The following is a 140,401-nucleotide window of genomic DNA, read 5'->3' on the forward strand; positions in this document are numbered from 1 at the left end:
GGTCAGACACAAAATAGAAAGCCAGTTCTTGTTGGGCCTTTGTAGTCCCCTGTAAGGATTTTAGCTTTGAACTTGAGTGAGGTGGGAGCCACTGAAGGGTTCTGAGCAGAGGACTGACATGGTCTGACTTACTTTTTGGTGGGGTCACTCTGAATGATGTTTAGAATAGACCGTGGACAGGCAAGCCTGGAGGCGGGAGGCCATCTAGGAGCTCATTTCAGGAATCCCAGCGAGAGACGGTAGTGCCTTGGCGTTAGGAGTAGAGGCGGTAGAAAGGGACAGATCCTGGGTGTCTTTTGAGGCAGAACCAACAGGACTTCTTGGTGGATTGGTATGGAATATGAGAACTGGGAGTTAAGGATGACTGTAGCCTGAGCACTGGAAGGATGGAGTTGCCATCAGCTGAGAGGGGGAAAACTGCGGAACAGCTTTCTGGTGGGGATGGGACAGAAAATCAAGAGTCTGATTTTGGACACAAGTGCGAGGTGTCGATTAAACCACGTGCAGGTTGTGGAGGTATCACATGGGCAGTTGCATATGTGTTTAGAGTTCAGGGGAGGGGTAGGAGCTCGAGATAACAAATTTGAGAGTCATCAGTATACAGATGTTATTTAAAACCACGGGACTGGATGAGATCACCAATGGGATGAATACAGATGGAGGAAGGACTGAGCCTTATCTCTGAGATATTCCAAAGATAGGAAGCCAGAGAAAGGAAGAACCAGAACAGGAATCTGAGAAGTGAAAAAAAAAAAAAAAAAAAAAAAGTAAGGAAGAAGGAAGGCCACAGGAAAGCCCTGGAAGTCAAGTGTATCGTAAAGTGCATCAAACAGGAAGAGATATTCGGGGGAGTCAAATACCGCTGAAAGGTCAAACGAGATGAGGATTGAGAATGGACTCTTGCATTTAAGGTATAAGGAGAGCAGTTCCAGTGAAGTGATAGGAATGAGCACCTGACTGGAGTGGGCTCAAGAGAGAACAGGCATCAGAGACACTATTGGTAACTGTTGAGATGTTTTGCTGCAAAAGGGAGCTGATTTAGTAAAAGATGGGCTTGATCATAGCATACGTATACACTCATAGGAACAAGGGAGTAGGGGAAGAAAATTAATGATGTTGGAAAGGGGAGAAATTATGGCATGAAGACACTGAAAGGAGGGAGTGGCTTTAAAACGGAGCGTGAGCAACCCAACACAGACAAGACGGGGTATATATACGGGTACAGATAGTAATGAGTAGATGATACTGTGGGAATCAGTGGAAGTTCTCCAATTGTTCCCATTTTTTTAAAGAAAAGCTGTTATTTAAGTAATCTCTGCACTCCACGTGGGGCTCAAACTCACGCCCCCAAGATCAAGAGTTGCACACAGTGCCCCACTTCAGTTTTCTTAGTAAAGTAGGAAGCCATCTGTTGACGGAAGTTACCTGTTGACAGAAGTAATTATAGCTCAGTGAAATACAGTATGATTGTCAGGTAGCATTAAATGTGTTCTTAAGGTTCTGATCAGGAATTTATATTATTAGCGAGACCAGCCACCTTAGTTGTTTTCTCCAGCTACATCCAGCTACATAGGTGCAAGTACAGAGCACAGAGACTTAGCCAGGGTTGTGGTTTGGCAAATGAGCACGACAACAAAGTGAGAGGCAAGGACAGTGGGGATATATTCAGGAGAGTGATTGCGACTGACCGTGGAATAGAAGTTGGGTCAGGAAGGAAAGGAGGACATTGGGATGGTGAGGGAGGTGGTAGCTTATGTATTGATGGTCACAGTGACTCCAAATGAATGTAGTCGGCGTATTAGTGGAAATGGGCTGGCAAGATAATAGGTGGTCAGATGGATGCGTGAATTTCAAGCTATGGAGTGGTGGAAAAGATTGGTGATGACATGGGAAAAGGAAGGGAAAGACCTAATCAATGGACTTTAACAGGAACCAAGAGGCCAGTTCGTTGGATCATTTGTGTCAATGTTTTTCAATCATCAGTATGTATCGGAATCACATGGGAGAGCCGATTAGGACAGAGATTGCCAGAGTCCATCCCCAGAATTGCTAGGTAGAGCCTGAGAATTTCTAAGTTTCCTAGTGATGTTGCTGCTGCTGTGTCCAGGGACCATACTCTGAAAACTACTGATCCATGTGTGTGTTTAAACCGTCAATTATTAAGATGGAAGTAGTTTTGTAGTGACAGTGAGCCAGGAGAAAAAAATTGTCAAGAAGCAAAAAAATAGTTTGGCGACTGATAAATTGCAACAATCGGGGATAGCGGATGTGTAATTTGATGAGATTTAAAGCCGGCTTTTATGGGGACGGGTGGGAAATTGAGTGGCTGACGCAAGGGTTGAAAGATTAAGGCAAGGCTACAGACAAGCAGATTGTCCAGGGTCTTACACATCGATATTTTATTGCCAGGAGGTAAGCTGGTTAATTCCCTTCTAAGAGAATTTCCGGTCGAATTGCTACTGTATTTATCTTGAGTGATCACAAGTGTACCAGTTCATGTTATGGTAGAAATAAAAGCTACGCTAATTAGGAAATATTAAGTCCTACGAAGCTAAATATGACCTTACCCAAGATTAGGTAGGATGACCTTTGATGGGACAATAAAGCTTCCAGAGATTGGCAAAACAGGCCTGAGAGCATACAAAGTAATAAGGCCCTGTGAACATACAATGGAGGCGGGTCTACTAGGTAGGTGGTCAGGCGTGGTCAGGGCATAGACCACAACACGGCACCACTACCTGGGCCCAACTTGTGGTGCCACTACGTGTTACTCATGGGATCCTAGCCAAATCATTTCATGTTTCTGCTACTGAATTCCTGTTAAATGGGTCTATCACTGATGCCACTTACCTGGGAGGAAAGTAGAGGGCAAAACGAGTCAGTGCAAGTGCTCTGAAAATGGGAAGCACTATACAATTATGAAATACGAAGAAAGTAATTTGTATGGGGCTGTCCTTAGAAATCAAGGTAGAAGAAACTTAGGTATGGAAAAGATGAGTAGAAAAGAAAGGAGAAACTGTTATCCAAGAAGAACAACGTGACATGTACAGAACAGAGAATTAAGCAGGCAATGCGGACAGTTTCATGTTCAATGTGGTCTTGAAATGAAAGCCTCATAAAAAGGCTGGTATTTATTGACATTTAGGTTCAAGAATTTATTTTTATAAAGTGGTTTCCTTAGAAGTCACACCTTTGAAACACAGTGACTGGGATACATGTAGAGTTGGCTTGAACTTCAGAAACTATAATCTCCCCTCTCCTCATGATGCTGTGTACTAAGAGTATCTGCATCTGGTTTTTTCTTTTTTTTTCAGTTTGAGAGAGAGAGGCAGAGAGCTAGAGCGAGAATCCATGCAGGCACTGTCAGCACAGGGCCTGACACAGGGCTCGATCCCACGAACCTTGAGATCACGACGTGAGCTGAACTCAAGTCAGATGCTTAACCGACTTGAGCCACCCAGGTGCCCCACGAGTATCTGTATTTCTACATATGGAGAGAAGTACAGGACCACCTGTACTCTCACATGTCCCCCATGCATGTTCCTGTCCTAGCCTCTGTTACCTGGAAGTGAAATTGCCTGCTGCTGTTAGACTATACAAACTGAGGACAGAAATTGTGCCTTGTCAAAAGTCTTCAACAGTTCTCCATTCACTGGCCTTGAGACAACCCGATCCTTAGTAAGGCATAAAAGGCACTTCATGATCTGGTCCCCATTCTCTGGTCTTACATGACTACTTCTACCTGGCGATTCAGTCGTACTTCTGTTCTTTCAGACCCTCCAATATGCCAGACTCTTTCCGACTTAATAGCTTTTACACTGGCTGTTCTACCTGCCCAGCGTACCATGTCCCATTCTTGGCTAACTTACTCCTCTGGTTTACTTTTGATAGTAGTTGCTCTGACAGCCTCCCTGGAACCCCCTTCTCAAATCTGCCTTAGACTCTTCCAAGCATACCTCCCGCTTCCCTCATCATAGCACTTCTCACATTACTGTAACTGCACGCTTAATTACCTGTCTCGCCAGACCAGGCACATCATGAAGCAGGTAACGTTCAGTCTCGTTTCCTGATGTTTCTCCCACTTAGCACAGCGCCCCGAGTTAGGAGGTGCGCAGTGAGTATCTGAGGGGTGCTCAAGTTGCCAGTGGCAATCACTGGGCACACACAAATTCGGTGAAAGACGGCCTCGATGGTTCTTTACTGGGAGATAAGGCATGTGGGATTTAGGAGGGCAGAAGGTAACTGGCTGGTGAGGGGAAGGTGCCACTTTAAGGAGCCCACTGCTCTTTTAACCTAAGAAAACTCTATACATGCACTTCTAGCCACCACACATCAGAGGTGCGCTGTACAGCAGACGAGGAAGTTGCAGTGAAGTGAGCAGTCAATGTTTATTTTGAGAACTTTCTGGGGTGACCAGATGGTTGAAAAACATGACACGTCGCCAGTCAACTAAGCCTTGTAGGTTAGTAGTGCTAGCTGCCTCCACACCGTGAAATGTGTGTTTCTGTTAATCTTAATACTCACTGTATGAAATGGAGAAACTCATAAAGATCACCCTTATTGTAGTAGTCAGTGATTCTCAGTCTTTTGCAATGCATATTTTAAGTTACCGAATGCCCTTTGAAGAGGCAGTTTCGGTTTTGACCACCTGTGATCAGTGCAAGAAGCAGTAAGTCAGGCATCGCTTCATTTCAAAAGAGCAGCAGCCTCTGTGTTGACTTTCCTGCCGATCACTTGGGAAAACTGTGCCGTTTACTAAGCTACAGCAGTTTTCTGAATGCGGTGGACAAATGACTGGATACATGTTTAGTGCTGTTAAAGAAGTAATACTATACGGTGAGCCACGATGCTTTTCTAGTATGCAACCACCTTTTGGTTATCCTCAGCTGGTAAAACATGTTTTGCAATGGTTGCAAGACCGTTCTAATGGCCTTAGAAACATACCAATAAGCCATTCAAAGATGGTATGATCCCCAGAGAAGCCAACAACTGGTTAAGTCTCTTTTATATCCTCAATAAAACAGCTCAAGAAGGGGCACCTGGGTGGCTCAGTTGGTTGGGTGTCCGACTTCAGCTCAGGTCACGATCTCACAGCTCCTGAGTTCGAGCCCCATGTCGGGCTCTGTGCTGACAGTTCAGAGCCTGGATCCTGCTTTGGATTCTGCGTCTCCCTCGCTTTCTGCCCTTCTCCCATTCACACTCTTGTCTCTCAAAAATGAATAAACGTTAAAAAAAATAAAAATAAAACAGCTCAAGAAGACAGGCAGATGGCAATCATTTCTATTTATTTCAGGATATAATGTATTATTTAGACCCATGGATGATACTAAATTATAACTATTTATTTATTTAAATGTTTGTTTATTTTTGAGAGAGAGTGAGTGGGGGAGGGGCAAAGGACGAGGGGGGCGGATACAGAACCTGAAGCAGGCTCCAGGCTCTGAGTTGTCAGCACAAAGCCCGACGCGGAGCTTGAACTAGGGAATGGTGAGATCATGACCTGGGCCGAAGTCGGATGCTTAACCAGCTTAGCCACCGAGGCGCCCCTAAATTGTAGCTATTTAAATACCCACAGGGTATCTTATTTTTGCAAAGATAGGGTCTAAAAATCATAAAACTGGAAAAAACAGAATAGATTAATAATATAATACACATCAAAATTAGATTAAAAATGTACATCCTGGCTCTCATTTGCTATGTCCTGCGGTTAAAGACGTTACAAAGATACTCAGAATATCACCAAGTACTCCAGCATTTATAAATACAGGTGTTATCAAAAAATTCTATCTCTGATTTTGGCAAAGAGAAACGATCCAAATTTTGTTCTTTGTATTACTAACACGATTTAACCATATCAGTTTGGCACGTGGTATTACTGTTTTTCCTACTGTAGCAAGTTCTAGTTTTCCCAAGTCTTTCCCTGGAAAGACTTTCCCTATTCTGGAAATAAATTTATCATCCATTTTAAACACTCAATTAGAATGTTAATCTGTTGTTCAAATTATCCTCATAAATGCATACACCAGGTTGGTATGTTCACATAGATCCTTTCCGATTTTAGGCTAAGCAAAAGACATGCACTTAGAGCTGCATTAAAGCAAAAGACAACTCCTCTTATTATCAAGAGAAACTGTGATCCTTCCATGTAGTGTCTGATAGAGAAAACATTGATTTTGATACATTATCTTATTTTATTCAAATACCAGTCTGATCACATATTGTCCAAAAACACTCAAATAACAAACCAAATACAGACAGACAGATGTTAAAGATTGGTCTTCAAACATCATAGCCAATGATGCCACGCTTGCCTATGATCTCGCCGACATAAAACCACATCCACACCTCAGTGGCCACCAAACCATTCAGCAGAGCTTCCTGAAAAAAGCAGCATAAATTTTAATGTACATTTTTTTCTTACATATTTAAAAGTATTCTTTTCCAGGAGTAAGCAACAGAATATAAGGATGCTACTCATTTAGAGGGCGATTTTAGCCCAAGTCAAGAATCATGGATGTTAAATTTTTTCAACTGCTGAGGACACTTGAACTTTCAATTATGTGAGGTAAATAGTCCAGAGCTTATAAATTCTTTCAAAGCGTTCTTTAAAGAGCTGAACTGACTTAACCCTTTCATTATTAGTTTATGAGACACTTTACGAGCCCTAAAACAACCCACATCCTGGAAAGAGCGGACACATTTAGACAGGGCATTCATATGAAAGGATAGGAAGGCAAGTCTCCGAACAGACAATTCTGTCTGGCCAAAGAGAATTTGTTGAGAGCTGAAGAGCTTGGTCTTCCCCTTTATTCATTTATTATCTGGTTTAACTCTTTCCAAATATTCAGTGAATATTCAGCTTCCCAGATCAATGTTGTACTGCCCTGAGAGCAAAACAAGCACGTGACTGGTTCCTAAAAGCAACGCTGCATGCAAGCAACCATGGATCTTGAAGCTCTAGTTGAAAAAAGTACTTTTCCACAACACAACTGGGTCTGTTCCTTTAAGTACCTGGATGCGAATTTTCATTTTCCCCTTCAAAAGAGACCAGAAATATTGGAAGTCTCCTGAAAAATAACGATTTTCCAGGATGTAGATTCTAAAGGCAGCAGTAATTTAGTTATTTAGGTTTTTTTGTATCCTGTGTTTGGCTCAAGCAAGCAAACATAAAATCCAAGCTCCAATTCTTACAGCCTTTAGATTTTATCTGAATGCAATTCAATAACCCTTCATGTTACGGGATGTGCTTGCTAGGTTTTGGTATTTTTATCTTCCATATGAGTGTTAGCCTCCTGATTGTGATATAGTCCAAGAGATCTTTTGGCTACACTGGGAATACTTCCAGGACTACAGATCGAAAAAAAGTATAGAATCAGCAAAGTAAGCCATCCTATTTCAGTATACTAACCAAAACAGGAGAAGGAAAAAAGGTGCCCCGTAAAAATGCTCACTTCTTTGTTATAAGGCTAATAGGAAACGAAGACATAAAATAGCTTGAATTATTTCAACCCAGATGACAAAATTAGAAAGGTAAATATCTTTCGCAGCAGTCAAGAAACAGATTATCTCTCATTATTTAGGTTTCGGCCTCACTGGAAAATACATGTATTAACCAAAACAATCAGAATAATCCCAAGGGAAGACATTTTCTGTTATGCACATACGTTTTCATTTAGCCTATAGTTACCTTAACTGTAAGCTGTTTGAAGCTACCAGTTTGAGCGCTCTTGACTATTTTTTTCAAGCTCTGAATAGCTGTAGGGATCTCAGCAGGGGTTGGAGGAACCAGCTCAACCTTGGCATAGTGCCAAAATGTGGCCAATCGAGGCTTCGAGTAAGTCACAGCAGCTGGAAAACAAAACAAAACAAAACAAAACAAAAAACCAGGATGAACTCACTAGAGACCGAAAGAAGCAGATGTGTGGGCTGGACACAAATATTTATTCATGCATCACATTCATTCACTGCTTGTACCAAATGTGCACCCGGTGTGAAAAGTCAAAGCTGCTCCCTGGTAACAAGAGGCTTTTAAAGATGCAGAACACCTGTGTCACAGGGACGCTCAGTCAGGCAGGAAGCTAGAAACACATTCAATTATGCCACGACTTCGCTAGTGGCCAGCTAGTACTGTTACTTCATTTATGAACGGCAAACCTAGTTAACTGTAAAGTTACTAGAAGCTGGATCCAAAAGCAAGAAAACAGCAGCAACGTAACCATTATTTTCTTGGCAAAGAGAGTAGAAAATTTGAAGGGAACGGGGCAGAAGAGGAGGGAAGGAGCTACACAGAACAGCATCCTTAAGAATAAAACTTGTCACAATGTTGGCCACAAATCCAGATGGAATTATACCAATTAGGGCCCATTTTTGGTATCCTCATCAATATGTGAATTAAATCTTTCTTTAACAAAAGCCCAGCTGCTACTCCTTCAAAACGCCACCAATGACAATAAAACCTACAAGTATTGTTCAGAGTAGCCAAAACTCAAATCTATTACTATGCTGAAATTCCTCAAGGTATTTACGATTTCAGAGAAAAAAAAAATCCATTAATAACCAGGGTAGATGTGAAACTATGGTAGTCATTTCAACGAGAAAGGCATTTTATTAAAAATGTCACAAGACAAATGCTAACAAAAACAGCACAAATGCATGAACATCCATAAAGTGCCCACTATTGACAGATCGATTATCCAAGGTTCTTGGTACTTTTCCTATTATTAGCTTCCTGTATTTGGGTATTTCACTACTCTTAGAATTACTATCTGTATCATCCTTTGTGCTTAGAGCCATGGGTAAATCTTCAAGCAGACACAAAGCTCTAACAGACAATTCTACAAAGAAGATGAGGCCATCAAAGAGTACAAAGTCTTGTGTGATTGTCTTTAAAACTATCCTCAACACACAGATATTTCATCTTTTAAAAAAATTTTTTATGCTTGAGAGAGAAAGGGTGTGAGTGAGCAAAGGGCAGAGAGAGAGGGAGAGAGAATCTCATGCAGACTCCGCACAGTTAGCATGGAGCCCAGAGCCCGGACCATGAGCTCATGAACCGTGCGATCCTGAGCCGAAGTCAGATGCTTAACCGACCGAGCCACCCAGGTGCCCCTCATTCTTTTTTTTTTTTTTTTTAAATCAGTACTCTGTACACAAACACTGTACTTTAGTTGGTAAATTTGTTTTTCAGGGAGTACAGATTAAAAAGTTTGAAACTGCTTTACATATATATAAGGAATAAAACATAAATAAATGATGGGCTCAGTCAGGTAAGTGTCTGACTCTTGATTTCAGCTCTCACAGTTCGTTGGACTGAGCCCCACGTTGGGCTCCACACTGACAGCGTGGAGCCTGCTCGGGGTTCTCTCTCGCCCTCTATCTCAGTGCCTGGATCTTAGTTTCAAAATACCATTGTCCAACAAAAGAAACTAGGGCTCCTTGGATAAATGGCTGATTCTAAGACTGGGGCAGGGAAAATGTAACATGAGGATCTTGTAGTACAAGTCAATGGGACAGAGATGCTAACCCTGAAAGAGTTCTCAATGGCCAACCCTGAAAGAGTTCTGCAACAATTTGCACCAAATTAATAACATACTATTGGAGGCACTAAGTATGAAATAAACGTACAGGAGTCCACACAATAAATGACTGAATAAACAGGGAAGGAGAACAAACCCTTCTCATAAAATTCCACTTAATTATATGTAAATACTCCTTCCTACAGGAGATGGAATCCCTGCTGTTGGCTGCTGCTCCTAGCCCCTGCCATGGGGTAGACTTAGTTACTTGTTCTGGAGAACAGGTTATGGGAAGAGAAAAACAGTAACTTTACAGTGGAGAAATCTAGTAACACTACCTTAACCAAATGATGAAAGTTAATTTCACCAGTGATGGATGTTACATGGGTATCATGTACATCCTGGTATGTGATTAGGGCACTTGTGGCATTCTTTCTCAAAACCCATAGCTCCAGACTAATCCTGAGAAGAATACCAGACAAATCCGGACTGGGGAATTTTATAGGATACCTAGATAGATATCTACATAGACAACGTAAAGACTGTCAAGGTCATGAAAAGTAAGAAAAACTATTAAAGTCTCACATGCCAGAGGAAACTACGGAAATAACAATACAACGTGTAACCTGTACTGGCTCCTGGGACAGAAAGTGATTAATGGAAAAACTGGTACAATCCAAATAAAGTTTCAAGTTTAGCAAATAGGAAAAAAACCTTAGATTCTATGACTTCTCTGGAGAAGTCTGATTATAAAATTACTTACTTTTATAAGCTTCTTTGTATCCTTATGGGAATTAACATAGGTTTTTTGTTTGTTTGTTTTTTTAAAGTAAACTATGCCAAGCACGTGGCTTGAACTCATGGCCCTGAGACCAAGAGTCACATGCTTGACTGACTGAACCACCCAGGCGCCCTTACAGACAGTAATATTTTTTAAGATTTTATTTAATTTTTTAATTTTTTTTAGAGAGCAAGAGTGAGTAGGGGAGAGGGACAGAGAGAGAATCTCCAGCAGGCTCCACTCTCATCATGGAACCTTGATCTCACGGCCCTGGGATCATGACCTGAGCTGAAACCAAAAGTCAGATGCTCAACAACTGAGCCACCCTGGCGCCCCTTAAGATTTTATTTTTAAGTTATCTCTACACCCAACGTGGGGCTTAAACCCACAACTCCCGAGATCAAGAGTGCATGCTCCACCAACTGAGCCAGCCATGACCCCCGATTTTTATTTAATACTTAACATTCACATTTAATACACTGAAGTATATTACAAAGCAAAATATACTTCCATTATCTAACCTCCAGGTCCCAGCTGAGTTCTCTTCTCTGAGTACTTTTGGAAGAATAACTGCTATCTTTCAATTACTCACACTAATAGAGGGAAGAGTTTAGTTCATAATAAAAAAAATTTCTCGTATTACTTTTATTTTTGGATTTTATTTCTAAAATTCGTTTGCAATCGTACCACCTGAAAGATGTGAAAGCCAAGGTTGGGGGGGGGGGGGACAATCCACCTGAAACTTAAAAAATTTTGCTTCAAATCACCCACAAAGTCCAAAAGATGAAGCCACAATCCCCTCTCTTTTCATTTATGTAAAATTGTATGGAACTTTATCACCAACAGTCATCACAACAGTTACTGAGATGATCTTAGTAACACAGGAAACTCAAGTTCTTTGGGAAAATGTGTAAATTAGTAGACTGCGAGGGGCTGTGTAGGAGGAGAGAACCAAGCATTATCGCAAGGCCTTCAAGAACTCATTGTTTGGCTGCTGATGGGAGGAAAGGAAGAAGTTGCATAAAAAGGTACCAATCACAATAACAATGGTTCAAAAACATTACCTTTATTTAAAAAGTTTACCTCGCCTTGGAAATAAAATGAATGGCCTGCTACCCAGCAGACAACTGCAATTATTTCCTGACAGAAGTCACTCCTACTCGGGACTGTCACTGTTCGGGATTGTTCTGAAATACAGCGGCCTACCAGCGAGACTTCAGATTTATCAAATGGGAAAAACTCTTCGAATGTTAAGCTAGATAGTAAAGACTACTGTTTACAGACCTCCCTTTCTATATTTGTTGGAGCGGGGGTACTTGCCCACAAAGTCCAATTCCACCTAACATTTCCATTAAGGAAACATTTCCCAATCCGGCCAGGACAGAAAGCAGTCAACGTCCCAAAGCACACGTATCCCTAAAGATTTATGTAAACTTCCAGATACTCCATGCGAGAACCGGACAACCCGATGCGGCCGAATTTACGGTGCTTTCCCTCGTCTCTGCCCTCCTTTTCCCTCGCTCTGCTGCCAGGGCCATCCCCTCCATATTCCCAACTCCTTGGGATCGAAGGGGGCGTAATGGCGGCAGTGCCGGGCGACTGCAGGCTTCCCGAACACCTCTTCCCTCCGACAGCGTCGTGGTTACAACTCAGGGATACTAGGCCGTGCCGAGAACCCAAGCTGCAGGACAGGCGAAAGGAAGGCTAGAGGAGTCGCAGACCGGCCCCTGCTTCCCACCCCCCACCCCCCAGCCCCGGCCGTCCCGCCCCGGTTCCTGCCGGCCCCTCGAGGTACCACCGCCCGCGTCTTCCTCTCAGGTCCTCCCGTCCTGGCAGCCCGCAGCCGCGCTCACCGTTTACCAGCGCCGGGGCCTTCTCCGCGAGGTTACGGACAAACTGGGCCATGGTTAGAGGATGGAGAGTCCGTCGCCCCGGACGGCCGCTGAATGTCACCCCCCGGAAGGACCCGCCGCAGGACCCCGTTCCGCTTCCCAGGTCAGGCCTCCTCTTGGCGCGCCGGTCCCAGGTATTCAGGTGTCCTGTTATCTTTCCGGAATCTAGCTGGCCAGATTATTTTCTTCAGTCGCAGGGGAGAAAGTGGATATGAAAAGGTGAGGTCAGAGAGCACGTGGAGAGTAGTGGGATTCCGCAGAGAAACAGGCATTTCTTGGGGCAGCCGCTCGCGGAGGCCCGGAAGGCCGGCGAGCGGAGGCCGGGCGCATGCGCCGTGAGCCTCCAGTGCTTAGCGCGGCGCGGATCTGTGGTTTTTTTGCGTGGGGTGTCGTAGGCGCTTTTCTGAGAGAACGTGGGAAGTTAGGGCTGGAAGGCATCTCTAAGGTGTTCCTAGGCCAGCACGATCGTCTTCTAAAGGCAGACAGGGTCCTAAGCCAAATATGGAAAGTTATGGGCAGAGCAAGCGCCACATCACATCACCTGTCATCTGACCCAGTCCTTTGCCTTTCATTAGCTCTTTTCTAACCCCGATCTCCCCCACATCTTGTATCGAGATCTGGGCTCTCCCGGTTCACTGGTGAACCACAAGGAACTGCGCAGATGTGAACCAGAAAACATTGACTGAGGGCCTCCAGTATGCCAGGCACTTGGGAATTTAAAGAAAGCCTGTGTTAGGCAGTGACCCCATTTAAGTCTGAGATTGATAAATGGCCACATAGCTAGTGAGTGGCGGAGTTGGGATCGCAAGAGGTTTCAGTGTAAACAGGCAAGGGGCATCAGTATCCCATGAGTGGTGGTGATCTGGGAAGACTTCCAGAAAAGATTGAATTGGTGTGTAACGGAAGCTCTCTACTACACGGTTGAAATTTTATAGTTTAATATGACCGGAAGCAAAGATTATCATGTAGGGAAGTGGCATTTGATGAGAAAAACATAATGGTATGTACCCTGGAGAAACCTGAGCAGATCTGATTGATGGAACAGAGGTGGAAAGAAAAATTAGGGGTGATATCAAGGAGCCAAGAGCATCATTTCAGTGCCAAAATCAGCTGCCAAATGTTCCAGAGAAATCAAATTAAGGATGAGAAAGTTAATTTACCAATATGGAAATATTAGAGCAGTTTCAGAAAATGAGGATAGAAACCAGAGTGAGTGAATATGGCTATAAAGGAAGAGGAGTCAGAAAGCTAAATAAGGATGTGGAACATAAATAAGGTAGAGAGAAGATGGAGAACTGATACCCGAAGAGACCAGAAATTGGTGGGATTGGCCTTGGAAGCATAGGGTCTTTTCCATGGATGGGATGATGGGAGGGAAATTTGAAAGTGGAAATTCTGAAGTCTTTATCTTCCCAGTAAAGTGAAAAGGCAAGATCTTCAGTGAAGGCTACGTGAGAGGTCGGAGAAACTGGAGGAAAAAGGTTCAAGTTTGAATTTCTGGACACACAGAAGGGTTGCTGGGCACTGTTGGCAACCACAGATTTGTGTTCACACTGCTCTAAAGACTGTCATTTTCCTACAACAGTGGTCTGGAGCTTGGATACTGGAACAGAGGGGAATGACTGGGTTAATCCAGGTTGAGGTCTTACATGGCAGAGGTATAGAAACAAAGGGCAAGACAGGGGACATGGTAGTGAGTGATTAAAATGAAAGACCTGGGGTTTAGGCCTGATAAAGAAAAGTGAAGCCAGAAGTGAACTGATTAGGAAAAAACATGCCCCAAGACTCATCTGGGTAACTCCAGGACCAGAAGCCTGGTAAGGCAGGTCAGCCAGGTGACACACATTTGATAGCACCTTGAACAGAAGTGAAGGTCAGAGTCCTCTAAAATTTCAAGGGGATTTCTGAAACTGCCACTAGCTTTTCATGCCGTAATGAAGGAAGTGATAACAAAGGTTGTAAGTCAGGTGTTCATTTATTAAATACAAGCTTTGAACAAACACCCCCAGGCAAGTTTGACAAGAAGTAACCTTCCTGGAATGTTTCAAAATACAGTTACGTTGATCAAATTTTATTTCAATCAACCTTTTTGTTGTTTTGTTTTATTTTTTTTGTTTATTTGTTTCTAGGTTTTCCTGTGTTGCAGTTAGAGCATGTGCATTATTTCCTCGTATGACATCAACAGTGCAGCGTCAGCCTCTCTGGCTTGTAAAGGCACCCAGTAGACTTCTGCTCTGGGCAATGGCTGCTTAGCAACCAGCATCAAATAAAGTAATGAAGCTTTTGTAGACTGTGATACCAAATAGGAACTGGCACCTTCACCTGCACCGGTAAAAAACTTTTAAAGTCTCTTTGTTTTTACATATCCATTAAAAACTATATATATTAAAAAAAAAACAACCACCAAATAAACCAAGATTGCTTGATAAAACCTACTTAAATAATTTTCCAAGTTTAGTTATTACCCTCTTGGTAAGCAATACTAGAGCTGATAAAGAGTCTTCATTTTCCTATCATACTCCAGCAAAGCCAGCACTTAAAACTAGAGATATCAGAAAGTCTGCTCGAATAGACTTAGAGCTGCTTCTGAGTTTCAGACAACAAAACATCTCCTCAAGCTTCTGAGCGCGTATATACACCACGGTGTATCAAGATGATAATTTTTTAGTCTCGTTTTTGGGATGTTCTTAAATTAAGGAAAGAAAAAGAAAAAAAGGCACAGAGGACACTTGGTTTCCTAACCAACAGTGGCCTTAAGCTAAACACTTGCTTCTGTGATGAGTTTAAAGATACTCAGCAGCATTAATGGTGCCACAGCCATTCATAAAGAGTTTCAGGAAATAAAAAAAAAAAAAAAACAAAAGGCTTGCCAGAAAAGGCTTACAATCTGAAGACCACGGAAGTAGAGTACAGACACAGATACAAGAGGCAGCATAGAGGTTGTTAACTAGAAAGCTGCTGGCAACAGCTGCCTTCTGAGGTTTTGTACCCATTTTTCCTCCAATTTTGTCCTAAAACTGGTCTTTTCTGTGCTTAAAAACAAAACATCCTATTACATTGGGTATGGAAAATAAATGCAAGTAGGTAGAAGCTTATTTTTTTATACACAGTTCATTCGCAGAGCAGGAGGCTAATAAATATGAAATGAAGCTCATCTTAAGAAAATAAACAAATCCTGTTAACCCAAGCCTGAAGGCCCAGGTTGCAGGCTAAGTTAGTGTCTTACATTCTGGCATTTCCAAGAGTCCTAGACTCCTTTTTTTTCATTAGAAGCAACAGCAACAGGCAGCTTTACCTAGTGTGGGATTCCCGCTGATACGAGGTTTTCCAAGTGACCCCATCACAAGCACATCGAGGACTGCTTAGAGCAACTTGTGCTGGAATATCGTACAACTACCATCTTCTCTGAAAGAGGCCACGGTTAAAAATGAAGCAGTGACCCCTGTTTCTAGATCGTATCACTCTGTCACTTATGATATATTCAGGCTTACGGGGATAGCGCTATAGTCCATGGGGGAATGTGCCCCACTTAGCATGGTAAGCTGCACCTTTGAGTAGGGAGCGCGAGCTCAACTTGGACAAGTGGGGCCCATCCGCCTGCTAACTACACAGGGCTAAGTGGATATTTAAATTGGCTGTGGACAAGGTTGTGCTCAAATTCCTACTTTGCTAATTGATGATCTAAGGCTGAGTTAGAAGCAGATCTTGGAAACTGGGTCACAGGCCCAAACAAACGTTAACTATATACATGTTACAGTCTCAGAATTTTGTCTAGAATAAGTGTGTCAGTAAACATGGCCACACACTGCATACATCTTACCATGGAAGAGACAATATAAAGTGGTACTCAGTTTACACTAGACCAATTTAAAAATGTACATGGTGTATATATATACTGAGATATGCTGTTGATGAGTGTCTTAAAATGACATTTTTCATGGTTACCGTATTTGTTCCCTAACTTTTCCACTCAAGCCTAGTCCTTATAGCAACAGTTTTCTTCCTTTTTTCTTTCCCCTCAGAATTTTCTGAATAAAGTGTCAACAATTCACGTCTGTCCTACCAATCCTCCTGAAAATATTATGGGGTATATATAAGTTTTTGGGTAGTGATAACCCCAGGGGCGATTTCATGGGATCTTTTGAGTTACAAGAGAACACAAAATTAAGAACTACCAACAGAAACTGCATCAGATTCCTTTTTGAAAATCTCATCTATTATATTCAAAAGTCTATTTAAACATCAAGGTATCTGCTTTTATGTGAAAGGTTATTCTGTAACATGGCGGGGCCGTAACAAGAAAAGGGCTGACATCCGGGTCATGAAGACTAGTAAATAGCTTGACGACACTGGACTTTCTGGTGGTGTCAGGTGTCACTGAAATATGTGACCCCCATATACTTAAAAGCTGTGTTCACCAAAGGTGTTCGAGCAGTTCTTGGAAGAACAACAGTAAGATGGCAGGAAGTTTTAGTAGCTGAAGTTAATATAACTTAAGGTAGGAAAAGGAAGAAAAAAGAGTAGGAAGAGAGAACAAAGGGTACAATTAGCAATCGTTTCTAAACTTGGTGCTGCTATAATAAACATAATTTCCTGCAAGCCAGGAGAGCATTGTAAAGTTCTTAGGAATAAATCTAAAGTATCATAATTTGAGCAAGAGCAGTTCTCTAATCTAGTAAAAAAAAAAAAAAAGAAAGAAAGAAAAAGAAAAGGAACAGAACCAAAAAAAGAGAGAAACCACAAACAATTGTTTATCTACACTCTGGGATTGGGTTTTTGGTTCGTTTAGTTCACAGTAATTTATTCAAGTTGCTCCTTTTGTTGTTGTTTCCTCTCTGCGAGCCACCGTTGTATTTTTTCTTTTAGTTCTGTGTTTGGCCGGATCTGGTCCATGGTGAGGGGACTACGGTTAAAGGGATCGGTTTGGTCACTGGGACAAAGAGAGAAAGGGAAAGGGGTTATTTCCGCAAGTTCTGACACCCGAAGCCCAAGCCAGACCAGCCGGTGCATCTCCCTGTGGGACTGAAGCTAGACCGCACTGTGACAGAGTCGAGTGCCGACCTGAGGCCAGAAAGAATGAGATGAGAAAGAGTGGTTTTTGGGTGTTCTGCAGACTCTTTAGCTACGTGGTCTCTCTGCTTCTTAACAAACTTTATTTCGACATTGCTGTTCAGACGATCCTTGATTGGATTTCCCTGAGGCAGAGAGCCTGTGCACTCATGTCAGCGTCGTAAAGAGCTGTTTGTAGTTTTAGTGACAGACTCTCGAGACAGTCTAAGATCTTAAGGGATAAAGCCCTGTACATTGATACCTGAGTTAGTTGGCTGATTGCTACACGAGTCAATGCAGATTATGGTTTCCTGACAGGTAAGAGGTTCTAGTATACTTTAAGGGCTGCTAAGTTTTCTGTCTGTATCCTGAGGCCACAACAAAATATAAGTTTCCACTGACGCTTTGGAAAAGACGTACCACCTGGTACAGCATTATGCATATAGTAAATGCTTAATACCAAACATCATGAAGTTGAAAATCCCTTTTTGCGATGTTTAAGCAACAGTATTTCCTTACGTTTGGGTCAACTTCTAGAACTTAATTTCTAAGTAGGAAGAGTCTCTCAGTACCCATTTCTATCTAATGTAGCACGTACGGCCTGCAGGCCTGGTGAACCTCGTGGCCACCATGGCTGAGTACCGTAGCAGCAGCAGCAGATGGGTTAACCCATGTGACGGCTACAGTGTAAAAACCAAGTTAAACAAAACAAACTGGTCGTTTATATTTTTACAACTGAAGTAAAATTAAAACAAGTTTCAGTCGACTCCTACTTCAGGTTGACCTAATTCATAACATACACCGCCAGAGAGGACTTCCTTAAGGAAATTTCTCAACGGAGTGTCTTGTGGTGGAGGTTTCAATCCTTACCAATCAAGCGATACACCTCTACTGAAATGCCTCCCCAGCTCGCCAATAAATCAAGAACGTGGGACACCTACTGGGCGCACAGCTCTCTATTAGGAAACTGCGAAAAGAGGAGAGCAAACAAACGTGCCTCTGTGGCCTGGGGCTGCTCTTTGGGGCCGGCATACCTGAGCAGATGTCTGGCAATGGTGGATCTATCCACAGTGACTCTGGAGGATGGCAGCACCACAGGGTCGGACATGAGCGTGCTCATGATGGGATCCAGGAACTCATCGCAGGCGTCTGCGTACGTCTCCTCTTCCTGTTGCTGGAGGTCTGCTAGAGACTAAGCACAAAACCTGGTAGTTAAGGTGACTTCACAGAGTCGCCGAATTCAAAACGCTGACTATACCTTAATCTTCAAGGGTTACTTTTGGGTGTTCTTTACAGAGACAATGACAATCCTCAGCCTTCTTTTCTACACAAGCCAAGACAGGTATTATAAAAGCGAATTTAACATTCAACCCTAACTCTGAAACTTCAGTTTGCCTCAGCTGCTGGCGGTCATGACTAGAGATGGGTTTAAGTGTTAACAGAAAAAGAAACACATCACATTGGAGATCCTTCTGGCAACAGCCCTACTGTAAATGTCATAATTGAAAAGGGGATGGTGGGAGGAATTATTTACACAGTCGCTCCATCACTCATGCAGTCTATGTATGAAAGGCAGCTTCTGGTTTTAGTTACAAACAGGTATAGGAGGAGTTTAAAGCAGCTTCAACATTTTGATCTCTTCATGACTCTAGTTCCTCAAGAAGCCACCTGGGTAAGCTCTAGGCAAGATGGAACCCAACTCAAAAAGTAGTTCAAGGAAGGGAACACTGATGTCAGTAAGGAAGATTTGCTTTTTTTTTTTTTAAACAGTTTATTTATTTAAAAAAAAATTTTAACGTTTGTTTATTTTTGAGAGAGAGAGAGACAGAGAGAGACAGAGAGAGACAGAGAGAATGTGTAAGCGGTGGAGGGGCAAAGAAAGAGGGAGACACGGAATCCGAAGCAGGCTCTAGACTCCGAGCTGTCAGCATAGAGCCCGAAGCAGGCTCTAGACTCCGAGCTGTCAGCATAGAGCCCGATGTGGGCTCAAACTCATGAACCGTGAGATCATAACCTGAGTTGAAATCAAGAGTCGGAGGGTTAACTGACTGAGCCACCCAGACACCACTCTTTTTTTTTGTTTTTTTAATAAGGAAGGTTTTCTATTAGAGTCGGTGCCATGATTTTTCCCTTCTTTGTAATGCTAATGAAGGTCGATCAAACTTCAACCAGAGGGATTAGCTGAATATAAGACGGTATTTTTATCTATCAAATGTATGACTCTTCCCATATAAGCCAACTACTAAGTACAAATATAATGAACAGAGAAAATCCATAAAAATCAAATGACTAAAAACAACTGATCTTGAATTCTATTCGAAAAAGTTCTGGGTTAATGACATAGATTTTCAAACCTATTGGTAACACTGTGCAGAAAAGTTTTCATAAAAACAGCCTATAAAAATCTGTACATTCTTCTCTTCCAGTAGAAGTTTCTTAAATCGATTTTCTGTTCTTCCCTCTCGTGTTGAAAAGAGAATTAATATGGTAGTGATGATATGGTGATGTGTGGAAGTGCTGAATCACTATATTGTACACCTGAAACTAACACAACATTGTATGTTAACTAACTGGATTTAAAATACAAACTTAAAATAAAAAAAACGTAGTTCTACTTATTCACTGCCTGGCAAGAATCATGTTTGTTTTCTCAAGACAATATCCTTTTTACCCTTTGAAACAGGGTAACCAGAAGAACAGCTGAGTCAACAAAGCGGTTTCTATTGAATACATTAATAAACAAATTCTCCTCCTCACCTTGATTCTCTCTGCTAAGTTGCTGAAAGCCACAATCATATTCCCGGGCTTATTTATTTTCTTCAGGACTCGGACTGTCTGTGCAAAGAGAGTTGGGGAATAGGAACGTCCATCCTTGGGCACGGTGGCACAGAAGTTCTCCTCATCCCTGGAAGGTCAGCATCAGAAAAAAACTGAACATCAGAGGGTAGGTCAACGAAGGAGATAACATCTGGGTCGAGGAACAAGGCTCCCCACCACTTACACGCCATGAATGTTCTTTTGATTATAGAAAAGATTCCTTCTAGTTTTTAGCAAGGAAGTCTATCAAGTATCCTGCAACCTTAAAAGAATACTGCTTTTCCAAACACTGGTTAAAACTAGTAAAGTTTATCTTTGCACAGATAAAGGCAGAATGTTGAAAAATCTGAACAATGTCCCATAGGTCATACGACACTTCATTATTAAAACGACATAAAATTCCTTCATCTAACCAACTGGAAATGAACCATTTTTCTATTCGCACATAATCACCAGTCATTCCATTATCCAAATCCCAAATTAAAACATTAGCATTCCCTCTGGCTTGCCCAATTAAATCTCAGGTACCCAAGATTTAAGTAGATCGTGCAGATATCTGATACGAGCTGCTGGGGTTTGAAGTCAAATTCACTGAAGTCCTTGACTTTCAAGGCCCCCATCTTGGGGCCAACCAGGTGCTGCAGGAAGTAGTTCAACATGGAGATGATGCGCTCAGCCAGGAAAGGATGCACAAAGAGTGATTTGATCTCTAGAAAAAAAGGCAAAGTCTATGAAAACTCAACCCATAAACCATCTTTTATTATGTCTTAGAGTTTCACTTGGAGACCTCTGGGAAATAGTTTTTAAATTATACAAGTAATACATTTTCATTGCAGTTGTGTCAGAGAACTGCGGTGAGCAAAAACAAAATATAAACCTAGCACCCAGAAATAAACACTGTGAACATTTTGCTAATACTTCCTTTTAGCTTTTGTCCATATTTACATACACATTTTTAAAACAAGATGATTATCATGGTGTACATATTCTGTAACTTACTTTTTCAGTTAACTATATCATAACTATCTTACCATTTTAGTAAATGTATGTTCCTGTGTTGTCCAACATGGTAGCCACTGGCCCCATGAGGCTATTTAATTTAAAATTCAGTCTCTCAGTCACACTAACCACACTGCAAGTGTTCAACAGCCACACATGGCTAGTATCTACAGCATTAGTCCAGATTTACAGAGCATTTCCATCAGACAGACTTCTGCAGAATAGCAATGATTTGCACTTCTTTAAAAAAAGTATTTATTTTTTGAGAGACGGAGAGTGAGAGAGCAAGCACGTGCACAAGCCAGGGAGGGTCAGAGAGAGAGGGAGGGAGAGAGATCGCAAGTAGGCTCCGCGCTGTCGGCACAGACAGAGCCCGACGTGGGGCTCGAGCTCATGAACTGTGAGATGGTGACCTGAGCCAAAACCAAAAGTCAGATGCTCCACCAACTAAGCCACCAGGCGCCCCTGCACTCTTTTTAACGACCACATAGTTTTGGAGTGTGCGATTTCACCTTATTCATCTTTATTGCTAGCCATTCTACTATAAGCATTTCACTTATTTGTATTTATTGAAAAAAAGATTTTATTCTTAAGTCATCTCCACACCCAGCATGGGGCTCCACTTCACGGCCCTGACACCAAGTTGCAGCGCTCTGTCGATGGAACCAGCCGGGTGCCCCAGCATTTCACTTATTGATGAATTTCACTGTGTACGTATTTTGTAGACTTACTACTTCCTTACAATGAATTTTTAAGGAATTGCTAGGGCAAAAGACATAAACTCCACAGAAATGTAGAACAAAACATTAACACTTGTCAGGTTTTAAGAAGCCAAACAGCACGATATGGCTTGCTTAGTACTACCGGTTCTGGATCTTATAATTTTAGTCACTGTCAATATTGACACCACTACTGATGAGAGTTTAACTCTTATTTCCTGTCTCTCTTTCATAAATACAAATCCTCCCAGTATATAGTCATTAAGATTATATAAATATCATTCACGGTAGAGTGACAGAGTGTCCTAATGATTACATATATAAAGTAATACATATACAGTTTTTAATAAACTTTTAACAAATTGGCTTATTTTTAGAGTACCAATCACTCAATCTTCCTAAACTCTCCCCAAGAAATGTAAAGCTCTCGATAGGATCATTTCTAGCCCTTCTTTTTTGAACTGCTCCTTCTGGAAGCTCCCATCTGGACTCCTTGCTCTACAGGCCTGCTGTGTGGTGGTCACACAAGCTCCTTTTACCATCATCCTGGGCACTTCTCGTGTCTCTCTTAGGGGATTCCACCTTCCTCCTTCTGGGTTTACTCTCTCACTTTAATGGAGAAGATCTTTTTGTAGCTTCTCAAGAAAGGGTATTCTGGAAGTAAATCTGACACCTTCATATCTAAAAATGTCCTCAGGTTCACCCTCAAACAGAAGTGATAATTTGGCTGGCTACAGAGTTCTAGGCTGCAAAACTATTTTCCATGAGGAGTGTGTGCCAGCTTCCATTGTCGCTGCTATGAAAATCAAAGACATTTCATACTTCAACCATTGACATGACCGGACTTTTCTCTGGGACCCTTTAGGATCTTCTCTTTACCTTGATTTCCTGTCACAATAACACCTTAGTGTGAAAATTTAAAAATTCCTTGTGTTGGGCACATGATGGCTCTTTCAATGTAGAAGCTTTTAGTCTTTGAGAAATTTTGGTATTATTCTTTGATAATTTCCTCCACCCCATTTTTCTCTTTTAAGACTTTCTACATTGATCCTTTATTTTCTTATCCTTTCCATTCTAAGTCTTTCTGTTCTGCTTTCATGGAAGAGCCCCTTAAGTCGATCTTTTAACCATTCTACTGACAGGTAAAAATTACTTGTCACATTTTTAATGTCCAAGAGCTCTTTCTTGTTCTTTAAATAATTCTTTGTTCTTGTTTTATGGATGTTGTATCTTCTCTTATCCCTCTGAGATTATAAAGATTTTTTCTATTTTTAAAAATTTATTTAAAAAAAATTTTTTTAACATTTATTTATTTTTGAGAGACAGAGAGAGACAGAGCATGAGTGGGGGAGGGGCTGAGAGAGAGAAGGAGACACAGAATCCGAAGCAGGCTCCAGGCTCTGAGTTGTCAGCACAGAGCCTGACACGGGGCTCGAACTCACAGACCGTGAGATCACAGCCTGAGCCGAAGTCGGATGCTCAACCGACTGAGCCACCCAGGCGCCCCTAAAGATTTTTTTTTAAAGTTTTCATCAAATATCTATGTTTCATGTTGGAGGATTTCCTCAAATGTCTGGTGATCCCTGGTTATCATTTTACATGTAATCAATATAAAATTATTAATGAAATATTTTACATTAAAAATACTAAGTCTCGAGGTGTTTTATGTATCTCAATTCAGACTAGCCACATTTATTTATTAAAAAACAACTTTTATTCATTTGGCAAGGGGGGGTAGAATCCCAAGCAGTCTCCACGTTGTCAGGGCAGAGCCTGCTGTGGGGCTCAAATTCATGAAACTGTGAGATCATGACTTGCAACGAAATCAAGAGTTGGATGCTCAACTGCCTGAGCCACCCAGGCACCCCCAGACTAGCCCAGTTAAAAATGTCCGATAGCTACATGTGGCAAATGGCTACTGAATTGGGACACTAGCTCTAGAGGGAGTGGAGATAAATGTGGACCTACCACATTTAACCAGAGTTCAAGAATATTCTTCAGGTTAACACACACACACACACACACACACACACACACACTCTCACACCCCCCCCCCCCCCACATATATTTATATGGCTACCTTGTCCTCAAGAAAAATCATACCAACTTATGCTTTCTGGTAGCAGTGTGAGGATGAACATTTCCCATGTCAACAATGGGCATCTTGAAGCTTCTCTAGGGATTCATTTCCCGATGGAGGACACATCACCAGAGTCTGAACTCTTGGTTTCATCTGGGCTGATCCCTCACATGAAGCAGGTCTTGACCACTGGGACTTTTTGGGAAGACAGTGCTTTGTGTCCTTACCTGATGTCAGAAAGGCAAGGGTACCAATTGTTTCATTGGACATGATGTTATGGAAACGTGCCAGCTGTCCAAACATCTGCAGGCCAGCCTCCTTCTCTCGGCGGGCTTCTGGAGTCAGACTGTCCCATTCGCCTCGGTCTTTCTCAATCTGTTGAATCTTTATCTTGCTCAGATACTACAGAAATGAGAGGTGAAACGTATCAGAGACGAAAGTGCATTTGAAGGGAAGACGGTATTTAAGTGGTTCTGCTTAAAATCTAGTTTACTAAGTTGGGAAAACCAGGCACTATGTGAGAAACACGAGCCTTGATTTCTCAGCATAGGGCTGGAGCTCTATATAGATGGAGCTTGGGTCGACTTACGGGTAGTTCTAGTCTGCACAGTATAGCCTGTGAAGTAGGAAGGGGGGTAAATAGTGTGATGTAGGAAACCTAGGCAAAAATAAACAGGCTGAAGTGAAAAAAAGAATGAATCCTTCCTGAAACATGGAAAACAAAACAAAACAAAAAACCAGACTCCAAAACTGCCTATCAAGAAACAAAGCTCTATCAAATATGCAAGCTGTCTGGAAGGAGAAACATAAATATTAAACACTGTCTACTTCTCATTCTTACAGTCCTATGACAATGCCATCTGGTGTCATTCTCTGTGTCACATGGCTCTGGCTTAGAAGGGGCTGTTTCTTACAGGACTTGTTCTTGTTTTCTAAGAAAACCTATCTAAAATCTCAAAGTATGGGCTTATGAAAAAAGCAGGAGCTTTTCACACACATTAAAGACAAGTTACTGGGGTGCTGCTAATCACTATGAGGACCTTGTGTCTGTCCAACAGACTACCTTCACTGTTCACCAGCTTCCTCTCCCTTTGGGTCACTGTCTTATCTATCTGACACCTGTCACAGAGAAGGGAGAGTTTTAACAGGAGCAATAAGCAGCTCCGTAAGGGGTGGGTGAGGATATGATGCACTGAAGTTGCTGACAGGCACCCTGGTGTATACTCTGGGAAACTTATGTTTCAAATACAAAGATTTGGGAGGCCATGGACAGAGGGAGTATTGGTGACTTGGTAGTGTTTATGTGAAAAAACAACCTAAACCAGAGATTTTTTCCGCACCCCCCCCCCCCCCCAAATGGTGGTGCAAAAATCAGGATCTTTTAGGAAAGGGGTAAGAATCATTGCCTGTGTGAGTCACTGTTACTGATGAGATGGGATGGAAGGTGGCTGAAAGTCACTGACCAAACGCAAGGTCCTCTTGATTTCTTTTTGTGGTGCTGGCCTGATGAATCCTGCCAGTGTACCTTAGTTTGGCCTCATCACACTTTCTTCTACCTTCTTTTTGTTTTCGTTTTTAAAGTTTATTTACTTATTTTGAGAAAGAGCGCACATGTATGCATGAGTGGGGGAGGGGCAGAGAGAGGGAGAGTGAGAATCCCAAGCAGGCTCCTTCCTCACTGTCAGTGCAGAGCCCGACTTGGAGGTCCATCCCAAGAATCATGGGATCATGGCCTGAGCCAAAATCAAGAGTTGGACGCTTAACCAACCGAGCTACCCAAGCGCCCCAACACATTCTTTTCCACTCTGCCAAAATATCATCCTAGCTTACGAGGCTTCAATGACCCTTGATCTTGATCTCTAACGGAACAACACCTATCAAGCTCTGCAATGGCAAGGTGGGTGGTACACTACTACTCAGAAATTTTTGGTGTCCAAACTGCTACTAGGGGCATAAGGATTGCTCTATTATAATTTGATGGTAAAAAGTATGTATTGATCATTATTTGATGAATCAGGGGCAGTTAAATACGTTTTAAAAATTATTTATTTATCTATTCTCACCTGTATGGCTTCATCCAGAAGGAAGATGGCATCGTTCATTAGCAGGTTAAGAAAGCGGAGGAAAAGTGGGGGATTCATGGCTTCTAAATTCTTTGAGGCATAGTCAGCCAGATCCTGTAAGTCCCAGCCCAAGACAAAAGCATTTTAGGACTGAACCAAAACTCACTGGGACTTATCTGAAGTAAAACTCTGGATCAATCGGCTTTGGCTTCACTGAAAGCTCTCTCACCTTAATGCTCTCTCGATAGGTATCCGTTCCCCACATATACCTTAGGATAGGATACATGGGACGTCGGTAATTAAACTTCTGTTCAAACTGATGGGGGTCTCCTGGAAAAGGGCAAGAGCAAAAACCCAGCAAAGGTAGTGCTATTAGAGAAAGAGTAAGAGCTTATGTCCACGTGGAGCTATTTTATTTCATTCTGAATGTGTCAAAACTACTGGCAAAATCTGCCCTGGGGAGTTTATAAAGGCCCAGAGTTATAGCCAAGTGTTTACTTATTTCCTTACCGACAGAACAAGAGGGAGACAGATGTAAAGGGTACCTTATGCTGAAAAGGACATGGTCTAAGTTGTAGAATAAAAGCCAGGGGAAACAAAGGCCTCAATATCCAAATGTAGAGTACTTTCAGATTTTGAATGAGGCCTCTGAACTGGCCACTGTGGCAGTGGCAGTGACAACTGTTGCAAAATGGGAAACTAAGTAACGCCCACATTCTTCATGGCTAACATCCAAGCTGTGAAACCAACTGGTAAATCAGGTCAGGGGCTAAAAACCTGATGCTTACACTGTTTTGACCTATCAGAGGAACCACTTGATCTCTGTAGCTTGGGTCATATAATAAAAGAAGAACATGGGATTTGTCGTCAGAACATCTAGGCTCCACTTAATACAAGTCTTTTAACATTTTCAACTTGCAGATTCAGAAATAAAACAGGAATTGTGATACATTCTCTACCAGTGCAAGTGAAGGGCTGAAATGGTTATATGAGTTAAATGCAGTACCTTATTGTGTGACAGTGTATGTATTATGAAGGTTTACATGCACTATGTCAGTCATCACTTCAACCCGTTTTATGGATGAGGAAACTAAGGCTCAGAGGTGAGCAAGTGACAAAACCAAAATCCAAATAGGAAAGGCAGTCAGTACAATGTTAAATGTCTCTTTAAATGTTAGTCATATTTATTACTGAATGGTAGGACATCTCTTTTAAAGGGGGTCTTTTTTTTTTTATTTTTTATTTTTTTTTTAAACGTTTATTTATTTTTGAGACAGAGAGAGACAGAGCATGAACCGGGGAGGGGCAGAGAGAGAGGGAGACACAGAATCGGAAGCAGGCTCCAGGCTCCGAGCTGTCAGCACAGAGCCCGACGCGGGTCTCGAACTCACGGACCGCGAGATCGTGACCTGAGCTGAAGTCGGACGCTTAACCGACTGAGCCACCCAGGCGCCCCTAAAGGGGGTCTTAAATAACTGCTTAACATATACTGTTTACTGAGATGGCGTAGTTTACTCTTGATCTCAGGGTCATGAGTTTGAGGCCGATGTTGGAGACAGAGTTTACTGAAAAACAAGGAAAAAAAAAAAAAGAACCATCCCACTATTCTGCAATTATGAGGCACATAAAAATAAAGACCTAGGTTGTGATCAGACAGCCTGCTTTGTTTGAGCATGATTAAATCAAGCATATAATAAAATTGGTAAGAGCATATGTTTTGATGTGAGACAGAATCAAACTGATTCTACCACGTGGTTGTAAGACACAGACAACTCATCTTCTTGAGCACTCACATCCTTATATGTACAATGAAGACAGTACAGGAAAACTTGCCAGATGGTGACAAATTAATGAGGCAATGTAAAAAAAAAAAAAAAAAAAAAAAAAAAAAAAAAAAAAAAAAGCACTCAGCATCAAGACCGGCACATAGTAGATATTCAATAAATGATGGCGCTTCTCAGTTCTAGGCTGTGTTACCTGTAAACTCAATGTCCACAAAGACCTTGATTAGAGCTTCTGCAAGGTGCGGTGCGTAGGGAAAGTTGCAGAACACACGTTTCCGGTGGAACACACTAGATACCAAGGGGTTTGGGGTCTGGTCCAGGTGAGGCATCACTGCTTCCAATACCTCAGCCAGTTTGGCCCTCAGGTGGGGATTCTTCATCCTGCAAAAAGGGCGGAAAGCAAGATGAGCAGGTAGAGAACTTACCTCTCAAATTCACGGCTATTTCCTCCACATGAGGAGCCAAACACCCTCTATCACTGTTACAGAGAAAAACAAGACTCTGAAGTTTCAAGTCTTGGCAATTTCTGGGGGGGATAATGCAGGGTACATCATTCAACTTTTGAGATAACAGCTTACCAAGTATGAGGATGAGTACTTAAGTTTCTATTTAATATGTACTTGTCTATAATAATCCATTGTTTACTGCCTACTATTCTCTGACAGTTTCACTGAAGATCTTCGGTTTCACTGAAGATTCTCTGACAGTTTCACTGCCTTCCTAAGCTTTCTGAGAAAAAGGTCCGGGATGCAGTTATTCTAGGTTACTGTTATATAACGCACCCCACATGTACCTAATAAACACCTGTTGACTCAGGATTTTATATTAGGTCTGCTCAGCTCAGCAAAGGACTGGCTTCTACCTACTTCTCACTGATGTGGCTCAGGGGACTATGCATCATTTTCTTTGGGTAGAAATCTTTACTTATGTACACAGCTTCCTTTGGCCTAGATACCAAAACAAAACAAAACAAAAAACCCAGAGAAGCAACTCTACAGGTCAGTGAGCATCTCTCTTTGAGAAAGAGGACCAGAAGCTATGAATGAAAAGATGAGATTAGAAAGCATCTACGTATGTTTACTACCCATGCAACTCAGAATTTCAAGGGTAAACTTTGTTATCATACAATTATTAGCTCATTAGAAGCTGCCTGCCACTGGTAAGGTTTCTGGCATTAAGGGAACTATTTTAACCAGGGACTAGCAGTGGAACTCCCATCGGGTATCTTACGTGCAGGTTCAAATTCTCTGTGGGCGAAGTCCTTTGCTTATTGTGCCTCTCAAGGGTGGGATTTGTGGGCTACCCATAAGGATGGCCACGTGATGCATTAATGCTAACACAACTTCTGAAGGCAACCCCTTATGATTCAGGCGCGTGCGTTGCTTGGTTTTGCACCTCTAAACGGTGTCAGAGCCAAGCTCTCAGCCTTTCACCTTTCTATGCTTCCAGTGAAAATGGTGATAAAGTGGAGGACATGTTCCAGGGAATCTGCTGACGTCTCCAAGATGTCATCAGCAAAGCGGCGGAGAAAAATGAGGAAGTCACCCAAGTTATCTGCAAAAAATTCTGAAAGAGAAAATACTCGCTGTAATTAGTGAAACACCTAGCTTTCTGTACTAAGCAATATTGAAATTCCTTCCTTTTGTGCTACCCAGTAAAGGTTAAAAAATCCCAGGAATGGTGGGAATGGAATGGTGACCAGTTCATAAGTATAGAATCTCCTTTAAATCTAAGTCAATTTTTATTTCTATCCTAGTAAATATGAGAATAGCAGAGACACAAAATACTGTTAAACACACCAGTGCAATTTAAGAAACTACACTGATTTACATTCTTTTCCATACTCAAGGTTAACTGTGCATTAAATAACCTTTTATTTATTTATTTAAGGTTATTTATTTATTTATTTAGAGAAAACGAACAAGCTGGGGAAGGACAGTGAGAGGGGGACAGAGGATATGAAGTGGGCTCTATGCCGACAGCAGAGAACCCAATGCGGGGCTCGAACTCAAGAGCCAAGCCGTGAGATCGTGACCTGAGCTGAAGTCGGACACTCAACCGACTGAGCCACCTAGGCGCCCCCACGATCTTTAATAAAGATGAATACATTAGATTAGATGACTATAGTCATCAGTCTCCAGGATGGTCCTCCAATTGTATTGGCTTCCTGGCATTCATGCCCTTGTGTGTCCCCTCCTACACTCTTCTAGGGTAGAAGCATACAGAAGCAATGGTGTATCATTTCTATGGTCAGGTTATAAAAGCCTATAGCTTCCATTTTGGTCACTACCGCTGGAGAAAGCCAGCTGCCACATTACGAACAGTACTCAGGAGAGATCCGTGTGACCTGGAAAGGAGGCAATCGGGGTTTGCCAACAACCACATGACCAGGCTTGTAAGCAGATCCTCCAGTCCTGGTCGAGTCCTCATATTCCTGTGGCCCTGACTGACAGCTTGGCTGCAACCTCCTAAAAGACCCAGAGGCAGAACCACGAGGCCAAGCCACTCCTGGATTCCTGATCCTCAGAAAACTGTGTGAGATAATGTTTGTTTTAAGGTGCTACGTTTTAGGGTGATTGGTTACTCAGCAACAGATAACCGATACAGCGATCAACAACACATAACCTGATCTTCATGGACAATATCGGCCAACTCCTCACCAACAAACATACATACATGATCTCCCTTGTGGGTTAACCAACAGGAGGTGATTTTTTTTTCCCTCTGAAGAATAGCACTGGGCGAGGCATGCAGATACATTTGTATGCTGAACCACAAAAACAACATGAATGCTAAGACTAAACAGCTCTGAAAACCCTGGCTGCACTTAATTCTTTGAAGATTATTTTCTAATACACAAAGAAGTGGGGACACACGGCTGAGGGAAAAGCTGTTAGTTCTCCCATACTTCGACCAGTAGATAGTAGCTACATATTTGTTTCTCCAAAAACAGTGGAAAGGGTATTTTGAGGATTAAACTTCTGAAGTGACCCAGTTAAACTCAGACAGTTATAAATAGGCAGTTCCCGAGGGAGAGCCTGCTTACCTGGCACATAAGCCAAAGAGCTGTAGCCATCTGGCAAAGGAAAAGTTAGCTCTATTGGCTGTGAGCCCTCATTGCCTATGGCCAGTTGAACGAGTAGAACAGCCATGGACACCTGCAAATTCAGACAATTTTGTAGCATCTGTGGCTCGGTCATGGCAGTCTTGGTAGAAAGATAGATGGTCATCAGTCGTTCAAACTGCTCACGAAGGTTGTCAGCAGCAGGGCTAGAACTCTGCTGAGCATCCCGCCAGGCAACCTGCAGCCGATGCAGATTTTGGTTGATTTTTACCATCTGATCATGCAACCTGCCCCCAAGAAAGCAGAAGACACCGGGTCAGGAGCCTCATATAGGACAGCTGAGTACAGACTGTTGGAAAAACAAGTCCTCATTTACTTATTCTAGTATTCTCTTTTAGGATATAGGGCGCTGCAATTGTGATGACACAAAAGGCACTCACAAAAATCGCTGACAGGGCAGGGGTCATATAGCATCGGGAAAATGTTACCCGGTATTTGACATAAATGACGCTAATTACAAATAGCACACTTCAGCTGAAATGCACCGTCCAAAGAATAGCAGCTTGGCCGGACAGGGAGTAGAATGGGCTGTTATCACGTAAAATAACTATGAGACCAAGTACGAAAAGCCTAGCAGGATACTTCGACACTGTACCGTTGCAATGATTCTACTTGGATGTGGTTATATGGACAGTCTTTCTACGGTTAGTTGAGAACTAAAGCTGGTGAAAGAAGCCTCTAGATTAGTAACGACCACATATAAACCGGCAGCCACCTGGGATGCAACCTGAGAACAGCTTCCACGCCTCTGCTTTTCGACATAAAATTATTCTTCACAAAGGGTCAGCCAAATGTTCTCTAATGAAAGGAAGCCCCATAATTCAATGTTATGGATAGCTGTCTCTATGGGTACGGTCCAAAGCCATCTTCTTTGGTCCTACAGAGAGCGTCTAGGGTTAGCTAGCCAACATGGGGGAAACCAGATGACATTCATTCCTGGGTCTGAAGCTAGGTGATTGAACAGGCTGAACACAAGCTGCATTGTTATCTAGTACCTCATTTAAAACGTCAATGACAGGGACAGAAAAACTATCTGATAGAGATATAATCTCATTTTTCTAGAAATCTGCTGAGGTTTAAAACATGCTCTGTGCCCATGTAAGTATCCTGAAAAGACATTAAAAACTGCTATCCTCAGGACCTCTTCCTACCGACTGTGTCATCTTTCTTCCCTTAGTTATACTTGCATTGACAATCAGTTAAACCAGAGGGGTGAAAAGCAGAGAATGACTTGTGGCCAGCCAGAACCAGAACCATTTTTGGAAGTCAGACATTCTAGTTCTTAAATGTTCCCACTTCTAGCATCCTTTTGATCTTTGATCTTTTGTGGTCCTACTCATCTTACTGGAATCCCATACAAACATCTTTAATTTTGTCAATTTTGTCCCTGTATCAGAGAGTAGAGCTTTGTCTTTTTTCCATCAGGAGTAGTAAGTCATGAAAATTCAAGAGCAGGAAGTGGAAAGTTAAAAGAAAACAATTCCACTATCACAGATCACAACAGGAAGACAGCGATTTAAAAAATTTCAAGTTTAGAGAAAAATAGTAGTGCGTCTTTACTTTTTGAGAAGTGTAGCAGGTCAAGAATGAAAAGTAAATTCAGGTTATTTGGATAAAGCCAATTCATGTAAACACAAACGCATACAACTCCCATTCCTATGAGATCCTAATGGGAGCGTGCAGAATAAAGGGAGACTCACTTTCAACCTCCTGGTTATCAATGCCACAAAACAGTTCTTTCTTAATAATATCAGGACAGTTACCTGTGAAATCCCAAGTACAAGGTGTACTCTGTCAGAACAAGGTTCTCCGTCACAAGGTTGTAGTTCTGGGGAAACTTTGGCTCCTGCACAGCTGGGATCAAACAAGTTTCTTTGTCCAAACCTCAAAGAGGGTAAAAGGAACAGTAAATGACTCGGCACGGACTTCTGTCTGGGGTCTCCAGTGTCCCCTTCCTCTAGCTCAACTTCCACACCGCTATCAGTGAGGATTTAAAAAAAAAAAAAATTTTTTTTTTTTTGTGTTTTTGTTAGTAATTTCTTTTAAAAAACAAACATAGAAAACACTGGAGTTTTTCCCAGTGATAGACAGTGGATCATCTGTATGTATTTGTGCTTTTCTGTATTTAAGATTATTTGCTTTTGAGCAGGTATCGCTTTTATAATTAGAAGAGTCACAAAACTGAGAGAGAATACACCAAAATTAGGAGTGATTCGTTTTTTCTTTTTTTTTAAAGAGTGATTCATTTTGAATGACTTATATTTTGATTTCTCTGCATTGTTTTCTCCAAACCGGCCCCAATATTCTCCCGCCCTCGTCTCATTTCCTGCCAATTCCCATATCCCTGCCCCAAATGCCTTTCCCCCCTGTTCTAGACCCACTGAGCTTCCCACTATTCCCCAGCCAGGCCTTTCATAGCTTTGTACCTTCATACTTTAAACCCAACTCATCTTTCCAGACTCGGCCACGAAGACTTCCACCTTCTGTAGAATTTACTACTCACTCCTTCCTCTGTGCTCCCATAGTTAAGCCCTATACCATATTATGATTATCTGTTAATATTATCTGCCTTCTTCTGGAGACTTTGGGTTAAAATACAAAACAGGGATTGTGATTTATTTTTAGAAAGAATGAATCAATCAATACCCAAGGCTGCTAAATTCAGAAGGGTCTCACTAAGGCACAACATCTAAAAGCTACCAGTTTTTTTAAACATCTGTCTTAGTTATACCGGCTCTTCTTTCTGCCTCATCTTGAGAAAGAAGCACCTTTGTGAAAAAGGATAAAAGTGAACGCCTTAGATGTTACTTACACACACACACACACACACACACACACACACACACACACACACAGTCTTGAAAAGCCCAGTGCTCCCCTACCTCTCATATGTACATTTTTAATTTTTCGTTCTTCATCATTCAACTCCTTCAGGGCACAGTAAGTGGGATTAAAGGTGAGGAGCCGAGAGGATCTGGGTTTGCAAAATGGCTGGCACAGCTTCAGGAGAGCAGCACCCAGATTCAGAAAGAAGGCATCCGAGGCATACATTTGGAAGAAGATTTCTGGCATCTGATTGGCCCAAATCTTGGTGCGGCCTGCATTTGCATGCAAACAGTTTCCAAGCCAGGACAAGATACAGTGTTTGGTTTCTGGAGAGAGCTGGAGTAAGTTCTTCAGCATCTGGTAGATCTTTTCATGGAACTGGGCCATGAACTGTTTAACCAGAAAACACAACCACAGAAGATTCCACTTTCACAATCCTCATATTTGTTACTCCCAAACCTTAGCCCCTGGCAATTTCCAAAAATAACCTAATCCTAATCTTTTCCCTCACTCTCCCTGTGCTTTATGCCCTAGTTCTGATTAAAAAAAAAAAAAAGAAAATTGCGGGCACTTATGACAGATTCCCTGAGGAGCCGCCAAACCGCACATCGCATTCATGTAGCTTTAGAGTAGGGGTCAGTAAACTTTGTCTGCAAAGGGCCTGGTGATAAATATTTTTGGCTTTGCAAGCTATATGGTGGGTGTGGCAACTATTGGACCCTACCACTGTGGCATGAAATCAAGCCACAAATACATTTATGAATGGGCACAGCGATGTTCAATAGAACTATTTACTAAAACAGGTAGCAGGTCGGATCTGGCCACTGCAGTAATTTGTCAATCCCTGCCTTAGAGTGCGATGACGGGGGATTTAAACCACCCCTGACTCAACCATTTACTGCCTCATGTTGGCCAGACTTCTACTATAAATTACACTAAGAAGCCATGTGGAAGGAAAGAAAGGGAAAAAAATGGTTTACAAGCTGGAGTTCAGCCCAAGATTTTAGGAGCTAAGGTTGGAAGAAATAGCTTAGTGGTGGGGCACCTGGGTGGCTCAGTCGGTTAAACATCCGACTTCGGCTCAGGTCATGATCTCGCGGTCTGTGGGCTCAAGCCCTGCATCAGGCTCTGTGTTGACAGCTTGGAGCCTGGAGCCTGCTTTGGATTCTGTATCTCCCTCTCTGCCCTTCCCGCCACCCATGCTCTGTCTCTGTCTCTCTCAAAAATAAATAAAATAAAAAAAAGAGCTTAGTGACAACGATGAAGGCAACGAGAGGAGGCGGCTGTGCCACAGAAGAGCAGCAGCTTACTCTTAAACCGCACACAGGTTTCTCCTCTTCCTTCAGCCCATGCTAAAAAGAGGATAATTTCTTTACATGATTACAGTAGAAAGCCAAGCAGATCAATCTGCTTTCCCAAAGAGGCTCAAGCAGCCTTATGTGCATCTGCTTCCCGAGGAAACTCGACTTAATCTAAGATCAGGGCACTGGGATACAGTGGTAAACAGTTCCACCTGATGGATGTTGGCCTCTTGCACTTTGATCTCCTGGGGACTGGAACGAGATGGATTCAGGAAGTAGCCATGATTTTCTACTACACCCGGAGTCTTTAGTAAGCAGGAGACATTGAGGATTACTCCCAGCAAGGTCTTCTGGTACATCTGCCCGTTGCTAGGGTCCTTGGGCTGAATGTATTCTACAAAAACCTATAAAAGAAAACAAGTCCTTATTCATCTGTATGAGGAGATAAAGGTGGTGAGATGACAGGGTCTCAAAGAGTTAAGTCTACACAACGGCCAGTGTATCTTTCTTTTATTTGATAGGGAATATCTGAATGCCCTCACGATAGGGATGCATAAAGTAGTAAACGTCCAGCTCAGATGAATACATACCACTTTTCAGACTTACCTTTGCCATATCTTTCTGCCTAGTGAAATAGAGAAGAATGTCCAGATATGCATAAAACAGGATCTGACAGAGTTCTAGGTCTTTTATTCGGCTCAATAAAATATCAAACACTGGAATCATGACTTCTGGAAATGTTCGAACTTCCTCATCCAATATCAAGGCTTCAATGACCTCTTCCAGAAACTCAGTTACATCTTCAAAATCTAACAGATGACAAATGAGAGAAGAAGTGCACAGCAATTTTTATATGCTTTTACACAGTGGATCTCTACTTTTCTCATACTGCTGATAATTCCACTGGTATTGAACCCCAAAGGTCAAGTTATGAGCTCTCTTCTGGCACCGTAGTGGCTCTGAGGCTTTCTGAAGCAATTAGAGGAATTTTAAATTGTGAAGTCAGGATGCAGAAATGCACAAATCTTGCTTGTGTACTCACGGGCTCCTTGGATGGCTTCCAACATCAAATCTACCAGTTGCTCATGGATGTTCTGGTCAACATAGATCTCTGGGGTGAGGAGAACTGTTCGGGTGTTGGACACAGTGAGGTTCCTGCACTGTACTGCAAAGGGGAGCAGGTTCTCTGGAACTTTGGTAATCTGGAAATAGAATGAAGAAGAGAGGGGAGAGTCTAGCTCTATGACCTGAACAAAGGAGGACACAACAAATAGAATGAAAAAGACAATGTATTCCCAAACAATACTGCTGTCCTGTGGATGCTTGAAAATTCAGGAGAGTTCATCCTTTGGTTTAAGGAATCACCTACCTGCTAGGATTCTAATCCTAGAAGTGACCAAGCTTAGACTACTCTATTATTTATACCTTGGTGGAAATGAATTTATTAGACCTTTTATTTTCCCCCAGACCTTTTCTAAAGGTATGCTTTTTTTTTTTGAATTTTTTAAACGTTTATTCATTCTTGAGAGACGCAGACAGAGCGTGGATGAGGAAGGGCAGAGAGAGAGGGAGACACAGAATCCAAAGCAAGATCCAGGCTCTGAGCTGTCAGCACAGAGCCCGACGTGGGGTTTGAACCCACGAACCGTGAGATCATGACCTAAGCTGAAGTCGGATGCTTAACTGACTGAGCCACCCAGGTGCCCCTAAAGTCATGCTTTTTTAAAATTTTAGGTTTATTTATTTATTTTGAGAGAGACAGAGAGAAAGTACGAGTGGGGTAGGGGCAGAGGGAGATGCGAGAGAGAGAATCCCAAGCAGGATCCACACCCAGTACAGAGCCCAATGTGAGGCTTGATCCCATGACCGTGAGATAATGACCTGAGCTGAAATCAAGAGTCAGTCATTCAACTGAATGAGCCACCTATGTGGTTCAAGGATGTGATTTTTTTTAATGTTTTATTTTTATTTTTATTTTTTTTTTAAATTTTTTTTTCAACGTTGTTTTATTTATTTTTGGGACAGAGAGAGACAGAGCATGAACCGGGGAGGGGCAGAGAGAGAGGGAGACACAGAATCGGAAACAGGCTCCAGGCTCCGAGCCATCAGCCCAGAGCCTGACGCGGGGCTCGAACTCACGGACCGTGAGATCGTGACCTGGCTGAAGTCGGACGCTTAACCGACTGCGCCACCCAGGCGCCCCTAATGTTTTATTTTTGAGAGAGAGAGTGTGAGTGGGGAAGGGGCTGGGGGCGGGGGAGGGAGAGAGAGAGAGAGAGAGAGAGGGAGAGGGAGAGGGAGAGGGAGAGGGAGAGGGAGAGGGAGAGGGAGAGAGAGAGAGAGAGAGAGAGAGAGAGGGAGAGAGAGAGACACACAAGAATCTGAAGCAGGGTCCAGGCTCTCAGCTGTCAGCATAGAGCCCAACATGGGGGATGACCTCACGGACTGTGAGATCATGACCTGAACTGAAGTCAGACACTTAACCAACTGAACCACTCAGGTGCTCCCAACAGTATGATTTTTTAAGAGGTTTGTAAAAAGAACAGGGGATACTGGTTAATTAGGGAAAGGAGTAGACCCCAAGCCACGGAAAGGAGAGACTAAAGTTTTAGACATCAAATAGTGCCTGTAATATCTAGTTTCAGATACAATATGATGTATATAAACTGACATAAAAAGCCAGTGATCCAACTCTCTGGCTTACATGTTGAAGTCAAACCCAAGATGACCACACAGTTCTCGATAGCGAGTATTCCTTTACCTCTTCCTTAGCTCTTTGGAAGCAGGAATAAAGGTAACAAAAAATGTGCCTCTCCCCTGCATCTCGATCAGCAGAGAGATTCAATGTTGTAGAAGAAGTCATGTTAATCAAGTGGTTGCCTGGATCCTGAAGTAATAAGCGAGCGAAGACAGCCTTTAAGAAGAACATATAAACAAAACACTAAGCAACTGCAGAATTCATCTTAAAACATCAATATGAAAAGGTCATCTGGACACAGGTTATTGTGAGAATCACAGGATGTAGAGTGAAGGGGGAATAAAGGACCCCACTTACTACTTTAGAAAATATTATATATGTAAATATAACTGTATATGCTGTTGATCTTTGTTTTAAAACAAAATTTTTTTTTAACATTTATTTTTAAGAGACGGAGACAGAGTGTGAGTGGGGGAGGGGCAGAGATAGAGGGAGACACAGAATCTGAAGCAGGCTCCAGGCTCTGAGCTGTCAGCGCAGAGCCTAACGCGGGGCTCGATCCCACCAACCGTGAGATTGTGACTTGAGCTGAAGTCAGATGCTCAACCGATTGAGCCACCCAGCGCCTCTATGCTGTTGATCTTTGAACAATATGGGTTTGACGTGGATTTTTTTTTATAAATACAGAATGCTATTGTAAATGTATTTTTTTCTCTTGCTTATGATTTTCTTTGTAATATTTTCTTTGCCCTAGCTGACTTTGTTATCGGTGAGGCTTCTGATCAACAGTAGGCTACTAGTTAAGTTTTTGGAGTCATGAGTTACATGCAAATTTTCAACTGCCCCTAACTCCCATGTTGTTCAAGAAGCAACCGTACAGTTATCCTAAACAGAGCTCAAGTGTCTGTCTAGTATAAGCCTGGCACAGAGTAAGCACGAAAACAGATTTGTCGAATGGTGTGGACAATTAGCGATTCAACTTATATACGAAATCTGCTTCTCTGTGTGATTGCTGGCCTCATTCAGACTTACATAAAGGTAATTTAAACACAGAAAGTTAAACTACAAGTTGTGGAGTGTCTTCCCTACCAAACTCTTATTCCTTTAATGTTCATTAGGCACTTATAAGGCAAAACACACTGTTTGATTTTGCAAACGATATAAAGAAGAAAGGCATGGGCCCTGCCCTGGAGAAGTTAAAGATCTGATAGGGGAGATAAGACAGGTCCATAAAAAAGCCACTACACGTGACAGAAGGTGACAATTCCCATCAGAGAGGCATAGATAGATTACTCCAGGAATTCAGAGGAGAGAATAACAACTCCTACTTGGCAAGGCTTCATAAATAAGATGGCATTTTAACTGGGCCTTAAAGAAAGGGTATATCTGGATACGTGGCCCTGGTAAATGAGAAGATTCCAAAAGAGGCACACCACAAACAACGTTAAGAGACGGAGCTAAGCAAAGTCATGGTTGCAGAAAAGTGGCCAATTTTTGCTGAAGGCATCAGAAAAAAACCGTAAGAAGGGTACCTGCTCAACATTGTTCATATCGAGCCAGTCTTGATCTTCCAGGTCCACCGCCATTTCTTCCAAATACACACAACGGCTGGGGATGCCATTCCCACTTTTCAAGCTCGGGTCACCTGGGAAATGGTTTTAATCTGGTAGGTTAAGGATAACGCTTCTGTCTTATACGGACAGCTGATTTTGACAGCATTTCTCTTCAACTCCAAGTAGAGCTCCGGTAATATCAGAATAATCTTGGCACACAAAATAGTAGCTAAAGATTTAAATCTTTTTAAAGAGTCCAAAAGCATGGGCTCTGTTATAAACCTAACATCATGACATTTAAAGAATACATCCCAGACACTGGCACCGATCTTGGGGTTTAACTATAGAGAGGACACAGAAGGAAAACACCGACACCTCTTGAGCTTTCCATCTAAATGTTTAGGTCACCTCGGAAAAGAAAAAGGATTTGGCTGCCATTCCCACTTCCCTTTCAAGGTAGTGAAGACAAGAAGCTACATGGCCCAGTCAGTACCAAAAGGATAATGAAAGCTGCACCTGTGTCTAAATACTATTTTTAGGTCACATCAGAAACTTCACTGAAATATCAATCTTGTGTTCCAGGGAGTGTAGCAGATTTGTTTAAACACCAGATACGATAGATTTCTAAGAGCAAGTTGCCAGCCCAAAGCAGGAAGGGCAGAGTTATGAAAACCGGCTGCAAGTCTGTAATCCATTGTTTGTCTGTTTGTCTTTTGAGAGAGCATGTGTGCACGGGGGAGGGGCAGAGGGAGAGGGAGAGAGAATCTTAAGCAGGCTCCATGCCCAGCGTGTGTGTGTGTGTGTGTGTGTGTGTGTGTGTGTGTGGCATGGGGTGGGGGTGGGGGGCGCGACAGGGATCTCCATCTCACAGCCAGGAGATCGTGACGTGAGCTGAAATCAAGAGTTGGACATTTAACCAACGGAGCCACCCAGGTACCCCTGTAACTCACTGTTGTCCAGAGTAATGAGGAAGATCCTTTGGATCATGTGATTGATGTTGAGTTGCTCACATATTTCCTGCTGTGAACGGAATGAGCGGCTAATCTCAGCCACAGAGTAATCAAATTCATCCAGGCTTTCTGACACACTATTATCCGAGTCATCTGGGGTAGCTGGGAGTTCATCTGCCAGAAAATGTAAGCCATTAACAGTTAAACTCCTCTCCATAGGAGGGAACCAAGTATACTATCAAAAATGATAAAAGTAACAAAGAGGAAGATAATTTCAGATGTGAAACAAGTTAATCATCTAATTAGTAAACATCTCAAGTCAGGCACCATCTTTTTTAAAAACTTGAGATAGAAATGACATGCAACATTATATTAGTTTCAGGCACACAACATAATGATTTGATGTATGTATATATTGCTAAATGATCACCACAGTAAGTCTAGTTAACATCTGTCACCATATAATTAAAAAAACTATTTTCTCTTGTGTTAAGAACCTTTAAGATGTACTCTCTTAGTAACTTGCAAATATGCAATACAGTATTAGGAGCCACAGTCACCATGCTGTTCATTACATCCCCAGGACTTATTTATTTCTAACTGATGTTTGTACCTTTTGATCCCCCGTACCCACCCTGGGCAACCACCAATCTGTTTATCTGAGAGCTTTCTCTCCTTTTTTTTAGATTTCACATATAACTGAGAACACCTGTTTGTTTGTATTTGTCTTTTACCGTCTGACTTATTTCACTTTACACAATGCCCTCAAGGTTTGTCCATGTTGTTGCAAGTGGCAACAAACGTGTGTGTGTGTGTGTGTGTGTGTGTGTGTGTGTGTGTGTGTGTGTATGTATCATATCTTCTTTATCCACACATTCATCAGCGGACACAGGATATTTCCATGTCTTGGCCATTGTAAGCAATGCTGCAATGAACATGGGGGTGCATGTATCTTTTTAAGTTAGTGTTTTCATTTCCTTTGGAGAAATCTCCAGAAGTGGAGTTGCTGGATCATATGGTAGTTCTATTTTTAATTTTTTGAGGAACGTCTATACTGTTTTTCCATAGTGGCTGCACCAATTTACATTCCCACCGACAGCGCACAAGGGTTCCCTTTCCTCCTTTCCTCCACATCCTCACCGACTTGCTATTTTTTGTTTTTTGATTACAGCCATTCTAACAGGTGTGAGGTGATACCTCCCTGTGGTTTTGATTTGCATTTCTTTGACGATGAGTAATGCTGAGCACCTTTTCATGTACTTGCTGGTCATCTGTATGTCTTCCTTGGGAAAATGTCTGTACAGACCTTCTGCCCATTTTTTAATTGGATTATTTGTGTTTTTTTAGCTACTGAGCTGCATCAGGCAACGTCTTAAGTATAGGATTCTGAAATCCCTGGCTGAAATCCTACCACATTTTACACATCAAAAGTTTTATTCTTTCTATTCATTAATTGGTTGCAGTCCCTATTAGGAAAAATGGCAACTATGTTCCCTACAGAATCCTAGTGAACGAAGATTTACCTAATAGATCAACATGCCTTTAATTATTTTAAAGACACGCTTTTTCCTGATTTTAAGAGAACACATATGTTTTAATAATCTATTAATAGCAAAGCATTCCAGATATTTTTTTCTGTTCTGAGATGCTAATGTTTATTGCTAGGATTTTCAGTTACAAAAGAGGAAGGGGTATCATACTATATACACTGCTTTTCAGCTTGCTTTTTAAACTTAATCAGCACCAACACCTTTCTCTGTTAGGTCATTTATAGGCCTACCTCATTCTTTGCAATAGCTCACTGTATTGCATTGTTTGCACACCCTCTGATTTGTGTAGCTACTTCTCAATTGATGAACATTTGGGCTGTTTCCAACTTTTCATGATTTCAAACACTATTGCACCGAATAGTACTCTTTTTGTACACCTGTCTGAGTATTTCTGTAAGGTAAATTTGTAGAAGCAGAATTGCTGAGTTAAAGAGCTTGCACATTTAAAAGTTAACATACACTACCAAATCATTCTCAGAAAGGTTGCTCTCGTTTACAAGCCCATCACAAATTTCAGGGGCGCCTGGGTGGCTCAGTCAGCTGAGGGTCCGACTTTGGCTCAGGTCATGATCTCTTGGTTCATGAGTTTAAGCCCTGCATTGGGCTCACTGCTGTCAGCAAACAGCCTGCCTCAGATCCTCTGTCTCCCCACCCTTCGCCCCTCCACTGCTTTCTCTGAAAAATAAACATTAAAAAATAATAAAAAAAAACTTCACAAATTTCATAGGTAAAAACCTAAATATTATTTTTTTTAAGTTTACTCATTTTGAAGAGAGAGAGAGTGAGAGAGAGCAAGCAGAAGGGCAGAGAGAGAGGAAGACAGAGAATCTCAAGGAGGTTCTGTGCTGTCAGTGCAGAGCCCGACATGGCGTTCGAACTCACAAACCATTAAGATCATGACCCGAGCTAAAATCAAAGGTTGGACACTCAACCGGCTGAGCCACTCGGGTGCCCCTAACCTAATTGTTTTTTTAATGGGCAGTATTCTAATTATTAGTGAGACTGGATTTTTTTTTAAGTTTATTTACTTATTTTGAGAGAGAGAGAGAGAGAGAGAGAGAGAAAGAGAGAAAGCACAAGCAGGGGAGGGACAGAAAGAATCCCAAGCAGGCTCTGTGCTCTCAGCTTGGAGCCCAGCTTAAGGTTTGAACTCACAAACTGTGAGATCACGACCTGAGCTGAAACCAGGAGTTGGATGCTTAACCGACTGAGCCACCTTGGCGCCCCAAGACTGGATTCTTTAAATCATTTGATTATTGTATATAAATTCCTTGTTCAAATCTTTTTTTCCCCCTCTGATTTGTTACTATTTTCTTATTGACTGGATCTCTTTACATCTTTCTAAAGCAGCCTGAATGAGTGCCCCTCAGAAAGGAACTCCTGCCGAAGGAGAAGCAGTGTGGTGCTGCTCGCTGAAGGCCACGCGGAAAAAAAAAAAAATAAGTAAAAGCCACACGAGCCCGCATCTGTTTTTCTCTGCCGACGCAGTGATTATTCTGAAAGTCCAGGGAAAATTCTCAGAATGTAAGAGTTGCTTCGGGTGGTGAGTTTCGCCAACGTGAGGCTCAACATAGGAGGTCAAAGGTTCTGGCACAGCACTAGGTGGTGGCGGAAAACAGGTTAGATCTGGTGGCAAGCTCAGTGTAAACCAACGAAGATGAGGAGGAGCCAAAACAGTAACAGAAGGGCATGCACCTGATCTGTCCCCACTGCTGGTGCCTGCAACCCTCCCGATTCCAGCCAGTTGGGATGTCTGCCGCCAGCCAGAAGGACAAACATTCTGTTGCTCTCCTATATGGCTAAGTTCTCCTCTGAACCCCGAGTGCGACAGGAGCTAAGAACCTATGTAGCAGAACTCCCCTCAACCACACCCTCATAAATCATATTTTCCCATTTCCTTATTTTTCCTATTCCTCACCCCCCCTTTGTCTCCTGCAGTCTCCTAATTCAAGCTTTCTCCTCCTATATCTTGGCATCAGCAAGAGATTTCAGAGACTGAGACCCAGAGCTGCCTCCTTCTATCATGTTAGAAAGTCAGCGTTACATGGATTTCTCCCTAACTTCATCCATCACCCTGTCTACTACTCATCCGTCTTGCCCTTACCTCCCTTTAATTCAGTCCTGATCGGAGCGCAAGGCCACAAGTCAGCTATGCATATGAACACTTTTGAAATAAAATAAAGGGAAAAGACAAACATTTCTCCTTTCCAAACAAAACTATTATTCTTTTTGGAGAGAGAAGGACAGCAACTTCTGGCTTGAAAGACTGTGAATATCCTCAGAAGACTAATTTTGAGAAATATCATCCCAATTCTTCTTGGCTATATGTCTTCGCATAGGAGGAAGCTAGCCTTGACCTTAATTTTGGTCCGAGATGAGGAACACCATTTTTCTGACTAGTGAGATATTATTATTATTATTATTATTTTTAATTATTATTTTCACATGCAGGTTTTCTTAGAAATCTGTTCTAATAGCAGTACGCTATGAAAGTAGCCATTCTACAAAATGGGAGAGGTATTTTGTTTGGGTTGGACTCTGAAGCATTGAGCTTAAGAACAACTTTCATTTATTTGTCTACCAAAAAGCCAAAAGCTTTTAGAATATTCTTCCTTTTACACATCTGCTTTCTATAGCTGCGTATAGTCTGCTTTCCACACCTATGCCTACAACCTCAGCTTCCTATGTTAAAAAGATTTCTTTAAATATCTTTTACTAGGTGATTTTTAAAAGAAACAACTTGACAGCTTTGGAATCACGACTGGCGTCTGTTACTACGGAACCACCTGTTAACTGGTCTCTTTTCATGCAGGGGGAGGATAGGACCCAAAACCAAAACAGATAACAAAAATGAACACCCCCACCCCCAATTTATGGCCTAAACAAACAAAAAATGACTTCTGCCCCAAACCTCAATTCCAATTGCAATTACGGACCCAAAGAAGACTTCATCCGGGAAGACCCCATTCTAGGTCATCTCATCTGCTGCTATTGGCCACTCTACTTACCAGATTGCTGCTTCAGCTGCTCTTTTTGGATTGCTGCAAACTGCTTGGCATCAGCCAGGGAGCCAAAAAGAGCAGCAAAGGGGTTACTTGAGATGTTGTTGTTATTCTCCTGGTCTGTCATTTCACTTTAAAGTATCCTCCATCCAGACCTAGGGGGAGGGGCTGCAGAGAGGACAGGTATCAGACACAGAGGGGCAGGCAGGACAGCCGTAACATAGCCGCAGTCAGGTCTCTCCAAGCGTCTCGAATACAATACGTTTAAAAGGCTTTGGGTGAGACTTTTCCATTCCCGTTCTAAGGTGCAAGTCGTTTTTAGCAAAATGGTTACAAAGCCACCGACTGGACAAGTTGGCCTGATCTGGGGGCAGCTAAAACCAGAAAGCTTTAAAAATAAAAATGTTCAGCTGGAATACATTTATCTGTTGACGTATTTCTATTTGCCGTACCTTTAAAGAATAGGTTAAGTAGAAAGAATTACTAAAGTCAACGGGGGAACCCATCTACTCATTGTGATGCGGCACCGAGTGAAAAATAATATGACAAGAGCTACACATTTCCCATAAATCTCTAGGCCAGCCAATGAGTTCCCATTCACCATGAACGTAAGATGGCGCTCGCTCAGGCTTCTAGGACTTAGAGCTGGAAGCGGGAATTCCTCAGCTACAAATAAACAAACAGCAAGCCTTCACCAGAGATGGAAGGGCAAACCAGGACAGGAACCTGATCGGAAGCGTGCTGTGGGTTTTCAGTATGCATTAGGCAATTTATCTCTACTCCTAGGCTTACAACAATTGATATTTCTTCTGCTAAAAACGAAATGGTCTTTGCTTATTTCTATATTTAACTTTCACGATCTGATTTTTTCATACCCCCGCAGACACACACACGTCCCTAATGTGTAACAGGAAATAGATACATACCTGGAAGGCATTTAGTGGAGCTGACTGAGCCTGCATTTGCACCCTTCTGACTACAGGTCCTCATTCAAGTGCCAAGGGGACTCAGTGGCACAGTGGGAGGAGCAGAGCACCCTGAAAGGCTTTCTCCCCTCTCTGAAATTTTAAGGCCACGGCATAGAAACACAACCCTGAAAAGGGTGGGAAGAGACAAAGGGTAGGACTATTCTGCCCACAAGGATGTGGACTGCTAAGAGGACAGAGGCCTCAAAAGGAGTGGGGATGGGGTATGAAAGAAGGAGAAAAAAAACCTGGCCTATCTTTAATCTACTGATGTTAAGACTCCTTATAGAATCATATTAACAAAAGCCAATGTGAGTTGGAAAAGTTACCCTTATTATCGGGTGGAAGAGAGATTTTAACACTTGACAATCCTGCGCCACCTCCGCCAGCTGCTTCACGCTCCTCTGTCCTGTTTTCTACATAAGAGCTAATGGCTAATTATCTGTAATGACTTAGGCACGCAGTCTAGACTCCTCTCAGCATGGTTCTGGGCTTTAATGCTCCAGGAACTGAACTGTTAGATGTTGCTCTATGTATTTTATTTTATTTATTTTTTTTTTTTAATTTTTTTTTTTTTCAACATGTTTTATTTATTTTTGGGACAGAGAGAGACAGAGCATGAACGGGGGAGGGGCAGAGAGAGAGGGAGACACAGAATCAGAAACAGGCTCCAGGCTCCGAGCCATCAGCCCAGAGCCCGACGCGGGGCTCGAACTCACAGACCGCGAGATCGTGACCTGGCTGAAGTCGGACGCTTAACCGACTGCGCCACCCAGGCGCCCCTATGTATTTTATTTTTTGTTATGTACGGTTTAGTTAAGCTTAACAATCAAAAATAAAGATAGCACATTTAGTGCTAGAATTCACAACAATCCTTGAGAGGACTTTCCCCTCATTTAACCACTGCATAGGCTTAACTGTTACCCCTAATTCAAGTTAAGACATTGATTGTCTATTGTTAGCTGACCGCCACTCTGCCTCTATCCTAAGGTACCCTAAAGTCCGGAGGAATGCAAAAAGTGTAATGACCTCTTGTTATTTTCTGTCTTCAAAACATCATCCTCTTTTTTCAACGTGACACCCCACATTCTTCCTTTGGGGATCCATCCCATTCCCAGCCCATGTGTTCAGAAGATGGTCTCACACATTAGCTTTAGGAATGGGCATATGAATCTGGCCTGGCCAAAAAGAGTGCAGCGTATTCTGGCCAAAGTGACTGAGGGATGGGCACAAGACCCTAACAAGGCCTATCAGAATCAATGAACATCCAGCTTTAGGCCTTTGGCTGAAATGTACAGAAAAAGGAACTCTTTTTTCCTGCTTGGATTGTTAGGGGGTATGATATAATCCTGGAATTGTGATCTTTCCATTATCTAGAAAAGCCTTAGCCCAAAACTAAGTAACCTATAGGAAAAGAGTTGAGAGATGGAAAGGAAAAGTCTTTCAGTGTGTGTGTGTGTGTGTGTGTGTGTGTGTGTGTGTGTGTGTGTAAATATATAACATATGTTATATAACATATAACATATAATATATAATATATAATATATAGTATATATATACACACATATATACAAATATATATAAAAGCCAATTCAAAGGGGTTTAAAAAAATTTTTTTTAATGTTTATTTTTGAGAGAGAGAGAGAGAGACATACAGAATGTGAGCCGGGAGGGGCAGAAGGAGAGGGAGGCACACAATCCGAAGCAGGCTCCAGGCTCTGAGCTGTCAGCACAGAGCCCGAAGTGGGCTCGAACTCACGAGCTGTTGAGATCATGACCTGAGCCGAAGTTGGACGCTTAACCGACTGAACCACCCAGGCGCCCCTCCAGGGGGTTTTTAAACACACAACTGAGGAGCGCCAGGCTGGCTCCGTCAGTAGAGAACGCAACTCCTGATCTCAGGGTTCTAAGTTTGAGCCCCACATTGGGTATAGAGATTACTTAAAAATACGATCTTATTAAAGAAAACCCCCACAATTGAGAAGAGTTTAGTTTAATACAAAGGAGATGATGCATCATCTGCACCATGTTTGTAGAAAGGAAGTTGAAAGCTAGGAATACAGAACATATGAAAAGATAGGATCCTAAGACTATCAAGACAAATGAACAGGGTTTATGATAATAAATGGCATTATTTCCTCCTTTCTCAATAGTATACTGTCATATTATAAAAAGAAGCTAGCTTCCCATTACATTTTATCTATATTAATAGGATTTATAACTTTCTATGCTGTATTCCTAATGCAAATCTCCTACCCTGCTAGACAGGAAGCAATTTGAGTACATTTTCATGTCTGATTAGTTTTTCTTCCGTGTCTGGCATTATATATCACCATCACAAAATCCCACATACATATTTATTAAATGATTTAACCTTACATGTAATTACTCCTGACCTTGTAATCAATAGCAGCACCCATGATCCTACAAGGGCTTTGCTATGTGTCTTGGGTCACAGTAGGAGCTCAAACTTCCGGGCCAGACACTTGTGGCTCTTTGGTATCTCAGCATGTGTAGGGTACAGACGGAAATAAATCTCTTGTCATCTCCGCTATATGTCTTTTTGAAGAACAAAAGCTTTTGCCTGTCCTCACTAAGTTCATCTTTTTCATATGAACTTCAACTCTGTGCACAAGCTACTGTCGTAGTCAAATGGCAAATACTGTGTAACCACTTACAGAAAAGTTTCATAGGAAAAGGGAGGAATGATCACTTGATGGGAGTCTTTGTGGAGATGATCAATGGTCTCACAAATGTTAAGAGCACCTAGATATCACCCACTCCAAAAGATCTGATAAAATGGAACCCTGATATTTTGTTTTAATATTCAATGGCACGGATTATTTATAATCTTCTGTTTTCAACTGCCATACAGAGATACAGCACCATCCTGTTGGTGACACCACCAACCTTTAAGAGCTTTTGGATTTGATTCCTTTTTTTTTTTTTAATGTTTATTTATTTATTTTTGAGACACAGAGAGAACACAAGCAGGGCAGGGGCAGACAGAGAGGAAGACACAGAATCCAAAGCAGGCTCCAGACTCTGAGCTGTCAGCACAGAACCCGAGGTGGGGCTTGAACCCACGAACTGAGATCATAACCTGAGCAGCCGTCGGACGCTCAACTGACTGAGCCACCCAGGTGCCCCGGATTTGATTCCTTTTCAATATTTCCTACTTAAAAACACAATTCACTCAGATAATACTCCCTGCAAAGGTCTACATCTATAATAGCTACTTATTTCCAGTCCTACAAAAATCCTTTCATCCCCACCTCCATTCAATCTTTTGTTTATGAACCGTACTGCTAATCCCTAAGGACCAATGTCAGCTCTTAAAAAGGTGAGCACACAAATGTTTTAACATCAGACTTAGTAATGCTTTTAAACAGAAATATGTAGAATACTTCATAAAATTGGATTGGCAAAATCAAGCTCTACTAAACCATACTCAGTAAGGTCTCTGTCCTGGTGAGTAATACATACATTAAACCAAAAAAGAATTAAAATGTTTTCACTGTCATATGTTCCACGCCCAAATCCTTTCAGGTCCTGATAATGTGGCAAGAGATCCTAACAACATTTCAGCAAGTTAGAAGGATCTCATCAAGTTAAAAAGCCGACAGCATTCTTTCCTGGGTCCCATTTTATCTCAGGAGGACTCCCATGTGAGACCAAAACAGTGAGACTAAACACATCCTTGTTCTGGGAGTGAAAAACTGATCCCAAAGAGAAGGCCCATCAAATATAAGCTCCCGAGCTGTGGTTACGCAATCTCATTAGTGTCTTCTACACCCTTTTACTGAGGGAGAACGAAGCAGAGCGCCAGGAGAGTTCTGAGTAGTGAACTGATCAGGTGGCTGAAGAAATGTCACCATCTTGCCATATGTATTCAGCTGGCTTGATTACTGCGTCCCGTGCTTAATATTACCTTCTCTGGTATCTGGCTATTTGCTGTCTACGCTTTACATGTCATCCCTCCAGGTTCCATAAGGGATTCGCGGCAAGGAAGGAGACCCACCCACTCGGCGCTCATTCCAGAGGAAGGAAGTCAAAGATAACGCATGGCCAGTATTCTGGGCTTTTCCTGGAAGGGAATGGCAAAGGAGGGGAGAGATGCCAGAAGCTGGGGGCACTGTAAAGGGTTCCCAAATCAGACAGAGTCGAAGTTCATGAAGGAGAGGGTCAAGGGTCAGGAAAGCACAGGAGAAGGAATTTGGAGGCAAAAGTGCAGAGGCCCGGAGCGGCATTCAACTAGGAGAAAAATATCCCATCGCAGACTCAACGACCCCCTCCCCTGAAGCTATTTCCTCTCTTACCAGAGCCTGAAAGGCCAGCAGCGACGACACGACAGAAGTCTTAGCGGCCGAAGGGTTCCCACTTCCGACTCAGCACGACAACCGGAGCTTACATCACGACCAGGCGCCAGGCCTTGCGGAATCTCATCCGGGCGCCGGAAACAGGGTGTGCCGCCCAGCTCGGGGAACTGGCGCGCAAATACCTCGACGGCGCATGCGCCAGCCTGGTGGGCGGGGCGGAAGTGCCTCTGGGCTCCTGGGGGGCGGGGCCGGGTTGGAGGAGGGGCTGAGAAAGACTGCAGTGGGGAGGTGGGGTGTCCGCGGGGCCGCCTGGAGCTTGGTGAAATATGAGTGTCGTGCCTTTTTGAAGCAGCTTCCGTTGCTCTTCATAGATTATTATTATCTATGAGGAAACAACAGCAGCAATAATAACAATAATAATAACAAAATTTTGAGCTCTTATTAGGTGTCAGGCAGTGTGCTAAGATACGGTAGCTTTGGATTTTATTTTTCTTGCTGTAAAGTGTCAATATGCATGCTACAAGGTTACTTTGAGGTACACAAAGGCTGTGAAAGCAGCATACTTTTCAAGAGTGCAAGTGAAAAGACAATTCATAGCATGAAACACAATATTTGTAAATCATATATCCGACAAAGGATTCACATCCAAAGTATATAAAGAACTTATACAACTCAACAACAAAACCCCCACACAATGTGATTCAAAAATGGGCAATGGACTTCAGTCGACATTTCTCCGAGGAGGATATACAAATGGCCAATAAGCACACGAAAAGATGCTCAATGTCGCTAATTAGGGAAATGCAAATTGAAACTGCAATGAAATAACACCTCACATTCTTTAGGAAGAAGCCTATTACCAAAATAAATAAATAAATAAATAAATAAATAAATAAATAAATAAAAGAAAGGAAAGAAAAAGAAAAAGAGGAAAATATGTGCTGTTGTCGAGAAAAATAGGAACCCTTGAGCGTTGCTGATGGGAATGTAAAATAGTGCAGCACTTTGGGGAAATTTTTGGTGGTTCCTCAAATGGTTAAACATAGAATTACCATATGATGCAATAAATTCCACTTCTGGGTGTAAACCTCAAAGAATTGAAGGCAGAGACTCAAACAAGTACTTGTACACCAATGTTCGTAGCAAAATTATTCATACTAGCCAAAAGGTGGAAACAACCCAAAATGTCCAGGGACGAATGAATGAATAAACAAAATGTGGTATATACCTACAATTGACTGTTATGCAGCCTTAAAAAGTCTGAAATTCTAATACATGCTGTAACATGGATAAACTTTGAAAACATTGTTATGTGAAATCAGCCAGAGACAAGAGGGCAAATATTGTGTAATTCCATTTATATGTGGTACCTAGCATAGACAAATTCATAGACATAGAAAAGTAGAATAGAGGTTATTAGGAGCTGGGGGGAAGGGAAGAATGGGGAATTATTGTTTAATGGGTACAGAGGTTGAGATGATGAAAAGTCCTTGAAATGGAGGGAGGTGATGGTTGCACAACACGTAAATGTACTTGTCTGGTGAGATTGGAGTGGGGACACCACTTAAAATCAACAGGCACAAGATGGGTCATTCAAAAAATAGTCCCGGGGGGCACCTGGGTGGCTCAGTTGGTTAGGGGTCCACTTCTTGGTTTCTGCTCAGGTCATGATCTCATGTTCATAGGTTCAAGACCCTCGTTGGGCTCTGCGGTGACAGTGAAGAGCCTGCTTGGGATTCTCCCTCTCTCTCTGCCCCTCCCCGTCTCATGCTGAATCTGTCTCTCTCAAAATAAATAAATAAACTTAAAAAAAAATATAGTTCTGGAATAACTGGATAGCTATACAGTTTAAAAGTTAGTCAATATATTTGGCCTTTGCGTTAAAATTAATTCAAGATGGATCAAAGATTTAAATGTATAAAATGACACCATAGAAATGCAGGTGGAATTCATAGGAAAAAATTCTTAAAAGAATAATCTTAAAATGGGGAAGACCTTTCTAAATAGGAAAGAGCCTAGAGTGCTTGAGCTGCAGGAACTGGGTCCAGCCCTCGAGGGACCTGTGCCCTGACCCTCCCCAGTGGCCTTCTTTGTATCAGCTGTTTCTGCTGCTGCAGTAGATACTTTCAGGTGCAACTTCCTGCAAGGTGGGGCACCCATCTCAGGCAGGTTTTGTGCACCCCACTGACTACTCCACAGGGCCCTCGCTGCCGGTGGCCTCAGGATGAAAGCGGAGACTCCTGTGAACAGCACAATGAGTACTGAGCAAGCCCGCAAGATGGTGAAACAGCTGAAGAGTGAAGCCACCTTGTGCCGGATAAAGGTGTTCAAGGCAGCAGCAGACTTGATGGCTTACTGTGATGCCCACTCCTGCGAGGATCCCCTCATCACCCCTGTGCCCACTTTGGAGAACCTCTTCTGGGAGAAGAGGTTCTTCTGTGCCCTCCTTTGAATTGCTCTGTCCCCCCCCACCACAAGCTCTTCACCTTTCCCTCTCCTAGGCCCTTCCTTAGGTCAGTAATTGTTGTGAGCCCCCGAGGGTCCCTGCATCCCATCCCTAGCCCTTGTCCAACCCTGTGAGGTATTCTGAAGCTCTCTGTCACCTATCTGTCGACCCCATTTTGTCGCCCACTGCAGCTGAGCTTAAGTACCCCCTGACTGGGGGAGGCCCCTTTAGCTCCATCCCCAGAAGGGCCGTCAGACTCTGCCAGCATCCTGCTGGCTTCTCTCTGTGACTGGTCAGACAATGGAGAGAGGGATAGCCCGGGTCAGTGCTCTCAGTCTCACCTGGAGCTATGAGAAGGGTAAAACCATTTAAAGAATAAAGTCATCCAGACTCTCAAAAAAAAAAAAAAAAAAAAAAAAAAAGGAAACAACCTAGAAGCCATAAAAGACCAATGAATTCTACTCTATGCAGATATTTGTAAAATGTGCACAGAAAACCAATCATCATCAAGTCAAAGAACAAATACCAAAGTTGGAAAAATATTTGCAACTAATATCACAGACAAAAGGTCTAGTTTCCCACATATGTAAAGAGCTGTTGCAAGTCAATAAGAAAAAGAGAAAAAGATACGAGCCTATATATCATGAGAGGGAAAAACTCGTGGCTCTCATTTTTTATAAGAAGAATGTAAATTAAAACTACACTGAGATGCTATATTTAACTTATCAGATTGGCAAAGCTCAAAAAGTATGGAGTAAAAGACACTCTCAATTATTATTATTAGGAGTATATACTGGTCCAACCTCCATTAAGTGCAATTTGGCAATATTTAATAAAATTGCAAGTGCAGACACATTACAGTATCCAAAGTTCATTTATTTGTATTTGTTACAAATAGTCTTAAGCATGTTCAAATGTCACAACTAAAACTATGGAAATTTTAACTGTAAAAAGAAGACATAGAAGAAATCTTTGTGATCTTGGGTTTGGCAAAGAGTTCTTAGACATGATACCAAAAGCACAATCCATAAGAGAAAAAATGGATAAAATGGACTTCATCAAAATTAAAATTTCTTTGTGCTTCAAAAGTCACCATGAAGAGAATGAGAAGGCAAGCCGAAGACGGGTAGATGTATTTCCAAATAATGTCTTGTAATAAAAGACTTGTATTCAAAATATATAAGAACTCTTTCAATTCAACAGTGAGACAAAAAAAAAACTAAAAAAAAAAAAAAGATTTGAATAGACATTTCACGAAAGATGTAAGAAAGGCTAATAAGCATGTGAAAAGATGTTCAACATCATTAGTCATTAGGGAAATGCAAATTAAAGGTCCAGTAAATACCATTTTATACCTACGAGAATGGCTATACTAAAAAAATATATAGTAACAAATATTGGTGAGGATGTGGAGAAACAGAAACCCTCACCCATTGCTAGCTAGTGGGAATGTAAAATGGTACAGGGAGGTTCTTAAAAAGCTAAACAGAGATTTACCATACAACCTAGCAATTCTTCACACCCATGAATCAACCCGAGAAAAATGAAGACACCCACACAAAGATTAACATGAGAATGTCCAGAGCAGTTTGTATAATTCCATTTATGTGAAATGTCCAGAAAAGGCAAATCTGATGAGACAGAAAAGATAATAGTCATCGCCTGGGGCTGAGGGTGGGAACAGGGAATGACTGGAAACAGCACAAGGAATCTGAAGAAGGCAATGAAAATGTTCTACAACTGGTTTATGGTGATGAGGGTACAATTGAGTAAATTCTCTAACACGGAGAACAGGAGAAATTGCTTAAAATGAGTGAATTTTATGGCATGTAAACTATACCTCAATACAATTATTTTTTTTAGATGACACTTATATAATGTTAGTCATTACAGCATCGTAAGAACAAAATATTGGAAGCAACTTAAATGCCCATCAGCAGAGCATTGGTTAAATAAAATATAGCGTATCTGTACAACGTGGCTGCATTAAAAAAAAAGTTCCTTTACTTATTGATATGAAATAATCTTAAGGTTATTTTTTTAAAAAGTTTATTTATCTATTTTGAGAGAGAGAGAGAGAGGTTGGGGCAGAGAGAGAGAGAGAGAGAGAGAGAGAGAGAATCCCAAGCAGGCTTCACGCTGTCAGCACAGAGCCCAACGTGGGGCTTGAACTCATGAACCATGAGATCATAACCTGAGCTGAGATGAAAAGTCAGATGCTCAACTGACTGAGCCACCCAGCTGCATCAATCTTAGGGTGTTATTAGGTGAAAGTGCAAGATGGAGATAGTATGATACCATTGGTGTGAAAAATAGGGAAAGGGAGAATAATATGTACTTAAGAGCTTGCTTGTGTATGCCTAGAATACTCTGATTTATAACACCTTATATGAAACTAGTATGTTGTTTTGTCTCTGGAGAGGACAGCTGAATGGCTGGGGATGGAGGTGGAGGGAGACCTTTCATTGCATATTTAAACCAAGTAAATTATGACACATACAAAAAGTAAACAAAAATTAAAACTTTAAAAAATAATATTCAAATAGAGGGGGTTATTAGATCTTTTCAATGTTCTTTTACAGAAAAACTACCTTCCAATAGGTGGCGCTCCTGCAACACCGTACATATTATTTTCCTTTAATTTTGTTTTATTTTGAGAAAAATCCAAATTTGTTCTGACGGCCTTTCTTCTCCATTTGTCGCCTTTGGGAAACTTGAATCTAGATTTAGGGCTGAAATTCTCTCAGCTAGGAGTGCTCCAAAACGTATTGCTATGTTCCTGAGACCTATCCAGAAGGGAGGACACCTGGATTGAAAAAAGAAAAATTGGGGTGGGTTCAGAAAACCAAATAATGCTTGGGTCTTGTTTTCCTGATAGACACTTTTCCTGCTTGATTGAATCAGAACTTCTGATTGATTGATTGGTTGATTGAAAGTTAATAGAGGTCAGTGGTTCTTAACAAAAGGTGATTTTGCCCTGGAGGAGACATTTGAAATATCTGGAGATTAAAAAAAAAAAAAAAGAAAAAAAGTAAGGTTTATTTATTTTTGAGAGAGAGGGCAAGCGAGCAGGGGAGGGGCAGAAAGAGAGGGGAGACACAGAATCCAAAGCGGGCTCCAGGCTCTGAGCTGTCAACACAGAGTTGGAAGCTTAACCGACTGAGCCACCCAGACGTCCCTATCTGGAGATATTTTTGATTGTTACGGCTGGGGGCACCACTGGCATCTGGCAGATAGAGGGCAGGGATGTTGCTAAAAACCCTACAATGCACAGAGCAGTCCCGCACCACCGAGAATTATCAGTCACCCACTCTCCCCTAAGCTTTAGAGTTGGTTGGGGAAAGGAGACAGACTTGGCAGCAGTTGGAAGGGCAGGTAAAGGAAAGGTAATTTCTTAGAATTGGTATAGAAGAACACACCTACTTTGAGTCCTGAGTTCAATTTTTCCTCAACTGTTTTCCTTGAAGGTGGCTGTAATGGTCATTTTCCCGATCCTTGAGGGGCTAAAAAGGACAGCACGGTCATAAACTCATCCTCCCTCCCCCTCTCTGAATTAATCTGATGCATATTTATTGAGTGCTTTTTCATGTGCAAGCCTTTGGAGTGGGTGCTTCCCTGTCCAGGGGGTGGAGAGAGGACAAGGGGGAAGGGAGGCTCTGTATACAGTTTCTTTGTGTGTCCCTCTCAGTGTGTCCTTCAACTTTTTCTCACTAGATCCTGACCTCAGTCTCTTTCAACCCTTCTTTTTCTTTCATCCATTCTACTCAAAGGGTAACTATGTAATCATCTGGTATGCCCTAAGTAGTTCCTTATCTGTACGGTATCTTCCAAATAACTTGTCCCCCCCCCCCCCCCTCCAAATTTTACCCCGAATTGTAGCAATGTCTCTTTCACTCCCCCTTCCCTTACCTGGTAGAGCTGGTCATTGGACAACAGAGTCTGCTTGTCCGAAGCTGCACAAAAAATAAACAAAACACTCAAAGTAGAGTGGCTAACAAATTGGGTTCTATTCACACACTAGAGTACTAGCTAGCAGTAAGAATTAGTGAAATACATCTTCATACGAGAATACAGATACATCTCACAAGCATGTTTTTGAGTGAAAGAAACACACACACGAGTATCTGCTGTATGAGTCCACTGACATAAGGAGTGAAAACAGGCAAAATTAATCAATGCTGTTAGAAGTCAGGATAGTGCTCACTTTGAGGGCTAGGGAGAGGCCGGAATTGACCACAGAGGGGACTTCTAGGGTGTTGGTAATATTCTCGGTCTTAAACTGGGTGTTGGATTCATGAGTGTGTTTGCTTTGTTTAGCCGTATGCTTGTCACTCATGCATTTTTCTATGTGTAGGTTTTACGACAGCGAAGAGTTTTTTAAAAACACGGAGGAAAATCAGAGGGAGGTGGATCTTGTGACGGGCACGCGTGCTGTGAAAAAGCGGTGTCCTTTTCACCCAACTGTGCGCGTCCACAACGCATGCCTACCTCGTCTCTTCTATTGGGTCTATGTCGGTAGGAAGGAAACTGAGGGTCCTAGGTGGCCCCGTCCCTCATTCAAGAACCTTCTTCTTACCTCTTGACTGGCGAACTCCATCCTGTCTAGCAATGAAGTAGACCCCAACAGCAAGGAACAAAATGCTGATGATCTCAGCGAAGACAAAGCCGGATACGGTGGCTCCGCTTAGTTCAATGCAGTTCTGACACACTGTGGGGAAAGGGAGGGACAAGGTCCTTCAGGGTGTGAAAGGGGTTCTTCTGCATCTTTTTCTCTTGCCTACAAGTGATAATGCCTATATTTAGGGTAGCAGACTCCTCTGTGCATGGTATGGAAAGGAATTGCCTGGGAGGACACCTGCGCTAAGAATGCAATACTTCTTGATGTCCTTCTGTGGCCCAGGTGTCCTGGGGAAGCAAGCCCATGTAGTCTTACCACCAGGAACTATAGGAAATAGAAGGAAGATCAGATCTTCTTCTCCGTGGTCAACTGCCTTCTACATTTGATTGCCGCTCACCTTATAATCTCCTCTGTCTCCCCTAGCTACACCAACTCAGTTTATAGCAGCAAAAGCCGACTGCTCCAATCCGTGGGGGTCCATCCAAAATCAAACCATCCTTTATAGGACCGGTTATGCTTTTCCAAGAAGATTGGGGGAACTGTGTTGTTATATTCAAAAAGGGGCAAGCTGAGATTAAGAGAGCCAGAACGGTTTCGTGTCTATTTCCATACTCGCCCACCCGGGGCAGGAGGCCCGCCAGAACAGCAAGTACTGATTAATTGTACGACAAACAAACCGAAGGGGATTACATACTTCTGAAATACACTTGGAGTGTTCTTGAGCGGTTCTTGGATCCTTGACACCAATATATCCCTTGAGGGTCCTTGATACTGCTTCCCAGATTCTGTATATTTTTATTCTTTTTGTGGGACTTTATTTCCTTCCCATCTTTAAACCATTTGACATCTTTGTCTGGTGACTCACAAGTCAGAAGTACCGAACCATCTTCTCGATCGCTGTTTACTCTTACCACAGGAATTTCTGAAAAGGGAAAAAGCCATGGTCTGTTAAGGATCTCTCCTCTGGAATTCTCCCTGCCCTGGGGTATCAGGACCAGACCATCACAGCAGTGCTTCTCAAACTTTAATGTGCGCATGGATCACATGGGGATCTAGTGAGAATTTCAGGTTCCATTTAGTAGTTCTGGGAAGGGATTGCAATGTGGCATCTCCCAGGTGATGCTAATGCTGTTGGTTCGTGAGTCTCACTTTGAATAGGCCGTAGCTGCTAGTGTCCCGTTTCTACTCCAAGAACTAGAGAATGAATTGCTTAGCTACAGGAAAACTGCCTGTTCATGACTGGCCACTCATCTGGAAGGCAACGAGAGATTTGCTATTTATCATTCATCATCCTATCCCTTCCATCAGTCACTCCTGTAGGACCACTATGGTAGGAACCATATTTCTATGAGATTTGAGGATAGAAAGAAGCCATGCACCCTACCTTGTTTTGACTGGGCCAGAGTACCTGTAGAGATAGAAGACAGAGAGCGGGTTAGCTGGGCATAGAGTCATTCAGATGCCCTGAGGTAGCATTTCCATCGTCATTTGAGGCCAAGATAGAGAGAGATCCTAATCTACGGGAGTGGACGGTATTTATACTTATTTCATTGAAGTGTAGCCTAAATCATCAAATTGAATTCAGGGTGCTGTATAATAATGTGTCTGGTGTTTGTCCTGGATTCCTGGGAGGGAGTTTCTAAAGCCTTGGAATTTCATGAGCGATAGGATTGTCTGTTATTCTTCGTGGGCTTTTGGACCATATATGAGTTTATGCTAATGAGATGACTCAGGATGGGGCTGGTCAAGAACCATGTAATCTAGGACTTTGAGCCCTGGAAGGGAAGGGGCCTGGAGATTGAGTTCCGTCACATGGCCAATTATTCAATCAATTATACCTATGTCATGAAACCCCAATAAAAACTCAGTGCACAGGCACCTGGGTGGCTCAGTCAGTTGAACGTCTGACTCTTGATTTCAGGGTGGGTCATGATCCCAGGGTCGTGAGATTGAGCCTCATGTTAGGCTCTGTGCCAAGCAGGGAGCCTGCTTGAGACTCTCTCTCTCTCCCTCTGCCCCTCTCCCATGCTCACATGCTCTCTCTGTCTCAAATAAACAAAATGAAAAAAAAAAACAAAACCAACAACAACCAAGAACCTCAGTGGAACTTCCTCGTTGGTAAACACAATGTATTAGGAGGGTGATGTACTCTGATTCCACAGGGAGAAAGCACAGAAGCTCTGTGTTCAGGGCCCTCTCAGACTTTACTTTATGTGCTTCTTCATGGAAAATCCTGATTTTATTTTTTTATACTAAAACTGTAATAGTAAATGCGGCACTTTCCCGAGTTCCGTGCGTTGTTCTAACATATTATCAAATCTGGGAACCCTCCAGATTTGTACCCTGTGCGTCAGAAGTGTAGGTGGTATGGGAACCTCTGAACTTGTGCCTGGAATTTAAAATGAAGGCAGTCTTGTTGGGGACAGTGCCCTTAACCTGTGGAGTCTGATATTAACTCTGGATGGTTAGCATCAGAACGGTACTGCAATATTCATAAGGGTATTGCCTGTGTAGTCTGGAATGCTCTGCTTTTTTTTAGCAGCTAAAGTTCTGGCCAAACGTGGGCTTACACCAACTAAAGCCCCCGCTTTTAAAAAGTTTTTTTAAATGTTTGTTTATTTTTGAGACAGAGAGAGACAGAGCATGACTGGAGGAGGGTCAGAGAGAGGGAGACGCAGAATCTGAAGCAGGCTCCAGGCTCTGAGCTGTCAGCACAGAGCCCGATGCGGGGCTTGAACTCATGGACCGTGAGATCATGACCTGAGCTGAAGTCGACGCTTAACCAACTGAGCCACCCAGGCGCCCCTACCAACTAAAGACCTTTTTAAAGAAATGTTTATTTATTTATTTTGAGAGAGTGAGAGAGAGTGTGAGCAGGGGAGGGGCAGAGAGAGGGAGAGAGAGAGAGAGGGTCCCAAGCAAGCTCCGTACTAATAGCATGGAGCCCAACCTGGGGGTCAATCCCACGAACTGTGAGATCATGATCTGAGATGAAATCAAGAGACCCTTAACTGACTGAGCCACCCAGCCACCCCTACACTAAGTAAAGACTTTTTAAAGTACGTACTTCTAGAATCCTCAGCCTTGGTGATCCGTTTTTTTGTAGAAACCCTGGATGCCGTAGGGGAGGTAGGTCTTCAATAGCCCTCAAATCTGTCTCAAAACTCAGGGTAGTAGAGTTGTATGGTGGATGTACTACAGAGCACTGACACGGGAATTCAACTCAAATGAGTTTAATCCAAACATGAACTAAGCACTGTTATGTACCTGGCATGATTAACCAGGGTGGAAAAAAAAAGACTGTAATACAAGAACTAACTTGCTGCTTCCAAAGCGTTTACAATGAAGTAGAAAAAATAAATATGTATGGAATTAATACAATAGAATTTGTCAATTATCTTTAGTACTTCCATGAGTGCATATGAAAGTGGGGCAGAAGCTATTGATTTTGCCCAAGAGTGAGGGACAGGGAAACCTTAACAGAGAAGGTGATGTTTGGCTGGGCCTCAAAGAATGATTAGGAATTCACCGGACAGAGAAGAGCATTCTGGGAAGAAAGAATAGACGAGCAAAGACACGGGTTGGAAAAGGACAGAGAGGTAGTGCGTCTAGATGTAGAGCGTGTGATGGGGACAGATAGGGCAGAAGTGAAGTATGATGGGAAAAAAAGGTATGATGGAAACGGTTGGAAGGAGTCAGCTGTTTTAGAACTTCTAGCAGGACTGAACGGATTACTAATAGTACCTAGTACAGTATGTGGAACATGGTCAGAGCTTTACATTTGTTGAATGAATGCATGCATGACTGGATGATTGAATTAAAAAAAAAAAAAAAGAAAAGCAAGACAAACCGTTAAGAAGATTTCTTGCTAGCCTTTCTTCCTGACCACCTGGTCACCATGGGAGGGACAAAGAGGTCCCTCATTCTAACTCAGATTTTATAGGAGAGAGGGTCCACCTGCTTGCTGACATCTTTTAATTTTGCTTCTCTGAGTCTTACTCCTTTTTAGGATTTGAGAGCTCATGTAGCTACATTTCCTAGGTTGACTAGTGAGCCAACAGAGCCCCAGAAAGGAGGCATTGTCCAAGTTCACACAGCTCACTGGTGGCTTGTCTTCTTCAAGTCCCCCGCTCAGCCATCACCCAGCTTGGTTTCAGCAAGTGGCATTGCCTTCCACTTAGTTCACTGAGAATGTAGATGCCGTAACGACCTTCTGTGGCTTCCTTTCCATCTACATGCCTACCCATGACTAAAGCCATCTTCCTTTCTCTTCGTCTCAGATGGTAAGGTTGTCTTCTCTGCATCCTTGAGCCCACTCTTGACTCCATCCTTCCAACATCAACTCCAGGACCTTGGTCTACTATCGTTTCCTTCAGCCTAGAAACGTGCTCAGATTTCTCTCTCACTCAAAAATAGTTCATCTTAGACCCTATTTCCTTTTCTACTTACCACTTAAACTGTCCTCATCCAAACATCTTTAAAGAATAGTCTGGGGGTGCCTGGGTGGCTCAGTCAGTTAAGCATCCAACTTCAGCTCAGGTCATGATCTCACAGTCTGTGAGTTCGAGCCCTGCATTGGGCTCTGTGCTGACAGCTCAGAGCCTGGAGCCCGTTTCAGATTCTGTGTCCCGCTCTCTCTCTCTGCCCCTCCCCTGCTCATGCTCTGTCTCTCTCTGTCTCAAAAATAAGTAAAAACATTAAAATAAATAAATAAATAAACAACTGAAAATTCTTGAAAAAAAAAAAAAAAGAATAGTTTGCATTTGGTGCACTTTATCACCTGCCCTGTATCTTCTACATGTTTCCATTCAGTTTCCACTCATACTACCCCACTGAAACTGTTATAAATCAGGCATGGCCCTCCTTTATTTTGCCAGATTCCACAGATTTAAACTTTTAAATATATTCTATCAGCAGACCTTTCTATAATATTTCATACTCTTGGTGATTCTTTCCTCCTAGAAGCTCTGTCCTCCTTTGGTTTTCGATGGTATTGCACTCATCTGGTTATTCCAGCCCTGTGATCATCCTCTTCTCTCTTCTTCGAGATGTTTTTCTCTAATGACCCTTTAAAGGTTAATATCTTCTCGGTTCCATCCTCACTCCTCTTCTTTGGGGATCTCACATTGTACTTGTGTGATTTCAACAACTTTTGTGGTTTTAGCCTCCCCCCGGTATGTGGAGAACCATCTCTAGTCCAGATTCCAGGCATTGACCCAGTTCGTCTACTTCCTGTTGTTTATTTCCAACTGCATATGCATACAGACACCCTTTACTGCACATTACATTCAATCTGGTGACACTGAAGCTTCTCTCTCCAGTTAGACTATAAGCTCACTAGGGCAGAGGTTTTTATTCATCCTTATACCCTTCTAGCCTGTTATGTAACAGGATCTCACTCATATTTGTTGACCAGTTGACCAGCTGACCAACCGAGTGAGCAAATGCCTTATCGGTCTGTCTGCTCCTCACTCCAGCTCTGCGTTAAGGAACACATACTTTTTCTCTTCAGGTTCCTGCCCTGTGCCCTTTGGGGCTACATTCGACCTAAGATGGCGACATCCGGGTCCTCTCTCTAGCCTGTAAAGTCCTCTGTTTTCACTTCTGAAGAGACAGGGACCCCATGTCTCTCAAGGGACACTGCTTCTCTCTGGCAAAGAACAGTAAGAGGCTTCATTTTTGCCCTTCCTTCTCAGAATTCTGATGTGATGGCTCTGGTAGGCTTGAGGTTAGAGATCCCAATATTGTTTCCCCCCTGGTGATGATCTCTTCCCCTGAGCCTTCCTCCAGGCGGCCAGAACCCCTTACCTTGAAGAAGAGTGACGGCCAGGATGAGGCCAGCCAGCTGCTTCCCCTGCTCCATGCCAGTCTCTGTCTTGTCCCTGCAGAAGCACTAAGCAACCCCTAGCAGCCAGCTGACCTGTTGAGCAGCTAGTCTGGCTCCGCCCAGCATCCTTCAGGCTGGGGCCCCTGAGAGAAAGCCCTGAATCTGAGCCTCCACCCTCTCCTTGAAATGCGGGCAGAAGGGGGGCCTCAGCAGGGCTGCAGGTGCAGATGTATTTTGCTCTTCTGTTAAGGAGTGGAGGATGGGAGGTGGCAAGAGGAAGAGGGAGAGAGTGCTGGATCCCCATTGCAGGGACAGCTTGCACAAGAAAACCCCTTGGGTTCTGGGTAGGAGATGGCCTGGGCCCCTCACTTCGTGAGAGAGGTAAACATCTCTGCCCCAACCTGTTGCTAGGATCTCAGCCGGTTGCTTGTTGCTAGCTGCCGTTGCCAGAATTAAGGAATTTAGGTGGGGACACTCGTGCTCAGGGCTGGAGATCTGAACACGAGCCCGTCTCAGTCCAGGCGCTTGCTCAGGAATTTTTCACTGCTCTTTTGAGACAAGATCATCAACAAAGTGCCTGCCTGGAAGAGAATAGGAAGAATAATTGCGAGAGGACAGGCCATATATTTCCAAGGGCCAGAGCCTGAACAGAGCTTCCAGGATGTTAAGGTTTGTCTCCCTCAGCAGGTCGGTCAGTGAGTCAACAAACACGTACAGAGATCTCGTGACGTGCCGGACATGAGCCAGGTATTGGAGATACAGAAGGGAACAACCAAACCCACGCTATCTCTGCCCTCGGGTAAATTATAGTCCAACTCCGGCAGTGTAGAGAGTTTGGACCCCCATAGGCCTCAGGGGGAAAAAGTCCACCTGTCTCCTGGGGAGGCTCACTCTGCCTGTGCGTCAATCATATTGTTTTTAATAGTTACTTCTTATTGAGCAAATATGATGTGTCAGGCACGATGCAAACTTTTTGTCCAAATCATTATTGTGATACTGGGGTAATCAGGCTCTGAAAAATTCCCTGACTGGCCCAGGCCCTGTGGGTGGGCAGTATAGGAGCCAGGATTCCAATGTCTGGCTGAGGGCGGTGGGGGTGGTTGGTGGGGTTCCAAAGCCCAGCGTCCTACTGGTGGGAAGTTACTTAGTCTGGTATCCCAGGCTGCTCGAGGAGGACCTTGGGCAAGGTCCCAAGAAAGCCCAGCAGTGGGAGGAACCTTCTGGGATGGCTTATGGGATGGGGCTTACAGCTTTTCTCCAGTGTTTTGAGAGCTGGCTGTTTTCAGGTGGTGAGTGAATGCAGTTATTCTGTCGACAGAAATTCTGCAATTATCGTTTTTCACCAGTGACGCAGGAAAGAACATTCTAAATCTCCTTTTACTTCCTGGAGGTCTAGACAACCTTTTTCATAGTCTCTACTCTCCCTCCCACCTCACCCCCAAGCTCACTGCTTGCAGAAAGAGCAATTCGCACCTGCTTCTTTCCTACCCCACCCCCAGTCTACCCCTACCCTGACAGTTTCCCATCACCAACGGCAGAGAGCAGAGAAATAGGCGTTTTCTAGTTCCTCCCCCACCCCTTTACTTTTTCCGGGTACCCGTGAGTCGGTTGGGGGAGGGCATCCTCTCTCACCCTGGCCGCTCATTCTGAGACCCGGGGCTGTCTGCTGAATGAATTCTGCCGGAAAATGGAACACTCCAGTTTTCTGGCCGGCCTGACACTGTCTGTCCTTCTCTCCCAAGGTAAGGCTTCTCCAGGTGGTGGGGGCATCTTGGGGAAGGGACGTTGGAGAACGTCCCTCCCTTGGAGAGGGACATTACCACCTGGAGGGAGCTCCACTTGAAAGTCCTCAATGCTAGCTTCAAATCACAAGGCAGAGCTGTCAGGGGAGCAGGGCTGGGATACAGCCCAGGGCTTGGGTTTGGGAGACAGGCTCTTGGCTTTGACGGACTCTAGGTAGGCATGCATGTTGCCCTTGAATGTCTTTTTAAAGGCCTTAGGCCAGAGATCTCTGCAGGAAATGTTGTGGTCTGCAGGGGTCTGAGCCTGGGCTGGTAAGGGAGCACTATTCCTTCCAGGGCAGAGGGTCTCTGGGGTCTAGGGCTCTTACTCATTTGGCCATCATTTGTCACCACCAAGAGCCATGCATGACCCAGCATTCAGGGGAAAGTTAAAGAGAAAGTTAGCTTTAGGTTGAACAGGAAGGAGGGCAGATTTAGGGAGGTAGGCTCATCAACTCATTTGTTTGCCTGGTTTTAAAACCGATAGTCCCTTGTTCCAGAAACCGTCTCAGCCTCAGGCAAACTGGGACTAACGCTTTGGGACATCCAGGATTTCCACTGGAAACAGGTTCCCCGTGGGAGACACGACTGACTGTAGGATGTGAAGCATCTGACGTGCCTGTATCTCCCTGAGCGAGTGTACACGCATGTATCATCCTGGCCTGCTTGAGAGGCATGAGAAACAGCTCTTTTGGGGGATTTTCTTGAGGATGCTCTTGTATTCAAACGGGTACCTGAATATGAAGTTCAGGGAAAAATCTGGATTCCACTTTCCCCGGGGATTGGAGATACAGATTCTAGGGTCTCTGTGGGCTGTGGACATGCTCTCAGTCAAAGCAATTCAGGGGATCTAGAAAGACGCTGTACATACACCTCCAGCCTCTAAACTCCCTACAAGACTTGACTTGCATGGAGCCCCACGAATGAATTTGATAAAACTGTTTTTCTGTTCCCCTCCCCCTCAGCAAGGGTAGGAAACCTAAAAATCTTTACATGGCATTTGCCCTGGGTCTCCTTCTGGATCACTGGGCTGGTAATTCATACTAGCTTCTCCCCTCCCCCAGGTGGACTTCTACTTGTCCCCTATTTGTTCCTTGTAATTCTAGAAGTTTTGTTGGGGAACAAATGTAGACATCTTCAGCTGAGGAACGCTCTTCTGCCTTTCATGTTTCTCGGATGCTTCCGCAGCCTACGCTCCCCTCTGACTTCCTTTTATTTATTTATTTTTAATGTTTATCTATTTTTGAGAGAGTGTGACTGGGGGAGGTGTGGGGGCGGTGGACAGAGGGTCTGAAGCAGGCTCTGCGCGGACAGCAGAGAGCCAGGCAGGGCTCGAACTCCCGAACTGTGCGATCATGACCTGAGCCAAAATCAAAGGCTCAACCAGCTGAACCACCCAGGTGCCCCGAAAGTGGTCCTTTTTAAGTATAAGCCTCAGCAGAATCAGGCCTCTGCTGGAGATCAAACAGCTGACTCGAATCATGGTATTTCCACCCCCCCCCCCCCCCAAGTGAGTCCCTACAAGATATCCGTGGAGGAACTGGAGGACAAGGTGTTGCTGAGTTGTAACACCAGCATCATATGGATGGAGGGAACGATGGGAACGCTATTTCGCAACGATACAAATCTGGACCTGGGAAAACGCATCCTGGACCCACGAGGAGTGTATACGTGCAAGAGGCCAGACGAACAAGACAAGATACCTTACACGCAAGTATATTATCGAAGTATGTGCCTTCTGGACCCTTGGGGTTGAAATGGGTGGGACCTCTGGCTATGAGAACTTCAGAGCCAGAGGGGACTATAGTGGACCAATCTGTTCTCCCAACAAACTGGGGTCACTCTTGTAATGGTATAAGCCAGGCTTTGGAGCCCTCGGAGTGAGAAAGAGCTTAGCTGGTGGAAAAACAAAACAAAACAAAACAGTAGGGGCTTGTGACTCGAGCAGTAGAGGTTTCGTCGGGAGAAAGGTTTGGCCCACCGCCTTGTTTACATTCCTACAAAGCTGACATTACTTCTTGGCTCTTCTCAGGGATTTCTGGGGATAAAGGGCACAGGTGGATGTAGCCAGGGCATCAGCAGGCCTTTCTCCAAGGGTCTTACTGACGTTTGGGTCTTGGTGTGAGAGATCCCGGGGCCGCCCTAGGGAGGCAGAGATGCTTCCCTGGTCTTGAAGGCTCCCCTTCCCCCTCAGTGTGTCAGAACTGTGTGGAACTGGACTCAGGCACCCTGGCCGGCATCATCATCACGGACATAATCGCCACTCTTCTCCTCGCTTTGGGGGTCTATTGCTTTGCGGGATATGAGACCGGAAGGCTCTCTAAGGGTAAGTGGACGGGACAAAGTGTGTGTGCACGCTTATGTCGTGGGTGTGAGTGTGCCCCTGCGAAGCATGGGGCTGGCAGTGGGTTGTGTCTCACCTGGGAGCCGCTCTTGCAATCTCCCAGTGACTCCTAAACCTGGTTCTGGGAAGACCTGTGCCCATCTCGCTCACGCGGACTTCTGAGGATGCCACCAGCTGCGGTCGTCCTGCAGGGTGCGTGGGGTTTCACTGTCCCATCCTCCTAGGCCCCTGATGACTCTTTTTCCCTGGTTCTTCTAGCCGCTGACACTCAAGCTCTCCTGGGAAATGACCAGCTCTATCAGGTGAGCCCTGAGGGGGAGGAGCCATGAATGGGGGGTGGGGGGCACGGGAGGGGACATGAATGGAGGTGAATGGATGAAGGGTCCTGGTGGGGAACTCATCAGAGCGGATGTGGGGGCTGGAAAACTCAGGCAGGAGTTCTCATCTCTGGGGTCTGCTGGGGTCCTCTCTGGGAGAATCCTGACTCTGCCTGCCTCATTGTTCCCCCTTCTCACCTCCTAGCCCCTGCGAGATCGGAATGATGCTCAGTACAGTCATCTTGGTGAAAACTGGCCTCGGAAGAAGTGAACCGGAGACCGGTGGCTTATAGGAGTATCAGCTACATCGACTGCACCTCCTTTCCTTGTTCAGCCAATAAAGATGTCTTCTCTCCCTCAGCAGGTGCCTGGACTTTTCAAGACTGCCGGGCAAGGCACGGGAGTTGTCCTGCCTCAGTTGGGCCCTTGCCCTCCCTGGCCACCTGTGTCCTTCCTTCACTGCTTCCATTCCTCTGCCCCAGACGGACCGTGTGACGGGCACTCTCCCACCCCCATCTGGCCCACTGGTGCTTGCTGCCCGGTGGGCTCCCTGGGTGCAGGGCTCCATCACACTGCCTCGGCTACTTGTTGCCTCCGGCCCCCTAGTGCAACCCCTTAAAGGCTTTGGCTTTCTCACCACAGCCGAGGGCGGGCTGCTATGTTTAGAGACCCAGCCACACAGAAGTTTCCATGACATCGTAAGCAGAGGAGGTGGGAACATCAAGGGCCCAGGAGACCGTTTCTTATCAAGATGTGGAGGGCGTGTGTGGCAAAGTCCCACTTCTGCCAAGGGGCTGGCCCTGGCTTTATGGCCCCTGTGGAGTGGTAGCCACCGGCTGCGAGGAGGTTTCTACGTAGGTCTGCTCAGGACCCTTTCTTTCCTCCTGTATAGAAGATACCATTCACCTTCCTCTTCTCAGAACCTGTCCCCGTCCCACCCCTGCCTTCTGCATCACAAAGTAACATCAGAAGCTCATCAGCAATCCAAATACGTTATTCCTCTTCAACCACCCGGAAAGCTGGAATTTGAGAGCGGACAGGGGCCAGGGATGTTTTCAATACATGTCATCTTCAGCTAGTGGTTAGTGGTGAGCCTGAGAGATTCTGAAACCTTGGGAGCCTGAGAGATTTATTAAAAGTATAGACGCTCGATGGGGCGCCTGGGTGGCTCCGTCGGTTGAGCGTCCGACTTCGACTCAGGTCATGGTCTCACGGTCTGTCGGTTCGAGCCCGGCGTCGGGCTCTGTGGTGACAGCTCGGAGCCTGGAGCCTGCTTCCGATCCTGCGTCTTCCTCTCTCTCTGCCTCTTCCCCACTCTCACTTTGTCTCACTCTGTCTTTCAAAAATAAATAAATGTAAAAAAAAAAAAAATAGACACTCGGGCCCCCCTCTCGGAACGTGGCCCCCAGGTGATTCTGAAGCACCTCCAGTACAGAGAGTCTCTAGAGGAAGAGCTGAGGCCACTGACTCTTTTGAGGCCCTTATGCTCATTCCTGTCCACCATAAGGGCAACCCTTCCCTTTTGTTCTCTGAGTTAGAGTAATTGGAAGGACTTCAGGACAATTTAATAAGAGTGGGAGTTCCCCAGACCAGGGTTTCCAAAGGAGGAAAGAATTAACAACCACACAGCCAGGGATCTGTATGATTCTGCCCACTATCTTCTCGAGCTATACGCGGATGTTAATTCTGTTAGCGACAGAAGTTAGCGACAGAATGAACTTGTAATTTACACATTGAACTTGTGAACTTGTAATTTACACATGCTTGGATCATGGTTACAGTTTATTTCTACCGTTTCTATCCCTACTACCGTAGTCCTCTGAAACCTGCCTCCTGCTTTCACATTGGGTTCCCTCCGCCTTGGGCAACTTAACCATGGCTTCTACAGCACCAAGGCTTGTACCCTTCCCATGCCCTGCACACTTCTCTTGTATTCCTCGTATGCTCTTACATCCCCCTATACCTCTCTCCAGTCCTCAACATTGGGTGCGCTTGGGACTCCTCTGCACTTTGGAATCTCCAAAGATTCTGATTATCTTGGGCTAAGGCATCAGGACTTTAAAAACGGCTTAAGGTGATTTCAGTGTGAAGCCACGGTTGACAAACCTGCCCTCCACCTGAGCCCTCCTGGAAACTTGTGTCCCTTTGCTTCTCTTTTTGGTGCTTTGAAAAAATAGCTTTACTGAGGTAAACCGACATGAAAAACCTGCATGTATTTAAAGCGTAAAGTTTGATATTTTGACATATGTATGCACTTGTGATACAACACCACAGGCGAGGTAATGAACATATCCAACAACGTGAACAGTTTCCTTGTGCCCCTTTGCATGCAATCCCTCCCTCCTTTCTCTCCTTATCCCTCCACCCTCCAGGCAACCGCTGATCTGCTTTCTGTCATTATAGATTAGGTTTTGTTTTTTGAGATTTATATAGGAGTGTAATAATGTAACATGTACCCTTTTTTGGTCTGGCTTCTTACACTTGAGCATAATTATTTTGAAATTCATACATCTTGGTGCATCAATCAATAGTTTACTGCTTTTTACTGTCCAGTAGTATTCCATTGTATGGATATACCACAGCCTGTTCACCCATTCACTTGCTGATAGTCTTTTGGGTTATTTCCTGGTTTGGGCTATTACAAATAAAGCTACGATGACCAGTCACCATAGAAGTTATTGTGTGGTCTATATGATTTTATTTCCTTTTAAAAAAAATTTTAATGTTCATTTATTTCTGAGAGAGAGAGAGAGAGAATGAGAGAGAGACAAAGTGAATGGGGGAGGGATAGAGAGAGAGGGAGAATCTGAAGCAGGCTCCAGGCTCTGAGCTGTCAGCACAGAGCCCGATGTGGGGCTCAGACCCACAAATTATGAGATCATGACCTGAGCCAAAGTCAGACGCTTAACCGACTGAGCCACCCAGGCACCCCTCATACGCTTCTATTTCTGTTGGACAAATACTCAAGAGTGGAATGGCTGAGATGCAACTTTTTTTTTTAAGTTTACTTATTTACTTTGCACGTGGGAACAAGTAGGAGAGGGGCAGAGAGAGACAGAGAATCCCAAACAGGATCTGCACTGTCCGTGTGGAGCCCCACGTGGAGCTCAAACTCATGAACCATGAGACTATGACCTGAGCCAAAGTTCGACCCTTAACCCACTGAGCCACCTCTGAGATGCAACTTTGAAAGAAAGTAATCTGGCTATTCTAGGTCCTCTGTAGTCCCATGTGAATTACCTTCTCAGTTACTACAGAACACCTGCTGGGGTTTTGATCTGGATCATGTTGAATTTACAGATCAACTTGGGGAGAATTGACTTCTTAATGATACTGACTCTTCCAATACACAAACACGTCTTTTGTCAGATTTACCCCCTAAGTATTTTATATTTTTTGATGCTATTGTATATGGCACTTTTAAAATCTCAATTTCCAATTGTTCACTGATAGAATCTAGAAATACAGTTGTTTTCGTATACTGTTCCTGTACCCTGAAAACTTCCTAAGATCACGTATTAATTCTAGTAACTTCTTTTTTTTTTTTTTTTTTGTAAAGTTCATCAGAATTTCCACACAGATGTTCGTGGTGTTTGTGAATAAGGACCGTTTAACTATTCAATTTCTAAACTGGATGTATTTTACTTCTGTTTCTTGGCCTATTGGCGTTGGCTACCTCAAGTGCCGTGTTGAATAGACGCGGAGTGAGGACATTCTTGCCTTATGTGTGATTTTAGGGGGAACATTGTCTTTCATCATTAAGTATGATATTGGCCATAGGTTGGTTGGTTGGTTTATTTTTTGAATTTATGTATTTTATTTTTTAGTAATCTCTACATCCAGCATGGGGCTCAAGCTCATGACCCCGAGATCAAGAGTCGCATGCTCCACCAACTGAGCCAGCCAGGCTCCCCTCTTCTTTTTATATATTATTAGATTAAATTTGTTAAAACTTAGTGAATAATTCTTGCATCTATTCAAAGGGGATATTGGTCTGCTGGCTTTTTTTGTTTTTCTTGTAGTGTCTTTGCCTGGTTTTGATATCAGCGTTTGGCATTAAGTTTCTCCAGAGAAACAGAGCCAACAGGATGTGTATGTAGGAGATGGAACAGAGAGAAGGAACAGAGGGAAGAGAGAAGAGACAGAGAGGGGGATTTATTTTAAGGAATTGGCTCATTTGATTGCGAAGGTTGGCAAGTCCAAAGCTGGCAGTAAACCAGGAGGCTGGGGACCCAGGGAAGAGTTGATGTTGCAGCTTGAGTCCAAAGGCAGTCTGGAGATGACAACTTCTCTCTTCCTCAGGGGACCTCAGTCTGCTTTTTCTGTAAGACCTTCAACTGATTGGATGAGGCTCACCCACCCACACTATGAAGGATAACCAGCTTTACTCAGAATCTGCTGATTTAAATATAAATCCCCCCATATACCTTCACCACAATATCCAGGTCTGTTTGACCAAATATCTGAGCCAGGTTGACACATAAAATTAACATGGATGAGTTTGGTCTCCATAGAGTGAGCCGTAAGTATTCCCTCTTCAATTTTCTGGAAGAGTTTGTATAGAATTGGTATTATTTTTTCCTTCAATGTTTGGTAGATTTCACTATGAAGTCTTCTTGGTCTGGAGTTTTCTTTGTGGAGAGTTTTTTTTTTTTTCTTTTTTTAATGTTTGTTTGTTTTGAGGCACACACACACACACACACACACACACAAACACATCATGAGCCAGGGAGGGGCAGAGAGAGAGGGAGAGAGACAAAGAATCCCAAGCAGGCTCCATGCTTGGCATGGAGCCTGAAGTGGGGCTCGATCTCATAATTATGAGATCATGAGCTGAGCCGAAATCAAGAGTCGGATGCTCAACTGATTTAGCCACCCAGGTGCCCCTGTGGAAAGGTTTTTCACTATATAAGTTCAACGTATTTAATAGCTAACAGCTTACTTACCAGGTTACCTGTTTCATCGTCAGTGAGTGGAGTGCCTTCTGCTCTGTCTTCAAGCTCTACCCATCCTTCCCTTCAAGGCCCAGGCGAGGCCTCTTCTCTGTGTTGCTCTCTCCCTACCACGGCAGCTCTCCCGGCTTCTCCCGGGAACACTGTCCGCAGCCCTCACGGCCGCTTAATCTCATTTGTTTTTCTGTTGGTGTTCAACCTTCTGCATTCTTGGCCACCCTTCTATGATCGCAAGCTCCTTGAAGGCAAAAACTGTTTGTTTGCACCCCCTTAGCGCTCAGCACAGTGCTGGTCTGCCACACGAGTGGTGAGAAAAGCAGTCGCTGAAGAAGTACCTAAAGGATTAAATACAGAGCTTTTAAGCCGGGAAAATGGCGAGCACTTTTCTATGGTCACAGCCGGCACACGGGGCTGCTCAGAACGTTGGAGTTGGACAGTCCCGGCTGCTGATTCCAGCGCTGTCCCTCACTAGCCGTGCAACTTCAGTAAATAACCTCTCCGAGTCCCCTGACCCCATCAGGGCAACCTCTGTCTTATCTGCCTCGTTGGGTTGTCGAAAGGATTAAAAATGAGATTACGCGTGGAAGGCGCTAAGGGCGATTTCTAGAGCATAGTCAATGTTCACCAGACATGGGCTACTATCGCTTGGATCACCCCGAGCCATACCTCCCTGTGTCCGTCATCAAGGGACACAAGGGCCAGGTTGCTGATCAGCAGCTAGGCATGGTCAGCATCACAGAGTCTCCTGGTGAGCCTGCGTGTTGAGCGTGCAGAGGCAAAGAACCGTCGCTTTAACAGGGACCGACACATAACATGGTCCCAACGAGCCGGCCGAGGCTGAGTGTGCACGCCATGTGGCAGGCTGCTAACCGCGAATGGCCTTTTCGGTCACGGCCACACGCAGAAATAGCCCTGTGGTGAGCAGGGAGGTTTCTGAGCGCAGAGAGGGAGAAGGGGGCCCGCTGGGGCTTGTCACAGCTCCAGCCTCCGCCGGGTGTAGACGGAGCGCTGGGCGCTGGGTCAGGGCGAGGCCTCCCACTGGGCCCCCCAGCCCACATCCTGCTGAGACAAACCACAGCAGCTGCCTTCTGGCTGCTGGCTCAAAAGGTGAAGGGAGGGGTGCCTGCTTGCTCCCCAGCACATCCTTCCCCGTGGGCCGGGCTCAGCCCTGGCTTCCTCTCCCAGGCAGCTTGTGGAAATCGGGGTCCCCAGCCCCTTACACCTCACGCTGCCCATCCGCCGCTTTCTCCTGCCTTTGAAGGCTGATGCTTCTGTCCCTCCGTTTTCTGAACTGGCCACTCCAATCGGGGCCCATCAGCCACTCTCTGCCATCCTTGATGTTTTTCTCCAAGAGGAGTTAGTCAGGGGACTCTCTTTTCCCTTCTTTCCCGTTCTCTTGTTTATTTCTTCCCTAACGCCCTCTCCAAAGACAGGGTCAGATGATGCCCCCACCCGCATGCATTTGAGATCATAGCTGGGAATTTAGTCAAAGGGAGGGAGGACCTGAGGAAACAAGGCAGCCTCGGAGGGCCTCCCAGAAAAGAGGGACGGAAACTCTTTCAGCCAAATACACTTTATTTCTTTTCTCTCTCAGCTGACAGGGAGCCTAGCGCATTCGCGCAGATGCAAATGACCATCCAGGGGCCTGTGGGGAAGACGTGGGGGAGGGCCCAGAGGGCTGGTTCGGGGCCAGGGTCTGCGAACGGGGCAGGACCTCTGCCAAAGTTACCCGGTCCATCCCCACAAAGGGTCACCGAAGACAGAGCTGGGAAAATGGAAAGGTAGATGGAATAGTTAGGGATGGGGGCAACTTCTGTGCAGGAAAGGGGGGAAGCGAAGGGAGAAGGGGGCTCTCCTGCAGGGTAGGAAGGAACTGGTGATGGTGGGGGTGGGAATAACAGAAATAAATACCCAGACGAGGGGCCGTCCAGGTGGGGGGGGTGGGTAGCCATGATGTTTCACAATAGTGAATAGTGCCTGTGCTATTCTAGGACTGAGCGCCAACAGAGAAGGCAGGATGGAAGGAGCTGGCGAGAAGGCTGCAGGGTGTGAGCTCTCCAGAAGGCAGAGGAGCCGTTCTCTTCTGGGGTCCAAGATTTACTCAGGGTACAGGGAACAGCAGGCCCCGAAGAAGCCAGACCTGGGCCTGTGGGAGGCAGCGTCCTCAAGAGCCGTCAGATGCCTCTCTGATTCAGGCCAGAATACAGATCCTGCTGGCCTTTCCGGATGGGCTGGGGGTGGAATAGAGAGGTGGTAGTCAGCAGGGTGGCAGGAGGTAGTTCCTCAGAAAGAAGGGCCTCTGAAGATCTAGCTTTAGTGCAATGGAGAGACTCTTAGACTAGGAGTCAGGAGGCAGGCTCAAGTTCTCACCTGGACCAGGCACCCACTCGTAACAGACTTGCCGCCTTCCGTAAACCTCACCTTTCCCATCTCGAAAATGGGACTCTAAAGACCCACCTCTCAGGGCATTTGTCGGAATTCAGTGAAGTCACTCACGCATACGACAGCGAATATAGCACATGCTTGGCTGCTGCTCGATAAATAAATATTTGTCGAGCTTGCCCAGGTGTGCTATTCCAAATATTTAGCAATTGGTGGTGCGCACACCCACCCACCGGTCGGAACGGTCCTGCTGGGGGTCTGCCGCGCCAGACATTAATTCTCTAGCTGTCTGATGGGGAGGCAGTCTGGTGGGGGAGAGGCTGCGAGGTCTGGCGGTACGTGGGTTGGGGCAGGGTGGGCAGGAAGCTTGGGGCTGTTGACCAGCGAAGTACTTTGATATTTCAACAACGGGTGTGACGGTACCGGTGCGCGCAGGTGGGACATCAGTCCCGATTGTGTCACGTTAGAACGTGCGGGTGTGGTCTCCCCTGTGCTAACGAATCAGCCACAGAAATAGGAGCGCTGTTTCCCTCCCCAGGCCATGGTTGTAGAAGCCACACAGCCTTGGAAATGGCCCTGTTCCATCACGAAGGAGGCACAGGCGGGCACAAGGCGGGTTGTCCTGGAGCTCTGAGTGAGGGGCTTCGAAGGGTCTGGAGGGCAAGCTAGACGGTCCCACCTGTCCCCTTCTCCCCTAGAAAGCTCCCCCCACCCCGTCCCTTGTTACCTCGTAGTCTGGATTGGGCACAGGTGGTGGTTTCTCCTTGTTTTGTCCTGCAGGGGAGGGGGTGGGGGAAGGATTAGTTTCTAGAGGGAACACCCATCTCGTGGCAACGAGACCCAGATCTGTTCTCTCGTCTCTGTCTCCTCTTTTTCCATCTTGGCCGTTCTTTCTCTTGCTTCCTTTCATCCCATCTCTAACGACCCCCACACTCTCTATCATTTTATGACTTTCCTCAGCTCAAAGTCCTTTCATGTTTCCTTTCCTACGGGTAAGGGAAAGGAGAAGGCGGGCGCCAGTATCCCAAAGTCTCTGTCCCCACAGACTGGGAGGGGAATCTGGTTACTCCAGAACACTCAGGCATTTGGGGAAGCCATCCCGTTAATAAGCTTTTTGTACTTTTCTAGGACGGGAAAGAGAAGTGATCTGAGATGTGAACCCCTCCGTCCAGATGCTGGCCACACGGTGAATGTTCTATAGGAGCTGTCTTGACCTGGCTGTGGACTTGCCACCCCGGCTGGACTTTCCCTTCGGTGGGACTCTTTTCCGACTGAAGCCCGCGGTCTTACCCCTGGGCCTGCCGCCTGCACCTGGTCCTCGCATCATGGTCACAGAACTGGCCTTTTTATTCTTGCTCCAATAATATACCAGCAGCAGCAACCCCAGAGTGATACAGACATCAGCCACGATGGTCGCGGCCACTGCCATCAGATCCACCTCCATGCAGTTCTGACACACTGTGGGGGACAGGGGGAGGGGGAGAAGAAGAGAAATCACCGGGAAAAGAAGACACAGAACAGTAGACCCCAGCAAGGAACCCATAAAGGCGATTTTCCCTTTCTTACTCTCACGCTTGCCGTGGCCGGAGCGGGACCCTCCAAAGTTTGTAACAACAAGCAAAGGGGGACGGTTATGGATAGAGGCCTTGGAGTCAGACAGTCCTGGGTTCAAGTCCCAGCTCCGCGCAACTTACTAGCTGTGAGGATCGTGAGAAGTGTTTTCAACTCTCAAAGGCTCTGTTTCCTTTTGTATAAAATGGGAATAAAATAGTACTTAACTCGTATTGTTGTTGCGAGGGCTAGATGAAAAAAAAGTTCCTGGCAAGTGTTTGGTATACAGCCCTTGGAGCTTAACAAGCGCTCAGAAAATGTTAGCTGTTGGGGCGCCTGGGTGGCTCAGTCGGTTAAGCGGCCGACTTCGGCTCAGGTCATGATCTCATGGTCCGTGAGTTCGAGCCCCGCGTCGGGCTCTGTGCTGACAGCTCGGAGCCTGGAGCCTGTTTCGGATTCTGTGTCTCCCTCTCTCTGACCCTCCCCTGTTCATGCTCTGTCTCTCCCTCTCTCAAAAATAAATAAAAAAAAAAGTTAAAAAAAAATTAAAAAAAAAAAAAGAAAATGTTAGCTGTTATTACTATGCCCTAGTTTATGACGCTTTATTATTCGTGTATTTATTTATAAGTGTTTACTTATTTTTAAGAAAGAGAGAGAGAGAGAGGGAGCATGAATGGGGGAGGGGCCGAGAAAGAGAGAGAGAGAGAGAGAGAGAGAGAAAGAGAGAGAATCCCAAGCAGGCTCTGAGCTGTCAGTGCCGATCCTGACTTGGGGCTCGATCTCACAAACCATGAGATCATGCCACGAGCCGAAATCAAGAATCGGGCGCTTAACCGACTGAGCCACCCAAGTGCCCCGACACTTTTTTGTAGCGGCTTTGCGAATCTTTCTGAAGAATTTATCTCTGGATAAAGCATCAGCGGAACCCATATCTATGAGCCATAATTCTGGATTCAATAGAATGCAAACGATGCAATCCTGTCTCTTGGGAAGTTGTTGTTTTAGATCTAATGCTGAGTTCACCCAGATGACCCCACATTGGTGTTTAATCTAGATTTCAGAAAACGCTGACACTGTGTGGCCCCTAAGAGTCTCAGATTGAGTGTAAGAGGAACACAAAGATGCCAGGGGACTGTGAGTTGAGTTAGGGGAAATAATTGAGAACACCCTCTTGAAGTGGTCCTTTCTAATGGTCCTATATTACCTCTTGCTTTCAGGTAGAGATAGTTCTTCTCTAGCGTGTTGCTTGTATAGCAGGCATAATAACCACTGTCTTCCATTTCTGAAAAACCATCCAGAAATAGCTGTTCTCCATATTCATTGGGCAAGAGGCCACCATTTCTTTCCCATTTTATTGATTCACTTCCCAAATCCTCAGGGCATGTCAGCACCACCGTGGTTCCAGAAATGGAGACTTTATACCCTGGGAAACGGGAGAGGAGAGAAGGGAAATCGGAGGGAGAAACCAGTAAGATTTTGGCAAAGGCAAATTAGTCACAAAGAACCAACCTGATACAGAAGGTCATTTGTCACCCAGGCCTTGGGTTTTCTTGTCAAAGGGGATGTCTGCTGGCTACAGGGCGTGAAAGAGGGAATCCGAAGGCAAAGGGGAACTGGACAACCTTTTTTTTTTTTTTGTAGTTTTTTTAGTGTTTATTTTTGGGGGAGAGAGAGAGAGACAGACAGAAAAGGGGAGGATGGAAGTAAAGGAAAGTCTAGAAAAAAGTCCCTTTGGGAATATTTCCAAAACGGGAGTTGGAGATGTGATACTGGAAGGACCTGAGTTCTTGGGGTTAATCTCTCCCGACCAATTCCTTCTCCTCTAGCCACCCACCGGCACCCTGAGGGCACCCATGAAAGACAGCTGAACTTACGTGCGGAGGCAGATGTCTGTGGAGGTGGCTCTTCACCAGAACATGAGAAAAAGAAAGCACAGTAAGAAAATAACCTTGGCTTAAGTTTCAGTTGTAGACACAGATTTTCAAGTGGGGCTAGAAACTATCCCCCCAGAACCGCCAAAGAAGGCCCATCCTTTAGTGAGCCCCAAGCCTTGAAGGTAAGTCGTGTACTCGGTGCACCAAGTATGCTCCTAGACGTAGCTCAGATGCATCAGATTGAGGTTATACCGGCACGCGTTTCTAAATGCAGATCCACGGGAGTGCGGGAAGTCTTAAAACCCTAAAGGTGAACAATTCTCAGTCTTCAAGCTCGTTCTCCTGCATTGGCGCGAACCATATTCTGGTTAGACACGAAAGGGTCTTCTCAGAGATAAAGACCTTCACTCGTCGTCAGGAGATCTCTGAGCCACTGATCCTTGGGCTTACCTATTTTTCATCATTCAGAAGTTCTCTCTTATGATGAACAGAATCCCTCATAGGAGATCAAACAGCTTTCTTATTCTCTACCACTTTCCTGTTGTTGCCTTTAAATTGTGTAAAGGACTGTACTCCTTTTAAGGGAATGGTTCCTCCCGTAAAAGGTGGCTTTGTTTTGAACTATCTCCTGAGTATAATCAACTCTCAGTTATTTTTTGTTAGAGGGAGGCAGTATTGGTGTGGACAACGAAGAGCCGCTAGTATATATAATTTGGGGCCCAGGCACATTCCCCACAGCAGGCCATGTTGTCCTGGGAGGTGGGGCTGGGGCGCCTCTTTGTTTTCTGGAAGGTTTGTGGCCGGGACACAGGGCGGCACTAGGTTATGCTGAAGCCTGGATGTGGCAGCTGGAAGAGAGGAGAGGTGCTCAGAGACCGCTTTTTCTCTGTTGGGGGCTTTCTGCTATAGTAGGCTGTTAGGGACAGGGCGTTGGACTGAATCAGAAGCCCCGTGTTTGAATCTCAGATCTGCTTTAGGCTGTGTGACCCAGGGCAAGTCATTGAACTTCTCTGAGCCTCAGTGTATTCATCTGTGAAATGGAGATAAAACACCAACCTCACAGGGTATTTGTGAGTGGTTAATGGATTATGAGGGTGAAAATGAATGGCATATAGCAGATGCTTAAGAAAAATGTTAGTTACTTTCTTCCTTTCCTTCTTGGGGTCCTGCTACAATGGAGAACAGGACTGAGTTCTGACCCAGTTGCTCAGGCAGCTCTCTGGCTGAGATCATGTGGGATGTAAACAAGTCATTCTCCAGATTTGTCTATCTGCTAATAGTTGGGATTTGAGTATAATGACGTAGATAGTTGATACTATTTGGACTTAGAAATAATTTTTCAAAACTATTTCTTAGAAATGTTGTATAAACTAGAAATCATACGTAAAATAATTTAAAAGTAAATAGACATTTCACTCTGCTTGGTGTTTGTTTGAAAAAGAAATGTAAAGGGGCGCCTGGGTGGCTCAGTCGGTTAAGCACCTGACTTTGGCTCAGGGCGTGATCTCACGGTTCTTGAGTTCGAGCCCTATGTCGGGCTCTGTGCGGGCAGCTCGGAGCCTGGAGCCTGCTTTGGAATCTGTGATTCCCTCTCTGCCCCTCCCTGCCTCGTGCTCTGTCTTTCTCTCTCTCAAAAATAAATAGACATTATCTGCTGGCTCTCAGGCTATCTGCCCTACTTAAAAGTCTACAGTTCTAAACTAATTCTAGATACACATTTTTTTTTCATGTTTGTTTATTTTTGAGAGAGAGACAGAGACAGAGCATGAGAAGGGGAGGGGCAGAGACAGAGGGAGACACAGAATCCAAAGCAGGCTCCAGGCTCTGAGCTGTCAGCACAGAGCCCGATGCGAGGCTCAAACCCACGACCCATGAGATCATGACCTGAGCCGAAGTCGGACACTTAACTGACTGAACCACCCGGGAGCCCCTAGATACACAATGATTAAATAAAGGTATTTGGATTCCATTCCTTCTACCCCCTTTTCCCAAAACCAAACCAAAACCAAAACCAAAACCAAAACCAAAACCAAAAACAAAAACACCGAGCCTCATTTCTCTTATTTATTGTGGGCCTGACAGAAACATTCTTAAGAAATCTGGGGGACAACCTGTGGTTTATTTTATGCTAAGTGTAACCTCTATTGATTTAAAAATAGGACATATGTTTATACACTGGAGTTGAAATAGAAACTTTAATGCAGATTAGCATAAGAAATTTTACAAATTCTCTCTGGAGAAACCAACTCTAAAACTAGTTTCAGAGGTGAATAGTGTTCTATTTCAACTCCTTTTACCTCTCTAGTTTGTAGTTTTTATTGGTTCAGTTTAAATAACTTTGCAGGGCCCTACAAATTAAGAATCCATACAAAGTATATATATTAGAGGGAAACTAATCTTACTGCTCAGCAGTATGTTATACAGTGAATATTTGTGTTTTGGAATTTAAAAATTATGTAAGGTGGTAGTATCATGAACGGTTTATAAATGTGTGCTGACTTGCCTATTTTAAGGGATCTTATCCACCACCAGGTCAGAAAAATGTATTTTTAATTTTTTTTTTTAACATTTATTTATTTTTGAGACAGAGAGAGACAGAGCATGAACAGGGGAGGGGCAGAGAGAGAGGGAGACACAGAATCAGAAGCAGGCTCCAGGCTCCGGGCCATCGGCCCAGAGCCCGACGCGGGGCTTGAACTCACAGACCACAAGATCGTGACCTGAGCTGAAGTCGGACGCTCAACCGACTGAGCCACCCAGGCGCCCCAATTTTTTTTAATTAAAAAAAAAAATTTTTTTTTAAATTTGAGAGGCCTTTTGAGGGGCGCCTGGGGGGCTCAGTCTGTGAAACGTCCGACCTCGGCTCAGGTCAGGATCTCACGGTTCGTGGGTTCGGGCCCCGCGTGGGGCTCTGTGCTGACAGCTCGGAGCCTGGAGCCTGCTTTGGATTCTGTCTCCCTCTCTCTCTGCTCTTCCCCTGTTCACTGTCTCTCCCTCTCTCTCAAAAATTAATAAACATTAAAAAAAAATTAAAATGCCTTTTGAACATTTTTAAGCCATGGATTTAAACAGCCACATAAAATAAATTACCACGTTTAAACAAGAAATAAACATTAAAAAATATAAAAAAATGAATTTGTGATTTATACAGAAACTCCCAGTGGCTTCTATCCACACTTCCCAGAGAATGTATGCTCAGGGATCTGTGACAGTTAGCAACAAACGCAGGCCCATCCCCGATAGATCCTACCGGTAGACCATTGTTGTTTTTCGTCTAGTAGTTCTCATTATTAATATGATTGTCCTCAATACCTTTTTGTCTCACGTTTGAAAAGAGGTCGTGTAGAGTGAAAATCCTCTTACCTGAAGGGTCGTCGTTGTCTGAAAAGGAAATGATAAGCAATTGTTAGCTACCCTTGTATCAGCTACCAAGAACAGACCCTGTTCCCCTGGGTTAGGACCTTCTGGTACTAATGTAACACTGTGTGTCAACTCTACTCAAACAAAAAGAAAAGAAAAAGAAAAGGAAAAAGAAATGCATCCTTGGACTGCGTCAACAGGTCAGTCATGTTGATGACTGGTGAAATGATTATGGACAAGTTTATATTCATCTTTCAAATTCTCTATTGGAGCACCTGAATGGCTCAGTCGGTTAAGCGTCCGACTTCGGCTCAGGTCATGATCTCACAGTCCGTGAGCTTGAGCCCCGCGTCGGGCTCTGTGCTGACAGCATGGAGCCTGGAGCCTGCTTCGGATTCTGTGTCTCCCTCTCTCTCTGCCCTTCCCCCGCTCACACTCCGTCTCTGTCTCTCTCTCTCTCTCAAAAATAAACATTAAAAAAAAAATTCTCTATGGTATTAAAATGTAATTTTCCAGATTGAAAGAAAGAAAGAAAGAAAGAAAGAGAACAGTGGATCTCCAAATTCTTCATGGCTGTATAGGAAAAGTTGTTTTGGGCCCTACCTCCTACATTAAACAACTGATGGCGATTTACAAAAATAGATCCTAAGTAGTCATTTTGCAATAGCAAGTCATTACATCATACACCTTAAACTTACATTGTGCTATACGTCAATTATATCTCAATAAAGCTGGGGAAGAAAATGAAGCTCTGCATTGCGCATAAATCGATGAGAAAGAAAATCAACTGTAAATGGCAACGGCATGCAGAAGAGATTAGTTATCCCGAAGCATGTCAGTGCTTTCGACGTGCTCCATCTGTCAAGAAGGTAACGTTAGGGGCGCCTGCGTGGCTCACTCCATTAAGCGTCCAACTCTGGCTCAGGTCATGATCTCACGGTTCGTGAGTTCCAGCCCCGCGTCGGGCTCTGGGCCGACGGCTCAGAGCCTGGAGCCTGCCTTGGATGCTGTGTCTCCCTCTCTCTCTGCCCCTCCCCTGCTCATGCTGTCTGTCTGTCTCTCTCTCAAAAATAAACATTGAAAAATTAAAAAGAAATAAGGTAACATTAAAGCATGCTGCATGGGAAAAAAAGAAAGACAGTGTTCTAAAAATATTACAAAAGAGGCAGTGTCACGGAATGTAGACGGGCGCAGTGGCCTCCTTTTAACCCAAAATTGCTTCACGGCAGCTCGGAGGAGCTGATTGAACAGAAAGGCTTCCGATATTGGGACATTCCTGACTCTACCGCTGTGATTGGGAAATAAGTCCCGGCCAGGCGTGCTCACACGCGTGTGCACACAGGAACGCACATGCACACACACATTCAGAGCATTTGGACACGTGACTCTAAACCTGCACCCAGAGGCTTATTCGCCGCATGCCCGTGTATACGTTCCTATCCTCTACAAGATTCCACATCAAATATGAAGTGCAAACAAATGAAAACTTTCAGCACTTTCAACCTGAACAGTTCCAAGTTTTTTCTTTCAAATAGTTACCATTGGGGCGCCTGGGTGGCTCAGTCCGTTAAAACGTTGATTTCAGCTCAGGTCATGATCTCACAGTTCGTGGGTTCGAGCCCCACGTTGGGCTCTGTGCTGACAGCTTGGAGCCTGGAGCCTGCTTTGGATTCTGCGTGTGTGCCTCTCTCCCTGCCCCTCCCCCGCTTGTGCTCTGTCTCTCTCTGTCTCTGTCTCTCAAAAATAAATAAATGTTAAAAAAATTAAAAAAAAAATAACTAAAACTCATTTTTCCTGGGATCTCTGTTCCTTTCCTCTTGCTGTAACTACCTCTGGACTGACCAGATAGTAAAAACTCCTTTAATAGGTCTCTGTGGAAGCTCTGGGGGGGGGGGGGGGGGGGGAGGGGGGCTGAGAAATGAGGGGGTGGGGGTGGGGTCTAGCAAAAACTCCACTCATAAAAACAAAAAGACTGCTGGGCTGATTGCATAACAAGGAAAGAAAGCATATTCTTACCTTCCTGCCCCCAAGCGCCAACTAGAAAACAAATAAGGAAAAAAAAAAAAAAAAGAGTTAGTCAATGTTGTGGGTGCCTGAAATTCCAAGCAGAACGAGTAATGTGGTCTAGTTTGGCCATGTCGGAACCACCCCTGGACCAGAGTCATACCTGTACCCCAGATAAGTGACATGAACTGCTGGGTACGGACCAGTGTCCAGTTCCTGGCCCATTGGGACGAAACAAAGCGAAGAAGCATCTAGCGTTACACATGAACACTCAATATTTGACCAAGAGTTAGAAAAAGTTGAGACTCCTTTTCAGGCCACCAGGGAAATGGCAAACGAATTTTGCAGCCTAGCCTCCGTTTTTGAAAATCGGACTGTGGAAGAAAAACAAGCTTTTGTTTAGGTACGCGCGTTGAGATTCTCGTTCCGTCTCTGGCTCCCGCTTGTCTGATGGTTCAGTTTTTCCATCTGTTTTCTGCTCGAGCCAGAGATGGAGATATTTGAAACTACAATTACTCCTCCGTTAGAGCCTGTGTGTTGAAGAGCCTGGTCACACTTCCACTGGGCTCCTCACTCAGCAATAACCTGGATTCATTACGATGACCAGCTTCCCTCGTGTTGTCTTTAAGTTCTCCGTATACCCGGGCCTCCCTTTTTTATTTTTTTTACCAACAGCATCGAGTGAGACCCCTCCACCCACCCAGAGCCGACTGGGCACATTTTCGTGATGCCAGATCTTTAGGGATGCCCGGGACTTTGATACTTCATCTCGCTCTCTTTCCATCCCCCCCCACCCCCCACCCCAGAAAGCATCGTTTATATTATAAGCCTTGAAGAAAATGCCTGACCTCTCCTTGCAGGAGTCACGTCCTGCCCCTTGACACTCAAAATGTGTTCCTGGGACCGGCAGCAGACTTATAAACGCAAGAGCTTCCTCGAAAGGCAGAATGGCGATCCCCACTCTGGTCCTACTGGAGCAGGAGCTCCAGAATCCCAGGTGATTTGTGTGAGCGTTCAAGCCTGAGAAACTCACAGTGAAGCAGGAAGCAGAGACACCATGGCTGTGGCTCTGAGATAGGAGCCCCAGCTCTGATAGCATTTTCTAGGCCTCTGAACTAAAGCCGTCGTGAACCATTTTGCATCACGTAGCCTTGCAGGGCACAGGCCTTCCAGACAGACAGTCCTGGCTTCCCGGGTCAGCTTTAGCACCGACTAGCTGTGCGGTTTTCAACAAAGTTATGTAACATCTCTGCACACCAGTTTCTTCATCTACAAAACAGGGGATGTAACCTTCGCCTTCCAAGATGAAGCTAAGAATTAAATTAGTTGATGCATGTAAAAAAGTTTTCTTTAGCCAGTCTCTGGCACTTAATAAATGGCAACTTTTTTTTTTTTTTTTAAATCTTATCTCCTATGAGATGTGGAATTGCTCTCGGTCGTTTACCTGCCTATATTCTCCCTTGCTTCAAAAAGGACTCAATTAATCGAAAGTTCTTAGTCACCTGAAAAGGACAGAAAATTATGAGGTATGTTTTGTCTCAGAGACCAACCTTGCTGTAACCACCCCCCCCCCCCCCCCACCACGGTTCGGGTTCAGCTCTCTGCTCTTCTCATCTCTTTTGTGTTAGTTCTTAAAGGCTGGGTAGTTCACTGACGAACAAGCCTGTCCTTGGAGGCAGAGAGACTTCTTTGTTTTCAATAGCTACGATCCCAAATGTTCCCTGAGTGGTGGCCCATGCGTCCGTCCCATATCTCGTTCGTCAGCCTGCCGTCTTGGATCCCCAGCCTAACATAGCACAAATAGTTCCTTATACCTTCTGGTAAATGAGGCTCCCTTGGTACCACTGGGCATCACCAAGGGAGGCTGTGGGCCTTCCCACAGCCTGGAGAAGGTACGACCCTTTCTCATTTCATCCTACTTACCTGACAGGAGACAGAGTCCCAGAACTCTCCAGAGGCTTCCCGATGGCATCATTCTCTCACCGGATGGACCCTGAATTCTACCTAAGATGGTGGAGGCTGGTGGCTCAGCACTTCTGAAAAAGAAACCAGAGGACTTGTTCAACCCCCCTGCTGCAGGTGAGGACCCTGAGGCCATTGTTCCCAATGCCGGGATGATACAGGGGGCCTTGTTAGGGGGAGACTCACCATTTTCTGAAGCAGGCACCCAAGGCTGGGAGGGGAGGCGAGTGACAACCCCACACAGGAAGTGTGCAGGGGCCTCTGGGCCTGCGGGGTTCTACGTCACTTGGAAACGTTCGAGGCAGAGGCGGCCACCTGGGTTGGCTGGGGAGACATGGGCCCCATATCTTCATCTTCCCATAGCACAAGCAAGAGCACTCTGGCAAAACCTGGGGGTGAAATAAAAAATACCTGCAATTTAACTGCCCGGGGCCTTGTCCCGCATTGGGACCCCCCCTTCTCAAATGCCCCCTCTCCCCAAATAAGCTGTGACAAGGAAGAAAGCGCTTAAAAAAAAAAAAAAAAGGATTTAAAGTAATCTCTACCCCCAACATGGGGCTTGAACTTACAACCCTGAGATCAGAAGTTGCATGCTCCACCCACTCAGCCAGCCAGGTGCCGCCCCCCTTGCTTTCTTTATGGTGTGTCTGCCATGGAACAGCAAAGGTGCAGACGTCTTATTGACAAAACCTGGCTTGGAACTACAAATTGGCTTAAAACCGTTTTTGGTGGTTTTTTTTTTTTTGGCCCATGATAGTGACAAAAATACTTTATTTTTTTAAATGTTTATTTATTGATTTTGAGAGAGATAAAGAGAGAGGGAGGGGCAGAGAGAGAAGGAAGAGAGAGAATCCCAAGAGGACCCCGCACTGTGGGTGCGGGGCCTGACGCGAAGCTCGATCCCACACACTGTGAGATCATGACCTGAGTCGAAATCAAGAGTTGGACGCTTCACCAACTGAGCCACTCTGGTGCCCCTACAAAAATATTTAAAAACACAACATTCAGTGTTGGGAAGGGTCCAGGGTGAGAGTCTCAAAATCTGCTGCTGCCAGATTGATACAGCCTTTATTTTTAAGCTTGCATAAATCAAATGCTCATTTTATGCCGGGCACTGTGCTCGGGGCTTTGCCAACACATCTCATCTAATGCCCAAAACAACCCTCCAAGGTAGGTTTTACTTTTATCCCCTTCTTATACTTGAGCACACCGCGGCTCGGACGGGTTACCTAACCTGTTGAAGAGTACAGAGCTGGGACTCTACAAAACATGTTGGCAAAACTCACTTTGCAAATATATAATATCTATTAGGCTGTAGTTATGTGCCGGGTCCTGGTAATGACAGCTGTAACAGTCCTTGTGCATGTTAAGTGGACGATTTCGGGAGACTGATACTAAGAGAGAGGATATACTGGTGCCCTGGGGATGATGGGGGGGGGGAGGCTAATACAGTTTGGGGGGCAGCGACGGTGTCCCTGAGGACGTGACATCCAAGCAGAAATCCGATGGGCCCGGTAAGAGTGAACCAGGCGGAGGGGAGGACGGGTTAAGGTATTCCTCCAGACGGAGCAGGCATGTTTGAAGCTCGGGTTAGGAAGAATGGCCCATGTGAGAATCTAGAAGTCCAGAAGGAGAGTCAGAAGTTGTCAAGAAATGAGGTAGGACAACTCAGCAGGGACCACACGGGGAGGGATTTAGGAACCATGTTAAAAATTCTTAAGGATTATTCTAAGTGCAATGGGAAACAGTTGAAAGGTTTAAATCAAAGAGCAACAGTATGAAATTCTTAGAACCTGTTTTTTTTTTTTAAGCTTATTTGTTTATTTTGAGAGAGAGAGAGAGAGAGAGAGAGAGAGAGAGAGAGAGTGCACGAGTGGGGAAGGGGCAGAGAGAGAGGGAGAGAGAGAATCCCAAGCAGGCTCTGCACGGTCAGCACAGAGCCCAACACAGGGGATCGAACTCACGAGCTGTGACATCATGACCTGAGCCAAAACAGAGAGTCGGTGGCTTAACCGACTGAGCCATCCAGGTGCCCTGATGGTGTCAACTTCTTTAAAAAAGCTTAGGGGCGCACGGCTGACTCGGTCAGTGGAAGGAACATGCGACTCTTGATCTCTGGGTTGTGGGTTCGAGTCCCACGTTGGGTGTAGAGATTACTTAAAAATAAAAATCTTGGGGCGCCTGGGTGGCTCAGTTGGATGAGTCCGACTTCGGCTCAGGTCATGATCTCGCGGTTCGTGAGTTCGAGCTCCGCGTCGGGCTCTGGGCTGACAGCTCGGAGCCTGGATCCTACTTCCGATTCTGTGTATCCCTCTCTCTCTCTCTGCCCCTGTCCCGCTTGTACTCTGTCTCTCTCTCTCAAAAATAAATAAAAACATTAAAAAAAAATCTTTGGGGCACCTGGGTGGCTCAATCAGTTAAGCGAACGACTCCTGATCTCAGCTCAGGTCTTGATCTTGGGGTTGTGAGTTCTGGCCCTGCACCAGGCTCCATGCTGGGTGTTGAGCCTACTTAAAAACAAACAAACAACCGAAAAAAAGAACAACTTAAAGAAAAGTTGAAGTGAAAAAAGGTTTTAATGACAGAATTAATACATGCACATGTTACAAAGAACGAAGGGCACAGAAGGGTACATAACGACAGCCTCCTACCCCACCTCGCCTCAGCCCTATTCCTCTCCCTAGAGAAAACCGCTTTTAACTTTGTGAACTGTTTCCTTCTCGTGGTTACCTTCTTATCTCTGAACATGCACCGTCATCATTGGGGTTCTCTGGGAAGCAAACTCTGAGATGGAGACTTGTGTGCGGGAGGCCCAGTGAGGGGGCACAGGAAGAAGGGGCACTAAGTCACGGTAGCAACAGAGAGCTCGGCCAATCCCACAGGGAGTTCTCAGGCTGGGACGACCTCTCCGGACGGTCCCGAATTGAGGCACCAGGCCCATCATCTAGTCTTGGATGCGAACTCTTTCTAGAAAGGGGGTAAGAACTTGGCCAAGGTGGCTGCTCCTGCTGAGGACAATGCCCTGCCCGTGGAGAGGCTCAGCCGAGGGCCCTCAGGGGACACAACGCCAGCAGCTGGGGGGATGAGCAGTCCTCAAGGGGGAGCCTGGGCAGCACCACATGGCACAACACAGTTCACCCCTTGCTGTGTAATAATTTCACCCTATCCTTAAACAACCATTTCAGGACTCTGCTTGATCTCTTTTCCCGGAGAAGCTTATAAATGGCAAGTTAGTGGGACAAATTGCGGTCCCACTGTACCGCAGTTCTGGGGCCCCATCTGGTAGTCATCTCCCTCCTTTGTTACCCGTATTCTGGATTGCTCCCAGCCTCGGCTAGCACTTCTGCTAACCCACGGGAAGACTTAGCTTGAGGAGTCTGAGCCCCAAGAGTCTGGTCGCCTGGCCTTTTCAGGCAGTGAACCCCTCCATTTTGTATGTATTCTCCTGTTCCCTGCAGCCTTGATTCCTCCTGATGATAAAGAGAGATTCCTTCTGCTGGGAGAGTGAATCATTTTTTTTTTTTTTTTTTAAAGTAAGCTCTATGCCCAATGTGGGGCTTGAACTCACAACCCTGAGATCAAGAGTCACATGCTCTACTGACTGATCCAGCCAGGCGCTCCAAGAGAATCTTTTTATTTATTTATTTATTTATTTATTTATTTATTTATTTATTGCTTCCCAGTCTCTTGGCCATGGTAGGGAACAGGTATAGCTTAGTTTAATGGAAATCTTGCTGGGTACCATGATGGAAGCATCCTGCTTCTGGAAACCATGGCCTCTAGAAACTCAGAGTCTAGAGTTATGGGGACAGGAAGCACGAATTCCCTGAATGGTTCACTGGGAGTAATGGTAAGCACGAATACTCTTATTTCCAACCCTTAGTTCCCGGATGCATGGATTCTACCTCCTGGGGACAAAGTACCAATGGATCCTATGGTCACGTGTCCATATACCTTTGTTATAAAGTAGGTCCCATGCGGGGCGCCTGGGTGGCTCAGTCGGTTAGGCGTCCGGCTTCAGCTCAGGTCATGATCTCATGATCCGTGAGTTCAAGCCCCCCGCATCGGGCTCTGTGTTGACAGCTCAGAGCCTGGAGCCTGCTTCCAGTTCTGTGTCTCCCTCTCTCTCTGCCCCTCTCCCACTCATGCTCTGTCTCTCTTTCTCTCAAAAATGAATAAACGTTACAAAAATTAAAAAAATAAATAAATCAAGTAGGTCCCATGGTCCCTAGTGATGCTACGCAGGATCTGATGCTGATGGATCCGCCAGTACGCGAACTCGTGGATGGTGAGCTTTGCAGGCAAGAAAGTCAAATCCACGCCCAGAACGTGTACCCACTCGTATGAAATGAATCAAGTCCTTTCCAGGTTTCATCTGGAGGGGATCCAATGTAATTAACTGGCCAAGAAGGGACTCCTTGGTTTCCTCTAGGGAGGGTACCACATAGGAGGCTCAGCATTGGACTGTTTCAGCAGCAACAAAATCTACACCAGCCTTGGTGGGAGCCCACACTGTTGTACCTAAGTACAGCCTTTACCGCTGCTGCCATAGCTACGTTTATAACCCCCAACGTTGCTGTTTTGGGATGGCCAAGGGCAGAGGCCAAGGGCAGAGGCCAAGGGTTAGCCAAGGCTAGCCAAGAGGCTAGCCGGACAAGTCATTTTCTTCTACTTTGTGTGGTAGTGCCTCTTCCATGATGGATGTTCTCTGGTGGGTGTTATACGACACAAAGACCTTCACATTTTATGATTCCGTGGGTCCATATCCACGTGTCTTACTCCCTTGCCCCCAAGCTTCTAATCTTACTCGTTCTTGTCCCCTGACCAATAAATTAAGCCACTATTCACTGTCCACGAATCTCTATATATTCTAATAACAGGCCACTTCTCTCTCCACATGAAGTGGGTGACCACGGACAGTGCCAGAAGTTCTGTCCTTTGGGAGGATTTCCCCTCACTACTGTCTCTCAAGGCCCACTTCTGAGTGGGCATTCAGGGCTGTAACTGTTCATTTCGGCTTGCATCCCCATGCCGAGCTGACATCCGCCCTACCCTATTGTCCCTCGTTTATCTATCTCCCTTGCGCCATTGGAATTCCACAGTACGGAGATGGCCCGAAATCCTCAACCTCCTCCCACAATGCTTTTCTCCATACTGCCTATCTTGCAGAAAGCTTGGCTCTTCTCCTTCCCTCCTCAGGACACTTCTTTTCTTGCTCTGTCTCCAAATGCTATAGGACAAGAATAAAAAGTCTGACTCCTCGCTCTTCATGATCTCTTCCAGCCCATTGTATTTCCACCCTCCTGCACAAACCCCTTGCGGAGATGCTGTTGGTGTCTATGCCACATCCCCCTAGCCCATGTGTGACTTCAGTGGCAGCTCTGTGGTCACTTCTGATGCACACTGATGTGGTGTCCCCTCAAAAGCCTGTGCAGGCAGGCGTGAGCCTGAATGAGCAGGAAAGAGTAGGGGCTTGCTGCCCCCAGAGGCAGCCCTGATCTAATGGGAGAGGACACGGTGGACCCCGTCCCCAGCCTTCTATCAGTCAGAAGATTGATTCATTTCTGAAATGCATTCTACTTGGTTCCTCAGAAGGTCTCCTAAGAGACTTTGAATTGCAGGTGACTAGAGCAGTAACTAGCTTACTAAAACACTCTTCATCTGGTCTTTTTTTCTTTTTTAATTTTTTGATGTTTATTTTTTAGAGAGAATGAGCAAGAGAGAGAGAGAGGGAGACAGTGGAGGAGAGACAGAGAGAGAAAGAGACACAGAATCCGACGCAGGCTCCAGGCTCTGAGCTGTCAGCACAGAGCCCGATGCGGGGCTTGAACTCACGAACCGTGAGATCATGACCTGAGCCGAAGTCGAACGCTTAACCGACTGAGCCACCCAGGCGCCCCTGATCTCCCCTTTCTCGTTTACTGTCCCTGCAACCTCATTTTGGCTTGGTAGGATCAATTCCCTAATAAACCGCAAGTGTCTAAGTCCTGCCTCTGGCTTTCTCCCCCTCCTCTTTCGAGGGTTTGCCAACCTACCTCTCCAGCATTCCTTCCCGTTCGCTAGTGACTTATACACCAGGTTGGCACTTTTTTCTCTGCCCTCAATATTTGAGTAAAACCCGATAAGCCATCCTTCCTACTCTGGCTTCACGTATCCTTGACTTCCTCAGTTTCTACGGCCTTTATCCCCACTCCGCCTCAGGTAATTGCGAAGACACGCTGACTTTGTCATCACCGGTATCTCTCCGCATCTGAAATCTCAAACTTTCGAGCTTTTTATTTTTTCTTTGTGCTGTCTGCAAAACATCCCGTTGGCCAGAGTACTGTTATCTATTTGACCAATCCTCTACTGGTAGTCGTTTGGGTTTTACCCACCTTTTGTTGTTGCAATGCTGCAACAAAATTCACATACACCTATCGCTTTCAGCAAGTATATCTGTAGGATAAGCTCCAAGAGGAGAGATTGCTGGACCAAAGGCTATGTGCAGCTAAATTTTGGCAGATATTTTCAAAATTGCCCTCCCCAAAAGGGCTACCAATTTATACTCAATCAGTGTATCAATGTTGTTTTTCAACATGTCTTTGTGAATGCTGGGAGTTTTTCTCCCTTAAAAATTTTATTTGTATTTTAAAAATGGATGTATATTTTCATCTAAATAACACAGCTGTCATATTCGCACTGCAAGGCTTATAACAAAAACCAATAATCTCCTGCCTGCCTCTTCCACCCCTTAAACCATTTGGAGTTGATTTTTTTTTTAATGCTTATTTATTTATTTTTGACAGAGAGAGGGAGAGAGAGAGCGAGAGAGCGAGAGCACAATAAGGGGAGGGGCAGAGAGAGAGAGAGAGAGAGGGAGACACAGAATCCAAAGCAGGCTCTGGGCTTCGCGCTCTCAGCACGCAGCCCGACGTGGGGTTCGAACTCATGGACTGTGAGATCATGACCTAAGCCAAAGTTGGTCACTTAGCTGACTGAGCTACCCAGGTGACCCTGGAGTTGATTTTTGGATCTGATACCACTAGAAATCCAATTTCATTTTTTCCCGTATGGCATTTTCCCAACATCCATACTGTTGTCTTCTCTTCCCCCAATCTTCTGAAGCACCACTTGCATTATATATCAAAGCTTCATATGCATAAAGGTCTAACTAATGGCCTCTGCATTGTTCCATCTCTAGTCAGTACCACACCATCTCAATTTTTACAGCTTTGTAATAAAGTTTGATATCTGATAGAGTAAGTTCTGTACCCTCATCTTTCTTTTTGGAAGTGTCTTGGCTATTCCTGGCCTCCTACTTCCCCATACAAATGCTAGAATCATCTTCACAATTTCATTCAAAGCTGCCGAGGGGCTCCCGGGGGGCTCAGTCAGTCGAGTGTCTGACTTCAGCTCAGGTCATGATCTCGCGGTTCAGGGGTTCAGGCCCAGCGCCAGGCTCTGTGCTGACAGTGCAGAGACCGCTTGGGGTTCTCTCTCTCTCTGACTCCTCCCCGCCCCCGCCTCCCTCCCTCCCTTCTCAAAAATAAATAAATGTAAAAAGAAAACTGCTGAGATTTTGTTAGGAAATGGAATAAACTTAATTTGGGGAGAATTAATATCTTTATGATGTTAAGTCTTTGGTTACATGAACATGATATAGCTTTGGTAAAGTAAAAAAATCATGTCATCTGCAAACAAGTACAGCTTTATTTCCTCTTTTTCGTTCTGTAAGCCTCTAATTTCTTACTCGTGTCGTACAGTTCTATGTAGGGCCTCTGACGCGACAGTAAATAAAAGTGAGGACATCAGGCCATCTTTTCAATTCTTAATTTAGGAATGAATCTCCTATTTCCCCACTTAGGATAATATTTGCTGTAAGATTTTAATAGATCCTCTTTATCGGGTTAAGGAACACCCTATGGTTTCGATTTACAAAAAGAGTTTTTAATCCTGAATAGGCAAGGAAGGGACTTTATCCAATGCTTTCCCTGCTTCTATTGAGATGTTCCTATGGTTTTTCTCTTAATCTGTTTTTGTGGTCAATTTCATTTATAGATTTTCTAATATTAAACTTTGTTGTATAACTATTTGGTAGTGGTGATTTTTTCTTCCTGTCTTCACCTGGTGAGATTCGTTTTGCCAATATTTTTTTAAAATTTTTAAAAGTTTAAAACAATTTTTGAGACAGAGAGAGACAGAGCATGAGCAGGGGAGGGGCAGAGAGAGGAGGAGACACAGAATCTGAAGCAGGCTCCAGGCTCTGAGCTGCCAGCACAGAGCCCGACGCGGGGCTCGAACTCACGGAGTGTGAGATCATGACCTGAGCTGAAGTCAGACGCCTAACCGACTGAGCCACCCACGCGCCCCTCGATTTGCTAATATTTTGTGTAGGATTTTTGTTTCTGTTTTCATGAGTGAAATAAGCTTGATATTTCTATGTTATGTCTTTATCTGATGCATCAGGTTATGCTAGCCTCAAAGAATGCATTGAATAGTATCTTATTTCTTCAGTATTCTAGAAGAATTCAGCTTTTTCTGGCATGTTAATTTGTTTAGCACTCATTCACTTATCGTTCAACTTCTAAAGTTTTGTTCCGTTTCCTATGTGCTGCTGTCTTCTTATTCTCCTAGTCTTTTATGCGCATATGCCATTTAGCAGGGTTTCAGACGTTGAAGATCAGTGTTTGTTCTGTTTTTCACGTTTCACCCCAAATCTGGTATCTCTCTTTCCTTTCTCATTTATGCATTTATCTGTAAAGTTTGACTACCTGAGGGTTGATTATATTAAAGAGTAGGTTCAGGTCTGAGCCTGTATGTTTAACTTTAAATTATTCATTTTAATAGATGACCTAAGAAGCCTTTATGTACCATAAGACGGTATATAATTCAAAAGATACTTTACCAACCCAGGAGCAATGCACTCTCTCAGTACGCAGACCGTAGCTTCGAGTACTATTTCCCACTAAAAGTAACCCAGAATCCTTGGAGAATTATGGATGATTTCAGTTCTGGGGCAAGAAGTGTACGAGATCAGCCTGGAACATCTTGTCACGGGTCAGAAGGATTAGCATGTGAGAAATTACCGTGATGCTTTGATAGCCCTTTACCATACTATATAACAAGTGATTCCAGAGATCACAGAACAGTATGGCTCATAGGCAAAATTAAGATCCTTGGGTCATTTGGCTTATTAAATCAAGGAAAAATATTTAGTGAAAAGCCGTGGAAAAGAGGTGGGGAAGGTTCATCCCCCTAGGATAGGGTGCACATCAGTGGCAGAAGGACCTGAATCCTGTGTTCTATGGTGTTCATAAATCCTATCTTACTCTGCTGCACCAGCCTGTTACAGGGACTGGAGTTGTGGGTGAGCAAGGGGCCTCAGCAGATTGATGGTGACCGAGCCCCAAATGCTCTCGCCCTTGATGGGGATCAGGACCCGCTACCCCAACTATGACACCTTGGCATAGCGAACGCTTTGAGCTGAAGGGATCTGAGAAAATGGCAAAGGCAAGATCACTCTGATCTTTCCCGGTCCTTCTCCCCTGAGACAGACCATAAATTCCTTGTAAGGGGTGCCTTCCCTGTGCCTGCAGGAAAGGAGTACCCTTATCTCAGCCTCAAGAGGAATCCGAACAAACAGTCCTTGCTAAGGTTCCGCTCTGTTTACTACAATTACCTCATGCTCCTCTACTTACCTTTCCTTGACAAGCGTCCACTCTTCATCCAACGTTGCGTCGAATACTCAGGTCTGTCTTGGAGTTTTCATTTCCTGGCGAAGGCTCCTGTGCCACGTAAAACTCATAGTAAATGAACTTGCAGGATTTTCTCCTGTCATTCTGTCTTTGTCAGTTCGGGGAGAAGAAAGCTTTTCCTCTCCTGCACTCTGTTGTGGGAATGCAAGGGCAAGAATTCCAGGCAATAGCTGGAGCTTGCAAATTACCACGACGGGAGCTGCGGGTTTTATCTGTAAACCTCAGGCAGAGGACGCAGTGACAGGATAGGTGTCACAAAGAGATAGCCGAGGTAAGACCTTATACATGTTGAGTGTCTCACACACATTTGGAGTTTTGTGTGGCTAGTGAATATCCAGTGCCGAGTTAGCTTGACCATCTCTTCCCAGATCAGCAGACATCTGTTTTACTCGTCAAGGTCTAACTTGTTTCACAAGCCACTTGCTTCCACACTTAATTTCATCTGTCGTCTTTGTTTGTTTCCTTCTCTTATTTTCTATAGCAGACTTGAATATTCTTTTTTTTTTTTCATGTTTATTTATCTTTGAGAGAGAGGGAGGGAGGGAGCAGGGGAGGGGCAGAGAGAGAGGGAGACAGAGGATCCGAAGCAGGCTCTGTGCTGACAGCAGAGAGAGACCATGGTGGGGCTTGAACCCATGAACCGTGAGATCAGGACCTGAGCCGAAGTCGGATACTTAGTTGACTGAAACACCCAGTTGCCCCACATATTCTTTTTTTTTTTTTGAGTTTATTTATTTATTTTGAGAGAGAGAGAGAGACAGAGAGAGAGAGAGAGGCTGAGAGAGAGGGAGAGAGAAAGAATCTCAACCAGGCTCTGTGCTGTCTGTGCCGAGCCCTACTCGGTGCTCAAACTCACGAACTGGGAGATCATGACCTGAGTTGAAATCAAGAGTGCGATGCTCAACCGACTGAGCCCCCCCGGGTGCCCCAGACTTGAATATTCTTAATATTCTTAAATAATACAACAAACACATATTACAAGGATTCAGGAGCCAATTTGAAGAGGGTCCCACTGCTCAAAGATGGGAAAATGTGAGAATCCATAAGGATAATAATTATAATGTGTGAACTGCATCAAACATGTTTAATGACATGAGTTTGTAATGACACTACAAATAAACACAAACAAAGATAAATCTTTAACTGGTAACCATTGGATGATATCAGTGAACTAACTCATTATGCTCAAATCGGGTCTTTCCTATATGAACTATCCCACTGGGCAACTATTTAGTACATGAGGAAGTTTCTTTTCCTAGCCAGTAAATGAAACAGGAATGATAGAATTAGAATATTGCCATTTTGCAATACCAAATGAATGAATAGATCCAAGCACTGGGCATCAAAGGCTGTTACTATCGCAAAAAAAGACAACCACCCGTTATGTACCTCTTGAAGGAAGAACACAACCCCACAGGACAGGTAGTCTTGGATACAAAAAGTCCACTGTGACTCTGAATGAGCCCCAGTGTAGTTAAGGTCATCGGCTGTTGGGTGTGGCCAGCATCAGCTTGCTGATAACTTGTTAGAAATGCAAATTTTCAGGATTGCATCAGACCAGAGTCAGACACTCTGAAGGTGGGGCCCAGCAATCTGTTTCAACAAGCCATTCAGAGGATTCTGATACCTTTGGGAAGGACTGAGACTCACTGCTTTAAACACAATACCAATTTATAGGAAATACCAAGGAACCTATTACACAACATGATGGTGATTGCAGGCAAAAAAAATCCAGACTGTGGAAAACGTTATCAGACAAATGACCCAGTTTCTTTACATTTAAATCATAAGAAAATAGAAAAGAGATGAAGGGCAACCTATGTTTTAAAAGAGACTTTGGGGGGGGGGGGTGCCCCGGTGGCTCAGTCGGATAAGGTCATGAGTTCGAGCCCCGCATTAGGCTGTCTGCTGTCAGCACAGAGCCTGCTTTGGATCCTCTTTCCCCCACCGCCTCTTACCCTGCCCCCCTCACTTGCACTCTCTCTCTCAAAAATAAATAAACACTAAAAAATGTAAAAAAAAAAAAAAAAAAAAAAAAAAGAAAAAGACTTGGGGAACATACAGACCAATGGCAAATTTTGTATCTGATTTGGATAATTCAAATAAACAGACTGAATTTTCAAATAACGTTTATGAGATAATTGGAAACTTTAACATTGGATATTTCATATTTAGGAAATGTTAATTCTTTTTAGGCATGATGATGGTTTTGAAGCTACATTTATTGGTGAAATGATGTCTTCAATTTGTTCAAAATAATATTGGATGGGTGGGTGAAGGTAAAAATGGAAAAAGGTTGACCATGGGTTGACGGTAAGTGGGCTTTTTTGTTATTTTGTTTTACTATTTACTATTTGTTATACTATTTTGTCTAATTTTGCATATGTTTGAAAATCGTCATCGTTAAAGCTTAAGGAAAGAACTGCCTTTGCCTTTGGGGGTCTTTGTGGGAACCCATGGGAAGAATTTTGGGTTTAGATACAGAATCCCCAGAATGAGTCCTAGTTCTAGCCCATTTATTTTGTAGCAGGAGTGAGGTGGGTAGCTGGGTAAATCGCTTCATATCTGTTATCCTCATTTTCTTCATCTGTAAAATAAAGTGGTGAGAATTACATGATGTGTTCAAATGCTTTGCACAAAGCTTTGCAAAAGTTCTAGTATCCACAGACTGAGTTCAATGAAGCCAGATATGGCATCTTCTTTTTAGAAAAAAAATTTTTTTTTATGTCTTTATTTTGAGAGAGGGGCAGAGCACGAGCGTGGGAGGGGCAGAGAGAGAGGGAGACATAGAATCCAAAGCAGGCTCCAGGCTCTGAGCTGTCAGCACAGAGCCCAACACGGGGCTCGAACTCAGGAGCCCTGAGATCATGACCTGAGCCGAAGTCGTATGCTCAGCTGACTGAGCCACCTAGGCGCCCCCGGCATCTTCTAATATATATATATATATATATATATATTTTTTTTTTTTTTTTTTTTTTCAGCAGTGTTGATCATATAACAGGTGCTTTGTAAGTGTTTAGCTTCAGTATTCTTATTCAATCAAGTCATTATTTATTAAATGAATGATAAATAGGTACATTCCCAATTCTAGGTTCCAGACACCTAGAGCATTCATTTAATATTTTTTTGTCATTCATTCAATAATTAAGACTTTTAATGAATGAATGGAAAGTAGGCGAGACCTTCTGACAATTATTGAATATGTTACATTATACACATCCAAGTAGAACCTGTTATATATGTTACAGATTATATTTGCTCCTCTTATTTCATGACGGCTCCTCGGCAGGAAACAGTGAGAAGTTCTTGTGCAGTGTAGATTTTTCAGTCCTGGAGAGGATCTTCGTGAAAACAGGCCAAGTTCAAGCGGAGACTGGTTTCAGGGCTTCACTCTTGCAACTTCCTTGGGTTCCACCAGAGGGAGCTCCATACCGCTTAGCTTTACTGAGACTCTTCTGAGACACATTTGCATTCACTCGTTGAGCAAATGTGTATTGAGTGTCCACTATGCGCCTAGCAGTTTTCCCTGCGGAGGACTCTGCCCTCCAGGGACTCAAGTCTAAAGTGGAGACAGACATGTAAACAAGTAACGATGGCACAGTCTAGCGAGGGCTATAATAAAAGCGTGTCGCAAGGTGTTAAGGGGATTATTAACTCCGGCGGCAGGGGGCCAGGACGTCTTCGTAGACTGGGAGCTGAAGTTTGAAAGGCAAGAGTTTATCAGGTGGACAGAGTAGACAATGGTTTATCAGGTAGGACATAGCTTATACAGATACACGTGGGGAAATAAGAAGAAGCATGTGATGAGTTCGGAATGGCTAAGAATTAAGGTTCCGGGAGGCTGGAGAAAGCGGAAAAGGGGCTGGATAGTTGGCAGGGGCCAGATCATCAAAGGCCTTAATCTGTGAAAAGAGAAGAGCCACTTAGTGTGTGTATCAACTCAATAGCTATATGAGGGATCTTAAACTGTAGGAGAGATTATACCCTTCTCATACTTGTGCACAAAATAGTTGTTTAGTTTTTTGTGGGTTTTTGTTGCGGTGGTGGTTGTTTTAAGATTTTACTTGTAAGTAAGCTCTACACCCAACGTGGGGTTCGGACTTACAACCCCCAGATCAAGAGTCACATGTTCCACGGGCTGAGCCAGCCAGGTGCCCCTAGTTTTTTGTTTTTTAGAGGGTCCTCAGGGACCATGTACACACTTCACAAGGTCAACGTTCTCATGATTTCATAATCGATGCCTGGTTTGGTGCTCACTTTCTCTCACGTTCTTAGGATTTGGTTTTTGTGACTGAAATGTGTCCAAAAATCAAACACCCTCTCAAAAACCAGGGAGATTTGCCACTATCAAGGATTTAAAAAAATAAATCAATAAAAAATCGTGGTTCAGCCTTCTGAGGCAATTCCTAAAGACTCATTCTAGAAATGTCTGGGAGGATGTCAGCAGCATTAGAGTAAAAAGCTTGCGGGGCGCCTGGGTGGCTCAGTCGGTTGAGTGGCCGACTTCAGCTCAGGTCATGATCTCACAGTCCGTGAGTTCGAGCCCCACGTTGGGCTCTGTGCTGACAGCTCAGAGCTTGGAGCCTGTTTCAGATTCTGTGTCTCCCTCTCTCTGACCCTCCCCTGTTCATGCTCTGTCTCTCCCTGTCTCAAAAATAAATAAAACGTTAAAAAAAATTAAAAAAAAAAAGCTTGTGCTGAAGGTGACAGTTTTAATTAATTAGGTAGTTAAATTTACTTACAAAATGGAAGTACAGTTGATACCCAAGGCCAAGGTGACAGCTTTAAACCATAATTTTTGCTCTGCCTTTAAAAGAAAGACATTTCCTCCGGTTACCTACTAGTGTGGCCCAGCAGGCATCGACCCTTGGGCCTACGACACCGGAAGAGACAGAAAACGGCAACGGTGCGGAAGTCTCCCTGAGTTTTCCCAGTACTGAAGCTGGGGGGGGGGGTACCCCCACCGAGAGGGGCGCCGGGCCTGTCCTCTCTTGCTCTGACTCACCTGAGGAGACTCACATCCTGTTTGCCTGGGCAAGCGGCTGGCTGCCCCTTCCACCCAGAAACACTGAGCAGACAAGTCCAACCTGCTGGTTCCCTTCAAGGCCTCAGGCCTCAGTGGGAGTGGAGGGGAGGCCGGAGAGGCTAAAATGCCTTAGCCAACTCAGCGCCTTTGCTCAGCATTCCGCAGATCCCTGATGGACACCAGCCGCCCTGAGGCCGGGAGCACCTTCTTAGTGACAGAACAGCCTGACTCTTCTGAGTTAAGACCGAGTTCGAAGGATGAAGCCCTTTAAATCAGCACGGTAGACTTTTAGAATGTAAAGGGCTGGAAGGATTCTTGGAAGTCACCTGGTCCACTCCCTTCCTTTTATAAATGTGGAAACCGAGGACCTGAGAGTTTAAAATAGGGTGACCCCACCTGCCGGTGTCCCTGGGGCAGTCCCGGTGTCTGTTTTTTGGGTGTGAGTATCAATAATGCTGCTTACACTCTCTGAGGTGTCCCAGTTTGGACAATAAATTGTATGGGCACCCACACCCTGACTTAAAAGAAAAGCAAGGCTATGAATAGGTGGGGAGCAGTGGAGAAGGAAGGTTAGAGGGAGGAGACAGTATGAAAAAGGGATAAAGGCACACCTGGCTGGCTCAGTTGGTGGAGGCTGTGATTCTTTTTTTTTTTTTCTTCCAATTTTTAAATCATTATTATTATTATTTTTAATCTTTATTTATTTTTTTTTTAATTTTTTTTTTCAACGTTTTTTATTTATTTTTGGGACAGAGAGAGACAGAGCATGAACGGGGGAGGGGCAGAGAGAGAGGGAGACACAGAATCGGAAACAGGCTCCAGGCTCCGAGCCATCAGCCCAGAGCCTGACGCGGGGCTCGAACTCACGGACCGCGAGATCGTGTAATCTTTATTTCTGAGAGAGAGAGAGCATGAGCAGGGGAGGGGAAGTGAGAGAGGGAGACAGAGAATCTAAGGCAGGCACCAGGCTCTGAGCTGACGGCACAGAGCCCGACGTGGGGCTTGAACTCATGGACAGTGAGATCATGGCCTGAGCCGAAGTCGGAGTCTCAAACGACTGAGCCACCCAGACGCCCCTTTAAAAAAATTTTTTTTTAAAAAAAAGTTCCTAGGGGCGCCTGGGTGGCGCAGTCGGTTAAGCGTCCGACTTCAGCCAGGTCACGATCTCGCGGTCCGTGAGTTTGAGCCCCGCGTCAGGCTCTGGGCTGATGGCTCGGAGCCTGTTTCCGATTCTGTGTCTCCCTCTCTCTCTGCCCCTCCCCCGTTCATGCTCTGTCTCTCTCTGTCCCAAAAATAAATAAAAAACGTTGAAAAAAAAAAATAAAAAAAAAAAAAGTTCCTACTTTGGGTGTTGTATGGAAACCAATTTGACAATAAACTTCATCTATTGAAAAAAAAAGTTCTTATTTATTTATTTTGGAGAGAGAGACAGAAAAAGCAGGGTGGGGGGACAGAGAAAGAATTCCAAGCAGGCTCTGCACTGTCAGCACAGAGCCTGACTCCTGTCATTGCTCAAAACTCTTTATTTTCCAGGGCACCTGGCTGGCTCAGTTGGTTAAGCATCTGACTTCAGCTCAGGTCATGATCTCACAGTCCGTGAGTTCAATCCCCTCGTTGGGCTCTGCGCTGACAGCTGAGAGCCTGGAGCCTGCTTCAGATTCTGTGTCTCCCTCTCTCTCTGTCCCTCCCCCGCTTGTACTCTGTCCCTTGAAAATAAATAAATGTTAAAAAAAAAAAAAAAAAAAAAAAAAGAATACCAAAGAAACAAACTAGGGGAAAAAACTCAAAATTGTAGTAGCTTCTTTTTTTTAAGGTATTCTTTTTTTTTTTTCAAGTTTATTTATTTATTTTGAGAGAGACAGAGACAGCACAAGTCAGGGAGAGGCAGAGAGAGACGGAGACAGAATCCCAAGCAGGCTCTGCACCGTCGGCACAGAGCCCCGTGCAGGGTTCGAACTCATGAAACCATGAGATCACGACCTGAGCCCAAACCGAGAGTTGGATGCTTAACTGACTGAACCACCCAGGCACCCAGGTAGTGGCTTTTTGGTGAAAGAGCAACCTGACCTTAGTTTTGCCAGGAAGAAAGAATTTTTACTCAAAACTTAGGCTTTCACCATTATCCTTAAAAGAACTCACTTCTGCTAAGCCAAGATCAGTTTACTCACTCACTAATGTTTACAGAACACCTACTCTGTGTTAAAGTACTGTGATCAGTGAGCTGGGGCACTTCTTTTCAAGAGGCTGGTAAATTTTTAATGACCGTGTGTTTCAATGAACGATTACAAATATTTTATGAGAATGTCACATCTGGCTTATGGTTTGGAATTCTCTTTGCTCCGTAGTACCTTCATTAAAATGTAAGGTCATTGCTGTAGAGACTTTTTTTAAAAGAAATGTTTATTTTGAGAGAGAGAGAGAGAGCAGGTAGAGGGGCAGAAAGAGAGGGAGAGAGAGAGGGAGAAAGAGAATTCCAAGCAGGCTCCTTGCCATCAATCTGGAGCTCGACTTGAGCTGAGATCAAGAGTCAGATGCTTAACTGACTGAGCCACCCAGGAGCCCCTCAGCGTAAAAAGTTAAGACACATATTGAGAGGGGCACCTGAGTGGCTACATCGGTTAAGTGTCCAACTGTTGATCTGAGGGTTGTGAGTTCAAGCCCTGCATTGGGCTCTATGCCAGGCATGGAGCCTACTTCAAACAAACAACATAGTAAGGATAATTAAACAAAACGATGCGACAGTATGAGGCCTGCCTTTCTCACGGCGACAAAGTGGCTGGAGTTGGGGAGCAGATGTGTCTGCGAATGGCCGTGTGTTCTTTCTTGTTCGCCACAGTCCCCACTCACTCCTTATCGTCTCATTCTTGGCCAGCTTCACACATTTGTTGCCTTGCCTACACCTGGGTCTGGGTCAACGCATGGCTTTCCCACTTTGTTCAGGTGTGTGCTCTTTCGAGGTTGAATTTCCTCAATCCAGTTCATTCTGGAGATTCTTCCCGGATTTTGGCATTAGCCTGATCCGTTTGCCTGAGTTGCCACAGGGCACACCGTTGTACTGTTGCTGGGTGGGGCCCTGTGACGATTTGCTCGCTGGATGCCATGTAAAACCAGAATCCCACCGTCGGGGCGCCTGGGCGGCTCAGTCAGTTAGGCATCCGACTTCGGCTCAGGTCATGATCTCGCGGTCGGTGAGTTCGAGCCCAGGCTCGAACTGAGCTCAGAGCCTGGAGCCTGGAGCCTGCAGCCTGCTTCGGATTCTGCGTCTCCCTCTCTCTCTGCCCCTCCCCCACTCACGCTCTGTCTCTCTGTGCCTCAGAAATAAATACATATTAAAAAAAAATAATAATAAAATAAAAACCCTGAGAAGTACTGTGGCTATAAACGAAACCAAGAAAACCGTTTAATTTTGTTTCACCTAGTGTTTCCCCTCGCGCATAGAATTTTCTTTTCGGTCAGTACCTACTAACACCCGGCGGAGTGGTGTTTGTCTGAATGATCATCGAGGGCATCTTAGTGGCAGTGACAGAGCTCCACGATGCCTCGCCGTTCTAAGAGTTGGACTCCTGATCCTGCGCTCTCCTCCTGACTCCCGTATCCATCTTTCCGCTTGATTGGTTGCGGACGCCGTGCTTCTCTGGCCTGTGATACTATCTTAAACCTAGTGTGTCTGCAACCCCCCTGCCCCCTCCCCCCCAGCAGACACTTGCTAAAAATAGCGACGAAGGAGAGGTGGGCTTACGGTATATCCAGGGCCCAGGGCAGAACACTGCTGACGTTGCGGCCAGGGGAGAACAGACCTGCTGATTCAGATTTCAAGTCAGGACTTGCTGCACGTTTCTCTGGGAAGCCTCCACTTGCAGTCACGCTGTAAACAGGCTGATTGCAAGTTCAGCTTTCTTCCAAGAAGGGTAGGTCTGTTTTCAAAGGTGTAAGTGCGCTGTCTCAGTGATGTTTATGGAGCCAAATATTTGCAGGTGTTGGAAAAAGGGAAGCTTTTTCCCACTCTGCCTGGCAGAGTGTGGCTCATGTGGAGACTCCGTCTTTTAATTAACCAGCAGATTATTCTCCACCCTTTTAATGTTAGAATTCGGCGGGCGCTTGAGGCAAACACTTTTGATGACCTATGCTTAAATCCTTAAGTGGATGTAAAATGTCTATTACGTTTAGAAAAAGTCAAGTCTCCTTAGCATTACTGACAAGTAAGTCCTTATTGCCTGTCTCTTTTACTCATATTTAAAATTTCCATTATGGGGGCACCTGGCTGGCTCAGTCAGTGGAGCACTCTTCATCTCAGGGTTGTGAGTTCGAGCTCCACGCTGGGTGTAGCGCTGGGTGTAGCGATCGCTAAAAAATAGAATAGAATAGTATAGAATAGAACTTCCATTACTTATTAGAATTTCCTCTTACATTATCTGAATTTAACTGAGAACCCTTGTAATACAATGCAGAGAAAAGAATCCCACCTTCCAAAGCTCCTTTCCTGCTGTCCTGCTCTTACATCCTAAACTTGCTTTGTAGAAGAGGGACCACAGGGTTTGGAATTAAAGCCCAGCTACACCGTCTCCCAGCTATGTGATCTTGGGCAAGGTACTAAATCTTCCAGACTCATTTTCTCATCCGTGAAATGGGCATATTAACAAATTACTCTCTAAGGTTGCGGTCAGATGTAAAGATACGAAAAGTTATGTAACAAACGATGGTTATTATTACTGTGCTCCAGCATTCTGCTTGATGCTGAACTTGAAGTTCCTATACAGGCCGTGCTGTCTTAAAACTAATGACGAGACCTTGGCCCAGAAGGCCCTGCCCTTTCGTCAAGTGGATGCCAGGGATGTTTAACCTTTTCGGAGCTGGCTTCCCCAGTGCTCCCAGGTAGGGTTTGTCCCTAGTCCTGTGCTAATGCTGTACCCAGCATGTACTTTACCATTGCCTATCACTCCATAGAGTGACTGTTTGTTAAAAGCCTGATCACTCCTTGAGAGCTAAGATATTATCTTTTCTTTAACCTTGGAATTCCCGAGGACAGCATTGGACTCCTGTCATTGCTCAAAACTCTTTATTTTCCAGGGCACCTGGCTGGCTCAGTTGGTTAAGCATCTGACTTCAGCTCAGGTCATGATCTCACAGTTTGTGAGTTCAAGCCCCGCTTTGGGCTCTGTGCTGACAGCTCAGAGCCTGGAGCCTGCTTCAGATTCTGTGTCTCCCTTTCTCTCTGCCCCTCCCATGCTCACGCTCTGTCTCTCTCTCAAAAGTAAATAAACATTAAAAAAATAATTAAAAAAACTATTAATTATTATTTAATTAAAAAAACTATTTAATTAAAAAATATCAATGAGTAATAGGGTACGGAAGGACCAAAATGATGATCTTTTGGCATAATCCAAACCTCATTATAGACACAATTTCTAAGTGTTTTCCCATCAAATCTTTTCTTTTAGGAGAGACACTGAGAAGAGGATGCCTAATGTTTGCTTCATTTACTTTTGCTTCAAAAGTCTTCCAAGGGCATCTGGGTGGCTCTGCCAGTTAAGCGTCTGACTCTTGGTTTTGGCTCAGGTCATGGTCTCATTGTTCATGAGTTGGAGCTCTGCGTTGGGCTCTGTGCTCACAGTGCAGAGCCTGCTCGGGATTCTCTCTCTGTCTCTCTCTCTCTCTCAATAAATAAACTTAAAAGGATAAGCATAAAAAAACAAAAGTCTTAGAGAACAGTAGAGGTGGTAATGGTGTGGAGGGAAGGGAGGCCACTACATGTCAAAGAGTGGCCTGTCTTTACGGCCAAGGTTGACTGTAGACATGTTTGGTAAATTCTAACGAGGAAGGGAGATTAGTATCATAGAGAGACTTCCAGTTGGCTCTGGAGAGGGCTTGGGAGTTAAGCCTGGCTCTGGATTCTGGTCACATCATTGGATAGGAAACCCTGGGTGTGTACCTGACCTCTGAGTCTCAGACTTGGGCGAATTCCCTCTCTCGTTCCTGTCACCACCTATGGCAGACCTCCTCCTCTGTCTTTCAGACATCTGCTCCCCCATCTCCTGTCTCATTCTGGAACTTTCTTTCCTATGAAGTGCATAAAGGAGAAGCTATCAGGGGAGAACTCCCTCAGGAGGGGAGAGAACTTTATAAACACACACACACAGACGAAATCTCCTTCAGCTTGTGTTCCCGACCCTTTTCCCTTCAGAGTGAGCCTGATCTGTGCCCATCCTGGGGTTCCCCTTATCTAGGTTGACCATGTAAATTATTTTACAAACTGTAACACTGACATCGGAGTGGGAAAGGGGTACTATTAATCATTATGGCAGGACAACAGCTATAAATCAGGATGCTCTTGAGCACCCAGAACATTCTTTTTTTTGTTGTTAACGTTTTATTTATTTTTGAGGGGGAGGAGGGGCAGAGAGTGGGAGACACAGAACCTGAAGCAGGCTCCAGGCTCCAAGCTGTCCGCATAGAGCCTGACATGGGGCTCGAACTCACGGAATGCAAGATCATGACCTGAAGTCAGAGGCTCAACCGACTGAACCACCCAGGCGCCTCTTGAGTGATCTTTTTAATACACAAATCTGATCAGGTCACTTTTTAAGTTTTCAATGTCTCTCTACTATCTTCAAGATAAAGTCCAAACACTTTAACCCTTATCAAGAGCTTTTAGGGTCTGGCTTCTGATTAGATTTTCAGCCTCACCTCTGGTTAATCATTCTTCTTCTTTTTTTTTTTTTTTAACGTTTATTTATTTTTGAGACAGAGAGAGACAGAGCATGAACAGGGGAGGGTCAGAGAGAGAGGGAGACACAGAATCTGAAACAGGCTCCAGGCTCTGAGCTGTCAGCACAGAGCCCGATGCGGGGCTCGAACTCACAGACCTCGAGATCATGACCTGAGCCGAAGTCGGACGCCCAACTGACTGAGCCACCCAGGCGCCCCAATCATTCTTCTTTTTTACCCTTTTCTCTCTACCTACCATAGGGTTCAATAGGTACTAGAATGAATGTATCTCTGTGAGTCTCAATTTCCTCTATAAAATCTCACAATTACGGAGATCAGAAATAATATACGTAACATGTCTACCACAGAACTTGGTACGCAGTAGGCACTTAAAAAAAAAAGATTTTAGGGGCGCCTGGGTGGCTCGGTAGGTTAAGCAGCCGACTTCGGCTCAGGTCATGATCTAACGGTCTGTGAGTTCGAGCCCCGCGTCGGGCTCTGTGCTGACAGCTCAGAGCCTGGAGCCTGTTTCAGATTCTGTGTCTCCCTCTCTCTGACCCTGCCCCATTCATGCTCTGTCTCTCCCATCTCAACAAAAAAAAAAAACGTTAAAAAAAAAAAAAAAAAAAGATTTTATTTGGGGGCGCCTGGGTGGCTCAGTCGGTTGGGCGTCCAACTTTGGCTCAGGTCGTGATCCTACGGTTCGTGGGTTCGGGCCCCACATCGGGCTCTGGGCTGACAGCTCAGAGCCTGGACCCTGCTTTGGATTCTGTCCCCCTCTGTCTCTCTGAACCTCCCCCCTCACACTGTGTCTCTCTATCTCTTGAAAATAAATAAATGTTTTTTAAAAAAGATTTAACTTTTTAAAATTTTTTTACTGTTTATTTTTGAGAGAGACAGAGAGAGACAGAGCATGAGTGGGCGGAGGGCAGAGAGAGAGGGAGATACAGAATACGAAGCAGGCTCCAGTCTCTGAGCTGTCGGCACAGAGCCCAACGCAGGCCCTGAACCCACAAGCCGTGAGACCATGATGTGAGCCAAAGTTGGACCCCCAACCAACTGAGCCACCCAGGTGCCCCAAAAGACTTTATTTTTAAGTAATCTCTATACCCAACGTGGGGCTCAAACTCACAACCCTAAGATCAAGAGTGCCACTGCCTGAGCCAGTCCGGCACCCCAAGTAGGCGCTTGAAAAATGGAAATGTTTTTTTAATGGTAATTTTTATCTGTTAAAAGCTACCCGTATTCTAAGGAATGATGTCTCTACTAGAATACTATAAAATTATGAATCTCCAACACTTTATAAACATTTACTTAATGTGAAGGAAACTTGGCGAAAGAGGGAATAAATTTTGCCAACATCTTATTATGAAAATTTTCAAACACGCAGAGAAGTTGGGAGAATCTTACAGTGAATATCTGTTTACCCCACCTAGGTTCTTTGAGCAACATTTTACTATACATTTTATCACACATCCGCTCGTTTCTCGTCCACCCTTTACCCATCCATCCAGCAATGCATCTTACTTTACTTTTCTGGTGCATTTTATTTTATTTTTATTATTATCATTATTCTTTTAGAGACAGAGAGAGAGAGAGAGAGAGAGCATGCAGACAGGGGAGAGAGGCAGGGGGAAAGAGAGAATCTCAAGCAGGTTCCATGCTCAGCGTGGAGCCTGACACAGGGCTCAATATCATGACCCTGGGATCATGACTTGCACCAAAACCGAGGTCCAGACGCTCAACCGACTGAGCCACCCAGATGCCTCTGATGCATTTAAAAATGAAATTGCAGGGGCGCCTGAGTGGCTCAGTCGGTTAAGCGTCCGACTTCAGCTCAGGTCGCGATCTCGCGGTCCGCGAGTTCGAGCCCCGCGTCGGGCTCTGGGCTGATGGCTCGGAGCCTGGAGCCTGCTTCCGATTCTGTGTCTCCTTCTCTCTCTGCCCCTCCCCCGTTCATGCTGTGTCTCTCTCTGTCTCAAAAATAAACGTTAAAAAAAAAAAAAAAATAAAAAAAAAAAAAAAATGAAATTGCAGACATCAGGACACAGCCCCCTACGCACCTCAGCATTAATGAGAGTCCGATATTCATTAATCATTCTTTTTAAAAAAAATATTAAAATAAAATTTTCATACAATGAAACACACAAAACGTTCAATGTGTACCTTTCAAAGAGGTTTTTCAGGGGTGCCTGGCTGGCTCAGTCGTCAGAGCACGTGACTCTTGATCTCAGGGTTGTGGGTTCAAGATCCACGTTGGGTGTGGAGATGACTTAAATGAATTAAAAAAAAATTTTTTTTTAACTCAAAGATTTTTTTTCAAAAGCACAAGCCTGTGTAACCCAAATTGCTATCAAGATGGAGAACATTAATATCCTGTAGAAATTTCCCTCATGTCCCTCCTGCCAACTCCTGTCCTCACTTTCTCAAGGGCAAACACTGTCAGGATTTTTTCCACCAAAGATTAGTTTTGCCTGTAATAGAACTTCATATAAATCGAACCAAAGAGTACATACTGCTTTACATCTGACTAATTTTGTTCAACATAGTATTTTTGAGATGCCCTCATGTGGTTGAACATCTCAGAAGTTTGCTCCTATTTTTTTTGCTGAGTAGTATCCCATTGGACGAGTATTCTACAAAGTACCCATTTTTTTCTGCTGATGGACTGCTGGGCTGTTTCCATCTTGGGAGTATTATGACTAAAACTTCTACAAATATTCTCATACAAGTCTTTTTGTGGATATATAACTTCATTTCTCTTGGATAAATACCTAGGAGTGGAAATGCTGAGGTGGTTAGCTTTATATGATTATTAAAAATTTTTTTAATGTTCATTTTTGAGAGGGAGAAACAGTACGAGCAGGGGCAGGGGAGGGGCAGAGACAGAAGAAGAGACACAGAACTCGAAGTGGGGTCCGGGCTCCGTGCTGTCTGTGCACAGCCCGACATGGGGCTTGAACTCATGAACTGTGAGATCATGACCAGAGCCAAAGTCAGATGCTTAACTGACTGAGCCACCTAGGCACCCTGAAACATGACCTTGTAAGAAACTCTCAGACTTTTTCCCAAAGTGGTCATGGGAGCACTTTTCAAAACCTTAACTAAGTACAATCACAACCAACCAAACTTACTGAGTGTTTTCTATGGGCACCAAGCACAGAGCTGTATTTAAATGCAGTGTTTTATCTGATTCTTACACCAAGCCTGTGGGGCAGATATTACTATTCTCATTTTACATAAGGGACTATCGAGGCACAGAGAATTAAATAACTACCCAGGTCTCCTCACAGCTAGCGAGTGGCCAAGGGTGGATTTGGATCAAAGCAAAGCAGGTGAGATTCCAGCCCCTGCCTCCTGCCTCCTAGTATATAGCAGCCAAAAAAAAAAAAAAAAAAAAAGAAAAAGAAAGAAAGAAAGAAAAAAAGAAGTTGCTGTGTTTTCTCTCAGGAAATGAATTAATTTCCTAAGAATGAAAATTGGTCATGGTAACCAGAAGATACTATCTTCATCAGTAAGCAGGATATATATATATATATATATATATATATATATATATATATTTTTTTTTTTTTTTTTTTTTTTTTTAGTAAGCAGGATATAAATGTAAATTCTCACCCGTTATTTCGATGTAGTACCTTTGGTGAACAGGGAGGTTCTTCAGTTATCTTGCAAGACACCCATCTCTCCAGCCCTGTGCAAATCCATCTAGCTGCTCTTTAGAGTAAGGGAAGGGTTAAACTTCAGAGTCTCTTCTCTGGGCCAGTTAATAAGAGCCTGATGCCCCTCCTCTATAATTAAGAAAGGAGCCCCGGGCTTTACTGGGGAGGTATACAAGCCGCAGTGAGGAGGGAGATTCGAGAGCCAGAGAGCGAGAGTGTTCCCTCCCATGGTTTTTCTAAGCTATTAGAGCTCAGTCTCAGATCCAGACTTGCTTTGGAGTATCTCCAGGGAAGGCAAGGCCAGGAGGACCAAAGTGAACACACCTCCTCTTTTGGACTAAGAGCTCAACTCTCATCTAGGACTCTGACATTCTGACCTCCCTCTCTCATCTGTGAAAAGCTCACCAGAAGTTTAAAAAAAGAAAAGAAAAGAAAAAGAAAGAAAGGAGCTATAGAGGGGCACTGTTGTTGGGAGGGGTGGCTGGGAGTCCCTGAGTCGTCTGAAAATGGGTATGAAGTTTGTACTTTTCAAATTCTGGCCAGGGGACCTCTGAGAAAGCTGTTTGAGTATGTGGTGGTTGAGGTTCCAAGGCTTTCCCTCATTATGATTATTATTTTTTAACGTTTATTTTTGAGAGGGGAGGGGAGCCAGCATGCAGGGGAGGGGCAGAGAGACAGGGAGAGAGAGAAACCCATATTGTCAGCGCAGAGCCCAGCGCAGGTCTCGATCCCACAGACTGTGAGATCAGGACCTGAGCCAGAGTCAAGAGTCAGACACTTAACTAACTGAACCACCCAGGCGTCCCTCCCTCATTACTTTTTTTTGGTCCGGTAAATACCAAAGTCATTCCGCTGTTTTTGGATCACGTATCAGCCACTTCCAAATGGTGTATTTGTCAGGATCAAGTCCATACTCCTTAAAATGCAGAATGAGGACCCTCAACATCTGGACCCAGCCTCTCTCTCCAGCCTCCTGGCCAGCCACCCCCCCCCCCCCCCCCCCCCCGTTTATTTCAAAGGAGCGGCTTTGTTTCTCCTCTCTCTCTCTAATTCCTATTTGTCCTCTAAGGACCCATCGCAAAAGTCACAAATATGGTAATTATTTGTTAACATAAGACTCCACCTCCCAATCTTCTTTGGACTCTGATTCCCCCCACCCCCACCCCAGGCAGAAATATCTTATTCTACTTTATATGGCTTGCCCAGCATATAACAAAAATTAAATAAAATCTTTCCTAATAAGAAAACATATGGGCAGAAGCTTTTGAGTAAACAGACCTTTATCTGAACCAGCCGAGGAGCGAAATCATTTGTTTCCCTTGCTTTGAATGCTAATTTCATCTTGTGGTGAAAAAGACAGTTTGTCTTGAATGTTAAGATGACAATTTTTACAAATTTCAATACAAGCCAGTTGTCCTTTATGTCTTTTGGGCCCCCGCTGTGAGTTTCCAACTGGCCGGTGGGTTTCTAGGTATCCATTAATGGGGTGCCTGGGTGGCTCAGTCGGTTAGGCATCCAGCTCTTGGTTTCAGTTCAGGTCGTGATCTCGTGGTTTGTGGGTTCGAGCCCTACATCGGGCTCTGTGCTGACAGCGCGGAGCCTGCTTGGGATTCTCTCTCTCCCTCTCTCTCTCTGCCTCTCTCTCTACCCTCCTCCACTTGTGCTATCTCTGTCTCTCTCCAACTAAATAAATAAACTTAAAAAAAATTTTAAAATATTTTTGAGGGGTGCCTGGGTGTCTCAGTGGTACTTTGGCTTCGGTCATGAGCTCACGGTTCATGAGTGTGAACCCCACTTCGGGCTCTGTGCTGACAGTGTGAGCCTGCTTGAGGTTCTCTCTCTCTCTCTCTCTCTCTCTCTCTGCCCCTTCCCTACTCTCACTCTCTCTCAAAATAAATAAACTTTTTTAAAAAAGGAATATTTAAAAGGAAATGTGTGGGGGGTGGGGACAGATGAAATGCTTCGAAAACTAGAGTATGCCATCAATTTTATTTTTATTTATTTATTTATTTATTTATTTATTTTTAAAAATTTTTTTTCAACATTTTTTATTTATTTTTGGGACAGAGAGAGACAGAGCATGAACGGGGGAGGGGCAGAGAGAGAGGGAGATACAGAATCGGAAACAGGCTCCAGGCTCCGAGCCATCAGCCCAGAGCCTGACGCGGGGCTCGAACTCACGGACCGCGAGATCGTAACCTGGCTGAAGTCGGACGCTTAACCGACTGCGCCACCCAGGCGCCCCATATGCCATCAATTTTAATGATAATCAGGATTTTTCTCTGGAACAGTTTAGGGAAAAAAGTGATAGCTCTGAAACTTCATTTTTTCGTTTTAATCTTCACCTTCCTTTTCTCTTGTTCGCCGAGACACTAAGTGCACCGGAGGCCTTATCTAGATGCCTCCGGTTTTGATCAAAGTCCTGCCTACCGCCACCCTGGGGACCCTCGGGGGCAAATGTCCTTTTTATTCAGTGTTTTCTCTACTGAAGGAGTCCAGCCTTTGGTCTCCTCCCTCCCCTCCCAGGGAGGGGAACTGGATGACTCTGGAGCCACGCCTGCTAACTGGAAGGAATTGGGCGTCGCTGGGCACAAAGCCAGGAACTCAACCCTGCTGAAGAATGGGATCTGGGCAGCTGCCATCCTTCAGAGCACGGCCGGCGGCCAGCACCCAGGGCGTCTGGCTACCTGGGGGAGAGATTCTTCTCCTGACAACAGGCAGTTTGTTCAGTGCTGCCTGCCCTGATTCCTCTCCTGCTGCTTTTCTCTGTGTCCTTGAGCTCTCTGGTAACTCTACCTCTCACCAAATTTTGCAATTTGTTCTAGACTTCACGACCTCAGGCTCTACTTCCCTTTCCTTTAGAGCTGCATTTCTCTGCAAGCTGAAGGCTAACAAAGCGGATAAGTTATTCTAACTCCTTTTCTTTGGGGCTCTTGGAGCTGAAACTCCGCAGACCTACATGCCGGGGAGCCTCTATTTTATCCTACCACCATTAAAAAAATTTTTTTTTTTTAAATGTTTATTTATCTTTGAGAGAGAAACAGAACATGAGCAGGGGACAGGCAGAGAGGTAGACACGGAAGCTGAAGCAGGTTCCAGGCTCTGAGCTGTCAACACAGAGCCTGACGCGGGGCTCGAACTCACAAACCGTGAGATCATGACCTGAGCCAAAGTTGGATGCGCAACTGACGGAGCCACCCAGGCGCCCCAATCCCATCACCACTTTGAAGATTCCCCCAGCATTCTGATTTTAGGTTCATCTCTGGTCTAGAAGCCGACATAGGAGCCACTTGATTTTCAGGAACACTCATCACGATAAAATACTCATGTTAGGAAACACTTCATTTTGGTTAGCCCCTGGGTTTCTCAGTTCTTTCTCTTCTTTTTTTTTTTTTTATTTTTTTATTTAAAAAAATGTTTATTTAGGGGCACCTTAGTTGGTTAAGTGTCCGACTTCTGCTCAGGTCATGATCTCAGAGTTTGTGGGTTCAAGTTCTGCATCGGGCTCTGTGCTGACAGCTCGGAACCTGAAGCCTGCTTTGGATTCTGTGTCTCCCTCTCTCTCTCTCCCTCCCCTGCTCACACTTTGTCTGTCTCTGTCTCTGAAAAATAAATAAACGTTAAAAAATTGAAAACTGTTTATTATTATTCATTGAAAGAGAGAGGACATGGGCATGGGAGAGGGGCAGAGAGAGAGGAAGAGAGAATCCCAAGCAGGCTCCACACTCAGTACAGAGTTTATCATGGGGCTTGATCTCAAGAGATCATCAAGAAATCAAGAGATGGCTGCTTAACTGACTGAGCCACCCAGGCGCCCCCAACAACTGCGTTTTGTTGTTTACCTTTTTTTTTTTTGCCCCATGATCATGACATCTTTCTCCTGCTGCTTTGCTTTTCTTTTTGGCTTTTCTTTTTCACTTCTGCAATCTGCCTCTCCCTCGGTGGAATTTTCTCTTTTCCTCCCTCTTTATGAAGTTTTCTCTTTTTTCCCTTTCCTAGTCAGCCTGCCCCTTCCTTCCTTTTCTGGCAACTTCTCTGTTTCAGGGTTTAACTAGACGTTATGAATCACTCCAGTTTCTAGGTTGCTAATCCAGGGAATCCGGGCAATTTGTTTCTGTTCAGGGTTAGACTCCTGTCAAGCTTGCTTCTTAACTTCATGTGGAATCTTCCTTCTCTTCTGCTGTTTCGCCATGCTGCTTCATTAATCTGTAACAATTACCCACCCTCTTTCCAGACAAAGAGGCACCTTTACTCATTTAAATTCCTCAACTCTTCAGATTTCAGACAGATGGCTGCCCTCAAAATGGCAGGTGAAATCTGAGGCACAAAAATGTTATTTTTCTTTCAAAGATTATTTATTTATTTTGAGAGAGAGACAGAAAGAATCCCAAGCAGCCTCCCTGCCCAGTGCCGAGCCCCACGCGGGGCTCGATCTCACAACCACAAGATCACAACCTGACCTGGTATAAAGTCGGATGCTTAACTGAGCCACCCAGACCCTGCCAAAAAAGTTATTATGGAAACCTCTTCCGCGAGAGTCCTCTGGGTCTGCTGGTCCACGTCGGGTATAATTTTGCAGAAAGAGCGTTAGACTTGAGAGCCAGAAAAGTTTTGATGTTCCTACCTATTGTCTGTGCAAATTTGGGCAAATCACTTACCTTCCCTGGGCTCTCTGGAAAAATGAGAACACTTCATGGGAATATTGTGGAGATGAAGAAAGAAGCAGAAAAGTACCTGCAAACTGGACCGAGATGGTAAGTGAGCAGGGACGGTGTTCTGCTTCTTTAAATTCTTCCAAGTGAAGGGGTCATTAAAACACTGACATTTGTTCGGTCAGTTTCTCCCCCGCCCCCGCCCCGCCCCCCCTCCCCGGGTCTCAGGGAAAGCTACAAGCTGGAAAAGGTGCAGAGATCCTTGTGGTAACATTTGGCTCAAATGTCTACGCTGTAGGACTTTTTGTCTGGAGAGGGTCTTAAGGAATTCTGATTGGAGTTCTGTGAATCCAGTCCAGGACAAAGCGGCCCCAGGGAGGTGCTTTGGGAAGGGCGATCACTGCAAGGTGGTTGCAACAGTTCACTTCGCAGGCGAGCAGGAAGCCTGATTAGAAAAAACCGTGTGTGTGTGTGTGTGTGTGTGTGTGTGTGTGTGCGCGCGCGCGCGCGTGCCAAACCCAAAGCAGCCTGGGACGTTTCAGGCTGGCACCACCTCCTCTGGCTGTCTCTGAGGCCATCCAGAGGCCAGAGCCCAGGCCGATTAACTGCAAAGTCAAGAGAGGACCGCAGAGTTTGGAACTGTGTGCGGACCGCTTGCAGCGCAGAGGGCGGGAGGGAGGAAAGGGAGGAGGGCGTAGGGAGCTGAGGCCCCACCTTTCATTCCAGCAAAGTGCAGCGGCGGAGCAGGGATGAGTCACAGGCACTGGAGCTCAGGTTCCCATAGGTGAGGGACTGGCTCTCTTCTCTCTGGGTGCCAGTTCTTACTGGAGCGGCCTTGGCAGGGTGTTGGAGCCCTCGGTCTGCCCGGTCTGGTCTCTGGGGCCAGGGCTGGGTTCCCTCATGTATGGCAAGAGCACTTGGCGTGCTGGGCTGCTTCTCCTTGGCGTGCAGCTCACAGGTAAGGGCTGCGGGGAGGGGTGAGGGTGGGGGGGGGGGGTCCCTCGCCATTTCCTCCTTCATGGCCGACCCTGCAAGGTGGTCGCAAGAGTGTTGCTTGGAAGCCTGAGCCACGGTTGCCGTTCACTTTAGGTTTTGACTTTGCTGAAACCGAAGTTGGTGGGTTGTTTTTGGAGAACTGATTTTGGACAAACAGGTTTAGGTGTGTTTGGGCTGCTAGTGATTCAGGCACAGAGAGGGCTTTCTAATCTCAGGTTACAAACCATTTTTTTTTCCTTTTTTTTTTTTTTTTTTTTTTTTTTTTTTGTGGCCACTCTCAACCTCCCACTGCAGGCAGGATCAGGCGCTTGGATTTCTGTGTGTCTTGTCTGGGACTCTCAGCAGCCCTGGGAAAGCTGAGAAACTTAAGGAGAGAGACCCACGGTGATTTTGAAACTGCCCCAATATGCACATTCTAAATGTAAATATCCTGGTTAAAAAAAAAAAAGCTCCACGTGGTGTAAAGGTTCCAGGGGTGCAGACAAACAGAAGCTGTCCGGGCTTAATTAATTTCAATTTCTGCAGAAGATTGGGGACAGTATGAAATCAAGGACCCTTTCTGGACAACTTGCCTTCTAGGGGACCATTATACACACAATACATAATGCTTCATCTGAATACATGTCTAATCCATGCTACGATTAGTTTTGATTTTTGTTCGTTTGTGCTTTCAATTGTATCTGCCGACGACGTTTGTAGTTGGTTCCAACAGTGTGGGAGCGGGGACCGTGAGGCTAGGGTATCGCACTATGGAGAAAGTTGAGAGCACCGAGAAGGCTCGCCATGTGGTATTCTGAGTCACGGTTGCACGTAAGTGGGAGCATGCAGACTCAGGATGGAGTAAGTTTGAGATCTGGGACATTGACTTCTTTACAGGACTCACTCAGACATTTATTTTGGCCGCGTCGGCAGAAATTCTCTTAATCTGCATCTTCCTTTCTCCTTTTCTCTCTGGTAGCCCTTTGGCCTATAGCAGCTGTGGAAATTTACACCTCCCAAGTGCTGGAGGCTGTCAACGGGACAGATGTTCGGTTAAAATGCACTTTCTCCAGCTTTGCCCCCGTGGGTGATGCTCTAACAGTGACCTGGAACTTCCGTCCTCGAGATGGGGGCCCCGAGCAGTTTGTAAGTAGATTATTGTCATAGGCCCGGGGACCCCTGGTTGGGGAGACAAGCTGGTCCATTTCTCCTTGCCCTGCCTGTGTTTTTTTCTCAGCAATAAGCACAGGGTAAAGCTGAGACACGATTCTTGGCAGAGAATGACTGGCAGAGTTGAGAGGTCCATCAAGGGGAAAGCAAGAGGTTCTTGGAAGAGAGCTGCATATGGGGCAGTGAGGCTGGCTCCCCTTTCTCAGCCTCCGTGCCCCGGCACTGAATAGTAAGACTTTTGGCCGCTTCTGCCTTGTAGGTATTCTACTACCATGTGGATCCCTTCAAACCCATGAGTGGGCGTTTCAAGGATCGAGTGGTCTGGGACGGGAACCCTGAGCGGTACGACGTCTCCATCATCCTCTGGAAGCTGCAGTTTGACGACAATGGGACATACACCTGCCAGGTGAAGAACCCACCTGACGTTGATGGGCTGATAGGGGAGATTCGGCTGAGCGTCGTGCACACTGGTAGGTCACACAGGGGAAAAGGGTTTTGGGAAGCTTGAGAGCTTATAGAAAGGAGAGGGGTAGTCTTTTGTGACGGCTGAAAGAGTAGCGAGAAGGGCTAGCCCTTCGGGTCTGGAATCTACAGAGGGAGACTGAAGAGTCCTGGGGTAAAAAGAGAAAGGCTTTGTTTGTCTGTGGAAAGAAACAGAAAGTTAAGCAAGCAGACTGCGGAATCTGTTACAGAAGTGGCATTGAGATTGTAAAAGGGAGAGGAAGCAGTTCTCTGATAAAAGGCTAACAGTAGATCTGTTCATTCACTCGCTTATTCACAGGATGCTTACCGAGTACCTACTCTGTGCCAGGCACTGTCCTGTGCTTGGCCCGTACTATCTCACTTAATCCTTACACCCTAGGCTGCGGATGCCAGTGATGGTGATGATCATTTATTGAGTGCCTCCCACGTGTCAGGGGCTTTGCATATGTTATTTAATCTTTATATATCGCATCAGTTTCTTGTGCTCTTAGTGCCCCACATTTTACTAATGAGGAAGTTGAGGTTCATAGAGGTTAAGTCGTTTGTCTGAATTCATGGAGCTGAGGGAATGGAATCATTTGGAACTCAAACCCAAGCATCTTTGGCTCCAAAACTGTACCCTAGACTAATGCATTGTAGTGCTTGCAATCTTATAAAGGAAAACCCGGAGCACTGGGTGTTGTAGGGAAGCCAATTTGACAATAAATTATATTAAAAAAATAAAATAAAAAGAAGGGAAAAAAATAAAAAGGAAAACCCGGAAGCTGTGCAGATAAGACCATAAAACTTAGGAGTTGTAAATCTGGGCTTGAATCACTGCTATCATTTACCAGTTGGCAATAAATCTTTTTTTCCTTTCCTTACAGTGAGAATAATCTAGCGAGGCTTATGGTGAAGGAAAAATGAGACAATGAATGTAAAAATTCCCCAAACTCTGAATTGCACCAAAAAAACTTTTTTTTTTTTTGCACTGAAAATTATAATAACTACCGTACAGTGAGTGTTTATTATGTGTGGGCACAGCATGGAACCAATTGATACGAATGTCTTTTTTAAATAAGAATTCAATAAATGAATATTGTTGTCTCTGTTTGATACATTGAGGAAACTGAGGCTCAAAGAAGTTAATTACCCCAAATCACATAGCTAGTAAATTGTGGAGCTGGCATTTTCACCCAGCTGTCTCTGGCGGGTGCTCTTAACTAACACATGATATTACTACCTGTAGAGTAGTAGGATTTCCTCCTTTCATTCCTAGTGTCATCCTTCAGGGCTCCATCAGTAGGGCTGCGTGACCTTGGAGAAGTCGGTTGAGTACCAACAGACGTAATGGAATGTCTTTGGACCTCAGTTTCTGAATTCATCTGCGTGTAACCTGCACGAACAGGTTGGACAAGAACACATGTTCTTAAACGTGTTGTGGTCACTACCCTGAGAACCTAATGAAAGTCGTGGCTCTGCTTCCCACAAAAGTGTACACATACACACACTATGACACAGAGTTTGTGGGCTTGTGGCCCGGCTCTCTTCCCATCCTCTGTCACAGACTCCAGGCTGGGAACTTCTGGGCTAGACATTTTCTAAAGTCCTTCCTGGCTCTGAGGGTTTATTGAAGTTTTAGTCAGAAATCAGGGCACCTGGGTGGCTCAGTGGGTTTAAGTGTCTGCCTTCAGCTCAGGTCGTGATCTCACGGTTTGTGAGTTCGAGCCCCGCGTCTGGGTCCGTGCTGACAGCTCAGAGCCTGGGGCCTGCTTCGGATTCTGTGTCTCCCTTTCTCTCTGCCCCTCCCCTGCTTGCACTCTGTCTCAAAAATAAATAAACATTAAAAAATTAAAAGGCAGGAGACCCAGGCTTCACAGATTCTGCCTGGTGTTAGGGACCTTTCCCACTGGGTTCCCTCTTGCATCATTTTATCTACTGGACTATAGTTACAGATTTACTTGCCTGTCTTCCCAGTGGGTATGAGTTCCTTGAAGGTAACGTCTTTTTTGGCTTTGTATTTCCGTTGCAATGTCTGAACATAGTAGGCCCTTAATAAATCTGAATAAATGACCGGATGAATGCCAGAGGTGAGAGGGAATCGAGGAGAAACAGTTTGGACGCTGGGTTTGGCTAGGTCAGCAATAACCTTACCCTACTGGGTGGTTTACTGGCTCTGTGGTTCTCAGAATCTTAGCATCAGAATCACCTGGAGGACAGGTTAAAACAGATTGCTGGGCCCCACCTACAATTCAGGAGGTTGAGGTGGCCCTGATGATTTGCATTTCAAAGTTCTGCAGAGTGCTGCTATTACTTGTGGGACCATAGTTTGAGAACCACGAGAGCAGCCTTCATAGCTTCCTTACTGCTGCTAGAGTTCACAAGATCATATGGTAGGAGAAAGGAAGATTCCATTTAATGCTGAAACTACATCCCTCTTATATCGTTAGGTTTCATCGTATTCTTTCTCTTTTGAGAATCATGACATCCTCTTTTTGTCCTTACAGTACGCTTCTCTGAGATCTACTTCCTGGCTCTGGCCATTGGCTCTGCCTGTGCCCTCATGGTCATAATAGTAATCGTGGTGGTCCTCGTCCAGCATTTCCGGAAAAAGCGATGGGCCGAAAGAGCTCATAAAGTGGTGGAGATAAAATTGTAAGGCTGGGCAGTTCTGGGCAGTCTTCCTCTAACCCTCTTCTATCGTGACTCTTGGTATTTTACACTTGGGCAGAATGATTGTTGAACAGATGTTTTTCCCTCCGAGTGAATCTTATAAAAGAATTCAGATTCACAGGATGGAGAAAGTAGGGTGTGATCTGGTAACTTCACAAAAGCTTTTTTTTTTTTTTTTTTTAAAAGTTTTTTATTTATTTTTGGGACAGAGAGAGACAGAGCACGAACGGGGGAGGGGCAGAGAGAGAGGGAGACACAGAATCGGAAACAGGCTCCAGGCTCCGAGCCATCAGCCCAGAGCCTGACGCAGGGCTCGAACTCACGGACCGCGAGATCGTGACCTGGCTGAAGTCGGTCGCTTAACCGACTGTGCCACCCAGGCGCCCCCACAAAAGCTTTCTTAATTGTATAGAAGATTTCATTAGAGGCTTTCTTTATTATGGAGGATTTGACATTGTCAAAATCTGCTTATGTGAAGCTCTTCTAGGATATTCCTTACTTAAAAAAATTTTTTTTAACATTTATTCATTTTTGAGAGACAGAGCACAAGCAAGGGAGGGGCAGAGGGAGAGGGAGACACAGAATCTGAAGCAGGCTCCAGGCTCTGAGCTGTCATCACAGAGCCCGACGCGGGGCTCGAACCCACAGACTGTGAGATCACGACCTGAGCCGAAGTCAGACGCTTAACTGACTGAGCTGCCCAGGCGCCCCTGCTATTCCTTACTTTTTAATGTAAAGTGTATATTTGTAAAATCTGCTGGGCAGGCAGCAGGGGCATCGTAAGTCAGTGCCTAGGAGAGTCAGCCATGCTGATATAAGGTGCTCAAAAAATATATATTTTTTGAGATGAAATTTACCTATCATAAAAATTTGTCTTTTTAATGTTCACCAAGTTACATAACCATCACCACTAATTCCAGAATTTTCGTCACCCCTGAAGGAACTCCATACGTTTTAGCCATCACTATTTTCCACTTCTACCTGCCCCTGACAACTACTGATCTGCTTTCTGTCTCCATGGATTTGCCTATTGTTCGAAGGCAAGGAGAATGTAAAGTGCCCCCCCCCCCACCCCGCCCCGAGACTGAGAAGGCACTTTGAAACTGGAAGAGATACAGAATACGCAGAGTTCTATGTTAAGTGACTTCCTGCCAGGGAGGATCAGGAGGACCGCCATCTGGACAGCTGCGCAGCCAGTCTCCTCAGAAGCCCTGCGTTTTAGCTTACTGGCTTTAAAGGAGCTGGACATGCGGGGGAGTGTTTGCATATACGTGACTGGTGGCTAATGTCTAGCAGACCTTATGGCACTATCCATGCGTTTGCAGAAAACTATGTTATCTGCACTGGTATCTTAATGGGCCCATTGAAATCCAGAACAGATTCCCTGGACATTCTGGTTTTAGAAGGTGAGCCTAGAGTTTATACATTAACCTTTTACATCTTATACATTACTCTAGAACATGTATCCCTGACGAGGTCATCAAGCAGACAACAGCAAGATGCTAGGGCAAAGATGGAGGCAGTATGGCCAGCATTCCTACACCTATTCTGGACATTTCGTATAAATGGAGAATCATCCGATGTGGCCTTTTATGTCTGCTTCTTGACTCAGTATAATATTTTCAAAGTTCGTCCACGTATGGCACTTCGTTCCTTTTTATGGCTGTGTCATATTCCATTGCACGTATATACCACAGTTTGCTTATCCATTCATTCGATGGACATTTAGATTTTCTCTACTCTTTGGCCGACACGACTAATGGTGCTATGAATATTTATTTATAAATTTTTGTGTAGGCATGTTTTCAGTTTTCGTGGGTATATTATACCTAGGAGTGGAATTGCTGGAATGTATGGTTACTCTGTTAACCTTTTTGAAGCGTTGCCAGACTGTTTTACAAAACAGTTACACCATTGTATATTTCCACCAGCAACATTCCAATTTGTCCATATCCTTGACAACCCTTGTTATTGTTTGGCCTTTTGATGATAGCCAGCGGATGGATGGGTGTGGAGTGTTATCTCCCTGAGGTTTGGATTTGCATTTTCTTAATGACTAATGATGTTGAGCATCTTGCCATGTGTTTATTGGCCATTTGTATATCTTATTTGGAGATCTATCTATTCAAATATCTTGCCCATTTAAAATTGGGTTATTTGTCCTTTGTGGGTTGCCCTTTCACTTTCTTTTTCATGTCCTCTGGAGCACAGAACTTTTTAGTTTTGATGAAGTATAATTTATCTATTTTTTTCTTGTGTTGCTTCTGCTATTGGATATAGCAGAAGCTATATATTCTTAGATATAGATTCATATCTAAGAATCTGGTGCCGGGGTGCCAGGATTAAGTGTTAAGCATCTGAGTTTGGCTCAGGTCATGATCTCAGTGTTCGTGAGTTCGAGCCCCGCGTCGGGCTCTGTGCTGACAGCTCAGAGCCTGGACCCTGTTTCAGATTCTGTGTCTCCTCTTTCTGTCATCCCCCAACTCGCACTCTGTGTTTCTCTTTCTCAAAAATAAAAATAAACATTAAAAAAAAAAAAAAAAAAAGAATCCATTGCCTAATCCAAAGTCATGAAAGTTCATGTTTTCTTCTAAGAGCTTTACAGTTTTAACTCTTACAGTAGGTCTTTGGTTCATGTCGAGTTAATTTTTGCACATGGAGTGAAGTGGGAGTCCAAATTCATCCTTTTGCAGTTGAAGTACTTGAGTTGTCCCAGCACCATCTCTTTTTTTCCCTCAAGTAATATTTACTGGAGTAAAATGGAATTGATTTGAAGAAGCTCAATGAGCCCAACCCTGAGGTTAGGGCTTGAATAGAATATAAGCAATAAAGATGACTTCTAGGTCAACATAAAACTTTGTATTTTCTGAATAAGGAATGGAATTAGAGGCAGCATACTAATGATAAACTAAGGTTTATTCAAGTTCCCAAATTGTATTTCCCTCCAAAAATATTCTGAAACATGTCAAAGTTCAGATACCCAGGGTCATGTGGAAGCATGTGCATTTTTAGACGGCACTAGTGGTAACTTTGGATCTATTCCCAGATGCATATAATTCTACCCAAAACATGGGAGAAAATACATCAACCGCAGCTTTGTAAGATTTGCCTCCCTTGCCTTTTTTTTTTTTTTTTTTTTAGCCTCCCTTGCTTGTTAACATTAGTTTCTGCTTCTTTGTTACAGAAAAGAAGAGGAAAGGCTCAACCAAGATAAAAAGGTCTCTGTTTATTTAGAAGACGCAGACTGACATTCTTAGATGGTGAGGTTCATAAATGAGTTGATTTCTTTCCTTAGCTTCCTTGTCTGGCCCATCTCTAATGTGGATCCTCCAGATTTTAGGACTGTTAGGTATTTTCTACGTGACGTTAGAGGAGCTGGGTCAGGGAGATGAAAGTCTTCTATTAGTGTTATGGATGGCTTCCCCTTTCAGTATGTTTTGTGCAAAGGATGAGGGAGTTAGACCCTACTGCCGTTGAAGATGGAAAATTCTAAGATTATCTGAGGCTTTGTGGTTATGTTTACCATGACCACGAATAATAAATTAACTTTCAACATGTAAATAAATCTTTATTTTTTATTTATTAAGTTTTTTTCACGTTTATTTATTTTTGAGAGAGATAGAGAGAGAGAGAGAGAGAGAGAGAGCGAGCGAGTGAGCATGAGCGGGGGAGGGGCAGAGAGAGGGAGAGACACAGAATCCGAAGCAGGCTCCAGACTCTGAGCTGTCAGCACAGAGCCCGACATTGGGCTTAAACTGTTGAACCGTGAGATCATGACCTGAGCCAAAGTTGGATGCTTAACCAACTGAGCCACCCAGGAACTCTGACATGGCCTGACATTTTAGCAGGAGAACTTTTATACTATTTGGAATTGATTTCAACTCCTTTCATCTAGTTATTGGGAATAGGAATCCCATTTTAGTAGCGTGTAATTTTATTTTACCAGTTTTCAGGCTTATTATGCTTAAAAAATACGATGACTTATTTTTCATATGATCGGAATTTTTTTCTATTCTCTGAAATAGGCCTGCTATTATTATTTTCAAAAAGAGTCATATTTTTGTAGCCTAAAGTCTCAGTGAAAAGTCTCAAGGACTTATAAAATCGAATATGGAGAAAAATGATTCTATTGTAAACCCAGAAGAACAAATTTGGTATCAGAGAGATTTTACCAAGGGCTATTGTCTTTTAAAAACCAAGCAGATTCTTGGGGCACCTGGGTGGCTCAGGTCATGATCTCACAGTTCATGAGTTCAAACCCCACGTTGGGCTGTGTGCTGACAGCTCAGAGCCTGGAGCCTGCTTTGGATTCTGTGTCTCCCTCTCTTTGCCTCTTCCCCATTCACGCTCTGTCTCTCTCTCAAAAATAAACAAACATTAAAAATAAAATAAACAAAGACAAAAAAACCAAGAAGATTCTCTAGCAAGTCTGGGTCATGGAAAATGAAGATGGAGATGAAAAGAAACTTTTAAAAACGTTTATTTATTTTGAGAGAGAGAGAGGGGGAGAGGGGCAGAGTGAGAGAGAGGAAGAGAGAGAGAGAATCCCAAGCAGGCTCTGTGCTGACAGCGGGCAGCTCAAACCCATGAACTCAACCCATGGGCTCTAACCCATGAACTGTGAGATCATGACCTGAGCCGAAGTCAGATGCTTAACTAACTGAGCCACCCAAGCACGCTGAGATGAGAAGAAATTTTAAGGAACTCACATGATCAAGTGCATTGTTACGGCATGTCCTGACTGGATGGATACTAGTTTGAACAAAGTAGTTGTAAAAAGATTAGGAGGGGGACAATTGGGAGTCTTGAATATGAAAATGTGAATATGGATAATATTAGGGAATTACTGTTAATTTTATTAGGTATAATAAAGGTATTGTGGTTATAGAGGAAAATGTTCCTATTTTAAATATGTATTTATATATATTATATATAAATTTATATATACATGTTATATATAAATTTATTTTCCCTATATTTGTTTTTTTATTATATATAAATAAATACATATATACATTTGTTATATGTAAATTTATATATGTATTTATATATAATAAAGTACCAAATAAATATTGGGAAAATAAGGCAAAAAATGCTTTAAAATTAGGTGACAGGTGAATTCTATACACTGTCTTTTCTATTCTTCTGTGTGCTTGATTTTTTTTATATAAAAGAGGGGGAGGGGCAGAGAGAGAGAGAGAGAAGGCATGCATGTGTGTGATCGAGCTATAGATCATCTGATTGTCTGTGCAAGGCAGAAGCTATGAATTAAGGACACTGAGAGCTATGTAGTTAAGGAACGGGAAACATCTTCTAAAAGTTGAATTAGAAGGAGAACAAGTACGTTTAAGAATAGTTCCCTTCAGGGGCGCCTGGGTGGCTCAGTCGGTTGGGCGTCCGACTTCGGCTCAGGTCATGATCTCGCGGTCCGTGAGTTCGAGCCCCGCGTGGGGCTCTGTGCTGACAGCTCAGAGCCTGGAGCCTGTTTCAGATTCTGTGTCTCCCTCTCTCTGACCCTCCCCCGTTCATGCTCTGTCTCTCTCTGTCTCAAAAATAAATAAACGTTAAAAAAAATTAAAAAAAAAAAAAAAAAAAAGAATAGTTTCCTTCACAGTGGAGAGCACATTCGATAAAATAGATGTAATTCGGAATTCCATGTTACCTCTATGCACTCTTCCCACGTGAATAATCCATTTAAACTTCTGTATTTCAGGAAGCTGAAGATTCCCAAGAACAAGCACCCTAGGATAAGCTGAAGTTAATGGAAGCTTTTCTTTGGCTTTACCAGTTGTGACTTGTCTTCCAACCAGCCCTGCAGTACATAACCACCCAGAGAAGCAACGTCTCTCTGGAGCCAGCATAGGCCCAGGGCCCTCTTGAGCTGATACCGGGAGACTCACACACAGCCCATCACTACGGTTTTATTTAATTTCAGAGTGCAAATACTTTTCAAATGCTCGTGAGCTTTTTATACTGAGAAACTACATTTTTGCCCTTGAACACTCCTTGGGGATTATTAATTGTATGCACGCCCATTGGTGTCAAATGAGATGAAAGCCATCTTGTCTGTCATGACATTTCCTTTAACGTATTAGTTTCTTCAGAGCAGCACTCTTGCTACTAAGGTTAATGTGTTTACTTTTTCCTTCTCAGTCTCAACTAAAAGATGAGCCAATTCTCTCAGCCGTTTTTGATCAATTAACAGGAAACCCTAAATCCCGTTCTTCAACAGTTTGATTTTTATGGCTCTCCTTGAGTATGGGACACATCTTGTTTTATTGAATTTCTTTCAGTATCCCAGATGATTGTTTGTTTTGGTTGATCCCACATTTATAATTAGCACAAATCTAAATCACAGAGTAGCTAGAAGAGTTTATGTAAATGCTTATGGATTGACAAATGCCACCTCAGGATGAATCACTTGTCACCTTTTTTCCCTGTGTTCCGAAAAAACAACCAACAGAGCAAGTCTTCCGTGAGCAGTGGATACTGTTCAGCTTACTGTTCAGTTGTGACAACAGAGCAAAATCTGTGCTCTTTTGCAGACTGGAATCATCAAGCAGTTACACAGAAGGTTCTGGAATAGTATGACTAAAAATTTAGGGCTGGTGAAAAAAATCAAGCCTAAGTGATGATAATTTTGTACAGTGTTATATAAAGCTCTGAGAACTGGATGAGATTTTTTTTCCCCCCTTTCCTTTCCTTTTCTTTATATTATTTTTGCTTTAATTTGCTTGTTTTGAGGGAGGGAGGATTTGGTATGGGGCAAAGAAATACCAAAACTAACAATATGAAACCAACTGTATTCTTTCTTCCCTTATACTAGTAGAGACAGCAAACTTTATAAGTAGGCTATGGAAAGAAGAGTGCTTTTTCAAAAGTGTTTAACCTCCCAGTGTCTTTCCAAACTTAAGTTATGGCAGCATTTATTAAAAAAATAGAAAACATCTGAAAGTTTAGTTGCCCCCACCCCCGCCCCATCTTTATAGCCTAATAACTTCAGTTTTCACTGACTGGGCCAAAGATGTTCTTTCTTTTAACAAACTGGAATTTTCAAATAGGTTATCTGTATTTAAATATGCTGAACTTTGACTAGTCTTTTTAGAAAAATTGGTACAATATTCATATGAACCTTGATTCTGCATTCATTCTCTACCTATCTCATTTTGCCTTTTACACGAAAAAAGTAAAATTTTAACACTCAATTTGGAAACTAAAAGTTACATTAAAATATTTATTATTATTATTATTTGAGAGAGGGTACAAGCTAGCGGGGGAGGAGCAGAGAGGGGAGACAGGATTCGAAGCAGGGCCCACGCTGTCAGTGCAGCATGATGTGGGGCCTGAACTTAGGAACTATGAGATCATGACCTGAGCTGAAGTCAGATGCTTAAGCGACTGAGCCACCCAGGTGCCTCCAAACTAAAAGTTGGCTTTCAGGTCTATATTACTTTTAAATTACATTTTCTACTTTTCTCCATAATTCAACCTTTGAAAATAACAATATTTTTTCAAACAGATGGCCTGAATGGTGTCCCAAAAGTGTAATGAAGTAGTTAAAACCTCATGGAAAATCTTTTCAGCAAAACTTGTAGCTTGTGTCTTGGCTAAATATTCAGGGGTTAATATGGCCCTATTGTTCAGTATCTTTTTCCTAAAGAGAACTTTTGTATGGTAATTTATTTTTTATTGTGCCTAAACACATATGTAAATAACCTTTAGTAGTAAAGAATTATCAATTGTATAATTTGCTTACATACAAATCTAAAAAGTTTACATAGCAAGTACTCAAAAACACATGGTTATGTACTTTATCATTACTAAGAAGTTTTCTTAGAGCCTGGAAGTCAATAATGGGTGAAATTAGTTTATACTGGATAAATAAATGTTTATACTGGATAAAGAATTCTACATTGCTTCGGATAACTGGGAATTGGGCACAACAAACTACTTAGTCTGGGTACTCTTTCTTAGGAAGGGTATCATGTTCTGTTTGGTATTCTAACATCACGTTTTTAATAGAGAAAACCACTAGCTTTCACATCTAGTAACGAAATGGGAACTGAAAAATGTAAAGTTATTAAGCCTTCCCAAAAGCTGAAACGTGGACTTTTGTTCTTCTCTTGATTTCATTAAACACGCAGATTCCAGGAGAATAGGTTGACCAACAATTGTAGCACGGTACCATCCCGTCTCTTAGAAGAATGTGACACCATCGCATAGCTTCCAGCACGGTGAAAACATTACTTTCTCACTTTTCCCACCCAAAGATACATAAATCTAGCTCCTTTCCCCCTCTATTACATGTTGTACTGATTTCATCATCGCCACTGTGAACGGCAGTTTAATAAACACCCAATTTACATAGGCACTTAGCTGGCTGCTGAACAGCAACACACAAAAACCCAGGCACTAAAGACACTTGAGCTACACATTTATCATGAAGGCCTAATACATATTTATTGACTGATGCTGTACGATCTCCTAGATCTCTCCTAACCAAAACTCTAGAAACCTATTTAAAGACCTCTGGAAGAGAGTCGCAGAATCGAGACTATTTAGTACTGCAGAATCCCACACAAATAAATTGTAATTTTTCCAAAGTCGGTGGCTTACTTCACCGTCAAGCAACAGGGAGTAATTAATTCTTACTCGAAACTTAAAAGAATCGCTTGTCGGGGCAAGTTTCAGGTGTGGCCCTGGAAAGATGCCACGTTCCTATGGCAACCTCGAATCGCCATTTGAAGCGTTCTCGCGACCTCCCGCCCTGACGTCACTTCCGGTATCACCTGTGTGGTTACCGGGAGCTGTAAACAAGGTGTGCAAGCATCCAGAGAGCTGTCGGGATGCAGCAGAGCGGAGCGGGTGGAGGCCGTGGCTGCGCTCTGCTCCCACTGCTGGGCGTCCTGCTCTTCCAGGGTGAGTGCGCCGGCTGGTTCCCCCAACTTCCGGCCGAGGGGGTTAGGGAAGATGGTCGGTTTTCCGGTTCCGGTGTGGGGGGGGTCTCAGGAAAGCCCCCACATGGCTTCTAGCAATGCAGGAAATGTGAGGGTGTGGGGAGGCTGCTCTCTTCCAGTATTCGCCACCCACTGAGCAGCCTGTCAGTGCTTTTCCTGAGCGCTGGGGACGACGGACCCTTTGCGTGACTCGCTTTGTATTGTGGTGCTGGCACGACTTGCTAGAACCACGGAGGGCTCTGGCTTCGGGGGCACCCCGTCCTATCCTGTGATGACTTATCAGCGGTTGACCCTGCTGTGGTTTTGTGGGCTGCGTGCCCTGATTAGGATGGGGCAGTTCTAGTGCTCAGTAGTTTGGCTCAGTAACTGTTGGTACGTTTGTTTTTTTGTAGGTGGTTGTCAGGGACTAGGAAGTAAAATGGGTATTGGTCACAGAAGGGATGTGCTGTGATTTCGTTAACGCTGGAGAGGCATTTGGTTGAGGAAAAGCCACTGCTGGAGCATTTTAACGACATTTTTAAACTACAAGAAAGGGCATACCTTTTCTGTTAACATTTTAATCTATTAACCAATATCAGAAGTGCAGTATTCACGCTATGGCGCGTTCTAAGGATTTGGATACATTTTGCTTTGATGCAATTTTCAAATTGCATAAATTTCAGCCCGACCTAATTGCCTTCGTTTTAGGGTGCCATTATGTCCTGCATTTGTGTGTGTGTGTGTGTGTGTGTGTGTGTGTGTGTGTGTGTGTGTCTTCTCAGGAAGTCGTATGTTAATAGATCAGAGTGAATTGTTAATTTCATAAAATTTCCCTGTGGTTAAGAGGGAATTTCTGAAGGGGGGCTTTAACATAAAGACATCAGTTGTTCTAAATCTTAGCATGTAAGGCCAGGAAGTTTTTATTTATTTGATGACTAATATCCAGATTGCCAGCACACTCCTTGGTCCCTCCCAGCTCTCTGTGTCATCACAGGTGTCCAGTTTTTCAGCTAAATTATTTTGCAATATAATATGTAGACTGACCTACTGTAATCCTAGTTTCATCTCTCCCCATCCCCCAGATATTCCAAAGTTGTCCTATTGTGAAAAAAAAAATCTAGAAATGATGAGTGGTTTCGTAAACTTGATGTCATTTCACATAGAAAAGCATCCATCAATTATAGCAGACCAAATAATTCAAACTTAAAAGTTTGTGACCTGTGTGTAGTTGAATTGATTTATCTTTGTCTTTTATTTTATTTTTTAATGTTTATTTATTTACTTTTGAGAGAGAGAGAAAGCAGGGGATGGGCAGAGAGAGAGAAAGAGAGACAGAGAATCCCAAGCAGTCTCTGCCCTGTTAGCCCAGAGCCCCGGGAACCCCTGAACACTGAGATCATGACCTGAGCTGAAACCAAGAGTCAGATGCTTAACTGACAGAGCCATCCAGGTGTCCCTGTCTTTTGTTTTTAGAGCTGACTTTGGCTCAGGCCATGATCTCTTGGTTTGGTTCGTGGGTTTGAGCCCCCGTGTGGGGGCTCCACATGGGGCCTGCTTGGGATTCTCTCTCTCTTCCTCTCTGCCCCTCCACGCTCTGTCTCTCGCTGTCTCTCAAAATAAATAAGCTCAACATAGCTTTATTCAGATAGAATTCACATGCCATACAATGTACCCATTTAAAAGGTCCAACTGAGTGTTTTTTAGGGTGTTCACAGACTTGTGCAATCACCACCATAATCAACTTTAGAATGTTTTCATCACCCCAAAGAGAAACTCCATATGCATTAAGTCACTCCCCATTCCTCCCTTCCCCCGCCCCGGGGCAGACACCAATCTACTTTCTATTGCTATGATTTGCCTAATTGCTATGATTTGCCTATTCTGGACATCTCACATAAATAGAATCATACAATATATATTCCTTTGTGGCTAGGTTTTTTCACTTAGCATGTTTTCAAAGTTCACCCATTTTTTGGAATCTGTTTCACACCAGTGTTTATCTGCTTTTCCCCTTCAAAGATAGGACCCATTAAATGATTAGCTTGTTTGAATTCTCCAATTTGTAAACATAGTCCCGTTATATCAGTTGTCAAGTACATGGAAACGATAGTTTAGGCAGCCTAGGGTTCTTACACTTTTCTCCATATAAGTGTGCACTTTTATGAAACAAACGTTGACAGCTTTGTATTCTGGGAAATTGTGTAAAACTTGGAGTTTTGTTTTGTCATATTCTTTTCTTTCCTTCTGTGCATAAAATTACATATGTTTCAGTGTGATATTCTTGTTTTCCTCCCAGATTAAAAAAAAAACTTGTTAATGGTTATATTTCTATTGTTGGCTATTTTGACTTGGCAAGAATGCTTTTTTACTCAGGAGAAAATATAAATATCCCTAAATACATTGGGTTTAGGATGAAAATTTCTGAATGAATGTAACAGTGGATTAGTTATTTTATTTTATTTATTTATTTATTTATTTATTTATTTATTTATTTATTTTTTGGGTAGAGTAGACAAATTATTTTACATCTATTGATTGTAACATACTTTTAATTTTTAGAAACTAAATTTTTAGAAACTAATTTTTAGAAACGAAACATACCTGGGTAACTGGCACCTAAGTCAGGGTTTAAAGTGTCACTGGTACTCCAGAAGCCTTCCTTATACTTCCTTCCAGTCATTATCCCTTCTCCCTGAAAGGGAGAGACAGGTACATTAGTTTAGTTCATCCATGGATCTTACTTTTCTCTATATACTTAAGACCCACTTATCCAATTTTTAGATTTCAGTAAAGTGACTTTACATATTGATAACTTTGTGGTGAAATCATGCTAATGAACACGGAGTTAAGATATATTAACAAGAAATTGGTTGTTAGGTAGACTTCTTAATGGGGTACTTACTCTAATTCAGTAACCAAAACTTGCCCAGAACTTGTAGGTTTTATGCTTGTTTGGCAAGAATTTTTGTTTCATAAAAAGGAAACTCTGTTGGTTTGGTTCAGTTGAATATTACTGAGCATCCACAGTGCCCTAGCTTCTGTTTTGATGAGCTCAGCCTCTATTGGAGAAGACAGACAAGCCAATAGATAATTTTAGAATCTGGTATTAAGAGAGAAATATGCAAGAAACTGTGGGAGCACAGAAGAGATGCCCTTAATCAGCCATGAGGGTACAGGGAAGACTTCCTGGATGTGCCACCGAAGTTCAATCTCGAAAGAAGTTGAGGGGCACCTGGGTGGCTCAGTGGGTTAAGCATCCGACTTTGGCTCAGGTCATGATCTCATGGTTCCTGAGTTTGAGCCCTCTGTGCTGTCAGTGCGGAGCCTGCTTCTGATCCTTTGTCCGCACTCCCCCTCCCCCGCTTCCCTGCCCCTCCCCTGATGATTCATTCTCTCTCTCTCTCTCTCTCTCTCTCTCTCTCTCTCCCTCCCTCCCTCCCCCCAGCCCCAAATAAATAAACTTAAAAAAAGAAGGAGGAGGAGAAGGAGAAGTAGTAGTTAGAGATAGGGAGTAAGTAAATTCCAGACAGAGAGAGGAACATGAATAAGGCATAGAGTCTTTAAATAACTTTCCAGCAAATTTTTTGAGACGTATACTTTGATTGGGTTAACTGAAATCACATGTGGAGTGTGTGTGTGTGTGTGTGTGTGTGTGTGACACAATCAGTGTGGAGGGTTGGCTGGAGGGCTGGAGGGACATTAAGGAGATTCTGGCTTATAACTGTAACTCACATATTTCTTCTTTGCTCTAAACCAGGGCCGGCAAACTTTTGTAAAAGGATAGAGGATAAATATTTGAGGCTTTGTGGGCCATAGGTCTCTGTTGCAACTGCTCACCTCGGCTTGAGTAGCGCAAAAGCAGCCCTAGACAATATCTAAATGAATAAATGTGGCTGTGTTCTAATAAAACTTTATTTACAAAGAGTCATCGTACATTAGATTTGGCCAGTGGGCCATAGTTTGCTGACCCTTACCCTACACCAACTGTCCACTGACATTATCTCTTGGCTATCTCAAAGGCCCATTAAACTTATCCGAAATCAAGCTAACGCTTTCTCCCCTTCCCTTCTCTAGTCTTTCCTGTGTCAGTGAATGGTATCACCAAGTCAGAAACCTGGGAACCGTCCTTGATACTCTGTTTCCCTAACATTCCACAACCAGTCTGCCACCAATCCTTACTGATTTTACTTTGTAAGTATGGTCTTCCTGGGTCTTTCCATGTCCACTACCACCAACTTAGTTCAAGCTTTATTTTTCACTTGGCTATTGGAGTAGTTTTCTAAGTAATCTTAGATTTACTCTTGACTCCTCCTCAGTGTCTTCCCTAGAGTGATCTTTTAAAAATGAAAACCTCATCATGTCTTTTTTCACTCAGTCCCACATTTAACTGTTTTCCTTGGCTTCCCACTACTCTGAGAATAAGGACCCAAATCTTTAAGGTTCTGTATGACCTGCTTACCACCCATCCACATCTCCCTTTCTCTCATGCTGTTTGCCTTCCTTTCGGTTCCTTGGCTGCCTGTGCTCCTACTTGGCACAGGACCTTTGCATATGTTGTATTCTCTACCGGGAATGCTCTCCCTCTCCTCACTTTGTCACCCTTCCTTCAGAGCTCAACTCAAAAAGCAACTTTTTCGGGGAAGCTTTCATTAACCACTCCCTGCTCCCCTACTGTAATAGGTGCATTTCTGCTACTCTCTTGGTCTTTGCTTCAGAGTACTTGCCAGGTTTTGTAATTACACGTTTGTCTTTATGATTGATTTGATTGATAATGTTGAACTTTTGATGTATTTTAAGCTCCAAAATAGGGAGCATATTTATTTTGCTCATGTTTAATTCCAGGCTCAGAGGGTGGCACACAAATGGATGCTCAATTACTATATGTTTGAAGAATGAGTGAGTGAATAAGTGTATTGTCAAGAAAGCCTTGGGATGGAGAAGGTCTAGGAGCAAGCAGTCACTGCTTTAGAGAGATCCAATAAAATCAGGATAGAAGGACACCTATTGGGGTTTTTCCAGTTTTAGGACATGATGCTCTTTACCAGAAATGGTAGTGGAGTCTGGATTGTGCTATAGGGGTCCAGAAGTGAATGGGAAGGGGGGAAATGGAGATGCCAGGTGTATACTGCTCTTTCACAAACTTGGCTTAGAAACGAAAGAGAGGGCAGTAGCTGGTAACACATAGTATCATGGGGTTAAGGGAAGATCATTATTATCTTGTTTTTTTTTTTTTTTTAAACGTTTTTTATTTATTTTTGAGACAGAGAGAGACAGAGCATGAATGGGGGAGGGGCAGAGAGAGAAGGAGACACAGAATCGGAAGCAGGCTCCAGGCTCTGAGCCGTCAGCCCAGAGCCCGATGCGGGGCTCGAACTCACGGACTGCGAGATCATGACCTGAGCTGAAGTCGGACGCTTAACCGACTGAGCCACCCAGACGCCCCCATTATTATCTTGTTTTATTGTTATTTGTCTACCCATTTTTAAGGATGGGAGAGACTTCTCTGTGTTGAAACAAAGAGGCTGAGGGGGGAGAGGGCCCTCTGGAAAGGAAGAGGTTGAAGATAGTAGAGAGAGAGGGTTTTTCTGCTGAAGCAGGGCTTGGAGGGGAGGGCTCCAAGGCAGGACCAAAGAGGATGGCCTTGCATAGGAAAAGGGATACCACACCCTTTGAGACTGAAAGTATGGGTGGGTGTAGCTGCAGGAAAATCCGTGGCTGGGCAGTTTGTAAAGCCTCACATTTCTTGAAAAAAGTAAGAGGAAACGTTTTCTTCTGAGAAAGAGGGATTTGGAGGTTGCATAGAGGATGGTGAAAATGGCAAAGGTTTGAGGAATCCGAAAGAGCTGCTGATCAAGGCTGCTTCGTTAAGGGCTCAGCTATGGGTGGAATCCATGAATTTCTCATGGTAACTATCTGTGCAGTTGTGTCATTTTTCTCCTTTACCGCACACCAGCCACAGCCGAGGAGGTCATCTCGGGCTGAGCTTTTCCTGAACGGGTGCACTGGAAAGAGAAGGGTGTAGAGGACTTAAGCCTGTTGGAAATACCGTAAAAAAGGGGGAGCGGAAGAGACCGCGTGACTAATGAGCACACTTGGTTCCTATACTAGAATTTCTGGTGACCTGTCCACCTCTTTCTCTCAGTCTGCGTCTGCTCCCTTGCCTCTGAATTTTTGCCTTCAAGGTGCTCACGAACAGGGGAAATAGTCTTTATAAATTGAAGGCAATCAGCAGTATATGTACCTGAGGAGCATTACGTATTATTTGTTATGAAAACAGTGAAGAAAGAGCAGTCAACTGCACCCAGAGGAATCTGGGAAGGCATCACAGAGGGGGCCGCTATTTGGACAGGGTCTTGAAGGTGCGTGAGCACCGTGGGGGAGGCACACGCAGGCAGGATTGGTAGGAATGGGGAGAGCCTTCCAGATAATGCCACATTCGAAGAGAGGCACAGTGGCGTGAAAGGACCTCGTAAATTTGGGAAATGGTGGCTATCCTGGGCGTGGTGGAGGGGATGGACGGGATGGGTAAGTGGGTGGAGTAGCAGAAGTTTGGGGCCAGGCTGTTCACTGTTTGGATTTTATTCTACGGCTCAAGGAGGAATTATTGAAAGTTTTTGAATGTTTGTGGTGTTCATTTAATAACAACGGCTAACATTTATTGAAAGATTCTATTTCAGACGCTATGCTAAGCATTTTTGTGTTATCTTATTTAATCTCACTAGATCCTAGCAGTGATCCAAGGAAGTAGGCCTTGTCGCTCTTCCGTTTACCAAGTGAGGAGACTGAAGCTCGAGTAGGTTAGGCAACTGTGATCCAAATCTTCCAGCTAGAAAGTAGCTGGGCTAGAACGGAGGTCCAGGCCTATCTAATTCTAAATCTGTGCTTTCAAATCTCTCGACTGTACTTACGTCTTAGGATAAAGGAGTAGTATGGGGAGAGTGTAGATTATCCATCCATTTTCAGCTCCCAGTTAAAAAAAAAATTCTTTTTTACACTTATTTATTTTTGAGAGACAAAGGGAGACAGAGCGCGAGTGGGGGAGGGGCAGGGAGAGAGGGAGACACAGAATCCGAAGCAGGCTCCAGGCTCGGAGCTGTCAGCCCAGAGCCCGACGCGGGGCTCGAACCCGCGGACCGTGAGATCATGACCTGAGCCGAGGTTGGATGCTCAACTGACTGAGGTGCCCCTCCAGCTCCCAGCTTTTGAGCTTGTTCTTGAGTAATGAGTAAGGTGGATCGGGAGTGAGGGCCTAGGAGAGAGTAGGGGCTGAGGGATGAAGGCTTTTGGGGCAGAGGAACATCATTTGCAAAGTCATAGAAGGAACGACAGATCTAGCATGGCAAAGCCAGAGTGGATGCGATGGAGGAAACAGAAGTAAATCCTTATCTTTGAGATGGGTCAGATCTCATTCGAGTTGTGAGCTCAGCCTTGGTCTCCTCCTTTTAAGAGGAATGCGCACAGACTAGATTATCTTGAGAAGAGCAAGAAAAATCATTCAAAGCAGACAGAGGTGAAGGCGTTGATGACTCATAGCTGGGGCAGGGTTGAGAGAGTGTAGGCAGGACTGAAGAGGTGGCCATCATAAGGTTGAAGCCATCTAACATGCACTGGGGTAGGCAGGCTTTCCAGTGTTACACCTATTTTCACTCATTTATTCCTCACAGTGACCTACTGAGGCCAGTGCTGTTGTTCTCATGCCCACCAGGGTGAGAAACTGAAGACTAACGTAACTTGCTAAGACCACAGGGCCAGCAAGTAATTCAGCTGGGGTTTGCCTCGACCGGAGGAGGGCCTGCTGGTTTTCAGATTGGTGTGTGGGTTTGCGCTCTTCTGAAACCTTGCTGCTCTGTTCGCCTTTGGCCTGCCGAAAGAATCATGGCTTGTTGCAGTGGAGAAGGAAGCAGTGAAAACAAAGTGCGGGTGACTTTCCTAAAAAATGACTCCCTGGTGGAAGATAAACTTCTCCTCTGCGTTCTCTGAACGCGGAGGGGATTGGTCAGAGGAAAGCGGAAGCTCTTCCTGGGGGAACTGGGATGCCAGATTTGGATATCTGAGCCAGTTTTGGCAAGAGTTCAATCTCTGGAGGGTTTAGAAACGATATCTTTTTTTACATTTTACAATCTTGGTTTTTTTTTTTTTTTTTAAATGTTTATTCATTCTTGAGGGTCAGAGAGAGACTGAAGGCGAACGGGGGAGGGGCAGAGAGAGAGGGAGACACAGACTCCGAAGCAGGCTCCAGGCTCTGAGCTGTCGGCACAGAGCCCAACACGGGGGGCTCCAACTCATGAAGAGTGAGATCATGACCTGAGCCCAAGTCAGACGCTTACCCGACTGAGCCATCCAGGTGCCCTTTTATTTTTACATTTCAGAATGCATTAAATTGTTCTGTTTTCTTCCCCCATGATTTACGTTTAATGGATGTGGGATTCATTAACCAGAGGGAAGAATAAAATACAACCAGATCGAACCTTGGAGCAGCTTTCTAAAATTCTTTGAAACAAAATGCCCTATTCTTGTTTCCTGTTCTCATTTTGCTGGTGGTTGAGACAGCGGTAGCTTTGGGTTACAACTGTGCTGTACTTGGGGATAAGTCCCTTCGACCACAACAGCTGCCATAATTCCTGGCGGGGAGTGGGGGTGGGGCGGATGTGTGTGTGTCGAGGGGGAGTGAGTGGCGTTGCCTTTCAGCTGCTGTGGGCAGACCTACTTGTTTGTACTTCATTTGACCACAGTCTGTCTTTGGAAAGATGCTGGTGTTTTAGATTTTTTAGGTTTTAGATGGTGTTTAGGTTTCAGATTTTTACCCAAGCATTCGTGCTGTGACTGAATATCGTAAACTGACAAAAACACTCTCCTTGGTTAACGCAGATATCTGCTCCTTGTCCTTTTGGGCCTGCCTGACAAGATATTTGTTACTCCGAGAGCCCTGAAAATGATAGTGTCTGCGCACTGTTCACTCACATCTGTATATCCCGCCCAGCTGCATACCTTTTAAATGTTTGGGCTTTGCTCTGATTAGGTGTTTACATCGCCCTTTCCTTGGAGATTAAAGCGGATGCGCATGTCCGGGGTTATGTTGGAGAGAAGATCAAGTTGAAATGCACCTTCAGGTCAACTTCATCTATCACTGACAAACTCACCATAGACTGGACGTACCGAGCCCCCAGCAGCAGTCGTACTGAATCCGTGAGTATTTCCTCTTGAGGAAACTTCTTTGAGTCTTCTGTGGCCCACAGCTCTGGAGTCCTTTTACTCCAAGTCCCAGGCCCCCCTTAGACCTTCTCATCTTAGAATCAAAGATAAGCTTCTGTCCTATATGGCATCCATTTGGTCACATACGGCTTTTTTTTTTATGGGAGGATTTTGTAAATACGCTATATAGGAAAAAAAAATTGCCAGAAACTCAGAGGAAATGTGGTTCACTTTTGTTTCCCGTTTGTTGTTTCTTTTTGCATGTTTTCCTAGCTTATTTTCAGATTCCAAGTACTACCACGAGTATCTCCAGGACTGCTGGCTAGAAAAAATTCTATCGGTCCCAGTCATAGACATCCTGTCTCATAAAGCTGCTCATTTCCTGTGGCATGAGGCTGTCTCCATGGGTGTATCTGTTTGCGTATCTGTACTCAGTAGATTTATCTTGGCACCGTGTCCTAGCATGTAAACATCTGCACTGATTTATATAGTTCCCTTCAGAGGGGATGGTGGCACCTCGTGTTGATGACAGATGCTGTTGGTGACAGATGGCCTTGCAACGTTAGAAGCAATATACTTTATACACACATATAACACACATTTATGGCCCAGATCCCATTGTTGATGTCTAATTGGAGATTGCAGTGCTATTAAAAAACCCTTTCTCTTTATGCTTCCAGCAGCATCCTTTGTTCAGGATAGATGCTATATTGAGGATGTAAATGTCATAGCTGTATTTTCGAAAGTATCCCTAGTTTGTTTATACTGCGTTCTTCCCTGGGAAACTTTCTCTTTGATCTTAACATATAAGGTTTGGGTTTTGCTTTAGGACCCATTATTGAGAGCCACAGAGCTTGGAAGCAGGTAGGGGGCTGCAGTGAAGGAAGCTATTCCTGGTCTCTCTTCCTTAAAACAGTTCCTTTTGTTTTGAGTTATCAGAAAACTATAGCTGGCCTTATTTGGCTCTGCCTCCTTGGCCAAAAGCAGGACAGGGCAAGCAGTGGGAATCTTCTTGGGTCAGAAACCTTCAGTGCAAATAGCAGTTCTCATATGGTGCTGTTTTTTTCTGGGAGACTGATTAGAAAGCCAGCAAGCTCACCTGCATTGGAATCAGCGGACCTTTATTTATTGATTAAAAACGCTTATTTATTTATTTGAGAGAGACAAAGTGCTAGTGGGGGAGGGGCAGAGAGGGAGGGAGACACAGAATCCGAAGCAGGCTCCGGGCTCTGAGCTGTCGGCACAGAGCCCGACGCGGGGCTGGAACTCACGAACCGTGAGATCCTGACCTGAGTCGAAGTCAGCCGCTCAAACGACTGAGCCACCGGGCGCCCCTTGAAATCAGTGGACTTTTAAAGCCCCGTTGCCTGATGTCGCAGTCCAGGCCAAGTCAGTCAGGATTCTGTTTGAGTAATCGGTTAGCGAGTATTAGAGAGTCACCAGTTTAACGTGGAACTTACAGGTTGGGTTAATCTCAGAGATACACAGCAGGATTTGTTTTGTCAGTGAGGAGCTTCAAGCCCTTTTACAGAGATGCTGATGATCAGTGGTCGGCATTCTTCACCTCCCTCTTTGTTTGTTTGTTTTCAACATTTGATTTTTAAGTAATCTCTACACCCAAAGTGGGGCTCGAGATCAAGAGTCGCTGATCCACCGACCGAGCCAGCCGGGTGCTCCCTCCCTCCCTCCTGTCTCATGGCGCTCGTCACACACGTTATTATTTCTTCCTATCTGAATTTCCCCCTTAGACCGGAAGATTCATGACAGCAGGGACTGACTATGCCTGTTTGGCTCTCACTATATCCTTTT

General features: G+C 44.2%; 7 protein-coding genes and 1 pseudogene across 13 annotated transcripts in view; 4 read left to right on the top strand and 4 right to left on the bottom strand.

Annotated features, from left to right (window-relative positions):
• Positions 1-5,266: 5,266 nt before the first annotated feature.
• On the bottom strand, positions 5,267-12,280 carry ATP5MG (ATP synthase membrane subunit g). Its single transcript, XM_060604886.3, has 3 exons — positions 12,150-12,280; positions 7,688-7,848; positions 5,267-6,378 (listed from the first exon to the last, which is right to left on the bottom strand). Exons 1-3 carry the CDS (start codon positions 12,199-12,201, stop codon positions 6,280-6,282), a joined length of 312 nt encoding a protein of 103 aa, XP_060460869.1. The 5' UTR covers positions 12,202-12,280; the 3' UTR covers positions 5,267-6,279.
• A 1,864-nt stretch (positions 12,281-14,144) lies between these two features.
• Positions 14,145-50,117, bottom strand: UBE4A (ubiquitination factor E4A). Of its 2 annotated transcripts, XM_060604861.3 has the most exons (20): positions 49,988-50,117; positions 44,710-44,871; positions 40,152-40,325; positions 39,181-39,293; positions 37,712-37,864; positions 35,993-36,152; positions 35,557-35,759; positions 35,163-35,354; positions 33,706-34,039; positions 32,587-32,707; positions 30,746-31,050; positions 29,133-29,265; positions 27,893-28,080; positions 26,145-26,245; positions 25,916-26,029; positions 24,080-24,254; positions 20,583-20,763; positions 19,995-20,142; positions 18,272-18,429; positions 14,145-17,118 (listed from the first exon to the last, which is right to left on the bottom strand). In XM_060604861.3, exons 2-20 carry the CDS (start codon positions 44,828-44,830, stop codon positions 16,989-16,991), a joined length of 3,204 nt encoding a protein of 1,067 aa, XP_060460844.1. In that variant the 5' UTR covers positions 44,831-44,871; positions 49,988-50,117; the 3' UTR covers positions 14,145-16,988. The 2 variants fall into 2 exon arrangements, with proteins under 2 accessions (XP_060460844.1, XP_060460846.1); XM_060604863.3 differs by lacking the exon at positions 37,712-37,864.
• Positions 50,118-51,153: 1,036 nt separating this feature from the next.
• On the top strand, positions 51,154-52,837 carry LOC132660937 (guanine nucleotide-binding protein G(I)/G(S)/G(O) subunit gamma-3 pseudogene; annotated as a pseudogene).
• A 1,587-nt stretch (positions 52,838-54,424) lies between these two features.
• CD3G (CD3 gamma subunit of T-cell receptor complex) lies at positions 54,425-63,020 on the bottom strand. 4 transcript variants are annotated; one of them, XM_060604878.3, is made up of 7 exons: positions 62,860-63,020; positions 58,436-58,459; positions 57,746-57,973; positions 57,010-57,141; positions 56,343-56,386; positions 55,853-55,936; positions 54,425-55,239 (listed from the first exon to the last, which is right to left on the bottom strand). In XM_060604878.3, exons 1-6 carry the CDS (start codon positions 62,912-62,914, stop codon positions 55,871-55,873), a joined length of 549 nt encoding a protein of 182 aa, XP_060460861.3. In that variant the 5' UTR covers positions 62,915-63,020; the 3' UTR covers positions 54,425-55,239; positions 55,853-55,870. The 4 variants fall into 4 exon arrangements, with proteins under 4 accessions (XP_060460861.3, XP_060460862.3, XP_060460860.3 ...); XM_060604879.3 differs by having other exon boundaries at positions 55,857-55,936; positions 62,860-63,019; XM_060604877.3 differs by having other exon boundaries at positions 54,425-55,432; positions 55,857-55,936; positions 62,860-63,019.
• Positions 63,021-64,404: 1,384 nt separating this feature from the next.
• CD3D (CD3 delta subunit of T-cell receptor complex) lies at positions 64,405-69,994 on the top strand. 2 transcript variants are annotated; one of them, XM_060604880.3, is made up of 5 exons: positions 64,425-64,620; positions 66,171-66,386; positions 66,854-66,985; positions 67,262-67,305; positions 67,526-69,994. In XM_060604880.3, the coding sequence occupies exons 1-5, from the start codon at positions 64,566-64,568 to the stop codon at positions 67,589-67,591; spliced, it is 513 nt and encodes a 170-aa protein (XP_060460863.1). In that variant the 5' UTR covers positions 64,425-64,565; the 3' UTR covers positions 67,592-69,994. The 2 variants fall into 2 exon arrangements, with proteins under 2 accessions (XP_060460864.1, XP_060460863.1); XM_060604881.3 differs by lacking the exon at positions 66,854-66,985 and having other exon boundaries at positions 64,405-64,620.
• Positions 69,995-73,827: 3,833 nt separating this feature from the next.
• Positions 73,828-85,679, bottom strand: CD3E (CD3 epsilon subunit of T-cell receptor complex). Its single transcript, XM_060604875.3, has 9 exons — positions 85,592-85,679; positions 85,367-85,479; positions 83,456-83,476; positions 81,443-81,460; positions 78,080-78,109; positions 77,410-77,628; positions 75,945-76,112; positions 75,382-75,428; positions 73,828-74,503 (listed from the first exon to the last, which is right to left on the bottom strand). Exons 2-9 carry the CDS (start codon positions 85,416-85,418, stop codon positions 74,447-74,449), a joined length of 612 nt encoding a protein of 203 aa, XP_060460858.1. The 5' UTR covers positions 85,419-85,479; positions 85,592-85,679; the 3' UTR covers positions 73,828-74,446.
• A 30,041-nt stretch (positions 85,680-115,720) lies between these two features.
• Positions 115,721-127,138, top strand: MPZL2 (myelin protein zero like 2). The gene is made up of 6 exons (XM_060604874.3): positions 115,721-116,142; positions 117,139-117,305; positions 117,589-117,799; positions 120,299-120,446; positions 123,649-123,724; positions 126,178-127,138. Exons 1-5 carry the CDS (start codon positions 116,085-116,087, stop codon positions 123,710-123,712), a joined length of 648 nt encoding a protein of 215 aa, XP_060460857.1. The 5' UTR covers positions 115,721-116,084; the 3' UTR covers positions 123,713-123,724; positions 126,178-127,138.
• A 297-nt stretch (positions 127,139-127,435) lies between these two features.
• Positions 127,436-140,401, top strand: part of MPZL3 (myelin protein zero like 3) — a 25,166-nt gene continuing 12,200 nt past the window's right edge. For both annotated transcript variants that reach the window (XR_014135321.1, XM_078432803.2), the window contains exons 1-2: positions 127,436-129,383; positions 138,420-138,586. Coding sequence is in view for 1 of the 2 variants with exons in the window: in XM_078432803.2 (XP_078288929.1) it covers positions 129,311-129,383; positions 138,420-138,586 (240 nt within the window). In the remaining variant the exon portion in view is untranslated. The remainder of the gene's footprint in view (positions 129,384-138,419; positions 138,587-140,401) is intronic.

Source organism: Panthera onca, chromosome D1, assembly GCF_046562875.1.
Source record: "Panthera onca isolate mPanOnc1 chromosome D1, mPanOnc1 haplotype 2, whole genome shotgun sequence".
NCBI classification, from domain to species: Eukaryota; Metazoa; Chordata; class Mammalia; order Carnivora; family Felidae; genus Panthera; species Panthera onca.

What these genes read in the sequence shown, in the direction of transcription:
- CD3D (XM_060604880.3), top strand. Translation starts at nt 64,566, where the DNA reads ATGGAACACTCCAGTTTTCTGGCCGGCCTGACACTGTCTGTCCTTCTC. An exon ending in CACGCAAGTATATTATCGAA is followed by an intron (nt 66,387 to 66,853) that starts GTATGTGCCTTC and finishes CTTCCCCCTCAG; the next exon opens with TGTGTCAGAACTGTGTGGAA. An exon ending in GAAATGACCAGCTCTATCAG is followed by an intron (nt 67,306 to 67,525) that starts GTGAGCCCTGAG and finishes CTCACCTCCTAG; the next exon opens with CCCCTGCGAGATCGGAATGA.
- ATP5MG (XM_060604886.3), bottom strand. Translation starts at nt 12,201, where the DNA reads ATGGCCCAGTTTGTCCGTAACCTCGCGGAGAAGGCCCCGGCGCTGGTA. An exon ending in GGCCCCGGCGCTGGTAAACG is followed by an intron (nt 7,849 to 12,149) that starts GTGAGCGCGGCT and finishes TTTGTTTTCCAG; the next exon opens with CTGCTGTGACTTACTCGAAG. An exon ending in TCAAACAGCTTACAGTTAAG is followed by an intron (nt 6,379 to 7,687) that starts GTAACTATAGGC and finishes TGCTTTTTTCAG; the next exon opens with GAAGCTCTGCTGAATGGTTT.
- UBE4A (XM_060604861.3), bottom strand. Translation starts at nt 44,830, where the DNA reads ATGACAGACCAGGAGAATAACAACAACATCTCAAGTAACCCCTTTGCT. An exon ending in TAAAAATGTACATATGAGAG is followed by an intron (nt 32,708 to 33,705) that starts GTAGGGGAGCAC and finishes ACCCTCTTTGAG; the next exon opens with GTTTGGACAAAGAAACTTGT. An exon ending in ATTGCCAGACATCTGCTCAG is followed by an intron (nt 17,119 to 18,271) that starts GTATGCCGGCCC and finishes TCTTTGTCCCAG; the next exon opens with TGACCAAACCGATCCCTTTA.
- CD3G (XM_060604878.3), bottom strand. Translation starts at nt 62,914, where the DNA reads ATGGAGCAGGGGAAGCAGCTGGCTGGCCTCATCCTGGCCGTCACTCTT. An exon ending in TGGAGTTCGCCAGTCAAGAG is followed by an intron (nt 56,387 to 57,009) that starts GTAAGAAGAAGG and finishes TTTTTTGTGCAG; the next exon opens with CTTCGGACAAGCAGACTCTG. An exon ending in CCAATGACCAGCTCTACCAG is followed by an intron (nt 55,937 to 56,342) that starts GTAAGGGAAGGG and finishes TGTCCTTTTTAG; the next exon opens with CCCCTCAAGGATCGGGAAAA.
- CD3E (XM_060604875.3), bottom strand. Translation starts at nt 85,418, where the DNA reads ATGATGCCATCGGGAAGCCTCTGGAGAGTTCTGGGACTCTGTCTCCTG. An exon ending in GGGACTCTGTCTCCTGTCAG is followed by an intron (nt 83,477 to 85,366) that starts GTAAGTAGGATG and finishes TTTGTTTTCTAG; the next exon opens with TTGGCGCTTGGGGGCAGGAA. An exon ending in TCTCTACCTGAAAGCAAGAG is followed by an intron (nt 76,113 to 77,409) that starts GTAATATAGGAC and finishes TGTCCCCCACAG; the next exon opens with TGTGTCAGAACTGCATGGAG.
- MPZL2 (XM_060604874.3), top strand. Translation starts at nt 116,085, where the DNA reads ATGTATGGCAAGAGCACTTGGCGTGCTGGGCTGCTTCTCCTTGGCGTG. An exon ending in CCTTGGCGTGCAGCTCACAG is followed by an intron (nt 116,143 to 117,138) that starts GTAAGGGCTGCG and finishes TCTCTCTGGTAG; the next exon opens with CCCTTTGGCCTATAGCAGCT. An exon ending in ATGGGGGCCCCGAGCAGTTT is followed by an intron (nt 117,306 to 117,588) that starts GTAAGTAGATTA and finishes TCTGCCTTGTAG; the next exon opens with GTATTCTACTACCATGTGGA.